Source organism: Phallusia mammillata, chromosome 2 (assembly GCF_965637545.1).
Source record: "Phallusia mammillata chromosome 2, kaPhaMamm4.hap1.1, whole genome shotgun sequence".
Lineage (NCBI taxonomy): Eukaryota > Metazoa > Chordata > Ascidiacea > Phlebobranchia > Ascidiidae > Phallusia > Phallusia mammillata.
The window spans coordinates 4,022,610-4,166,788 of NC_137253.1; the positions used below are offsets into that span (position 1 = coordinate 4,022,610).

At 37.6% G+C, this 144,179-nt stretch overlaps 8 protein-coding genes across 23 annotated transcripts in view; 6 read left to right on the forward strand and 2 right to left on the reverse strand.

Moving 5' to 3' along the window:
• Positions 1 to 13,569: 13,569 nt before the first annotated feature.
• On the forward strand, positions 13,570 to 17,688 carry LOC145212246 (uncharacterized; the record flags this gene model as incomplete). Its single annotated transcript, XM_080080300.1, has 8 exons — positions 13,570 to 14,408; positions 14,467 to 14,592; positions 14,680 to 14,790; positions 14,892 to 14,972; positions 15,455 to 15,532; positions 15,611 to 15,682; positions 15,740 to 15,832; positions 16,967 to 17,688. Coding segments are annotated over exons 1-8 (2,064 nt in total), but the record flags the coding sequence as incomplete, so codon positions are not given.
• A 652-nt stretch (positions 17,689 to 18,340) lies between these two features.
• On the forward strand, positions 18,341 to 21,069 carry LOC145214682 (uncharacterized). Its single transcript, XM_080083262.1, has 6 exons — positions 18,341 to 18,470; positions 18,816 to 18,965; positions 19,108 to 19,208; positions 19,280 to 19,471; positions 19,742 to 19,974; positions 20,429 to 21,069. Exons 2-6 carry the CDS (start codon positions 18,864 to 18,866, stop codon positions 20,488 to 20,490), a joined length of 690 nt encoding a protein of 229 aa, XP_079939388.1. The 5' UTR covers positions 18,341 to 18,470; positions 18,816 to 18,863; the 3' UTR covers positions 20,491 to 21,069.
• A 31,710-nt stretch (positions 21,070 to 52,779) lies between these two features.
• Positions 52,780 to 54,943, forward strand: LOC145212600 (uncharacterized). Its single transcript, XM_080080773.1, has 2 exons — positions 52,780 to 54,139; positions 54,464 to 54,943. Exons 1-2 carry the CDS (start codon positions 52,974 to 52,976, stop codon positions 54,804 to 54,806), a joined length of 1,509 nt encoding a protein of 502 aa, XP_079936899.1. The 5' UTR covers positions 52,780 to 52,973; the 3' UTR covers positions 54,807 to 54,943.
• Positions 54,839 to 62,412, reverse strand: LOC145212599 (uncharacterized). The gene is made up of 13 exons (XM_080080772.1): positions 62,263 to 62,412; positions 61,453 to 61,537; positions 61,111 to 61,237; positions 60,902 to 61,013; positions 60,515 to 60,648; positions 60,214 to 60,346; positions 60,013 to 60,151; positions 59,581 to 59,753; positions 58,326 to 58,550; positions 57,609 to 57,684; positions 57,017 to 57,256; positions 55,642 to 55,941; positions 54,839 to 54,904 (listed from the first exon to the last, which is right to left on the reverse strand). Exons 2-13 carry the CDS (start codon positions 61,502 to 61,504, stop codon positions 54,870 to 54,872), a joined length of 1,746 nt encoding a protein of 581 aa, XP_079936898.1. The 5' UTR covers positions 61,505 to 61,537; positions 62,263 to 62,412; the 3' UTR covers positions 54,839 to 54,869.
• Positions 62,413 to 63,784: 1,372 nt separating this feature from the next.
• LOC145212598 (uncharacterized) lies at positions 63,785 to 80,936 on the forward strand. Of its 2 annotated transcripts, none has more exons than XM_080080770.1 (26): positions 63,785 to 64,148; positions 64,235 to 64,336; positions 64,402 to 64,572; positions 64,707 to 64,806; positions 65,049 to 65,199; positions 65,417 to 65,591; positions 65,769 to 67,333; positions 67,579 to 67,808; positions 68,262 to 68,419; positions 69,254 to 69,447; positions 69,796 to 69,914; positions 70,275 to 70,898; positions 72,307 to 72,441; positions 73,023 to 73,162; positions 73,437 to 73,594; positions 74,060 to 74,249; positions 74,679 to 74,800; positions 75,275 to 75,608; positions 75,919 to 76,085; positions 76,731 to 76,768; positions 76,937 to 76,992; positions 77,108 to 77,308; positions 77,688 to 77,895; positions 78,269 to 78,495; positions 78,908 to 79,165; positions 80,155 to 80,936. In XM_080080770.1, the coding sequence occupies exons 1-26, from the start codon at positions 64,014 to 64,016 to the stop codon at positions 80,326 to 80,328; spliced, it is 6,132 nt and encodes a 2,043-aa protein (XP_079936896.1). In that variant the 5' UTR covers positions 63,785 to 64,013; the 3' UTR covers positions 80,329 to 80,936. The 2 variants fall into 2 exon arrangements, with proteins under 2 accessions (XP_079936896.1, XP_079936897.1); XM_080080771.1 differs by having other exon boundaries at positions 65,420 to 65,591.
• An 18,694-nt stretch (positions 80,937 to 99,630) lies between these two features.
• LOC145214059 (uncharacterized) lies at positions 99,631 to 107,518 on the forward strand. 6 transcript variants are annotated; one of them, XR_013856959.1, is made up of 2 exons: positions 99,631 to 107,124; positions 107,187 to 107,518. XR_013856959.1 is itself a non-coding variant. In XM_080082494.1 (2 exons), exon 2 carries the CDS (start codon positions 100,708 to 100,710, stop codon positions 106,582 to 106,584), a length of 5,877 nt encoding a protein of 1,958 aa, XP_079938620.1. In that variant the 5' UTR covers positions 99,631 to 100,206; positions 100,269 to 100,707; the 3' UTR covers positions 106,585 to 107,136. The 6 variants fall into 6 exon arrangements, 4 of the variants coding, with proteins under 4 accessions (XP_079938620.1, XP_079938622.1, XP_079938621.1 ...); XR_013856960.1 differs by lacking the exon at positions 107,187 to 107,518 and having other exon boundaries at positions 99,631 to 106,897; positions 107,063 to 107,136; XM_080082494.1 differs by lacking the exon at positions 107,187 to 107,518 and having other exon boundaries at positions 99,631 to 100,206; positions 100,269 to 107,136.
• Positions 107,519 to 137,558: 30,040 nt separating this feature from the next.
• Positions 137,559 to 141,144, forward strand: LOC145215354 (uncharacterized). The gene is made up of 6 exons (XM_080084044.1): positions 137,559 to 137,876; positions 137,978 to 138,071; positions 138,182 to 138,311; positions 139,126 to 139,262; positions 139,738 to 139,829; positions 140,070 to 141,144. Exons 2-5 carry the CDS (start codon positions 137,990 to 137,992, stop codon positions 139,809 to 139,811), a joined length of 423 nt encoding a protein of 140 aa, XP_079940170.1. The 5' UTR covers positions 137,559 to 137,876; positions 137,978 to 137,989; the 3' UTR covers positions 139,812 to 139,829; positions 140,070 to 141,144.
• Positions 141,145 to 141,349: 205 nt separating this feature from the next.
• Positions 141,350 to 144,179, reverse strand: part of LOC145213996 (uncharacterized) — a 7,877-nt gene continuing 5,047 nt past the window's right edge. For 6 of the 10 annotated variants that reach the window (XM_080082419.1, XM_080082416.1, XM_080082418.1 and 3 more), the window contains exon 2: positions 141,350 to 144,179. This exon is cut by the window's right edge. In XM_080082419.1, coding sequence (XP_079938545.1) covers positions 142,264 to 144,179 — 1,916 coding nt within the window. In that variant the 3' untranslated portion in view covers positions 141,350 to 142,263. The other 4 variants (XR_013856946.1, XR_013856942.1, XR_013856944.1 and 1 more) reach the window with 4 other exon arrangements.

Below are 144,179 nucleotides of genomic sequence, written 5' to 3' on the forward strand. Positions count from 1 at the left end.
ATTGTAGCCACATACAAGTTGAAAAATGCGTCACTTGTAATAACGTGACTTTTTTGTGACCTTGATATTCTTACTATCCACCTGGAGGACTAAAAAAAACATAAATCGATTAATATGCTACGTCATGATAGTATGACGTCATGTTACATTTTTCCTAGTGAAATCCGGGAGTTGAAGTCATATTGTGCGCCTTCGGTGCTGCGCATGGACTTGCTACACAATCTGTAAATTACAAGCAAGTATGTAAACTGTCCACCACACACTATGTAGTTTTCAAGGTTCAGATATGGTTTAACGTACGCCAATCTGGAACACCGAAACACATTGGCTGTTTGAATAACCAACTTGACAGCAAAATAAACTGTGGAAATGTTTAAATTTCGTATCGATTTGTTATTACAATAGTTCAACTTTAGTTTATTTAAAAAACAAATATTACAAGTCATTTAGTTGTTTTTTAACGATTAAGCAACTATGCAAGCTAATTGGATATGTGCTAAATTTTTAAGATAGTAATGTTATTTCTTGTAGCATGTTTTTGCTCTGTAATAAAAAATGACCAAAATAGATGTAAAAGTCGACGTGATTTAGGTTTCAAAAATTTCGTTAATTGTTTGTCATATCATCAACCTTCGCTTTGTAGTCAATTTAACCCATAAAACCAATATGGGGAGAGTGCGTTGCCAACTATAAAGATGGGCTTCTGCATAATTGTAACTCACTGGTACTTCAGAGTTAAAAATTACGCCCCACTCTAGGTATAACACATTTTTAATGTAATTTTGTACCAAAGCGCTATAATTGAGGCCACATAAATACTGATTAAATGGATTCACATGAACATAAGTTTGAACCGGTTGGAGCCTTTTCCAACAGGTACACATAAAAGTAACAAAACAAACGTTAACGTAGACCATGTTGTGGTTCTCTATCGCTTGCTAAGTTATATATTTCCTCATCGTTAAAGGGCATGCAATCACTGCCATGGAAGTTCGCCCACTAAACAATTATTAACAGTGTTATTACTAACGACTGTAAAAACGTTTGTTTTGCTGAGATAACAACCATTCTTTATTGCATAACGTAGTGTGGTTTATTTCATGCGCCTAAGCTGTTTAACAACTGTAGTGAAAGTGTTTGATGTTTTATTTGGTCAATCACGTGTCACGTAACAAAAATTTAAAATCGCACTGTAGAAGTCGGAATTGGATGTAATTTTTTTTAATATAACGATGTGCGTAATCGATTGCTCAATCTTGCTTTATTAACCAGTTACTCTGAGCATAGATTGGCTCCCAATTTTTAACAATCTGTATACGAATTGGTTACAATTTAGGGTCGTAACATTGCAGTTTAAAGATTTGACCGGTCCGCGATAAAATTTTCGTTTCGAAAACGGTCCGCAGTGCAAAAAAGGTTGCCGACCCCTGCATCGTGGTAGATAAATGAATTATTTGAATTGTTAAAAATTTAACAGCTGCTCGTGTGAAATTGTCACTATTGTCAGCAAAATTTTTTTTTTAAAAGATTAATTACGACACACTTGCCCAGCAGTTAACCGTTTGCGTTTCAATTTATGTTTTGAGATGACAATATCGACATAACCTATCCACAGTGCAAAACAGACTCCCACACCGAAACTAAGCGAAACCCACTTCTGTAGATGACACACAGACACACAGACACACAGACACACAGACACACAGACACACAGACACACAGACACACAGACACACAGACACACAGACACACAGACACACAGACACACAGACACACAGACACACAGACACACAGACACACAGACACACAGACACACAGACACACAGACACACAGACACACAGACACACAGACACACAGACACACAGACACACAGACACACAGACACACAGACACACAGACACACAGACACACAGACACACAGACACACAGACACACAGACACACACACACACAGACACACACACACACAGACACACACACACACACACACACACACACACACACACACACACACACACACACACACACACACACAAAAAAAAAAAAAAAAAAGCTAAAACGATCAGGGCAAAACTACACGCGCAAACATACATAGCAAGTTGTGAGTTGTGTTGTAGCATATAAATGCTTTGCGCTGAAACCGAAAATATTGAGTACTGAAAGTTGACAATGATCGAGTCCAACCTGCAACAATAAAGATAAAATATGGCATTATCACAATTGTTTGTTCGGGATATTTACTGCCAAAACACAAGATGAAGCCGATTTGGGAGACAATTCGACCTCACACTATGATTGTGTTGACATCAACAAGCTTGTTTCTCGTCTACGCCGTGCCTTCTAACCTGTTGCTGGGAAGCGAACACAACTGTCACTCTGGCGGCGATGGGTCAAGAGTGCCTCGAGTATTCCCCCGGTGTTGTAAAACATTTCTGGTGGCTTGGACCTTGTTTAACCACTGTTCTATTCTTCGCAAACAACTATTGGGAGTACCTGCCGCATGTGGTAGGCAAGGTCAAGAGTTACAGAACTGCTTAAAACTTGGTAGAGGAATTATACCCGTCTTTTGGGTATTTGAAATATCTTGTCACTACTCCAAACACAAACGATACAAAAGAAGAGGAAAGACGAAACGCATTGCAGCAAGAAAAATCTGGTCTATTATATATTGTCAAGTTGTTGGAACCAAACGCGTCGTAAGGAGATACCTATGCAGAAATGGTGTAAGTATCGCATTAGCTACAGTTCATTTAGCACTTTTAGCAATTATTCTTGATAAGTCAAGCAAAAGTTTTCCCTACAGAGCTATGAACTTATACTTCACGTGTTTCTATTCATCATTTGGAATTGTCATTGTGGTTGTCATTATCCACCTGGTTGTTGTTATCGTTCAAATTTTTGTTCTGGTGATTGAGGTTCTTTTTTGTACATGTTGATTTGAAAAATGCGACTCAACTTTTCTTCAAAGCATGATGTTAGAATCAGGAGATAGCAAAATGCCTCAGGGATTTGCAGCAATTGTACAATACACCAGAGAAGAAAACGTCAATAGGAACAGAAATTTGCGTGCTCTTTTTCGTCGAAATGTTCAGAGTGCAGTTGATCCAAAGGATTACGTTTTTTTTGCTTTTTGCAAAGTGGTCGCTCACGCTACACCCGAAAACATACAAGTAGAAGACCAAAATCAAAATCCAGAGAACGAATTACAGGCTTCCGACTACTTAAGGGAATCAGACCCATTGCTTTCTTCCGCGTCCGACGATGAGTCTGAAAGCTGTTTTAATCGTGTGTTTTATTAAAAGACTTCAACTTTAAACTCACTGAATGCTAAAAGCGTAAAAGTTGATCGTAGTAAAAGTATGTAACCTTATACGTTAAAGTGTTCCTTAGATATTTGCAGGTAAATATATTCTGTCGCAGTGTAATGATCAACAATCATTTCAAACTCTTTTGCTTTTTTATTTATTTAATGTCATTGTTATTTAAAGGCACGTTACGTCTTGTCATTGTGTGTTATTATCTCCTCAAATTCTCTTTATTTGCTTTTGACTCCAAGCGATTATTAAACATTCAATGGTGACAACATATTAAGATTATGTCAATTATAGTTATAACGAACAATTTGACGTAGTCGGAAGGATAAAAAAAAAGCAAAATCATTGCAATAATAGTCCACAAACAAAGTGTAGCTCATGCACCTGCTTTCTACATGATGCCGCATTATGTATTTCCTCATTGTAAGTCGTATGTCATTAGCTAGTCAATGAAATTCGCCCACGTTAAAAGTAAACAGCAGTAAGGTTGCTGGTTCGTCATTTTCAAATAGACATAACACTTCATTACACGACGTATTTTTTGTGTGACGTAGAGTTAGATTTAAAGGCCAAATATTTGTGTACTACAGGGAAAACTGATTTTGATTGTAATCATTTCATCAATTATGCGAAAAAAATTATTTCGGCCTTTAGTGGGATTGTTTGCTGTGTAAACTATTAGATACTACAAAAAGTTTTACACTCGACGCCTATGACTTTAAAAAGAGGTCGACAAGTAAAGTCTGTATTTATATAGTTACGATCGTGTGGCCAACACTACTACGAAACGTCCCAAGTAAAGTGGACGCAAGGGTCGGAAAATGATAACTTTAGTTCCAAAGTTTACCGCATACTGCAAGGTCTTTGTCATGTTTATTTCAAAAAACCTATGTTAGCAAAAATCGTCAATCAAATTGCACAAAAAATTGACCTTCACATAATGACAATGCTCATAACCAATTTCCGCACACCGGCATTGTAAATGACAGGGCCATGCGAAACAAAATAGCATACAACTGATCCAAAAAAATGGTATGGGTTTTCACATATTTTCCAATGCTATATATTACAGTGTATGACTATTGTTTTTTTAATTATGATGGAATTTAACCGTTTCGTTACTTTTGCAACAAATAGTTGGTACCCACAGGAGTATACCAAAACAACCCGACTTTAATAACACAAATATGGAATGAGTAAGGTAAATATTTCTCAACATTTTCACACTCCAACCAATGTGCAAAAAGCGTGAAAGCTAGTGATGCACTCAAGTTTCGGGCCACTTTGTCTGCAAAATATTACGTATTTTTGAGCTTACGCATGGCGGGATTGTTTGATATGTCAAAGATGAGTTCACTTGCATTAACAACAGAAATTCAGTTTAATAGGCCAAAAACATACGTAAAACGGGAAATACTACGTTCGACCTGTAATTGTGTGGCCTGCTGGTCCAATATTCGGTTTCAGACCGAACTTAAGTAGCGACCCCTGTCGCTTATTTATTTCTTACGAAGCGTGACGTTTGCCCTTTTCCTATTGTGCGCGTGCTTTGTCTTTTTCGTTTGGTGCGCACGTTTGCTATGCGTTTGGTTTGACGCGTCATTCTATTATTTGTGATTGAAATAAACGGACGCTACAATACAACAATAAAATTTGGTTGGTGATCGCGTTTCTATCGTTGTGAGGCTAAATTGGAACTTTAGAAGGCCAACTTGAAAAAAATAACATCTCGATGACATCCACACTTAATTACCCGTCACGCCTCAGTGCCGTTCAGCGGCCCCCAACCCACCAGCTTCATTCTTGCTCAGTAACCGTACGAGACTCGACCAAAAGCTTGAATGCCCCTAAACTGATTTTACCCTTGATCGTGTGAATCAGTTTTGTACATGGTTGACAGGTAGACTTTGGTATTGAGCTTGCACGTTACCAACCATGTTAATAATATGGAAAACGCTGCTTCGTGCTCGTGATTCGTTACGTAGCAACATCGCAAAGTTGGTAAAAACATTAAAGTTTCCAATCTGACTCTAAGAACCTTTGTAAATTTATTGCATAAGTTTCGAAACGGTTAAAACAATTTCGAGCATTGTGGGAAATGTTTGGAATCAATCTTGTGAACAACAAATTAAATCATTTCAGAGTCAAACTTGGTCGGTTGGAATAATTTTTACCATATTAAATCGGCAAAAACTGTTTACGTATGTGGGATTAATGTGGGTTAAATATACTGGGAATACTATTATCTTCGAAACCCGCTCGAAGTGAATGAAAGAATGTGAGGGAAAACTAATGTTCCACACAATGAAAGGATTTAAAATTGTCATTGGAACTGAGCACGAGTGCAGAGTTTTAATATCTTCCAAAGTTTTTTAACGGTTATTTAAATTGTCAAACTTTTAAAGAAATATGGCAGCAATATTGTGTTTAGGAACAAAGCTTGTTGTAATTAAAGTTTATAACTTGCAATACAAAGGTTTTGGAGTTTAACAACAATAGAACTCATGGTTTCGAGCGGGCGTTGCCCGTGATTTTGTCGTTCGTTTGAGCGTGGAGACTTACGATCTCGTGACTTCAACCTGCCGTCTGGGCACGAACGCGATAAAATTTTTGTTCAGGTTATTAGAAAGTCGAGTTTCAAACGTATCAGCTGTGTTGTCGGTCCAACCTTAGTTTGACAAGTCACCTCTGGTTGCGCTGTAATTCAGAAACAACAGAGATCCGAAGTTGATAGAATAGCAACTGTTAGAAATAGCAAGTTGATAGTTTTTTTTTCATGATTCAAAATCGTTACGACAAAAATATGTTGATTTACTCCATAGCAAAGTTTAATGGAAATATTGTCAGGATATAAATTGGTAAAAGATGAAACAAATTATGTTTCTTGTTATTTGCAGTAAATCTGTAGTCCAGAACGGGACGACAATATTGATTAAATTTGCAATTGATTTTACTATGGCTTCAACAAACGCAATCGTGATATTTTTACTGATTTGATTTGGTATGACGAGTTTAATAGATCTGTCGTACAATAATTTATACTTAAGTTGATTTGAGTTTATTTCGCTCGGTGAAAGAAATTAATGCGACACAATAGCACTAAACAATAAGGACTGGGGCGGCATTATGAACACTTCCTCGCTCGCTCTCGGTAAAAAAATCGCATTTTGCAATATAACCTCAAAATGTTTGGATTTGCTAATTTACGGACAGTTTGGAATTGGTTTATTTGATAAAGTAGCATAATAACATCAAGAAACATTGCAAGAATTTATTGAAACGTGGGCAACAGTCGAAATGGAAGTTTCATGTCTTGAACATCTTTTGGTATAATTTTTATCAAAAGAAAACGATGGAGCTTTATAACAATACGGTAAGATCTGTGATTGAAGTTAGTTTGCAATTATAAAATGGTTTACAGTCTCTAAGTGGTGGCATTAGGGTGATTTTTATTTATGTTTGAAACATTGACAACTTTTTTATACCTAAACACATGTTTTATACCACTCATTCCATGAGGTTTTATGGTTTGCATCTTCAATTAACCACCCCAATATTACATATTCATTTTTTAATTACAGATTTAAAACAAAATAAGAACCAGTAATCTCTTTATAAAGAGACAGACCAAAACCATGATGCAGAAAGAGACTTGGTAGACACACACAAAATAAGTCCAAATTGGAGCAAATGACCAAAATTACAGGTCAAATTTGACTGCTGTGAAGCTGAAAAAAGTACAATCAGCCTTAGGCACCTAATAATTACATTTAATGCAGTGCTAATACTGTACATTGTGTTTGTATTATGTGCATTACTGTTTCTGTCTATTACCCACCCCACATGTTAGATTAGAACAACTCAATTGTCAATTTGTTCAAAGTTTTCATGTTTTATTTGTTTTCTTAATTCTTTCATTTCAATGTTATTCATGTAATGCTACACTGTCACTTGTTTATAATAAACACAAGTCCGTGCCGTTTGAATATTCATTGATTTGGAATTACTCCAGTATCTGGCAATATGATCATGCAGATCATTACATTTATTGTGGAGGTTCCTCAATGACAGTATTGCAGGCATAGATATGGGACACATTTCAAAACGGACAAATACTTTAAAAAAATAGAACAAATACATGACAATCTTATAAATTTAACACAAAATAACTATTGTGATAAATAAAAACAACCTATCTTGACACATTAATCTTATAGCTAGAGTATTGAAAGGAAATATGGAGGGTGAAAACAACTTTGAGTCACTACGACCAGTACGCTCAGTACAATAGCTTCAATGTTGTGTTTACCCAGTTCTTCCACCATCAGACACCTTTTGCAGTGTTTTTTGCAACTTATTTTCACTGAAAAAGTTGTAAATCCCTGTGACATGATGGCATCACTCCAATATAGTTATTTTTCGCAAACGCCATTTTAAAATTAAATCAAAACCTACATTTACGATTTTTCTTCGTTTGTACAAACTTTTACCAACATAATACGTAGCCACAATAGATGTCGGCATGACTGGGCGACTTTGTCAACACCAATTTGACGTTAGCGTGTGGTCTGAGGTCCTCGTTAGTTAGCAAGGTCCGGTTAGCGAGACGGGGGTTCGTAATACCAAATCTCAACATAACGAGGTCGTCAAATACTAAGCTCGCTAAACTTAGCGAGATGTGTTCGTAATTTCGCCCCTGATCCCTGTTATGTAGGCTATATTTAACAAATGAATCGCCTTTACTTTCATGCATACTAAGCGTATATTTTTACTCCTTATACCTAATTACTACAAAACGAAATTGTGGCTAAAATTGCTGATTCGGCACTTCGTTGTTTCGGACGTTTTGTATGTTGTCAGAGACAAACAGCAAACGTCGTAAGTAAGAAGACCGAGAAATTGTCATGCATCGGCGACTTAGTCAAAAGTCAGTGTCAAATGCATTTTTGAAAAATATTTTGGCAGAAACGACTATTCAAAGGACACTTTCAAGTTTGTAGAGGTATCGGTTTTTGTTCTGATACCGACGAAGTATCGGTCGAGTACTGGTATCATGCATAGTTTGTTGTATCGGGTATCGGCGCCGGTACAGTATTGGCGGGTCAACCATAATAAGGGCCTTTCAGAGTTTTTCTTAAGAATACCGCTTTTATACAAGTAAATTCAAAGTCTGAGGTTAAAATTGATATCGATCTTGTGAGGCTGTCACACTTGTCTATCGAACCGACGGCAACCAGAGGCGCTCTTGAGTCCAGAAAGGGAAACATCGGCCTATACTTTTCGCAAGTGGCGTCACTTAATGGTGTTAAAGACAAAACAAAGAGTCAAGTTTGGAAAAAATTTAAGGTAAAATCTGTTACCTTTCCTATTTAAGACAAATATATTCGTTATGAAGCATTGTCAGTGTCAAAAAAGTCGAAAAAGTGTGCGCTTTCTGCAGCTTATCATTTATTGGCTAGATACTAAATTTACTAAGATTTTAAAAAACCCGATTATTAACCTGTTTAACAGGTGTAAACCAAAAGGTTTTAACAGGCGTTAAACCAAAGGATTAGGCATAGCTTGTTATACTACAGATCTTTACTTATATCTGTTCCAACTGAACTTACCATGCAACCATCTGCAGCAGCTAAAAACAAAGTATAGAATCAATAGTAACAAGACGAGTTTCACAGTCCAGGGATTGAACTGTAAACGATTGGTTTCCGCATGAGCCGTGTACACAACAATATCCGATTACAGCTCGACAATTTACAACGTCTACAACTCCGCCCGTCACAAACGAGTTTAATGGTAATATACCGTGCCCCATAATATGTTGCAAAATCTGCTACACCATAAACCTTGTTATATGTTGTTCGATCTTGCACAAACTGTTGTGTTGTGTCGGGTGTCTTGTGTCAGTCAACTGCAGGAATGTCAAGTCAGGGCTCGATTAACTGGGAGGCAAAGTAATACGGCGATTTAGGCATAAAGAGTTGAGAGCATCGCAGTAACTTAACCAAGTGCATCTCCGAAGTTTGTAATGGCGATTTTTTTCAGTTATGTGCTAAACACTGAATATAGAATATACTCATCACCGACATTTTCACTGGTGTCTTCGTATAAAAAACCTAAGCCTGAACCCGACCCGAAAAGGCGGGACCGACTTACTACTCTGCTGTACACAGAACCAAAGTATTAAATGCTTAGTGGCGTGTAATCATTAAGTCCTGTCCTGATATTAAATGAGAGACTCAACTTGATAAGAGTTGAGAAATGAAATGAATTTCAGCAATTTTATCGATTTCGCCTACAACGTATTTCACAAGAAAAAAAACTGATTAATTACGAAATCATCGCGTTTTTAGATGTGGCTGTCGCAAGGTAGTCAGACCAAACGCTTACCACTAGCATATACAAGAAGCCCAACGCCTACACTACACGTCTCATCATCCACGGCACCGAAAACCTACTGCAGCAAAAATACTTTTATCAAAGCTAAAACACACATCATGTGTATTGTGAAAAGTAAAAACAAACTTAAAACATGTGCAATGAAGCTTTTGTACAAAGTATCGATGCATAAAGATATATTGTTGTGGTGCAAGTGTGTGAAAAATAAAATGACCCCGATAAGAAATTGGCTGACGAATAAACCGACTCACTCCTGATATCTAGCGGGCATACGAAAACGAATCGCCGCAGAAGATCAAGACTGTCGCAAGCGAATGTGACAACTTCAGCGGAGATTCTAGCTCTTGCGCGTCGTCTGGCGGATACATATTCTTGTGTTTAAGTAGAATTGCTAATCAAAAAATTCATGACAATTCCATCAGCGGCAACTTTATGTTGTGGTTTTCTTCCAATCTTGTCGAGCAGTTTAAAGTTTTAAACGCTGTAACGTGAACTGCCGTTCGATACGATTTGGTTGCTTGTGATTAACTGGGCGTGACTTTGGCGTTATCTGGAACGCGCTCCTAGTATTTGCCCTAGTTTGTGCAAATCGAATAACCAATCAGAAGACAGCACGTGACGTAAACGTCAAATTGACGCTGCATTTTAGACAAACAGAAAATGTTAGCTGTTTACAAACACGACCAAATAACTTTTGATTACACTTGCAAATGAACTTTGTTTGGAGTAATTGTGAAGTGTTTAGCAAACAAAAACTAATGCGTATCGAAACAGAACGGAAATATATAAGTTTGAGTCGATCACTGGTGGAGAAGTTAAAAAAAAACATAAAGAAAGTTGGATATCGTAATTCCATCACAAGTTAAACTTTACATTTAAAATGCAGGAAAATTACTTTTTCAAAATTACGAACTGTTTTTAACAACTTTTTTTGCTGTGGAAAAAATATGTTCTTATATTTCAAAACTCTCATAAACTTGTGGAGAAAAAAAATGGAGAAAAACTGCCTTTATTTACCTAAACTTTGTCACGTGACTTTTTTTTACCGGAACTGCTGTTCTGCTTGACAATTACGAAAGTACACAAACTGTTTGCTCTCATAAACCTTGTTTAAAGGAATCGGCAAGGTCGGTGGGTTTGGACAGGTTTTAGAATTATTTGTTGGGCTTGAAGCGTTAGCTGTCAGTTTGATGGAAAGTTAATATTTGTCTATCTTTATGTCTGGTACCAGCCGGTTTACTCGGTAACACGAACAGCTTGTCAGGCAGAATTTTGTACAGATAAAAATTGCCTTGAACATTTAATGAAATCTGTTTCTTGTTGTTTGCAGCAAAACAATAGCGCAAAAAAGTATAGAAAATATTCAGTGGCATTTCATGTAATTACTTTTACCATGGCTTCAACAAATGAAGTAAGTGAAACTGTGATAATTTACATTTTTAGTTGTTTTCACCAGCATTTTTTTAACATTGTAATAATATGCAGAGAATTATTCAACTATAAGTTAACCCATCAATGGGTTGTCGCTGTTGTCAAGAACCTTCAGGGCTAACAAGTTTATATTTATAGTTGTTTGTAAATGAAAACATGGGATATTATAATTGGTTTTGTTTCTTTAAAGTTACAAGAATTGAACTGTGGTGACATCACGTGTGACCTTGACTCGTACGAGGCCGGTTCAGGAGGTTTCGGGGATGTTATATTTGGATACAACGAGGGTCTACAACAAGATGTTGCCATTAAAGTCTTCGCCATCACCGGTGGACCACTGGAGAAGGCGCGGCTTGAGAAAGCGTGAGTTGTAAAAATACTGAAGATTCAAATAACCTACGTGATACATGTATGTCAGCAGTTCTCAACGGGGGCGCCAGCGTCCCTGTGGGGGCGTTTGCTATCATTAAGAATAACGCTGGAGAATAATTGGGCGATTGGGGGGCGCTGGGAGAAGATAGAGCAGGTAAAACGAAACAAACGACAAAGTCATTTGTGTCATATTTCTTCCTTTAGCGACCAGTAAAAGTAGATTTGACTAAGTATTTACTGTATTAGGTATTTTGTTTGCTACGTGTTGTTGATGGTTATTTCACAATACATTCTATACAAATCACAATGCGTCATTGGTCGGGGCTTGTCTGCTCTTTAATAGCAAAATATGCAGGTAGTAATTGACTTGTGCTTGGTCGAACCGAGCTAGACCGAGTACTTGGTACCGAGCATCGCAATTTCAGCGCTCGCCCGCATTAACTAAGCCGTTAGACAATGACCACAAAACCGTACTACGCATTGATTACTTGCTTGTTACACAATAATTTAACGGGCAAGTCATAATCGGGTGGGTTTTGTGACATCACAATTGAGGTGTGATTTATTTACTGCTGACTTACGAATGTAGAGTCCCCAAGAATAAAAGGGGGTTTATTAATTCCGAACAAGTAAAAGCGGCGATACAAGAAAAAAAGGTTGAGAAACACTGATGTATATCATCAATAAACGGTGAATGACTTCAAACTTATATATTTTTATTGTCCGTTGTAAGACTGCTTTTATTAAGACTGTCAAATCGGGAGACAACATTTTCCCTGGCCTGTGACACTGTGCTTGGAATGGTTTTTCAAGGCATGTGCCAATGCCACTTTAGGTAAATTCCGGTCTATGATCAGATACAAGGCCTCTACGTCAGCAGCATCAATAGCTAAATGGTGTAAATTACCTTGTGCCTGGTATTCCGATTTCCAACAAGTGTTTTTTTTTTCTGTCTGTGCAGTGTTCTTCAACGGTACTTTTGCAGAAGGCTTTGGTAATATGTCTAAGAATGAACCCTAGCAGTGCTATGATGTGAGATAGAGACGTATTTCCAGTCACATGTACCATTTTTACGGGTATATCTGACCACTTGGCAAGCTGCAGTTGTTGTGGTGCCAGTTTGTGGGGTTTGAACAAAGGGTATGCGTAGGCCGGTTTGATGTTGCTGAAAAACTTGGCTGAAGGTCCTGAAACACGATGATAGAACGCGTCGCTTTTATACCTACGGTGTGAAACAGCATGTCCATGTCTATGACATCGGCCATGTAGTGTTTTTCAGCAATGCTTCGCACTCAGGGTAGATATGCCTTTGGTAGCTGTTCAAGTCCCTGGGGCTTACTTTTTTGCGACAAATCGAGCGATACGCTAGGTCAGGGGTGCACAACCTTTTCGCTACGACGGCCAAATCGCAGATCCTTGTTTCACCAACGGCTGCCAATTACCTGCTTGTTTTTGTTTGCAAAATACTGATTTTGTTTGAAAAATACTGATAAAGAAATAGGTTGATTCAACATTTATATCATCTAATGGCGTCCAAAAGCCCAGATTAATTACTAACTTGATGCACAGATTGATCTGAACAGTGTGACAATCAGTCTCCCAAAATCTGTTTACAGCAGTTTGAAAATTAAAATACTTAGCAAAAAGGCTTTATTACGTCACGGCCACCAGTACATATATTTTAATAAACATGTTCACGGCCGCACAAACTAGTCTCTGAGGCCGCATGTTGTGCACCCCTGCTCTAGATTCAAGTTATTTCTAATTCCGTGTAAACGACGCAGGAGTGCGCATTTTCACCGGCACGCTTTTCATATAGGCAAGATTTTTTACTTGTTTAGTATTTTAACATTATAGATTTTAAGTTTTATTTTATTGTTCCTATCTTTTAGATGGAAACTGATGATGCTTAATTAAGCGAAATTAATATTTCTGCAAAATAAAATATTACACCTATGACTTCAGACTTATCTGTTAATTGTCCGCATAAACCCTATGAAGTCAATATTTATTAATCTGCTTTCTTTAGAATTAAAGAAGAAATTCAACACTTACGAAAAGCAGATCATGAAAATATCGTTCGGGTTCTTGGTTACGTCAAATGGCCTTTTACAATGGGCATAGTGATGGAATACTGCAAGGGTGGAAGCCTCAAAGAGTTACTACTAAATACATCCATAGAACTGGGCCTTGCTGTGCGCGTTCGGTTCTTATATCAAACATCATCAGGAATCACTTTCTGTCACAATTTACCCGACAAACGTTTGATTCATCAGGACTTAAAACCGGACAACATTATGCTTACTGAAGAGCTCCAATGTAAAATAATTGACTTCGGGGCAGCCGAACTGGCAACGTACAGTACTTCGGCAACTGTGAATCCTTCGGCACGAACCAAGAAAGAAAGACCCCAGTACACTCCCTACTACACCGCTCCTGAAAAATTGAAGGACCTTACAACAAAACCTAAGAAGGAACACGACGTGTATGCTTTCGGAATGATAACATTTTTCGTACTTGCTCGTAAATCTCCGTATCCAAATCTGACGGAAGGGCAACAAAGGGAGTTATTGGAGGAAATCAAGAGAGGAAAAAGACCAGACTGTCAGGAAATACAGGATTGGATACATACTTTGGTCGGTGAAGACAGAGAAATCGCAGAGCAACTCCAACTACTGATGAAGCGATGCTGGGATCATGATCCCACAAAACGTCCCACAATGGCTGAGATAAAGCGAGACTTGAAAATGCGTTTGAAAAAGCAAAAAACCACCAAGGTACTTTCTCAAGTTTTGACGACTTTGACTCAAATGGATTTGGACGAGCAACCGCAAGTCAGCGAAGGTCGACGCGTTCCTCTTCACTACTTTTCAACACGGTTTAGATGTTTTCAAAGTAAAATTATAAACCATACTTAACAAACTTTTGGAAACTAAAAACGAAATTGTTTTAGTTCCCTCCACATCAGTCGCCACTGCGGAACAAACAAGCGAATCAACAGGGGGCGCACAAGAGCACATACAGTCACCTCCTTCTCAACATGGGGAAATTCACACTAGTAGCAGATCACAGCAGCCGGGTATGAGATACATTGACTTGAACTTGTAGTTATCCACATAATGTTGATAGTTGCATTATGACCGATAAGGTTGTGTTATTTTTTTAGATTCCATCGAAGGAACACAAAGTGGGGAGGCCAATACACCCATAGAAATCACACAACCGGAAACGTCAACTGTGGATGTTTCAAGGGAAATCCCCCAATATCGGCACCAGGGTATAAGAAAATGAAAACCTAATTGACTGCGTTTGCGCCAACTAGTGTGACATAAAAACTAACATGTTTTAAACGTATGCTAAGGTCACCTTTCTGTTTAGATCCTAGCAGTCCTGCAAGTACCGGAGTTGAACGCTCCACCGAATCTACGGAGAAAAGTTCCCATTCCAGCAAATCACCACATCAACACGTACGTGAACAAGCAGGGGACGCTCAAGAGCACAAACAGTCTCCTCATCCTCAACAAGGGGAAATTCTCACCAGTAGCATGTCACAGCAGCCGGGTATGAAATGCATAGACACGTTGAAACTTGTAGTTATCCACATAATGTTGATAGTTGCACTGTGACCGACAACTTTGAGTTAACTGTTTAGATTCTTTCGAAAAAACAGAGAGTGGGGAGGCCAAAACATCTACAGAAATCACACAACCGAAAACGCCAACTGTGGATGTTTCAAGGGAAACCCCCCAACCTCAGCACCAGGGTATAAAAAAATGAAAACCTAATTGACTGCGTTTGCGCTAGTGTGACATAAAAACTAATATGTTTTAAACGCATTCTAAGGTCACCTTTGTGTTTAGATTCCGGCAGTCGTGCAAGTACCAGAGTACAAGGCTCCACCGAATCTGCAGAGGAAAGTTCGAATTCCAGCAAATCACCACAGCAACACGCACGTCAACCGACAGGGGGCGCTAAAGAACAAGTATCATCTCCTTCTCAACAACGGGATATTCCCATCAGTAGCAAATCGCAGCACCTTGGTAAGAAAAGTTTCCTAAGTTTAACAAAAACGTTTTTATGTTTTTCCCGTATGTTAGATCAAACAAGACAAGCAATAAACCAGGTCAAAGAAATTCCTTATTCCAGCACATCACTACAGCAACCTGCAGGTAAAGACCAATCACAAATAAACACGTGACAATCATATAAATACTTTTGTTATATAGGTGAGACTTCAACTTTGCGCAAAGCTAAACGAAGCCTTCGAAAGCTGTTTCGAGTTAAAACAGGAAAAAATCCAACGTCAAGTAAAAGCGCAGGTAATACTTGTGTTAGTGGTTTGGAAGAAATATCTTAAAACTCGAATGTTGTAAACCAATCTATTTTCTGTTGTACACACGCCTTATCGTCGTGTAGTGGACGCAAACAAATCATTCACTTTGTCAGCAACAAAACATTTTATCTTACAAGACCAAACAGCCTAGCACCACATAGAGAAAAAAGCAGAGAGGGCCAGGCTAAATTTGCTACAGATTATAACTAAACCATGATTCCATTTCCATAATTTTTGACGCTTTGGTCGACATTTCTGGCATTTTGCAACAAACCCTTAGTTTGACTAAATACAGCATAGACGTTTATTATAAAAAGCTTTGTCCTTTTTCAAGTGTAAAATTGTAAGTTATAAATTGTATCATTGTTACACTTATACTTTTTCAAGTGTAAAATTGTAAGTTATAACCTGTACATGGAAAACGAAGTGCGGTTTTGCTCAAATGTTTACAAATAAGAAACTATAACATGATGACAATCACGGGATCACAAATTGTACCTTAAATAGGAAACTGCATCTCAACAGTCCGCAGGCTATAAATGAGTATAGTGAATTGTCAAACTTTTCGGAGAATTTGAGCCTTCTTGCCAATCCTACCTTATAGTCTCTTGACTGGCAGAATAAAGTAGTCGGTTTCATATGCACTATATTGAATTGATCAGTAATTTGAAACGGATTTTTGATCAATTCCTTATCCTTGTCAAAGCGATGCTTTAAGTGCAACACGCGTTGTTCTGCCAAGCTCCTGTTGTAGGGCAGAATGGGTCCAAGCGATTTCCAAGGCAAGGTTATCTGGTAATGTCCATTCACTTCAGTGACACTGTTTTCCATGATCGAAAGAGCTCATTTGTCATTAAATGTCACTTAAACGTTTATCTTGAAAATCTTTATTGGACAACAACAACATCAAGTTTTGCACCTCAATTTTAGAAAACAAAAATACCGGAAAAGTGATTTAAAAACTAACTTTAGTCCAAACGCTACCACTGTTGGACTCCTAATCTATTAATTTAGCACTTTACGCCACCTGTCGGAATTTACCAACTTTTGTTTGATGTTTTTTGTTATTTTTTTGAAACGTCATTTTTTTTATTAAAACAACGGTTTGATTTGTTTTCAGATGAAGATGACGACTTCAATCAATTCGTACAAAAACATGTTGATTTATTAAAAACAAAAAAGTATGACGAAGCAAAAACGACAAAACAACAACTTTCAAGGTTATTTGGAAGTCAACCGGGGGTCACTGCGAAAGACTTGAAAGCAGAAGCCACAAAACGTAGAAATGATGGCAAGTATTTAGAAGCCATTTTGTTTTGTAGCATTGCCGCAGATTTCTATGTGAAGAAAAATCCGGACCCGGCTGTAGCGAGAAGTGTAGTGTTGTGTGCGGAGGAAATTAAAAAAACAATCGAACTTTTGATGAAAAATTCTACATTATTTTCGAAGTCGAGAAACATAGAAATCGTGCGCGATCACGTCATCTCACTGATGCATGACATCATTCAGCAAATCCGTGACCTTCAAATAGACGAAGAAATTCGATGTAAATGGGAGGTTTGGTGTTTGCATCAGATTGCAGTGAGTCAACATTACATCGGGGATTTGGCATCGAAGGAAACAACAACAAAACTTGGACTTGAACTTATGGAAACAAAGTTCGGGAATGAAAGTTCAAAGTATCGAATCTACGGTGTCTTATTGCACAGTCTTGGTGTTGTTTGCGAGGAAACGTTACGATTTAAAGAAGCAGTAGAATATTTCACAAAGGCAATCGAAGTTTACAAAACAGCGGAGGATTTAACTGAGGAACTAAGAGGAGAAGAGATTGCAATAAGTGAGGGGAATTTGCAAAACAACAAAGCAAGGCTTCAGAAACATCACATCAAAGACCAAAGGGCAAAAGTGCGTATGATTTAAAACACGCCCACACTTTCGATTATCCACTAACCTCAAAGACATTGGGACCATCTCTAATGGAAAATAAAAAAATTCGCCAATTTTATTAAATGCGTTTAAAAAATCGATGTAAGTTTAAAACAGAACATCCTAAGTTTAATGATAAAAAACGGCCGAAATAGACATAAAAAGCGACATGCTTTATTTTTCATGTTTTTATTTAGAGCATCGTAGTCAAAACACAATTAAATATGAATGACTAAAATGGGTAAAGCTTTCTTTCTACTGACTTCCTTTCTAATTCCACTGTCATGTTTGTTAAAACAGGAAAATATCGGACAAATGAAATCTGCTCCGTTCATTAGCCACAATATGTCAATGCCAACTCAATCTGACCATACTTTCCACTCAAGCGAATGGCCTAATGTGCATTTCCCTGCGACAGTATCTGAACATCCGCAGAAAAAAGATCAGCTCTCCTCCTCATTAACGCACTTAAAGGTGATACATAAACAAGTCAGTTGTGCATATTATTACTTTATGCAAACTGGTAAAACTATTTTAATCTTTTTTATTCTTATTTTGTTCACACTGATTTACAAAGTATCGGTTCAGAAGGAGGAACGTTGACAGCGGGTGGTTGTCAAATTACAATTCCCAATGATGCCTGTCATGCGGAAGTTAAAATCGTAATCACTTCACATTATGGAAACAATAACCCAAAGGTGTTGTTTAAAACTTCTTTATGAAAAGTTTTTTTTTGTAAATTTCTACGTTTTATCTTACAAAAGAGGGAAACACTTTTGTTTTCACTACTTTTACTTCCAAACTTGTAACCTATTTGTTCGAAAGTTTATGCCCAAAAAGTGGTTCAGACTCATACGAATTCACACAGGGAAAGGATATGTATCTGTGGTTTTGGAAAAGTTATCTGTCTGTCTATAGATTTTTGCAGTGGGTTGATTTCCATGGACATATGTTAAATTATTTCTACTGATCAGCTTTTTTGTCGAAGTAAAACAAAAAGCAAGAAAACAGTTCACACCTGATTGTTGCTTTTATTTTTAAAGATTGCATCAGCAAATAGAGAAGATGACTTTGTCCGCCGACTCACTCCGATGTTGAAATGTGAACCAGAAGGTTTCAAGTTTAGGAAACCCATAGAAATCACACTCCCTACATGTTATCGGAACGTCGAAGCGTCTCCTGTGTCTGTCAAAGTAGGTGAAGTGCTTTAGTCAGTAAACTGGTTAAAAAAAATTTCATATCATGGTAAAACACTATACCTATATTGCACAAATTGCAAAATAATTATAATTCAACTTATGGAACAATTCATTCAAGTTTCTTTTTTTGGTAAAGATTTGCCACAAAACAAACGATTCCGACTGGGAGGTTCTGACACAATGCCTAATGGACCAAACAACGCGATCGTTCACCTTCCAAACCGACCACTTTAGCATGTATGACTTTACACATTGTTTATTACAGTACATTGATGTTTAAGTTACTGATTGAAACACTTTGAATAAAGCTATGATGTGATTTGCACTGTTGGAAAGTTTATTGGTTTGATGAAAGAGACGGCAATCATCCTGGCAGTTCCTTCTTACGAGCAAGAAATCGTATCAGAAATTGTGGCACATGTGTTTATCTGTGACAACATTAAGTCAACGAAAGATGTGACGCCCCTCAACTTAGTTTTTGACAAGATTATTTCTCTGAGGTTAGTACTTGAAACAAACACTATATTTTTCGAAAACGTTTTTTGCATTGGCCTACGTCATGTATTCTTAAGTTTCGTTGTTAGAGGTTAAATATTAAAGGTGCAAATATTATATTGGCCTGATGATGTAAATAATAATAAACCTCAAAAAACCTTGCATTACATGTGCCGCCACCTAGTGGTAACTTTTCCTGTTTTATCAGAGTATGAAGGATATTGGTTCAAATCTGACAACTTAATCTAAAATGAACCAACGTTTTCTTACTGCAGAAACCAAAGACAAGATGTCCAAATTAAAGTAAGTGCTGAAAACACTATAGCAAACCCTAAAGAACATATTGCTACATTGGAGGGCAGCAGAGATTCCTGGCAGTTCTGCCTGACAAGACCGGAAAACGAAAACTGGAAACACGGGATTAAGGAGTTTAAACTGAAGATCAGTTTTAACAATTCAAATCAACCAGATATCGTCAAGTCTGTTTTCTTGGAGAAACGTCATTTAAGTGAGTAAAAAAATTGGCCTTATTTCAAAATTCTTGGCTTGGTCAGTTACACATGATAAAATCAATACAGAAAAGTTTTACAAAAAGCGATATATTACCCTTTTTGTAACAAACTGGAATACCGTTAGATGACAAAATTAGCCTGTACGGCTTATTGTCATCAGCTGCACTGATGTGACCTTGGGGGCCGACACACTGAGCATTATCTGCAGCTTATCGGTAGAATACTATTACCAATAGTGTATCGGTTTAGTGTAAAACTTATATTGCTTGAAGTAACAAACAATTGAAGGTATGGTTTGGCCACTTCGAAATCATCTTGCTCATATACTTTTTAATGCCTTGATGTCCGACTTAACGTAGGGCTTTGGGCATCCAGTCCAGATTGCAACCCCACAAAATACCGCTGTATTCGCATTTTTCCTTTAATTGCACCTAACTTTCCTTTTTCTAGCTCAACCTGCTCCGAGCCACGTTACAAACATCAATACGGAAGGCGGGGCGCTGCATTTTTAGAAGAGAAAGTCTTCACCCAAGGATATTTGATGGAAAAGATATATTAAATTTATCATCTGCTTTACAGAGTTCAACCTTTTCCCCGTATCTCCTCTTAACGAATTTATCTAAGACAACTCCTTTAAAAAAAAGTCGATATAAGTTGTTGCCAACTGATCAAGTGCATATGATGACTCACCATTACGACTTTTTTCGTGTACATGTGTCACTCCTGCGCATGCGCGAACTGTAGCGTGGTTGATATCATTTTCAAATCTTGTGTGTCAGGGTTGCCTGTTTCTGCCCGTGTCCACTGGTTAGCGATAGGGATTTATGTGTAATGATGTCGTAGATGCGTGACATGACTCAACAAGACTAAGTTTTTTGAGGAACAATTGTTTTGAAACTAGTATAGGACATACGACGTATTTAACATGATTTGAATTTTAAAATGTATAATTGGTCCCAATAAGTTGAATATCAAAAAACAACAAATCTTGCAAAGCTGCCCCGACCAAACACAACCATTTGTATATTTTCAAACCAACAAGTTTCCACAAATAAACTGCAACTCTCCATAATTGTCAGCATAGGCGTTGATAGCAGGGGTGGTGTGCCTCTTCTGTGTTGACGAGGAACGTGAAATTTTTGCTGTTGCAAAAACAAAAAGTGGGCTTATTGCTCCTGTCCATTCAGAAAAGTTTGATCTAGTGCTGTGAAACATGATTTAATGAAGTCAGAAGCCACAGTAAATCCATCTTTGGAATGTGAACACGTTGATGCTGTACGGTTTGCTGAGCCATTAGCAGTAAAAATATGGATCCAATATATTTGAATAAACTCACAGCATTGAATCTAATTGCCAATCACCCTGTGGATTCATGCAAGGACTTATTTATTTTAAGCATGAGAAAAAAGTACTACTTGTAGTGCACTTGGACTTTTAGGGTATGATGGGCTTTTCTGAAAGGACCATATGCATGTATTATTCAGTGTATGCAAAAAGCAACAACATGAAGGAAAAATTTCTAATCTTCGTGGTCCTTCTTTGCTTTGTTTTGTTTGTCAGAGAATCTCGTCTAAGGTTGGTACCAACGTGGCCATGATACTTGATTATGTCTTACTATACTATATAACAGAAAACAAATATTTTCTGAAAAAATTATAATGCAAAAACATCGAAACATCAAGTCTTATATTTTATTATTCCCTAGTGACGATGATCCAGCTCTGAGCTTTATTCCCCTAGTGACGGTTATACCCCTAGTGACGATGATCCAGCTCTGAGCGGAACTGGTGGTAACAACCATCAATAAATTTCACGTTTCGATTTTGTTCTAAAAATTTTTGAAACTTAAATTACCCAGTAAAAATTTTATTTACGTTTTTTGACAGAGAGAATCTCCTCAGGGGTACCAGACAAAGTAAAGTCAACATTTTTGAAAAACTGTGAAAAAAGCTGTGAGCATTTAAAGATGAAAATGCTTTTTTATGCAATCTCATTACGAGTCGTCAATAAATGTTGTAGATTAAAATTCGCTGCTAAACAGATATTTATGAGTTCAAAAGCGTGCTCAGAATGTAACGCATTGCAAGGTGACCAAGTCCTAAATTGATGTTACTTAATATGACAGAAGCAGTAACAAGAGCAGTACGGTTGCGCCGTGTACTGTCGGCACATATTATAATGCATTGCGACTATATCAGGGGTGGCCAAACTTTTTTACCAGAGGGCCAAATTTGCAACTGTCTTGCCACTGGAGGGCCGGATTAAATGAGATTTACGTCAAATTTGTCGTAACTGGTTGCCATCTTTATTAAAATATATATTATTGTAGTAGAATAACAATAAATAACACCATCTTGGTGTTCCAGTGTACTAGTAGCAGCCAGCGCCATTGCACTGCTTGTTCACAGTGGTAAATATGGTGCTTGGAAAAAAACAGGCAGGGTGTTTGGCGGGCCGGATGAAACAGGACTGGGGGCCGGATGCGGCCCGCGGGCCGTAGTTTGGCCACCACTGGACTATATTGTAAGGTGATTACTGTCACGGAAGTGATATTTTTGACAGTTAAGAAGTTGGCCCATCTGTCGATTTATAACGCGACAGAACGTTAAAGCCGTCGCTACGGCGTTTTGTTGCAAAATCTGATCAATGTTTATGTCAATAAGTTGATGATATGACCGCATACGTAAACCACGTTTTGCCTGAAGGCAAATCTAAACCTGTACCTGAAGCATCTTGATAAGATAACAGACTTAAATAGAAACACGTGCAGGGTAATTTTATGAATCAATACATGATCAAATTTAAGCAAAAACTTTTAAATGTAAACAGACCAAAATGAACAAACAAACAAATAGTTTTGAATTTTATTTCATTGTAGCCACATGCGAGTTGGAAAAAGTGTCACTTCTAACAACTTGACTTTTTTGTGACCTTGATATTCTTACTGTCCACCTGGGGGACTAAAAAAACACAAAGCGTTTAATTGGCTATTACGTCATTATCGTATTAAGTCATGTTACATTTTTCTCCGAGTCGAAGTCATATTCTGCGCTGTCGGAGCTGCGCATGGACTTGTTACGCAATCTGTAAATTGCAAGCAAATCTATTAACTGTCAACCACACATTATGTAGTTTTCAAGGTTCAGGTAGGTTTTAACGTGAGCAAATCTGGTACACCGAAACACATCGTGTGTTTGAATAACCTACTTTATAGAAAAATACACTGTTGCAATGTCTAAATTTCGTATCGATTTGTGTTTTTATAATACTTCAACTTTATTTTGTTAAAAAACAAATATTTTATACAACATGATTACAAGTCATTTAGTTGTTTTCAATGATAAAACAACTATGCAAGCTAATTGGTTTTAAAATATATTTTTGAGATAGTAATGATATTTCTGGTAACATGTTTTTGCTCTGTAATAAAAATATGACCCAAATAGACCTGATTTAGGTTTCAAAAACTTCGGCAATTGTTGGTCATATCATCAACCTTCGCTTTATAGCCAATTTAACCCATGAAACCTGTCATCATGGTTATAGACAGTCCCATTAAACGCATACCAAGTTATGTTTTTTTTTTGTTAACTTTTGATTCAAATTTTAACCGTAACTAACCTGTTCCTTCGTCCACGAAGCCATTTAAATCCCTGTAGACAAATATAAACAAAAGTTTAGTTTCAATATAATCTACTATAGAAACAAATAAACTTAAAGCTTACCAATAAATAGAAGGTGGCAAATACCGGTCCTTGCTCGAAACCAACGATAGGCAAGAAACCAAAAGTACAAACAAAAGTGTTTTCTTCGAAGTGGACATCGCACTACCAGTTATTTTCGCAATTAACTTTCAAACTTCTCCAACTTGAATTTTTTGATCAACTTTATATTTATGCAACTTTATGCAAGCTACTTTAAGCAAATGTAGGACCACTGTTTGGGTGCTACAGTAGCAGAGGGCAGATTTCCGCTTGATGTAATTGTTTTAGTCTCTGTGAGAAACTGTCCCATATTACAATTTCCTTTTCTACTATTGTTTCTCTGATAAGTCCTTTGGAAACATGACAATATGGGGAGAGTGCGTTGCCAACTATAAGGATGGGCTTCTTCATAAATGTAACTCTCTGCTACTTTAGGGTTAAAAATTCGCCTCACTCAACAGACTACACAATTTACTTGCTATTAATCAATCAATCACTCGCCCAAGATTTCAATCAATCGCTCAATCGCTCAATCCCCCAGCGTCCCTTCGCTTTTTTCGGACACAAAGTTTTTCCTTCGGATCGCATCCCTTTCTAGCGTCAGAAGAGGAACGTAATTGCAATCCGAACCAGGCGATTGTTAGCACACTCATTTTGTCCGATACTGAAGGCCATTTTTATTCTTGTGTCATCATTTTTTTTCGAGCGTCTACCTGGACACTTGATCAGAAACATTACATGGATTTTTGAATCAGGGTTTTCTCCTCTAGCCTTCCACAAACCAAAGCGTGACTGTAAGGCAGTAGTTGCCTCAAATGGGGGAACCGGTTTAGTCGACGGTCACTCGACCTGCGACAAGTTGTACTGGGCTACGTGGTACCAGTAGCAGGTATAAAGCCTGACTTGCTACATGGATGTAAAGATGTACAAAAGCGATAGTGAGGCCATGCAAATTATGATAAAATGAATCGTTGAACAATCGTTTAAGTCGGCTTGTCCAGTCAACTTACACGTACAACTTATTAAAAAAGTAGTGAATAATAATAAAGTAATAAAACAGACATTAACGTGTAGACCGTAACGGTTCTCTGTCACTTGCTACGTTATGTATTTCCTCATTGTAAAAGGCATCCATGCAATCACTGAAGGAAGTACACCCACTAAACAAGTATTAACAGTGTTGTTACTATAGCGTTTGTAAAAACGTTTGATTTGTTGAAATAAGAATCGTTGGATGACGTACCGTGGTTTGTTGCAGCACATTGCTTTTTGGTTGATGTTCCAACTGTAATTGTTTGTTGTACCAGGTTTCTGAACTTCATTTTTTTGACACAAGTTTTTGCTTTGCTTTGAAGTAACAAGCAGAGTTGCAACCAATCGGGCTCTTTAATATGTAGCAAGTTTAAATGTTTTTCAATAGAATTTCAAATTTTTGAAAACGTCATACTGGGTTCAATTGTCCGCTAATGACCATTGAGTAGGTTTAAATCCCAGCCTCTGTAGTTGATTGTTACTGGCCGCCATATTTGTCAAAAGTAGTCCTGTTTTAAATTTATGTTTCTGGATACAATTGCACTGGTTTCTACCGTTTGCTGTGACGGGCACTCTACGTGTTTTACCGTTACGCTTTTTAAATCGTAAGATTATTATACTTATGTATCAAAGGCCGCATGCTTTTAGAAACCACCTATGTTAAAGTGAACATCAGTGGCTAGTTGATAAAAACAATGTGAAAGCAGTAAATAGAGGCACCATAACGCAAAGCAGATATGGAGTGTCTCACATCCTGGCACAAAGCAAAATAGAATCCCACACTCTGACATGGAGCAAAATAGAGTTTCACATCCTCACGTGGTGCAAAGCGGAATCCCACACATTGAACCAGTGCAAAATAGAATCCCACACTCTGACATGGAGCAAAATAGAGTTTCACATCCTCACGTGGTGCAAAGCGGAATCCCACACATTGAACCAGTGCAAAACAGAATCCCACACTCTGACATAGAGCAAAATAGAGTTTCACATCCTGGCATGGTACAAAACAGAATCCTACACAATGATCAGTGCAAACCAAATCCCACATCCGAGCGTGGTGCAGCAGTCTCACGTAGTCATGCGGTAAAACCAGCTTCCACCAAACAGATTTGTGCATGACAAAATCTCTTCATTGTAGGTTTAAGAATACGCCTCACTTGTTCAATACCTCAACTTACTTGCCATATACAGATGTTAACATGTATGAACACCCCTATAAACCAGGCCATACAACTGATATTAAAATGAATTTATGCGAACGAGAGTTTGAATCGCTTTGTTCCTCTTATAACGGGAACGAATTACTTGTGATGATACTAACCGAGTTGAGTAAAAAGCTTGGTAAAAATACACAACCACACAACTGGACTAAAACAATCAACAAGCCGGAGATAGCTGCGCAACTTTTAAACGAAATCAAGTGCAGAACACCAAAGGTACCAATTGGTGGAAAATGACCTAACGCGCTGCAGCTATACCTTATTTTGAGTAAACACATGCGGCGGGCAAAGGTTAAGCGGTTAAAAGGGACGACTTCAGTGCGATAAAACAAACCACCACAAACGTGCAATAAGTGGTAGGTCGGTTGGTTTAGTTACATAGTTATCCCCCGAAATTTGCAAAAATACTTGTGGCTTTTTAAATGTGAACTTGTGAGATAGGTTAATGCCAGATTCAATTACTGTTAGATTAAAACCAGTGGGATTCAATTTTTTTGTCAGCCGGTTCTATCATAAAAGTCATATTTTTCAGCCGGTTCTGTTACAAAAAGTTCATTGACAGTATCCAGTAATGCTAAGCAGTTCGCTGATCTCATAATATTTCGCCAGACGATCCTATAGAACAGGTGCGAACCGGCTGAATCCCACCACTGATTAAACCGTTTAAAATGAAAGGCTACACTCTAGTTGTGACACGCACACAAGAAAGACTTGTAATAGCTAGATTGTGTTGTAGAAGTAATAAAACAAATATTATTGTGAAGACTACATAGTGGTTCTCTATAACATGCTACATTGTATTTCCTCATTGCAAAACACATCCATTCAGTCACTTTAGGAAGTTTGCCCACTCAAAACGTATTAACAGTGTTGTTACTAGCGTTTAAAAAAACGTTTGGTTTGTTAAAATAAGAATCAATACGTTGTATGAGGTACTGTGGTTTAATGCACGACTTTGTCTCTTTGTAATTTGGCTTTGTGCCTTAGCTTTTTTATAACTTAATGTAGTAAAACAGGTTGGTGCTTTAATTGTAATTACTTGTTGTACCAATTCTTTAAACGTCAAATGTTTCTACCCATGCTTACGCCTTGCTTTTCAAATACAAGCAGAGTTGCAACCAATCAGTCTCCTCAGCGTATTCTACGTTTAAACGACATGATCCCGGTCTGTGTAGTTGCGCGTTTGTAGCAGTCACATTTGTCAAAAAGGATAGTACTGTTTTTAAAGAAATTATGTATTCTGATACAATTGCACTACTGTATACCGTTTGCCGTACTGGCCACTCTACGGTGTTTTACCGTTTCGATTTTTCAATCATGAGATAGCAAATTTAATAATTTCCTACTATTTTGATTGTGAACTGTAACGTACCCAGTGTACCATACCAACACAAACCACCTCAAGTAAATTCAACGCCAGGTTGTTGGTTGATAAAAAAACAATGAGAAAGTAGCAAATAGAAAAAGATTATAATGTACGCAAAGCAGATAGGTATACCGAGTGTCAAAATCCTGGAACAGTGCAAAACAGAATCCCACACTCTAAAATAGAGCAAAATAGAGTTTCACATCCTCGTATGGAGCAAAATAGAGTTTCATATCATGCCACGGTACAAAACAGAGTCCCACACAATGAATCAGTCCAAAACACAATCCCATGCTCTGACATGGAGCATAAGAGCGCCCCACATCCTGCCTGACATGGTGCAAAACAGAGTCCCACACAATGAATCAGTGCAGCTGTGAATCCCACATTGGAGATTTGAGCAGCAGTCCCACGTGGTCACGTAGTAAGAACAGCTTCCAACATACAGAGTTTATGCATAACTGAATCTTTTTATTTTAGGTTTTAAAATACGCCTCACTAGTTCAATACTTCAACTTGCGTGCCATCTACGAACGACAACATGCATGAAAATCGCTATAAGCCAGACCACAGAACTTAATGATAAAATTAATTGATTTGAGTTAAGTTTATTTCCTTAGTGAAGAAAAACATAGCGACATAATAGCACTAAAACAATCATCAATGTGGTAATAACTGCTCAACTTGGAAACGTTACAGAAAGTAAAACAATGAATGTCACAATTGGGGGATAATGACTAAACGCGCTGCAGCTACACGGTATTAAAGCGTTATGTGACTGGGGGATCACAAGAAAGTAAGTTTGGCGTACTGTGGGTAAACAGGGTTAGAGAGGAAAAGAAACCACTAAAGGCATGACAAAGAGTTCGCCTGAGACATGTGATGTCATTGCAATATGCTTAGTCAACAAAAATAAACAGAGCAAACTTACAGGTGAAATTTTGGTGTTATAGCTTGTGTACTACCAAGTCCATGCAGTGAAGACATGTGATGGGCAAAGCTTAAGCGACTTCGGTGCGATAAAGCAAACAACCACCAACATGCCATGCGGACACGGGTTTAAACTGGTTTGTTCCCCTTATATAAGGTACAAATTGCTTGCACAGATAAAAAAAAAACGGCTGGTAAATGACAACTGAGTTGAGTTTATTTTCTTAGTAAAAAACACACATAGCGACACAATTGCACTAAAACAATTAACAAGCCGGAATAGCATGATAAATGAGGTGTCATGACACTGCACTGCAGTGTAAAAGAATGTGCATTGCTTAAATTCAAAGTGAAAACAAACACAGCAAACCGAAAGGTGAAATTTTAGTTTTAAGTAGCTACATGCAGTAAAGACATACGGCGGGCAAAGCTTAAGGCTAAAAGAGCAGTGCCACGAAACAAACCACCACAAACGTTCCGTCGGGGATACGTCGGTTGGTTTAGTTACAAGGCTACAAAGTTATATATAGTGACATTTGATTGCATGCTATGCTGCATTTCCTCATGGCAAAAAATCCATGCAGTCACTAAAGGAAGTTTGCCCACTCAAAACCTATTAACTGTGTTGTTACTATAGCGTTTGTCAAAACGTTTGGTTGTTTAAATAAGAATAATACTTTATTACATGACGAACTGTGATTTAATTCAGGGATCCAAAGTTTTCCACACATGTTATGTCTCTCTTTACGAGCGGAGATGAAACAAATGGGTCTTCTTAACACATTCTACGTTCAAACTTAATTTGTTTCTACGTTCAAACCATATTTTATACGATTTAAAAAAAAGTTACAGTGGGGTTCGATTTTCGGCTAGAAATATTAGTGTTTGTTTCAAATCTCCAAGTCTATGTATTTACACGTTAGTAGCGGTCATCTTTGTCATAAAGAATAGTCTTTTTTAATTATGTGTTCTGATACAATTGCACTGCGGTATACCGTTTGCTGTACGGAACACTCTGAGTGCTTTACCGTTTTGATTTTTCAATCATCATATAGCAAATTAAATAATCCCCTACTATTTTGATTGTGAACTGTACAGTACCCAGTGCCCCAACAAAAACAACCTCAATTAATAGCAGCATCAGGGGTTGCTAGTTAATAAAACAAGGAAAAGGCATCAAATGTGGCAACATTGCGCAAAGCAGATACCGAGTGTCCCGTATCTTGGCACAGCGCAAAATAGAGTCCAACATTCTGACATGGAGCAAAACAGAGTTTCACACATTGATTCAGTGCAAATGAAAATCCCACATTCAACAGCCCCACGTAGTCACGCAATAAACAGCTTCCAACATAAAGAGTTTATGCATAACGACATCCATAACGTGGCACAGTGCAACACAAAAACCCACACACCAAAACTTCGCAAAAGCCACGTATATAGCGCATTAGTTGACACTCAAAACAAGTTCCATGATAAAAACAATCCTGCTTAAAGCCACCAGCACAAACATGCGTAATATGTGGTGGGTTTTGTTGTGGAATATAAATACTCGGTGCTAAAGCAAGAAGATCAAACACTCAGTGTTGACCGTGGTAGAGGAAGAACTACAATTAAGAAGATAAGTCAAAAATCTTCTGAAAGATGGCATTTTCGCAATTGCTTGTTAAGAACACTTTACTGTCGAAATACAAGATGAAGCCAATTTGGGAGACATTTCGGTCTTACACTATGATTTTATTGACATCATCAAGCCTATATCTCGTCTACGCCTTACCTTCCGACCTGTTGTATTGCAGGAAACGCAATACAACTGTCATTGTTGTGGCGGTCAGTCAAGAGTGCCTCGAGCAATGTCCCTATGTTGTAAAATATTTCTGGTGGCTTGGGCCTTGTTCAACCACTGTTCTATTCTTTGCAAACAACTATTGGGAGTACCTGCCACATGTGGTGGGCAAAGTAAAAAGTTACAGGGAAGCTTACAATTTAGTGGAGGAATTATACCCGTCTGTCGGGTATTTAAGGCATCTTGTAACTACTCCTAACACAAATAATTCAAACGAAGAGGATCGACAAAAACGCATTTCAGCAAGAAGAATCTGGTCTTTGATATATTGCCACATCGTCGGAACCAAGCATGTTGTCTGTAGATATCAATTAAGAAATATTTTTAGTATTATTGTGACTACAGGTTACTTAGTACTTTTAGCCAATATTCTTGATAAGTTGAGCAAAAGTTTCTTGTGCAAAGCAATGAACTCCAATTTTACGTGTTTTTATTCATCATTTGAAGTTGTCATTGGCGTGGTCATTATCCAAGTATTTGCCGTTAGCGTTCAATTTTTGATTTTGATTGTTGTGGTTCCTGTTTGTCACCGTTACTTCGGAAAAGATGACTCAACTTTTCTTCAAAAGATGATGTTGGAATCAGGCGATAGCACGATGCCCAAGAGATTTGCAGCGATTGTAAAATATGTCGAAGAAGAAAAGGGCGCAGACAACCAAATTTTGTATGCAGATTGTCATCAGAATGCTATAGACGCCGCCAATGCAAAAGATTACGGGTTTTTCGCCTTTTACAAAGTGGTCTGTCGCGCACACTTTGCAACTGAAAATAATGGAAATGTTACAATATTACGCCGGGAAAGTCACCCTGAGGTTGTAAAATACTTGGAGAATTCGGGCCCCATGTTTGAATCGGCGTCCGAACAAGAAGCTACTGAACCCTGCTTTTCTCGTTATTTCTGTTAATACGATTTTAAAATCTTGTCGAAAGTATATGCTCCAAGTTTTTATTTAACATCGGCAGAAAAATATCCTAAAGTTTGAAGGAAAATGAATGTAACTCTCACTCGAATTTGCTTCCGTTTCAAATTTCCACAATTTTTTTTTTCGAAAAAGTCATGAATGTCATTGAGTGTTTGTTTATTCCTAAGTTTTATTTGTTAATTGCTTTTGACTTTAGGCGATATTATACGTCCAACATATGTATATAAAATATATATACCCTGAATTATGAATAAAAGTTCAAATAAACACCTTATACATCAAGTCTGTTAAACTGTAGCGGATTTTGGAATAGTGAAAAATATTATTAAAGGAAATTTATATTTTAATGACGTTAAATGTTCAAGGTGACAAGGTGAAGAAACAGGATGAGGTTTAAAAAAATCTAAATAATTTAAAGGATTTTACGAAAAGTATTGGTATTGCAATGAAAGGCCATGAAAAGTAAAATAAAACAGAACAATAACACTTGTTTCATAAAATTGCTGGATCAAGCTGCTTTGTACATGTTCAAAAATTTCGCTTGTAATAATCAATACTACCGTAACTACAGTGAAGGGGAAAAAATGTCATACATTTCATTTCGTGGTATTTGATTAAGCTTGCAAAAATAAAACAAACCTGTATTTGTTGGTGTTGTTAAAGCATAAATGCATTTAGTACAGGGCTTTTTATCAAATAATATGACTAAATGTTTGTTGCAAATGTAAACCTTTTAAACCAACTTTCTGTGACAAATTTAGAAAAGGCTGACAAGGTGACCTCAGAATCTTTCACCTTGCCGCTTGAAGAGCGCAGACGAAACACAACATAACAAGAGTGTATTTTGATTTACATGAACATTGCTTTGCCACAAATCTGTCCTTCTTATTGCAGGCTTACATATATACGTGACGCAGAGTTATAAGTCGGGCCAGGCTTTTCGGGCCAGGTTCGGGCTATGGGTTCCGAAAAAAACGGGCTTGATGCGGGCCTGACTTTATACTCAGTAATTCTTTGAATACATTTAAGTAGCTACTAGCTGTAGCTGACCTAATGTTTAAACAGCCCCAAAATACCTTGTTCAAGACCAATTGTCTATTTCAACAATCAAACTTTCGGGCCTAAACAGGCTTCTAAAATCGATTCGGGTTCGGGATGGGTCCGGGCTCCAACTTCAGGTCCGTTTACAACTCTGACTGGACGTCATTGCAATTTTTTTACATTACAATTAGTATGCAATTAACTAGTGAAGGAAATTTGCCTACTTAAAAACTAGCAATAATGGAACTAGTTTGTCGTGTTCTAATAGAAATCACTCCACACTGCCACCTTCATTTTTGTGGTAGAGCTATTTACACCATAACCCACTACGGCCTCACATTTAGCTAATTTTATATTGAGAACTTCATTTTTTGGTTAATTTCATTGAATTTTTAATAATAATACCTAATCCCAAACCTAGCCCTAACCGTAATAGCCCTAACCGTAGGCATATTTTAAGATAGTCCGTTTTAGATAAGATTTTTGCTCTTTGTGCCGCCTATCGAGAACTAGCTAAATGTGCGGCGGACGTGAGTTATGGTGTTAGTAGATTTTCCAATTTTTGTCTGGTGGAAAATTATATTGAAGGTCAAGCGTTCTCCTGCCGGATTTGTATGCAGTCTGGCTTTGTTGGTTACAAATTTAGGTTGCAACCATATTCAGATTTCACTATTCATGTGCATGGGCGTCCGCAGCGGGGGGCAAGAGGGGGCGCGTGCCCCCTTCTCGAAAAAAGAAAAACGCAAATAAAACAAAACACAACAAACATTCACACTTTGTGATACAAAAACTATTCCTGGAACGTAAACTGAAGACGTCGTGAGTCTCCACCCCGTTGAACGCACCGAATACAAGCTGTCACTGTAACAGAATCGGATGAGGTTTTACAACAGATTAAACGAATCGAACATTATGACTTAACAATAGCTCGGTAACAAGCATATTATTACGTCATTGGTGGGTGTGTCAAAGAGCCATTATGTGATATCTTCACTGTGTCTGTTGTTACATCTAATAAGGTTCGTGCATGTAAATTCTACTTCCGTTAAAAATCGTTTTCCAACCTTCCACGTATTACAGTAATAGTTGATATTGTGTTTACTGCACTACTTTGCTACATTGGGATCGGCAAGAATGAGTATTTTTGTTCTGAAATATCGAACGGCGATGTGACGATAGTTTTCCCTCCCCTGTATTTTTCCTGTAACTCAACCCTCCCCTGTACCTCAACAAAACAAGGTTTTATTATTGCGATGAATTATTTGCCAATTTACCGCTTGTGCTATACACACTAAACGTGCGGTAAACCAACGTCATGGTTTGACAAATGACGCAGGCCAAAATAAACTCCTACATACCGTACAAACGCACATAAACTCCCACAGGTTAAAATACGTAAAGCGTACTTCGATATACCTCATTTAGGCAAATGCCCACTCAACTTTGCTGCATAGGCCCATGAACTAATAATGCATCAAGCAGCATCCTACATAGTTACATACCTCGATATACAGGTGACGTAAAAAATTAGACAAGCCAATACGAACGGGTGTAAAATCCATTGTCGTACGCGTACGTAGATACATGTGGGTTGTGATGTGAAATATAAATGCTCCATGCTGAAACTAAGAACATTATATAATATCTATTGTCATTGACTGAGAATTAACTGCAGAAAACAAGAAAGAACAAAAAATGGCGTTGTCAGAATTGTATGTTTGGCACAGTTTACTTTCTAAGTACCAGATGAAGCCAATTTGGGAAAAATTGCGGTCTTTTGCTTTGGCTTTGTTAGTGGCATCAAACACACTCCTCATCTACGCAATGCCTTCTAATCTGTTAAGTTGCAGTGAAAGCAATTCAACTGTTATTATTTCAGAGTTCAGCAGTAAAGAGTGCCACGACCAATCTTTTCAGCTGGTGAGACATTTCTGGTGGATTGGACCTTTTTTTACTACTTGCCTTTTCTTGACAAACAATTTCTGGGAGTATCTCCCAAGTGTTGCACGTGGAGTTAAGACCTATAGACAAGCTTACGATGTAGTCCAAAAATTAAACTTACCGAGCGCGTACTTAAAATATCTTGTTACCACTCCAAACCCACCAGCAGAAACAAGAATCGAGGAAAGAAAAATTCGCATTGAAGCAAGACAGCTCTGGACGCTAATTTACGGACACATTGTTAACAGCGATTATGTTGTTGTAATATACAAAATCAGAAATGTCATCAATTTTTTTGTGACCGGAGGGTATGTCGTACTGTTGATATTTCTTATCAATGATTGGGAAACAAGTTTTTTTTGCACAACCAAATACTCCAACTATACGTGTTCTTACACATCATGTGACGTAATTTACTGCGTTGTGATTGTTCAACTAGTAGCAGTCAGTTGTCAAGTACTGATTTTCTTTGGCTTGATAGCGACATTTGGGGGTAAGCACGAAGATTTAACGTTTCTTAGAACTATGATGGTGGCATCAGGAGACAGCACGATGTCTATGCATTTTGCAGCAATTGTAACAGATATAAAACAAGCAAACACAGCAATCAGGGAAAACCAAGAAACCGATGAAAGTTTAAGAAACATGTGTTTGAAGATTACGGATTCTTCTTTTCTACAAAGTGGTCGCTCAAGCTGATTTCGCAGAGGTAGCAAGGAAGATTAAATCAGAAATTCCTGCCTTTGTGTAAATTTATCGGTATTTCTTTCAGCTGAAAAAATACACACATTTGTCCTTCAACACAAAACGGCGAATCTTAAACATTGTTTGCAAATTCGACATATTGAACAAGTATATTTGGCGTATTTGGTTGTGCAAAAAATACAAGAATGATCAAAAAAGTGGATTAACCTCCAGTCACCAGAAAGTTGATGCCATTTCTGATTTGGTATATCACAACAACACAATCGCTGTTAACAATGTGTTTGTAAAAAAGGCTCCAGATTCTTCTTCCTTTAATACGATTTTGTCGTTCCTCACCTTCCTTGTTTTGTGTGTTTGGATTGGTAACAAGATATTTTAAGTGTCCACTAGCCAAGTTTAAAACTTGTACCAAATTATAAGCTTCATGGTAACTTTTACCTCTGCGTAATACAAGGGTTAGATATTCCCATAAATTGTTTGCCAGGTAAAGAAAAGCAGAATAGCTGCATGTGGTACCTCGATAGAAAACTGTCTCAAACGTATAATTGCGAAAACGCCATATTTTAGCAGATTTTTTATCGTTTTTATTTGTTTGGTTTGATCATGTACCACTGAACATTTAATTTCTGAACTCCTCAGATGCGTACGGCATGCAAATGTACATTTGAGACGTGTGGGCTTTGGCTTTTACTGTTTACCGCGGTGTAACTATATCCTAACAAACACCTTATAAAAAAACAGGGCCATTTGTCTGACAGGTTAATTGCGGACCACCATTGTGCTAAAACAACCCTCAATTTTTTAATTAGCTTTAAGCGTTGAACGTCACTTAATGCGGTACGTATGTAGATTAGCAGTTTAGGTTCCGTTTTGCAAGTCTGTGAGTTGAAAGCTGTTTTTGTGCCTTATGCGTACCCTGTGACGATGGGTGGGTCACTGTTATCGGGTATTTTTTAAGATTTTGTTTGTACGCTATCGGAGAATTAAAATATCAATAACCTAGTACTGATTTCCACATTTGTGTTATGAAAGACGATTTCTTCTGGTATAGACCACTGGGCACTCACTTTTTATTACAAAACTGTTAAGAAGGATAAAATGCACTACAAATAAAAGTAAATTTTCCAGCAGGATTCCGCTACCGATGTGCTGCAGTTTATCAGGACATTGGGTCAAGCAAAGCATAATAATTAATCTCCCACCATTCCGACATTGTTAAATTTATCCGCTGCTAGGGTTCCAGTGACGTGACTGGTGGAATTCAAAGTTCGAAAATTAATATACACAACTTTTCATTGAAGCTGAAAAACGTGAAAGAATTTTGACGTACCTGAGGCATCCTGGCGACCAAGAACAAATTCTTCCTCACATGCGACGGATGGAACAAATCAAAAGACGCTTAATATGTGCATGTTCATGTTGATCAACGTGAACAATCACAATATGTCGAATTTGCAAACAATGTTTAAGATTCGCCGTTTAGGACAAATGTGTGTATTTTTTAAGCTGAAAGAAATACCGATAAATTTACATCAATGCATCTCGTCCGTTTCCTCGAGCATTTGTGTGCGTTCTGTTTCTTTAACATTTTTTTGATTAATACGATGTAATTTTGCCCCGTGTTTATGTGTTTGTTTTATCGAGTTTACTTTAACAAATATATGTATGTTATTCATATAGTTGATGAGTTATTGAAAAACATATTGATCGTACGTGTAGTTTTCTAATGTCTGGTAACTGAAGTAGATAGTTTACAGACAAAAGTGTGGGGAAAAGGTTGAAGCAGATGATTATAATTCTTTTGCACTGCCAAAAAGATTTCCTTGTCGTAAATGTGATTTGCGACCATGGATAAAAAAGTACAAAGTTTTTCTTAACTCGACAACAGATTCACCAGCAAACATAGCATTAGAAATCCGTAAGAGAACGCGACTGCCAATACAACGTTTCTTTGAAACACGATAGTTGCAATCCAAATTTAATTCGAACCAAAAATGGAAGCATGAACCGATTCACACGAACCTCAGTTAGAAACATTGATTTGCTCTTTGTAGAAAAGTTTTGAAAAATATTTAAACAGAGATTAAAAAGTGATTTCGTCAGGGCTGCCAAGAACATTAAAGTTCTCTGCAATCGCATTCTACGTCAGATCGTTAATTGAAGCGGGAGCCCAAAAGCGGTGGTTCTCAGATCACGCCTCCTTTAAATAACTCCATCAAGCTTAATACTGGATGCAGAGTTCGACAGAAAAATAAAACGTCAAACGTACAAATTCACACGATATATTGCTGCAGTAGGAAAGTTGTGTATATTAATTTTCGAACTTTGAATTCCACCAGTCACGTCACTGGAACCCTAGCAGTGGATAAATTTAACAATGTCGAAATGGTGGGACATTAATTATTATGCTGTGCTTGACCCAATGTCCTGCTAAACTGCAGCACATCGGTAGCGGAATCCTGCTGGAAAATTTACTTTTATTTGTAGTGCATTTTATCCTTCTTAACAGTTTTGTAATAAAAAGTGAGTGCCCAGTGGTCTATACCAGAAGAAATCGTCTTTCATAACACAAACGTAGAAATCAGTACTAGGTTATTGACATTTTAATTTTTCAAACAAAATGTTAAAAAATACCCGATAACAGTGACCCACCTATCGTCACAGGATAGGCTGCGCGTAAGGCACAAAAACAGCTTTCAACTCACGGACTTGCAAAACGGAACCTAAACTGCTAATCTACATACGTACCGCATTAAGTGACGTTCAACGCTTAAAGCTAATTAAAAACTTGAGGGTTGTTTTGACACAATGGTGGTCCGCAATTAACCTGTCAGACAAATGGCCCTGTTTTTTATAAGGTGTTTGTTAGGATATAGTTACACCGCGGTAAACAGTAAAAGCCAAAACCCACACGTTTGAAATGTACATTTGCATACCGTACGCATCTGAGGAGTTCAGAAATTGAATGTTGAGTGGTATACAGGACTAACCTAAAGAAGGTAAAAAAAAATATCTGCTAAAATATGACGTTGTCGCAATTATACGTTTGGGACAGTTTGCTATCACGGTACGAGATGAAGCCATATTGGGAAACTTTTCGTTCGTTTACTCTGATTTTGTTGGCATCATCAAACTTACTTCTCTTTTATGCCATGCCTTCTAACCTGTTGAGTTGCAGAAGAAACAACAGTACTGTCATTGTTTCAGAGTTTAGCCAAGAGTGCCACGACCAATCTTTTCAGGAAGTGCGGCATTTCTGGTGGATTGGACCGTTTTTTACAACTTTTCTTTACTTGGCAAACAATTCATGGGAATATCTACCCCTCGTATCACGTAGAGTAAAAAGTTACCATGAAGCTTATAATTTGGTGCAAGATTTAAACCTGCCTAGTGGACATTTAAAATATCTTGTTACCACTCCAAACACACCAGAAACTGAAGTCGAGGAACGACAAAATCGTATAAAAGCAAGACGAATCTGGACTCTTATCTTCGGATACATAATTGAGAACGATTATGCTGTCGTAATATACCAAATCAGAAATGGCATCAACTTTCTTGTGACTGTAGGTTATTCCGTATTTTTGATATTTATTCTGGGTTCCTGGGAGAAAAGATTTTCCTGCCAAACAAACAACTTTTACGTCACATGTGCTTACACAGCACACGACGTAATTTTCTGCGTTGTTATTATCCAACTTATAGCTGTCGTATTTCAAGTATTACTTTTCTTTGGCTTGCTAGTGGCCTTTTGGTGTCGAAATGAAGACTCAACGTTTCTTAAAACGATGATGTGGAAATCAGGAAACAACACCATGGGTATGCATTTTGCAGCAATTGTAGAATATATAAAACGAGCAACCAAACAAATCGACTACGTCCGTGTCACCAAGTATGCAATGGATCAAATTAAATTTGCCGATTTTTTTTTAATTTTTGCTGGGGAAGACAAACGTTTTATTTCACGTCTAAAAGAAAAACTCATCAATTTTCACCTACGTATCTTCTCGCGTCACACTCCTTATGGTGTTCTGTGCGCTGTGTGTGTTTAAGATGCGCACAAATTATTGCAATGCAATGTTGCGAAATGAACATTTGTTTGTTATTTTCTGGCTATCTTGTGTGTTCATTAAGTTTTGTAGTTATCTATTGGGTTTACGCCTTGTTGTGTGTTTGTATATAATTATTTGTTATTTGATTGCAGATTTTATGTACTGAGCCATTATGAAAATATAAATAAATATGAAGTCACGTTTTCAAGTAAAAAAAAACGAAATCAGGCAATGCAAAAACTTTGGATTATACATTTTCCATATTATGGCATTGTTAGTTTTTTGTGAAACTCCGAAGTAAAACAGCAATGAAAATAAGAATAAAATAACAAAAAGCTTGTCTTAAGTTGTCTGAGTCTAAAACCGTCCGCACGAAACCAAAGAACTTGACAGCTTGAGATCCTCTCGTAAGTCATAACATCGCATTAACCTGCTCGCCAATCAGGTATTATGGACAGGCGGGAGAATTGCAGCGCGGCACAAACAAATGAGGTAAAGTGAAAAACTGATGAGGCAAACCTGAAAGAGTAAAAAAAAAACAATCAGCAAAAACATTCCAAAGTGAAATTTTTTTGCACAACCAAATACTCTAACTGTACATGTCAACTTGTAGCAGTCAGTTGTCAAGAACTGATTTTCTTTGGCTAAAGACGCGCCTATCACGTACTTGCTGCTTGTACTGTTTGGTCTCGACGTACATTAACGGACAGCCGCGTTTTTTATCAAAAACTTTTGAGGTAAATTTACGCCAATCCGCACTCTACGCAAAAAGTATTTGGACGTAGATACGTTAACCGCACTGAAACCTCATTTTTATGAGATAAACTGAGTTCAGTCACGAAACGGAAATATTCTGAGACGCCCTTGGAAAATTGAAACGACGCACCAGGGCGTCGCGACGCACACTTTGAGAACCATTGCTTTACATGATTGGTTGATTTACTGAAATACACATTTGATCGCGCATTTTTAAGTTGATAAATGAAGTAGGTAGTTTACAGAGAAAAGTGTTGGGAAATAGATTATTACAGTGACGTGACTGGTGGGATTCTTTTCACACTTCAAATGCCTATCAAAGAGTCTCAAAAATCCAATAGGATATTTAGTTTTATTTATATTAATTGACTGTCAATCGGTTGTTTACATATTGTTGCAAGTGCCTTCAGAGTGAAAGTTATACATCCTACAGTTAATGATGTTGCTAGTTTAAACTTTGTTTTAACCAAAAAGATGGTTTCTAGACTTCCAATTAAATAATAAAATTGCTTTATTAACTGCTTAGTATAAGGACCATAACTACGGGAGCCTCAGATACAGGATATTGAACATGAAACGATAATAAAATAATTACTTTTTGCAACGCTTGACTAAACTATTTCGTACTTCTTAGTAAGTTACTCAGTCATTGCTTTTGTGTTTAGCGAATTGAGCATAAGTTGGGAAGTTCAAAACCGAAATTGTTTTGTTGTAAATTATACAAACTTAGAACACTTTTTAGCTCCGACTACCGGATCTATCATTCTGAATTGTTGCCACAAATAATTCCGATTTTTTATTAACTTATGAGCTATTACATGCGGCTTAACAAATGGAGCCGTAATTGTTTGGGTTGTATTTGGAACATAAAAACTAGGGATGAGTCGAGCCAGATCCCTCGGTACGAAGCATCGCTGTTTTTGATGCTCGGCCATACAGTTGCACAAACTGACCCAAGCATTAAAATTGCATATTCTTACCAGGCTAAAATACGAAACCAGTGTTCAAAAAGGTTTCCAAGTACAAAAATGACTGTTTTTTTAATGCGTTAGACCAGTGGTTCTCAAAGTGTGCGTCGCGACGCCCTGGTGCGTCGTTTCAATTTTCCAAGGGCGTCTCAGAATATTTCCGTTTCGTGACTGAACTCAGTTTATCTCATAAAAATGAGGTTTCAGTGCGGTTAACGTATCTACGTCCAAATACTTTTTGCGTAGAGTGCGGATTGGCGTAAATTTACCTCAAAAGTTTTTGATAAAAAACGCGGCTGTCCGTTAATGTACGTCGAGCCCAAACAGTACAAGCAGCAAGTACGTGATAGGCGCGTGTCTGGGGCGACGCTTGGCGGGCATTAAACTTGATTATGTGAACGGAGTCTTCATAACAATGTAACAAAGGCAACTTTTCTAGCAAAGGCTTGAGGTAGTTATAACGTATAATTGTTAGCTAAAGTTTTGAGTGATTATTGTGCATGAGTTGCAGCAGTACATTTTTGTGCATCAGTTTATATTGTTCGTAAGTTAAAACATTACTTTCATTGTAATTCGTTATTGATGCTGTTGAGACCTTGCAGCAGACAAGACAATGCGATTGTGCGCGATAATTGAAACAATTGACAATTGCCGGTCGCACTAAAAGTGTCGAGTGCAGTTTTGTCACTTTGTCGAAAAACAGTTAGGCTAAAATTGTTCTCTAAGTGCTGTTTAATAGATTTAAATTAACTGTTTATTGATTTATTGAAGTTTCCTCATTACCTTTTATTTGCTGGTGCGTCGCAAGTCCAGAAAACTTTTCCAGAGGCGTCGCAACAAAAAAAAGTTTGAGAACCACTGCGTTAGACAGTGGAAAAACGCGTACTTCTAAAGCCTGGACAGATTACATACCGCTTGTGAAGTAAAAGACCATGAAAAGCTACAAAGCTATAGCGTGTTTGTGACGCAACCATTTATCGAGCGTGCTCGGCCTAGCACCGAGCATTAACGTGAGATGCTCGGTGTTCGACCAAACAGAACTTTTTCAGTTTTGGCACATCCCTACAGTAAAAACTGTTAAAATCTGATTTCTGTTTCAGTTTACAAACCTCTTACGAAGTATTGTACAAATGTTAATTATTTTTTGTAATTCGTCGAATTGTAAGTTTATAACCAGCAGTCAAAAGACTAAATGTACAACAGTATTTTCAAAATAATCAACATAAACAAAACAGTTTGTAACAATTCAATGCAATATAACTCATAAACAATACGAACAAAAAACAGATGTACTCTAAAAATTTATTTGGAGCAGGGGTGTCCAACCTTTAACAAGTTTGGCAATATTTGGTGAGATGGACGCGAAGCGGGTTTTCCATAAGGCTGTCAGAAATTACTGATTGCGTGTACAGGGGATTTGAAGTCACATGTCCACCTTTCGTGGAATATTCTGTTAGCGTTGCTAGCTTTTCATTTTCTATTTGACATAATCTATATCACTGCAGACTTTGGAAGAAATTTCACTGCTAAATGCGTTTTGCGCAAGCCTCTGATTTCAGATGTACCCTAATGAAGCAAGAAATATTACTGATTAAATTTTAACGCAAGAGTAAGATTGTGGACGTAACAATGTAGAAATGGTGATGCGCAACAATGTGCATTGTGATGCAATAAAAGTAACTTGAACAGTTGAACATTACTCCATATGTGGCCCGCTGGCCACGGGTTGGACCAGAGTTGCAAGCGGGCCCAAAATCTGAGCCCGAACCCGGTCCGAACCCGAAAGTAAAAGCCCGAAGCCCGGCCCGAACCCGAAACGTTTGTGCAAAACCCGTTTAGGCCCGAAATTTTGATTGACAGGCCTATCCAAGAAAGCCTTGCAACAAAGGATGAGAAAGAAAAAAGATAGACAACAAACACAATGAACAATATTAGACAATGGAGTAAACAATACGTTTTAGAGTAGGATGGGCATTAGGTCAAAGCCAGATAATTGTTACTTAGCTGAGTGATTTTATTTAAAAAAGGGCGGACACGGAACGTAAAGTCAGGCCCGTTTTAAGCCCGTTTTCTCACAAATACCTGAGCCCGAACCCGAACCCGGCCCGAACCCGGCCCGAACCCGAACCCGACCCGAAAAGCCCGGCCCGACTTACAACTCTGGGTCGGACACCCCTGATTTAGAGTCTAAATAGAGACAATGAATTTAACTATCATTTTTAATGCGGTAAACGTTGGTGCTTTTGAAATACTGGACACATCGGCAATGCTCGTTTGAAAAGGTTTATGATCCGTTGTCGCAGCCGAGCATCGGGAAGACGTTCTGGCTGTTGACATCGTTGATTCAAATACCGCAAGGTTCGCTCTCGATTTTCTCTGTACTGTTCATTATTGTTTTCCGGGTTAATAGCGTTTGTCAGGTCATATAAATCAGCGTTTGCAACAACTATCAGAAAAATAAAGAACGCGCGGTCTTCAGCATTCGCAGCATCAAAAGCATTTTGCAGACATACATCTAGCAAATTTGCATTTGCGATCTCGTTTTCGTCATATATGTCTTCAACAACCGATGCAAAAGTCCATGGCGACGTGCTATCGCCTGAATCAAGCATCATTACTTTCAGAAATTCCATGTCTTCTGTTTCGTTTCTAAATTGATATGTCAAGCTGGCGAAAATCAGTCCTTGAAACAAAACAGCGAATAGATGAATACTGACAACGCAGATGATCACTTCGTAGGAGGTATAGAAGCATGTGTAGTTTGCATTTGTTTTGCAGAGAAAGCTTATACTTCGCTTATCTAGAATGTATGCTAACAATACAAAGTAAACTAGGTCTACACCAAGGCTTAAGCCATTTCTGATTTGATATGTTACAATCACATAATCGCTATTAACAATGTGACAATACAAAAGCATCCAAATCCTTCTTGCCGTGAGACGCTTTAGTCGTTCCTCGTTAGTTGTTTCTGAAGTGTTTGGAGTTGTTACAAGATATTTTATATCAGCAGTAGACAGTTTTAAGTCTTGTACCAAATTGTAAGTTTCCCTGTAACTCTTTACTCCACGTAAGACCTGGGGTACATACTCCCAGAAATTGTTTGCCAAGTAAAGAATAGTCATCCAGAATGGCCCAATCCACCAAAAATGTCTTATTAACTGACAAGACTGATCGTGGCATTCGTGACTGACGTCTAAAATAATAGCAATTGTGTTGTTTTTCTTGCAACTCAACAGGTTGGAAGGCATTGCATAGTAGAATGAAAGACTGATGATGCCAACAAAACCAGAACAAACGAACGAAAAGTTTCCCAATATGGCTTCATCTGATACGTCGATAGCAAACTGTCCCGACCGCAGAACTGCGACAATGCCATATTTTATCATATTTTTTACTTTTGATGTGTTCTTTGGGTTTGACATTTAATTTCTGTTCCACTAAACAATTAATTTATGATCTTCTTCGATGCGTACGGTATGCAAATGTACATTTCAGATGTACAGGTTTTGGCTTTTACTGTTTAACGCGGTGTAACTCTATCCTAACAAACACTTCTTGGAACAGGGTCATTTATCTGACAGTGTTTTTGCAGCCAGTTATCTTTGTGTCATAACAACCTACTAGTTTCTACGTAAGCTTTAAGCGTTTTACGTCACTTTATGCGGTACGTTTGTAGATTTGCTTCGGTTCCTGTATACTTATGAGTACTCTTTGTCGGGAAGTGGAGCACTGCTATGGGGTATTATTTAGATTTTGTTTGTACGAAATCAGAGTGTGAAGATGACAGTAATGCTTACCATTTACTGATCCCATATTTGTGTTACAAAAGTCACATAGTTCTGCTTGTATCGGAACTCACTTTTTGTTACAAAAATGTTAAAAATGATACAATTGCATTCCGAATAAAAAAGTAAATGTCCAGTTGGTGGGCCAGTAGGTCAAACACAACACAACAGTTAATATCGTACAATTCCCATTATTAAATGTGCTCACTATTAGGGTCGCAGAGACGTGACTGGTGGAATGCAAAGGTCGAAAATTAACAAACACAAGAACGTTGCAAATCTTTTTCACATTTAATGCAACAAAATATGTTAACATATTTTGTGGCTATAAGGTGAAACCAGATTTTTTGGTGTGTTTGAAATTAGGGCATGAACCTGAAAGTACAAGCCTGGAATTCGATTCAAACAAAAAATAAATTGGAACAAGACCCTATAAAGTCGGTACAATTTCGTCAAAAATGAAGCTGTGTATGACGTTAGGCTCGAATCAGGCTTGTTTCATTCACAAGCCTGATTCGAGCCTAACGTGATTGATCTAAACAAAAACATTTAACAAACGAATCGACCTAAACAGTAGCACTTCATCCATTTTGCTGTTTTGTGATGATTTCTACCTTACTGAACGATTTTTACCCGCAAATGGTGAGATATATTATCTTTTGTTGTGGCTTGGCAAAAGCAAACTTGTCATTGACATGTATGGCCTTAGTTCTTTCTTGTTCTTTCTATGTGTGCAGAAACTTTTTAGAGTGTGTAATCGATTTACAACAAAACCAAGTAAAATCTCGGAATCGCGTGTATGGAGTTCTTGTGAGATAAAATATGACAAAAATTCTCTGAAACCACTCATAAGCCAATTAATTACATTAAAAATTTGATTTTTTTGTTAGACTAAACTTAGAACTAGGAAAATAATATAGGACGAACTGATCAAGTTTAAACAACTTTCCAACACAGGGCAACAATGAATCGACGTTTCATCAAATCACAAATTGTTTTTGTGTAGAGCAGGGGTTTCCCAACCTGTGGTAAGGTTTTTCAGGTGGTACGCGAGTAGCTTCTTTTTTCTCAAAAACGCCTGGTTTCACAACTTTATGTTTGGTTTACAGTAAACAAATACAAAAATTTTCAATTCAGTTGTGGTGCTTCAGTGTTATTTTAGTAGGCCAATATTATTCTTCTGAATAAAATATGATTCTATCAAATTAGTTGTTCTGCAAGAAGTGTTACGCGTGGCAGTGCAGAGCATCCAAGTAGTACGAGATCGTAAAAAGGCTTGGAACCCCCTGGTGTAGAGAAACAGTATGCTTATTAAATAGGTGCAGCTTGTCGCTAGTGGGCAGTAGTGGGTGGGTGAGGCAATTATTTTTTTTTATGCTTTTGTTTTTGAAACGGTTTTAGGTTTTTCATAGACACAAAAAACCTCAAAATTTTCAGCCGTCTACTTATGCGGTCCGTCAAAGTATTTATACCTGCCCGAGCTGTTAATATTAAAAACAGAACAAGTGTTGAAAAAGTAAACCACAAAGTATTTATGCAATGTTGTATTTACACAATCCTAGAAATTCATTATTTCGTATCCTTTTTATCGGAACAGAATGGAAGACACCCTGTCTCATTTCTACTTTTCTAAATTTATAAGCAAATTATAATTATCTCCATCAAGTTAAGTAGCAATAAACTAGTACTTTAGCAATTCATGGAACATTACGTAATAATTGATATATTAGTCTATACACAACACACAAGAAGTTTTTACAAGTGGTGGAACAAACAACACCTCTCGAATTTTATAAAAAGTTAAATTCACATTGACGGGTTTGTTCATAGCGTGTTAGACAGCACGAACATGCATTTCGATAGCAGAGTAGTAAGCCAGACATAGCTATTCGGGTTGTTGTCGATTTTTATATTGGGCTTTATTCGGGGCTGACTTTTTATTAACTTTGCTGCATTTTTACCAACTTTTGAAAAGAAATTCGGGTTTGTCTGGTTCGCGCTGGAATGTGGGCTGGTTCTTTCGGGTTTGTCTGGTTTGGGCTGAAATTCGGGTTGATTCCTTTGGGTTTGTCTGGTTCGGGCTGTTTCTTTCGGGTTGGTTTAGTTCGGGCTGAAATTCGGTCTGATTCCTTTGGGTTTGTCTGGTTCGGGCTGGAATTTGGGCTGGTTCTTTTGGATTTGTTTGGTTCGGGTTGAAATTCGGGCTGGTTCTTTCGGGGTTGTTTGGTTCGGGCTGAAATTCGAGCTGGTTCTTTTGAGTTGGTTTGGTTCGTGCTGAAATTCAGGCTGGTTCTTTCGGGGTTGTTTGGTTCGGGCTGAAATTCGAGCTGGTTCTTTCGGGGTTGTTTGGTTCGGGTTTAAATTCGGTTGGTTCTTTCGGGGTTGTTTGGTTCGGGCTGAAATTCGGGCTGGTTTATTCGGGGTTGTTTGGTTCGGGCTAAAATTCGAGCTGGTTCTTTCGGGGTTGTTTGGTTTAAGCTGAAATTCGGACTGGTTCTTTCGGGGTTGATTGGTTCGCGCTGAAATTCGGGCTGATTCTTTCGGGGTTGTTTGGTTCGGGTTGAAATTTGGACTGGTTCTTTCTGGGTTGTTTGGTTCGGGTTGGAGTTTGGACTGGTTCTTTCTGGGTTGTTTGGTTTGGGTTGGAGTTTGGACTGGTTCTTTCGGATTTGTTTGGTTCGGGCTGAAATTCGGGCTGGCTCCTTCGGGTTTGTCTGGTTCGGGCTGGAGCTTGGACTTGTTCTTCCGGGTTCGTCTGGTTTGCGCTGGAGTTGGGGCTTGTTCTTTCGGGAACAAGCTGGGTTGGGCCCCACTTTCAGGCCTGCTAACACAGATAATTTCGCGAAGCCTCTCGCGAGGGTGAAGATTGTATTGTTCGCTTTCTTGCTCCAGAGACTTCACTATTCTATCGCATTTTTCTGTATGAGGGGCATGTTTGTTAATCTTCTTAACTACTGTAACAAAATCAGCGCCAGCGACTACTTTATAAAAAATAAAGAAGCCGTAATCTTCAGCATTGGCTGCAGTTAATTGATTTCGTGAACACATTATCCGCAGGGTATTCCCGTTTATGATGTGTATATTTTTTATATCTTCAACAATCGCTGCAAAAGTTAGTGGCAACGTACTTTCACCTGAATTGACCATCAAAGTTTTGAGAAATTTGTAATCTTCGTGGTTCCAACAAAAAGCACTAATTAAAAAAAAGAAAATAAATACTTGAATACCAACAGCAGATATTTGGATGCCGAGAGCGCACGCAATTACTTCGAAGAATGTGTAAAAACACGTGTAGTCGAAGTAGTTTGTTCTGCAGAAAAAACTTCTGCCCCATACACTGAACAGAACTATCAAAATTATGACATAAAAAACAGTCACAAAAAAATTGATGACATTTCTAATTTTATATATTCCGACAACATAATTACTTTCGATAATGTAGGCATGAATAAGAGTCCACAGTTTTCTTGCATTTAAACGTTTCTGCCTTTGCTCGTCTTCCGTTTCTGATGTGTTTGGAGTAGTCACAAGATATTTTAAGTACGCACTCGATGGGTTTAATTCGTGAACTAAGTTGTAGGCTTCCCTGTAAGTCTTTACTCTGCGTGAGACATAAGGTATATACTCCCAGAAATTGTTTGCCAAGTAAAGAAAAGTCGTATACGAAGGCCCAATCCACCAGAAATGTCTCACGAACTGAAAACACTGATCGTGGCACTCTTGGCTGAACTCTGGAATAATTACAGTACTGTTGTTTCTCCTGCAACTCAACAGGTTAAAAGGCATTGCGTAGATAAGAAGTAAGTTTGATGAAGTCAACAAAACCAGAGTAAAAGATCTAAGTGTCTCCCAATATGGCTTCATCTGGTACTTCGAAAGCAAGCTGTCCCAAACATATAGTTGCGAAAGCGCCATATTATAGAAGATTATTCCTTTGTATGATTTTAGTGCTGTACCGTTGAACTTATTGTCCCATCATAGCAGTATTATATTCTGCAAACCAGCCGCAAGTTAAAGCATACAGCATGCAAATGCAGGTATTTAACCTATTGTTTTTGGATTTATCTGTCTACTGCGGTGTAACTGAATCTGAACAAACACTTTTCAAAACAAGGCTATTTATCTGACAGCTTATTTGCAGATCATCATTGTGTCAAAACAACTCACAATTTTTTAATTGGCTTTAAGCGTTGAACGTCACTTAATGCGGTACGTATGTAGATTAGCGGTTTTGGTTCCGTTCTGCAAGCCCGTGTGTTTAAAGTTGTTTTTGTAGCTTATGCGTACCCTGTGTCGATTAGTGGGGCAATTTATGGTTATTTCAAAACTTTGTTTGCACGCTGGGGTGTGAAAACGTCAATAATGTTCTACTTATTCTGATTCCACATTGTTAATATTGCAGTCGTTTCGTTCTGGTAAAGACCAATAGACACTCACTGTTTATTACAGAAAGACCCGGCCCGACTTACAACTCTGGATGAAACACAACAATCGACGCCTTAAAGGGCATAACGTTTTTGTTTGTTTGGTTGCTTTGTATAGGATTCAGATAATACTAAAGAAACACTAATCCTGTGTTATCTGAGCTCAACTAAGTGATCACAGATCCTTGACAAATACAACAGGTCAGGAACAAATCAACAACCATTGTATCAATTTATATGCATACATTTTTATTGTGTAGATTTGCGGACTTAGTTTTATTTTTATTCTCCCCATTAATTCCACGTCCAGTGCTATTGTCACAGGTGTGGGATTAATGGAATATGATCTGTACAAATGTATTTGTATTATCGATTTTTTACTGCAGTAGATTACAGTTTTGTGGGGAAAAAACAACGTGTTTTCAATAAACAACAATCCAAATCTATCTTCAATGCGCATTCTATGACGTACCATGCGAATTGTACTTCAATGCGTTAAACTTTAGGGGTCTCAAACTCAAAGTGCATTAGGGGCCAAAAACAAACTGTTAAGTAAGTCGAGGGCCGCACTATCGATATCAAACAAAAATATTGCAAGATCAAAAAGTAAAATGTTCTTTTATGCCATTAACTACATTGAAAAAAAAAAACAATATTGCAAAAAATAACAAACAGATACACAGTGTAGCAAAGTGACATGTCAACTGAGCTTTTTTGCGTTGTGTGGAAACAATGGCCTGCAAATGTTGGCCACAGTTGCATATACCACTAGTAGAGAATGGCTGTATTATTAGTAAATCACATAACAACACGTGTTAACAAAAGCGAGACTAGTTGCCCTCTACCAGCAGCCTATACCAACTCAGTCTTTGCTACCAGCAGCCTACAAGTTCAACGCGCATCGCTCAAACCAACCGATACGACCTAATTGAACATCAGGCAGGTTCAATTCGCATTGCCTTTTTCTAAAATTGCGGTACAGACTGCCCCACAACCTGACAAACCACAAAACAAACTTTCACGTGCGAAGTACCAATTCAGTGTAAAAAAGTCCTACACACTGACATAGGGGTATTGTGCGTAACGAAATTCCACGTAGCGGAATAGCGTAAAACAAACATTCACATACTGAAGCTATGCAAAACCCAGAAACATTGCGACATAAGTGAAATACTTAACATGGTCCAAGTCAAAAGATTCGGGTTACAATCAGTCTGCGAAAACATATCTAGAAAATTGTGATCTCTGTTGTGGAATATAAATTACCTATGCCAGAAACGAAAAGGTAAAATATCAACTGTTGTCAGTGGCAAAAAGACCAACTATAAGAAATAAAGCAAGTTGGAAAATCTGTTAAAAGATGTCGTTTTCGCAGTTATACTTTTGGGGCAGTTTGCTATCGAAGTACCAGATGAAGCCATATTGGGAAATAATTCGAAATTATATTGTAAGTAGTTGTGTTGGTTTTATCAAACTTTCTTCTGATCTACGGTTTGCCTTCTAACCTATTGAGTTGGAAAAACAGCAGAACGGTTGTTATTTCGGAAGTCAGTCAAAACTGCAAGGACCAATCTCTTTAACCATATCTGGTGGATTGGTCTATTATTTACTACTATTTTGTATTTGACAAACAATGTCTGAGAACATGTGCCACAAGTGGTAGACAAAGTAAAGAGTTACAGAGAGGCTTACAATTTGGTACAAGAAATAAACTTGCCAGGAGGAGTTTTGCACTATTATGTTACAACTCCAAACACTCCAGAAACGCCTGACGATGAACGACAAAAACCTATTTCAGCGAGAAGAATTTGGACTTTAATTTAATGGCGTATAGTCGACAGTGGTTATGTTGTCACAATGTATTAGATTAGAAATATTATTAGCCTTGTTGTGGCCGTTGGGTGCACTACATTTTTATCATGTATTCTTGTCATACACAACACAAGCTTTACCTGGAAAACAAACCACTTTTACTGCACACGCGGTGACTCATCTTATAAAGTACATAACTGGGTGGTGATGGTGCAACTTTTTGCTTCTATTTTTCAAGCAATGATTTTTGTTTGTTTGTTGTCTACATTCCGTTATCCACAAGACGACTCAAAATTTCTCAGAATAATAATGGCGAATTTTCAGGAAATAACACTAACTTCTCGCAATTTGCAGCGATTGTAGAAGACATAAAACAAGAACACGACAGAGACAACGTCAATTTGCATGATCTTTGTTATCAGAATGCTGAAACGGCCATAAATGCTAATGACTACGGATTTTTTGTTTTTTATTGTGAAGTCGTTCATGCTCCCATGGGACTGAACGTTCTCAAGTTCGCATAGAAGAAGACCGGGAAATAACTTTATGGTACTTACACACTTATTGTCCACAGTTTCTTGATCGTCGTCCGATCCGCAAATGTTAAAAAGATTCAATCGCAGCTTAACTTGGTAATCGGCGGCTTTCGCTACAAACTATAGTGGTTGTCAATTTTTGGATTCGTATACCTACAACCTTAAGTGAAATTGCAACTAGTCCCACCTGGAAATAACATATTTGTAGCTTTGTAGAGCAAACCATAGCCTACACTTCACAATGCAAGAATTTTTTTGTTTTACGTAAATGTTTTCTGAAATGCGTTGTTGCTGGCTTTGGTCACACGTGTAGCCTATACTCCGTTTTTAGAGTCATGAGCTGTTTTTGTGTTTGTTCTTGCAATATCGAAATTCAACATGCTATTTCTCCAAAATGTAAAAAAATGGTAATACGTTAGCCTATACATATAATATAATTCTACTGAATAGAATACTAGATCTTGGAACACATGCTTGGTAAAAGGGTGTTTTAAGAGAAAAAATTAAGATTAGAGTCAGATTTTTTTCTTTAGAGAAACGAAAGAGCGAGATTAAAAGCAATCACACGTCTGTCGGATATTGCTTGCTGCCGTAGAATTAGGAAGAAAATTATTTTTCCGTTGTTGTAAGTTATAGGCCTACTATGTTTGGGCTATCCCGAAACTTTCTATACATGGCCCAAACACGGAACAAGTAGGCTAAACATAGTATTGTAGCGTATTCCATATGTTGCGTTCCCTTCACGAAAGACCATTTAAAAAAATGAAATCCTACCATTTGACACTAGGCTAGAAATTGTTCAAGAGGTTCAACAACAACAAAAAATTACCGGAGGGTAATAAGGCAAAATTTTTAACCAGCAAAATGTACAAACAAGTTCTTACAAACTATACAACGTCGAAGCGATGTGTGAAATTCACCCCAGCAGCAAACTTAGAATGAACAGATTTGTTGAACGAACGTCTTGTCACCAAACAATTTAATGTAGTCAAAATGGTTTAATCATGTTTGTCGTCTGGGTTTAATGCTATTATTACAAAAACCAACGCACCCTGTAGTTTTCCACAATCTAAAGTGAAGACAGCGCTGTAAAACAGCGTCTTAAAAAGGAAAAATTAAACCGCCAAGCAATAACCAAAACTTCAAACAATTCGCATTTTCGGTGATTACATCACGCCACGCATACCGTATTTACTCGATTGTAAACCGCGGCTTATATTGTTTTTTAGCTGCCGTTTGTGCGGCTTACATTTTAATTTTGTATCGAAATTATTTCTACACTCCAACGTTTTAAATTATTTGGGGTCCAAAACATGTATCCATGTACAGATTATACGTCGATATGCGTTCTGTTGTGTACAGTTATCAACGTAACTAACAAATATGGGTAAATTGTTGTGCTATGTAACAACAAAAAGATGTATTATGAAATAATAGTATCAAAAATTCCAGCATGCGGCTTACAATCGAGTAAATACGGTATCATCTTTATGTAAAAAAGGTGATTTTTTTAAACGCTGCTGCTTCGGATTAATGAGGCATCTCACACGTGTGTTTGTCAAGTTGTCAACTAAAAAGTCCAAGATTTTTCAAGCTTTTTGGTTGCCTTGAGATCTTTTATGCTCGATTGTAAGTAACTAGTTATAGAATAAATATTGTATTTTTAGGTAACAGTAGTGTTTCATCAAATTTTTAAACATGTATTTGCATTATTACATTGACGAAGCTGGAAAACGTATTTACACGTTGAAGAAAATTAATCCAACTGATCAGACACCGACGCAGTCAGCTCACCCAGCAAGATTTTCACCGGACGATAAATATTCAAGACAACGAATCCTTTGCAAAAGAAGATTTGGACTTCTGTTAACTCAGCAACCACAAAAACCAATGTAATCTAAAGCCCAGTATTTCTTGTACATACTTTTTTATGTTTTGACAAAAATTGACAATGCTCACTGTCGAAAAACTAGAACTGCTGCATTCAGCAATTTTTGAAAACATTTTAGAATCGAACAGCTTTTGTTTATCTGATGAAGCTATCACCATTATTGAGGAAGTACCAAAAAGTATCGCCGTCGTTGTTGCTTTAGTTAAATCTGAACAACCAGATCCTTCTTGGAATCTTATTTCTTTGTGTCTACTGCATTTAAGTTGCTTGCAAAATGTGTGCCAATGCTTTTCAACTCATGAAATTTATGGAGTACAACTTAGGGACAAGTGGCTACGATCAGACATTTTGAGAGAAGCTTTGTTTGATCTTGTTGTGGCAAAACCACTGATTTTGCAGAACACCACTATTGCAACCATCACAAAAGTGGTAAATGCATTGTCTACTTCCCCACCTGTCTACCAAGAATGGGTGGACAAAATTTGTCACTTTATTTCTACTTGTCATGATGATGAATTTTTTTCAGCAGTCGAGATTATGACAAAGGTTCTAACAAATGGCAAAAAGGGGGATAAAATTCCTATTAATGAAATGTCAACAAAACTAATTCATCTCATACAGAAATCATCTCTGCTGATACAAAAAGACTGCACTGTTGTCAACTTTGCTACATACCTTGATCTATTGCATGCAATTTTCGCATCTAATGAAATACCAGAAGATACATTTATTGCAAGCAGTGAATCTGTACTTTTGAACTTTTCCAATGCTTGCGAACATTCTGTAATAACAACAAAGTACCTGAAAGTGGTCAAACGTATTTTACCTCTATCAACTGATGCAAGTGCAGGCAGTTCTTGTGTGAAACAGTTTGCAGCTAGATTGTTTTCAGCCATGGTAGCAGGTATTCCGGAATCAGTTCAACATAAACCAGGTGAACACGGTTTTGGTGGTGCCAAAAAAGTAGAGGCAAAAGACAGTTGTAGCTCTCCTGATGTAATGCTGATGGTCAATATTCTCTTGAAATGCATTGCACTGACAGATTGTGGAAATTCACTTGTACCAGAAAAAGCTACAATTTGTATAAAAATCCTGTTGTGTGCAAATTCTAAAAACCCACAACAAAGTTCTTTGGAAAATGAACTACTGGAGTTTTATTTCGAACAAGACGACTTACTAATAGAGTTTTTGTTGCTGCATCTCTTGATTTCAACAAGCAGTGCAAAGTAAGTATTCATTTCTGTTTAGTCCTATTAATTGAACAGAAAAATGGCTCCTTTTTGAACAAGATATGATTATAACCGCAGTTTTAATGGTTTTAAGTAAAGACTTGATTTATGCTAAATGCATTCATGTCTTTATCCAGCAATAAAAAAAGAATATATATATATATAAAACAAACCATTTGTATTATACCACCAATGCTAGGTTAGACCAAGCATTAAAGGAGAAAAAAAAGAAAGAACAATACTTTTCAGTGGCTACATCGAGTTTGGCAGACATCTACAAGACACTTTTTTTTAAACTTACAAAAATATTTACTTGTTTAGAACTCCAGAGAAACCTGCCTTCTGTGGATTTTCTCCACATCAAGCATTTCTCAGTCTTGTTCAACGGTTAGCATTCGACAATTCAATTCTACTCGACTGGCTCACCTCTGAAGAAACCCAGTTTTTACTTTACTTTATCAAATACATCAAGTACTGCCATAAGACTCAAAACGACCTGCTGGCTGAATGCAAGAGATGCAATGCTACATCCTCACTAAATGAAATGCTACTCAAACTTAAGAAGTCAATTGAAAGATTAACTGCCACGAACTTGTTTCCTTACTCTGCAAAGCCTCTGTTAAGAAACATTGACCTTTTTCTGGCAATTGTAAATCCTGTTTGAAATATTCTCACTTCAAGAATTAAGAGCAAATGTTTGTCCAAGTTTGTGTGAGTTTTATTTTTGTCATGAATTTTTCGACCGTGACCGCGTGCTGTAACCTGTTGAGAAATAAACAACCATGAATTTGCGGAAAATTATTCCAAGTTCATACAAGTAGAGTGAAGCTGTAATTAAGACAAATGCACAATAGTGATAAAAAATGCATGCAGTTGTATTCATATTAAATTTGCTATAAAAATAAAGTTTATATTATCAGGTGATGACCATTTTATACAAAGTTATTTGTTTTTACTGACAAACTATCACACCCCTATGCAGAGACTTTTGTCTACTTACTATTTTGGCTTGACCCATCTGAAAATTGTGGACCGTAACCAAAAAATAATATGACAAGAGTACAATGATGCCTAGGACTTCTATGCCTATAGTTAAGTGATTCTAAAAGTGAAGGATGGCACACCATGGGGTGTTTACAATCCCAAAACAGGCACAAAAGATTAAATGCCATTTGAGGGTGCCATAAAAAAATAGTAAACTTTGCCTTATTTTTCTATGAATTTTAATAGTAGGCTTTACAACCAACAAATGATAGCACAGTAATTAGAAAAAATGGTTTCCCAGTTTCGGGTATTTCCAGTTTTGTAAAAACCCTAGTTTATAAACTGTTACATTTCGTGTAAACTATATCTGTCTTACTTTTCACTGGGGCCGCTTTCAATTCAACTAGCTGTTTAGGAGAGTATGTATCAAAAATTTGTATGATTCAAAAGCATGAAATAATCAGTGGCCTTAGGAAGGTTTTTGACAAAACAAAAATATATTTTAGACAACTTACTATGGCTTCCCGTTGAAGATTCTGAATCAGATCTAGTTTTCCTTACTCGTGTTTTAGGTTTCATATCAAGTTTGGCACATTTTGTGTCAACTTGAAGTTCTTCTGGTATTGATGACAATTCTAAATCTACCTCTGCAACTTTATATTGTTTACGAGGTGTCATTCTTGTACGCACACCAGTTTTTCGCTTTCTAGGGGTTGATCTTGTGGTGGATTTCTTATCATTAGTTGGTGCATCACTTTCCGAGTCTGTTACGTTGATTTTCTGATCTTTTTTGTTGTCTGGTAAAGTCTCTGCATCTGCAAAACAATGTTTGTTTATATTTGTGATGGGTAATAACAACAAATAGAATGAATTTTAACATTACTGGACAAATGCTCATATAGTACACCTTATTACATATTATACAATTCATAATAATCGAATGATAGCGTGCATGCATAGTAGGGTTACTGCTGTTCTTGATGCTCGGCTGAGCAAACTGACCCAAGCATTTAATTTGCTCATTCATACCCTTTAGATATACAAAACTAGTGTTTGAAGGGGTGGACAAAAATAACTGTTTTTTAAAAATGCGGCCCGCAGGCCGGATCCTGACCACGAGGTTATTTCATCCGGCCCGCGACCACATTTTTTGGTTTGCCAAATCGTATTGATAACTTTGTATCATTCAAAAATTAATCTACTTCTTACGAAAAATTTAATAATATTACCTAGCTTAATAGGATTACAACGCCCAGGATTGATCCAAAGTCAGTTTGTTACGTCACAGACAAGAATACTAGTGTCAATTGTGCACAAACAAATGCCTTTACTTGTGACGTAACATACAATTTGCATTGCTTGTAAGAGACGACCTATACAATTTAACAGTCACATCACCAGATTTTAAATGGGATTGTAGCAAGACCAAATCTTGGTGCACCTAGAAAAATCGCCTCGCGGGCTAAGTTTTGAAAGGTGGCGCTAGGACATGTAAACTATGTGGCCCGCACAAATTATTTTTAGACTTATCCGGCCCGCAGTCAAAAAAGTTTGGTGACCCCTGCTTTAGATGGTGGTAAAGCGCAGACTTCTGGGGTCTGTACAGCTTAATGCACTGCTTGGTGACAGCTAAGGAACCTTGGAAAGATAGAAAACTGTGAAATTGGGAATGTTTATGCTGTCACAATGCACCTAGTGTGCTTAGCCGAACGAACATGAACGTTAGCGTGAAATGCTTGGTGTTCGGCAAAACAAAATATTTTTGGCAGAGCTCATTTTTGTCACAATCTTAGTCACTTCTGTAAGTTGATATAAAACAAAATAAAAACAATATAAAAAACTTTTGTTAAACAGGTATATATTTAAAAACTTATTAAAAAACCCAATTACCATGTGATTCCTCTGTTTTATTATCCAGCATTTCCGATTCAACGTCCTCTGCTTGTAGATTATTATTTGTATCAAAATATTCATCTTTCAATGATTCAACATCACTGTCTAATTCTCTGTCTGACAAGTTGTAATCATCACAACTTTCGCTTTCAGATAGTTTCGCGTCGTCAGCATCAATTTCATCAATTCCAACACCCTCTTGTGCTTTTGGTTTGGTGTCAATAAAGAAAAGAGAATCTGCAAAATAATATGCATGGCATGAAAACTTAAACCATTGTTTGTAAACATAAATAAAAAAATTAAATTTTGGACACAATGAAAATTAAAAAAAAAAACGACATAAACTTTTGTACGTATGAGGTATACACAAAATATTCTCGGTTCAACATTCTGTCAAAGTGATTGCATAATGTAGAACAGAAGCTACTATACAAAGTTAATTTAAAGAAAAGATAGTAAAGTTTTGTTAGGAATGTGAAATAAATGTGCAAAAAAATGGGCCATGTTACATTATGTTGTAGGAACTGGAAACAAATTTTATCATCACAATCTGTACAGGGTAAAAGGATATGAAGCTTATATACATTACCTGGCACAGCACTTTCTGGTTTATCTGTAGCTTTCAGTTTTGGTGCCTCTTGTGTTGCAGGGCCTGCATGAATCAGCTGAAAAATCAAAAATGTAGTCATAAAGTTAAAACAGGCTGATATAATTTGTTATGTAGTGATTTGATTTTGAGTGAAACAAATACATAAATATGGTATATAACTTTTTTATCGGTATAACGCCAATCTACAGTTGCGGTACATTATACAACAACAATAGATATGTACAGTTATCTGAAAGAAAATTGTGAATGTGGATGAATGAACAGAAACTGATTTCGCTGGGCTTTAAATCTGGTTAAATGTGTTGTCAATTTGCCAGGCTTTTTAATGCAATGAACTGGATTTTGTGATGAGGCAATTTTCATTACAACATTTGGGATTACAATCCCTATGCAATTAAATGAATAATACAAATACCCAGATTTGTCTGTACTTGGTAGAGTACTGACCGAAAAAGAAAGCGCTTTTACACAAATGCCTCTATTATGGTGACACATTCCTAAACCGAAATGTTTAATGTAGAAAGGCTAAACAATTCGATTATCCACCATGTATATTGGTTATCTCAACATTATATATATAAAACATTATTCCAAAAATGCTTTCTTACTATGTTATGTCTACTTGACACACACTGCTATATGCTAACCCTGTATATATTTAAATGATCTTCTATCATGGTGCAAATATTTACTTACATTAACTAAATCTTCAATGGTTTCAAGTTCAGCATCATTCAACAAATATTCAGTGATCACATTTGGTGCAGAATCGAGGGTGATTGGGGTCGTGTCGAGAATATCTTCACCACCTACTTTACCCACAGCCCACTTGTAGAAAAGTTCTGGAGCCGAAAATTTTGAAGCAACTGATCGATATTGGTCTGCAACACCAGATGTTTGTTTCTTCATCACACCAATGGCCTAAAAAATTTGTGATTGATAAAAATATCTGTAACAAGCTAATAGAAACATAAAAATGCAAGCAATATTTATAAAAAACAGTCAGAAAATGGAGTTTAAAAGTGTCTATAGATTAGAAAAGTATATATATATTATTGAGAGAAATACATCAGACATTGGGCTGCATACAGAGAAAAAAGGACGGCATTTGCTAAACAATGCAATATATATATATATATATATATATGTATACATTGCATTTGTTATCCCTACTTGTCGAACAACCACACAGAACAAACAGACACTTTTTACACAATTACTTTTCCCCACTTGTCAAACAACAACGTGACATAAAACGCTTTTATGGATGTGTAAATATTAGGGATGGGCCGAGCCGAGCCGAGCCAGTACCTGAATACTCGGTGCCGAGTGTCGCTGTTTTTAATGCTCGGTGCTCGGCCGAGCAGTTGCACAAATTGACCCGAGCGTTAAATTTGCATATTCATGCCCTGCTAACATATGTAACTAGTGTTCGAAAGGGTTGCTATGAACAAAATGAATGGTTTTCAAATGCACTCTGATGGTAGAAAAACGCGTACTTTATGGGCATGTACAGCTTAATAAAACACCGCGTTGACGTAAGAGGCCTTGTAGAGCTAAAACGTAGAAAGGGGATTTTTTTGTGACGTCATAATGCACCGAGCATGCTCCGCCGAGCACCGAGCATTAAAGTGAGATGCTCGGTGCTCGACCAAACAGAACACTTGCAGTTTCGGCACATCCCTAGTAAATATATTTAAATTTCAATTCAATGTTTTATTTGTCACGCTGTGAAACTTAAACAATTGCATAAACAAAAAAAATTGAACGTAGTAACTGCGCGACCGGGTCAGTGAGAGCCAAACATTGGCCACCGACTCACTTGACCGGTTACTGTTCACATATAGATATTGTAAAGGGTAATATTGCTGAGGTCTAAACTTTAACCTTTTAAACCAGTAATGCATAACTAATTACATAATTTTCGTTAACTTTTATCACACGTTCTCACCTGTCGTACAACCAGCATTAGTTGCAGGTATGTTGGAACTAAAAGTGCATCTGTGTTCCAATGATGGTGCAAAATTATTTTACTGTACACAGAATCAAGTACTTCCGCAGCATTGTGGTTTGACAATTGAGAAGTTTGAGATAAAGCATCCAACAATACAGTTTGATTTTCACCTGAAAAGGATTTAGGCAAGTGGGTGAATGTATCATTGACAATATTTTAAGGTTTTCATGGCTGAAGAGTTTTGTTAATGATTTCAAAGAGACTGACCGCGTCACTTTTTAACATTCTTATTAAACAATAAGGCTGCATTAAGGTTTTTATAAGAACTAGTTTACCAAAGTTACTAAACAACGTTTACTTACTTTAAACATAAAAAGCGAAATAAATGGCAACCTATTTACTGCTGCATGTTTTCATGTTGGTACTTACCAAACTGCAGATTGCTCATTTCAAGTAATGAACATTTCTGATTTTCACAGTGTGATTGGCCGGCATGGATGGACAAATCAATATAGAATGAAAACAAAGCAGCAAGTATATCTTGTAGTTTTGGTATTCCTTTAGCCAACTAAAAATACAAACATGGTCTTTAGATGAAATGGTCAGAATTCTAGTGACAGGAAACTCAACTTTTTGTGGTTTTAGATCCCGAAACTGATGATTTAATAAAAGAATAACTTTGAAAATGTTTTCTTGTAGTTCCGCTACTTGTTTGGCTTGAGGTACAAGTTTCAATTCTGACTCAACTTTGTTCTCGAAAAAGCTGAAAACAAGAATATGTGAGCTAAAACAATACAATTTACAAGACAGCATTGTATGTTTCAAGCAAAATATTTTAATTGCCTTTTACTAGTTTTTTTCCTAATTACAGAAATGATTTATTAGCCGAGTTACAAATGATTTAAACAAAGATAAAAAAACAATATTTTACTTGTATAGAGCATTTGCAATGACATGAGCAATGGTAGTGGACTGACTGGAAATCGCAAGATTGCACAGTTTTTGTGTCAATTCATCGGTTTTCAAACTTTTCAGTTCATTATTAATAGCTTTGTCCAAAACCTCCTGCAAATATAAACTGTACATGAATATGTGCAACACAATACAAGACTTCACATATGGTTAGGCTTTTAATAAACATATGCTTTAGCTTTCCTTTTAAAGATTATCAAACAGTTTACAGTCACAAACTTTTACATAAAATATAAAAAGATAAAATACTTAAAAGGAACTGCAATCACACAGGCAGTTTAATTAGAAACACAACAAACATACATATCTACATTTTCGAAGTGTATAAATAACACAACCAACATACCACTAGCTTTTCTGTGTCATTCTGGTGCATCAACAATTCTGCTATAAATGATTTCGGGGGATGAAGTGTGACTTCTAAAGGTTGCACAGACTTCTTTGTATCTTCCAAAGACCTACAGCATAATAATACCATAGTCAGATTATCCTTATCAATGTTATAATTGATCCCAAAGTTTACAAAAATGTATAGATAGTGTAAGCAGCTCATACTTTTGGTAAAACTTAAAGTAGTGTTCAACATTGCTGGAAATATGATTTTTCAACTTCAAGTGTTTTTCTGGCAGTGATGAAATGGCATCTTCAAAAATGGATCGTACATTCTCTTCACAAGTCGTTTCTGAAACAATCTTTGCAAGGTCAAGATTGTAAGCCCCAAAACTCGAAAAATCGGGAAGGATAGCCTTTAACACATACATGAACAGGAAAAAGCAGTGACTACCATAAACGACCAAAATATCATATCAAATACATATAAATTTAAATGGTATGTATACTAGTTAAACAGATTCAAAATCATGAAATTCAACAATTTATTTACAACAAAATATATACCAGCTAATCTTTGTGCAATTTTAGCCAGAAACTTCTCTGCTCTTAGATCCATAATGAAATATATAAAGTAAACTTGCAATAACACCTAAACATAAAATATTCTAGATTCATATAATACAGTGTAACTAAATCAAACGAAAAAGTCCTTGGAAAAACATGAAAACAAATAAAAAACAAAATGTTTCAACTAATTGATACGGGTTGCAAGGTTTGGGTGACCGCTAAGTAGTTTTAAGAGACCGCAAGTGTTTCATTTAAATACCAAAAAATAGCCATATTTGCTTATTTGGGAAACCGCTAGAGAAATTTAAAACACCTTAAAAAAACACTGCAGGTTGGTGTGAAAAGTAATTTTAACTCCCATGTTTTGTGAAACAGTGCATTTATATACACAAGGAACATATTTAATATTTAACTTCATAGAATATAAATGTATTATCATTTTACTTATATTTAATGTAAATTAACCCATCAAATAATTGGTTTAAAATTGTAAAAAAGTTGCAGTTACAACTAATAAATTTAAATTGAAACCTTTGCAGAATAGCGATTACAGTTGTTTTACAAAAAACCTTGCTACTTAAACCATTAAATTACTAAATAAATTTAATCTGTCTTTTTGTGTGCATTTTTGACATTACTAAAACTGAATAAATAAGATAACTAAGCAGAGCAATTAAAAAAAACAAAAAAAAAACTTGAAGGGTGTGTGTGTGCCGTGAGTGGTGTTGTGAATTTGGTTGGAGACTGAAATAAAGAGCCACATTTAATACTGTCCGAACACAAAAGACTACAAGACCAGTTACAAACGTTTCATCACTATTCAACCACGCGGTCCGTCCTTCAACAGAGACTGAAGCTAATGGCGCTCGTTTGGCATCAAAGCGATCGTTGTCAAACGCGGCTGTTGAAAAATGCGTTTTTTCGTACACTTTTATTTTTAAAAGCAAAACAATGAACAACAACAGTCCTGCATGTTGTTCTTCATGCATGAGGCATTAATTTGCTTTTGAAATGATTCCAAACATGATTTAATTTGTTTGAAAGAACAACAAACTTTCAACACATCGTTTCACGCAAGTCGCAGAATTTAACGGCCATATTTTAATGCCTTCTTCTCTTTGTCGCGGTGCATTGTGGGAGAACAATGGTGGGATTTTGCGATGGAGTAAATATTACAGAACCTAAAGGCAAGTTACAGAAGGTGGTGCGAGATTTTTAGATGCGAAATAGTAAGAAGAGCGATATATTTTCCCGTATTTTTGCCGTTTTGCCGTTTTTAGTGTTCAAACTTGCTGGTAGGAGTTTTTTGACGATTTTTTGTCCAAAATAAGCTCGGTTACATTGTCAAATTGTTTTACGACAGTTGCTGGTAAACCACCCATATCTATAAAATTTGTGTTGTGCCATTGGTTAAAACAGGTACAGGTTGCAGTTGTTAAAATACTCGTATGCAACAAACGATTTATTGAATTCAATTTTGTATCAATGTGTTGTTGTGATGTCATTTGCTGAAATTGTTCATTTTATTTGAATGATTGAATTCAGAAGTTTAAAATTATGCGACCAAATGCAATGCTTTCTTGTAGTTGTAAACTTGTAGGATGTTAAAACCGTTCAAATATAGAAAAATCCAGTTTACAAAAACCTTAAATACTCTTGTTCTGACACCTAGTGGCAAACTAACAATTCCTGTTTGACTCGAATGTACACCACCCAGCATGAGCAACATAAATACTTTTTTCAATTTTAAAGTCTAATTGTACAAATTTGACATTAAATCAATCAACAAATAGCCTTTTACCAAATGGCTAATGCAACTGCAGGTTTAAATTCTAAAAAAATGCTGGTGTGTAACATTCAACAAAGATTTTGACCCAATCGATTAATAGTCGAAAACTACGTAGTAGAAGAAAAACTTTTAATGTTTTGTCACTTATATGATATGCATTATCAAAGCAATGGAACGGCAATGGGTTGATGGTTGGAAGCGGAAAAGAGTCAGAAAAATAACAGCAAGATGGCCAAACTGAGTAGCTGTTGTGTGGTTGTTATTGTTTATGTTTGTCACTTCAATAAGCTTTGAATCAGTTAAAAAAAACATGTTTCATGACAAAGTACTAAACGTTTGGGCTGTTAATGGTTGTAGTAAATGGAAAAGTGCCTGTAGTAAATCTTTCCAATATTTAGAGCTTTACAAAGTAGTTTTTCCTACTTGCTATGAAGCATTTTTTACTCTTATACAAACATATATATTGCCCGTTGCTTTGGTTGTCACAAGTCTTATTTCCTTATCTTTGCAAATGGCACTTTGGTTCAGGAGAAATGCGTTATGAGGGAATTCCCCATTTCAGTAAATATAATGTGGCAAGTGACTTTTTTCCAGTCTCAGTGACCAGAGTGATGATTGAATCTGACAAAGCATTGCAAACAGCCCTTATAGTCCACTGAAGTGTTTATTATTTATTACAGAACATTGCACACTGTAGCTGCTTTATATAATAGTTGTGTGCAATGTAAGATGTGATTTATTGTGTGAGAAAAAACACAGGATTGGGCAAATGGCTCAAAGGCCGCCTCACGGAGTACAGGGCCCTCCAATACCTCGTGGCAACTTTAAATTAATTGTTGACCCACAGTTAAAGAAAGGACAACAGAAGTTGGTCAGGTTTAATGGTGACTCTTACAGCACAGAGGTAAACATATATATATATATATATATATATATATATATACACTCCCACAGTTGTCATCAGAAATAATGTTACGATTTGGATTTTAGAACCATGGCCAAGGTCCAGTGGTTGTACGAGACCCGAGGCCAAGAAGTTCTCGTTTGTGGGCTAAAAGGGAAAGAGTTGATCTTCCAGTCCCAAGATATAAGGTACTGTTTGAAAAATGAAAATTTTGTTTACCTTATAAGTGTTACTCATTTTTTGTTATGTATAGATTGATGATAACTACATTGGTGCTATACCACCTCGCGAAATTACATTTTCAAAGCTCAATGATAATGTTACAAAGCAATTTATTGAACAACTTTGTGGCAAATTTGGAAAACTGGAGAGAGTGAGAGTTTATTACCATCCAAAAACCAACAAACACATGGGTCTGGCGAAGGTAAAGCAATGGTATATTTTATGAGCCACTATGTTTACTTGGCATTTGCCAAAAAGTTTTTTGGTTTAAGATGTAGCACATGCCAATTGATAGTAAAGTGCAACTGGTCTAGCATTCAGCGATTTGAATTTCAGGTTGTTTTTGCTTCGATAAAATCTGCCTCACAATGTATTGAGAATCTGCACCAAACATCAATAATGGGAAATGTGATCAGTGCAGTCATTGATTCGAAAGGTAAATTCGAAAATGTGCATTTTTAATATTTAGGTTGTGCAAAATAGCTTGTGCTTTATAATGTTGTGAAAAGAAAGTATAGGTGTAAAATTTTAGGTCATATGTATCAGTGCCCTTTAAAAGTTTTGTTTTTTCGTGCTTCTTTTACAACTGCAGCTAAAATCCCATTCAATATTATATTGTAGAGTCTTTTAATTCTTAGTATCATTAACAATTTGTGAATCTATTGTTTTGTTTTAAAGGTGATGTACTGAAGCGTTTGCATCATAAAATTTTGAAAGGTGAGCTGATTGCTGAAACTATGCCTGATGTGATCAGACATACCCAGGAAAAACCAATTCCTCGTCCTGAAAGCAGAACGGTTCGACGAAAATCATCTCATGATGACCCAAGGTATGTTTTGTAATGCTGTTGTTAAAAAAGTTCACCTTTAAAAATCTATATATAGTATCTAAGTCAAAAGTCATATAATATCTAAAATCTAGATTGCATTATGACTTATTTTCCTCTTGCCCAAACTTCATGCTTGAAAACAAGTTGCTTCTTTTTGTGTGGGACCATACCAAAAAAGGTAAAAAATTACAATATATAAAACCTTCTCTTTGTTAAGAAGACGTCAATCAACTGATAGTTTGCCCGATCACCCATCTTCGTCTCTCAGTCACTCTTTATCAACATCTTCTGGCCCCAAAACTCCACCAATGATGATGCATAACGACGGTCCGCAAACTCCTCCAGCAGATATTCCACATCCAAGAGAACAACCAGCACATCTTCAAGACCCGGTAAATAGTAACTGCAGACAACTAGTCAATTCAGTGGCTCTTAACCTTTTTCTGTCTGCAACAAGTATTCCAGTTGCTCATATAATATGATAAATCTTGGTCAATTTTGGATGTGACTCCCATGTGTTGTCTTTGTTTAGAATGACTTCAGGTAATCTGGATCAAATCTTTTTGTAGGGTTTGGTTGAGGAGCAGAAATTTCACCCGTACAACCACCAACCCCCAAGAAAAGTTGCACAACCCCCTCAGAAACACCCCCATCACCCAACACCAGCACTGAGGATTCCTCCGCAGCATTTTCCACCTCGCGATCAGAAAAATGCACAATCGCTTGAGTCAGGCTATGGAAGTCATCCGAACAGTGCTACTTTGCCCACTGAGCAAGCTTCACCAGGTCTTGGTGGCGACTCAGGCAGTGATTTTCCTGGTTCTTCACTTTTTGAGTCATCTCGGAAGAGTTTTGGATCATCCGAACATCTACAAAGGGAAATAAGTGTTGAGGAACCTCGCAAAAAGCATAAGAAGAAACACAAGAAGAAGAAAAAGAGGGAAGAATCACACCATAGAAGTTCAGACCAAGATTCGGATGCTGATGTATCTCAAAAACCGAGTTGGGCGAATGATTTGGAGAATCGTATTGACTTGTTGCTATCAGAACAAAACGAAAAGTTTAATCTTAAAGAAACTCGACACAGGGACAGATCAAAACCTGAAAGAAGAGGCAGTGAAACATCTCAAAAATCTTCTTCTAATGAACATTATCCAAGTAATGATAGACATCGCAAGCATGGAAGGCTCAAGAAGTCCTCATCAGATGACAGAGAGGATGGTGAATGCTCGGGTGAAGAGCAAGGTAGTGCAGCATCTGTGGATGAAACGATTGTCAATGAAGTTCCATCGAAAAGAGTAAGCCAGGTTGACTCAGACTCTGACCATGGTCGTGTGTCACCTCGCTTGCGATCTGACGTCAGAGAGGAATTAAATCGAGCAAGAAGTCCTTCTCCACGTCCCCATTTTCCTCCAAGTCCTCCACCTATGATGGAACCTCACCGTCACACCATAGAACCCCCAGGAGGAATACACGGTGGCAGACGAAGCCCTGAATTTCACCGCCCTCCGCACGATGCATATCGCTTCCCAAACTATCACCGCCCCGGCAGCCCTGGCCGCCGAAGTCCTGGTTTTATTGAACATCATCGTGGATTTCACCCACCAGGTTTTGAGCCAAGATTTGATCATCGACGCCGAAGTCCATCATTTGATCATCGTCCCAGAGGTCGCAGTCCTGGTTTCGATCATAGACCCCATCGACATCACAGTCCACCTTTCAGAGGAAGACCACCAAGCCCAGGGTTCAGTAGAAGGCATCCAATGCCTCCTGACCATCCAGACTTTCATCGCCATGGATACAATCATCCTCGCAGGAGTATATCCCCGCCTCAGCGACGATTTGGCAGCCCTGGAATACATCGCTCATTTGATGATAATCCCCACAGGGATCGATTTATGCCTCATCATTCACCTCCTGGGGTTCATAGAAGAGGGCCCAGCCCCCCACACATGGACCCACTGCGTCGGGATCGTAGGAGCCCATCGTTTCATCGCGGTGGCTTCCGACATCCCAGTCCTGAACAAAGAAGGTTAAGGGAGCATAGGGAATTACCTCCCGAGTTTTTAGAGAGACAAAAACTTCGCCGTTCCATCAGTCCAGATTCATCTAGAGGTGCTCCTGGTCATTCAAGGTATGTCATCCCTAATTTATCATTGTTTCCCTGGTAAAGATTTTTAAAATGTACCATGTGCACTTTTGGTTAAGTAGAGCTTTATATTGCCAATCTTTCACTTATTATTAACCTAAATATATTTAACGTTTGCATGTAGTTACAAAACTTATCCTGCTACGCATTTATTTTTAATCATCAGTTTGAAGCCATTGTCAAAACTTGGTACTTTGTATTTTATCTGAACATACAAATATTAACTCAAGAATTGATGTTGACTCTCCACATCACCATCATCACTACCTTGATGCAAACGGTCGCATCCGGCAGCGATCTCGTTCCTCCTCACCAAGCATTCTTCAACGTACTCCTCCCCGCATCCGATCTCCCGTTCCTGTTCGTCAGGATCAGCGTCCCTACTCTCCTGGTGATCTGAGAATTGGAGATTCTCTTCCTGGTGGTCCAGACTTAATTCCGAGTTCAGCTGTTGAGTCAGGTGGGGACGCACACTTAAGTTTCCTGAAAGATATTATAACTTGGAAATTTCGATATAAGCCAAAACGCTTAGCACTCATATATAAACATTCCCTTTTCACTGAATTTTTTGTGGCAGTAATACTTAGTAATAGTAATACCTTCTGTCATTTTTAGCCCAGTCCTAAAAAACTCTATTGGATTAAAGTCCTCTCCGCACTACATATATATATATATATATATATGTTTTCTAAGAGTCCATAGAAACATTTTGTTTTTAGTTTTGGCACACTGTTATCAGTCTTTAAAAAAAGTTAATTTTGCTTCATATACTTTCAATTTGTTACCAAGTTTATTTACTAGTATACAAGTATTTGCTCTCTCACTGAAGATTTGTAAATTTCTATATCTGTGAAGATTGTAACTGCTAAGGCTAATTTATTTGAACTGATGAATATATACAATCTCACTGTAGATGTTGCATGTGAAGTGATCAAACCTGGTAAAAGAGGACAACGCGAGTCGTCAGATCAAGATGCTCCTCAAATTTCACTCGATGAAAGGCTGAGGGAAATAACGGGGGAACCCCCACCTGAACCTGAACCCCCATCACCATCTAATGACGACTCGGAGGTGGGTATTTATTATGTTTATATATACCTGCTGTGTTAAATTTGTACATTTATGGCTAGCAAGTGGTGCATTGGTTTATGTAACTTTTTGTGTTAACACTCTTAGTGCAGCCAGCAATCACCCAAACATGCATTCAGTGCGGGCTTTTGGTAATAGTTTCAAATATTGCGCACAATTGTCTTGTCTGTTACCAGGCCTTAACAGTAACAACATCAAATTATATTGAAAGTAACGCCTTTACTATGTGCGCCATGTCCAGGGTTTTATTAAAGTTTGGTTTGGGTGACCGCTAAGTAGTTTTAAGAGACCGCAAGTGTTTCATTTAAATACCAAAAAATAGCCATATTTGCTTAAACGAATTATTTATTAGGCTACTGGCAAATTTTGGGAAACCGCTGGAGAAATTTGCCAAAACACCCAAAAAAATAACTGGCCATGTCCATCGCAAACAACATCTCAAGGTTTTTTTGGGGGTAATAGAGCACACAGCAATTCATACATGATAACTACCTCAAACCTTCACAACAACAGGTTTTGTTACATTGTTATGAAACAAGACTCCATTCACACATTCATTTGTAATATCTGCCAAGCGTCGCCCCAGACACACACCGATCAGGCATTAATGGTGTTGGTTTTTTAGTCTTGGCGTACATTAACGAACAGTCACATTTTTGATCAAAACTTTTGACGTAAATTACCGTCAATCCACACTCTACACAAAACGTCTTTTGACGTAGATAAATGTCAATCAACCGCCCTGAAAGTGTTAATCAGGGAAAGTGCTAGTTTAACTGCATTAACAGTTAATAACTTTACATATATATATTTCAGAAGTCACCCAGTGGGTCGCTTGATATGGAGATATCTTCTGGATCAGGGGGACCCCCTTCACCCTCTCAAGCCCCATCAATGAATCATCCTTACAGTGGTGCTGGGTTCAGACCCCCTTTTCAGGGAGTATCCCATCCTCAGCATCAAAGTCAGTGGGGTTTCGGGAGAGAAATGTGGAACGGATACGACCCAAGGTAGATCAGTCATAAATATCAAGTTTATAGAGCTCTTCTGGCAAATGTATTTTTATCCCGACGTTTCGACGTCCTACACAGGTCGCCTTTATCAGGGTAAATAACACTGAATGCACGTACCTGTATAGGACGTCAAAATGTTGGAACAAAAATACATTTGCCAGAAGAGCTGTATAATCTTAATATTATGCCTGGCAGCAATAGCTTATATATAATAGTCATAAATATTATTTTCAATATTCATGTTTATGTGTTTTTATTTATGTTGCGTCATGATTTAATGCAGATTTTTATGATGCACAGAAAAGTATGTTGCTTGAAAGTCGATGTGTTGTTTTTGTTTTGTAGAATGCCAGTCCCAGGACAGCCCCAAATGTGGGGTGGGGTTCGACCTGATCACCCACAGTTCCACCCAAGACCGGGTATGTCAAATGGTTTTCCTCCTCATGTTGGGTTTCCACACACAGGTAAAATGCTTTCAAGGCAATTGTTGTCACTAGGATTTGAGCTTGTGTCAAAAAGTAAATTGCAACACACTTTGCAAGTTAAATATGCCATTAACAGAAAGAAATACATTTGCAAATATAATGTGATGGGTAATGGTGCTTTTGAAAAAAAATGAGATCAAAGTAAGGTTCTAGCATTGTAATGTACACCTACACTTTGCCACAAAGCTTTTAAAGCAAAGATGAAACACATAATTTTACACTTAAAAAACAAAAATGTTGTCGATCCAATTAATCATCGTCATTTAACAAGTAGCTTGGTATTGAAATGTCAGCTATGATGTAGTAACAGACGATTTAGCAAACACTAAATATGTTTAGATGCCCATCGAGGGGAACACCCTTTTGACCCCAACATGCTTCCACCTCCTCCCCCAGGCTGGAATCGACCCTGGGTACAAATTGGTCAACCCCAACACCCAGCACAGATGGGGTCAATGCCACCACAAAACTTTTCTTTGAATGACGGGACTGACGGCAACAAGTTTATCGACAACTGTGTCCTAAATCGAATCTCGGGGGAACTAAAGGAAATTATCAAAAAGGATTTAAATCGAAAAATGATTGAAACAATAGCTTTCCGGGTCTACGAGTCTTGGTGGGATTCTCAAAATGCTCCTAAAAACCCAAAACCAGTTGTAACTTCCAAACCTACTGCTGCTGCTACAACAACTGAGGTCACTAAAACAGAAGCAGATAAGGAAAATATTGACAAAACTAACACCACAAAACCGGCTGGTAAACCTCCAACATTGCTGAACACGTTTGATCCTCTGAATTGGGCCAAAGGTTCACTGGAAATGGATGGTTTTCGAATTGGTCTGGGCCTTCGTTCGGCGATTTCTAAAATGCCGTCATTCCGAGTTAAAAAGCGAACTCCTTCTCCACAACCTGTGCCAAGTAAAAAGATGAAAATGGCTGAAATTAATCGCAACAAGATGGCAGGTATGCAGACCAGTAGAATGATGTATAAATTAGGGATGGGCCAAAACTGCAAATGTTCTGTTTGGTCGGGCACCGAGCATCTCACTTTAATGCTCGGTGCTCGGCCGAGCACGCTCGGTGCATTATGACGTCACGAAAAATCCCCTTTCTACGTTTTAGCTCTACAAGGTCTCTTACGTCACCGGTGGTGTTTTATTAAGCTGTACATGCCCATAAAGTGCGCGTTTTAAAGTTTTAAAAAAGTTTACCTTGGCTCACATCATTTGAAACCTACATCTTTTTTCTAATATCCTAACAGTCAAATATTAATGGCTCATTAAAAGTTTGTGATGCACCCTTGTATACCCCTTCGTACTAGTGCACCCCGTGCATATTTTGGTGCACCCTAGGGTGCACCGTGCACACCGATTGAAGAGCACTGCTTTAGAACACTAGTTACGTATGTTAGCAGGGCATGAATATGCAAATTTAACGCTCGGGTCAGTTTGTGCAACTGCTCGGCCGAGCACCGAGCATTAAAAACAGCGATGCTCGGTACCGAGTACTCGGGTTCTGGCTCGGCTCGGTTCATCCCTAGTATAAATTGTACACACTATAATAGTGGTTCCCAAACTTTTTTCTTTTAAGGCGCATTTTAGAAAAAACAAAAATTATTAGGCGCACTTCGAACATTTGAATAAAAAATATATTTGAATTTTTTATTTCAGTTTAAAATGGCACAGCAAATTAGCTGACAAAGGCACTAACTATGAGGTCATAAAGCCGCTATACAGGTCACTCTCATAGTTAAATAGTTGAACATCTCAGAGACGTGGAGCATGTTGGCCTAGTGGTCTAAGCACCTGGTACTACTACTCTACTTGATTGATTTTAATTTCAATATTTTTTGTGGCACACCTAATGACATCTCACTGGTGTGCTGCGGCGCATAGTTTGGGAACCACTGCACTATAAAAAGGGGATTTTTGTGCAGAACATATATAAAACCTTAATTAACTTGTTGCTAAATACAAAAGCTTCTTTTTAAACTAGAGCTTCTCAATTTCTTTGCTACACCACTTCATTTTACTTTGTTGTTTTCTAAACTGCTGACGTTTTCAAACATATTGAATTGTAAAGCTGCAGACAATGCACACTGTTTCGACCTATAAGGTCTCATCAGTGCAGCTGGTGACAAGAGATCGGCTTATATATTGGCTAATGTGGCCATCCAACAGCACTCCAGTTTATTGCGAGTAACAGACTTAAAAGCCATACCTCACATATACTCTGCGATGCCACAACTGGGCATAAGATATTTTTATTATTTATAAACATTGACTTAATTTTCTTCTAAGAAGTTTGGAAACTCAACTATGTGAGCCTACATGTGTGTTGATCCATAACACTTGTATTTGTTATGTCACAGAAAATAAACGTCACAGCAGGAAGGGTTCTCAGGTTGGCAAGAAAAGAAGAGTTTACTTGGACTCTGGTGGAGAAGATGAAGATGCGAGTGATGTGGATTCGTCAGATGAGGAAGACAGAAATAAGATGGGAAGAGGTGAGACGGTCTTCAGTTCTATATGGGATTGTATCCTGTACAATTTGAATAGATGTTTGTCTCACACCATTACAGGATGTTCCCTCTGTCTGCTACATTTTATTACCAATTGATTTTCTCCATGACTAATTTGAATCGGACATATATTCCTTTTATGCATTGTTATGTTGATTGTTTTTTCTTTTTATGTAAAGTATATAGATTTTTTTGTGTGTCTTTTTAAATTTAAATCTACAATTGAACGGATGCTTGAATTTGTGCATTGTATCTTTTTACCCAATTTACCAATCAGTTAGACCAGGAGTGTCAAACGCCCGTGACTTCCTTAACAGTTTGTTTTTGGGCTCCCAAAGTTGTTTGAGTTTGTTAGCCCTGAGTTAGACCACAAAATGTAATAGTTGTGTTTGTAATTCACTTCTGTATGTAAACTTGCAAATGGTCAATAAATAGGAAAAATGTAATGATCACTACAACACTATTATCACCACACCATTATGCTAAACCAGCACTCTGGTTTGTTTAAACATTGTACTTGAGTGTTGCCTTATTTAACCTTGAAAATATCACACAATTATTTTCAGTTCGTCTCGATGTTGATGACGTTTTCAGTTCGTCTGAATCTTCGAGTTCAGAAGAAGATGAATCTGATGAAGATGACGATGATGATGTGGAGGATAGCGAGGATGATAAGGAGACAGAAAAAGAAGAAGATTCTGATAAGGTTGGTTTGTGGTAAAATGTCGACAAGTTTTTCTAGCCATTCCTTTTTTAACCCCTGGGCCTTTCTGTGACATAACAACGGTTCAGGTTTTGCAAATATATTTTTGTTAGATAAAATTGAGTTGCCACACATTTACTATTGATTTGTGCTCATTATTGATACTTAACAAAAAATATAGAAAAGTGCTCTTAATTGCAAATATCTTATTGTGTTTTTACCTTAGTCAAATATATTTTCATGGTTTTGTAAATCAATTTTGATATATATATTGCAGGAAGAGTTTATTACACCAAAGAAACTGATGAAACAGGAACGAATTGATGAAGATGAGGAATTATCGCGTACATCCAAGCGTTCTTCCACTAAAGAAGAGGATATCATTGGACCTCCGAAGAAACGACCAAGAGCCGATTTAGAGATCAAATTGGAGAGGTAGGAAAATATCATAAGTGCAGTAGTTTGATATTTCCAATTTAGAGTCATAAACAAATTGCCAAAATACCACTATGTAACTATGTAACTATTTTCTTCAAGACTGTGAGTTTAAGAAAATGATTTTGTATCATATGTATCATATTTGTTACTTCGATTCCTGTCTCAAAACTTTCTAAAAAATCTAGTTAAAGAAACAATTGAAACTTTTCTCATTTGACAGGATTTTTAAGGGTTAGTACACCTCAGTTAATCCACATCTTTGTATTATTTGGGTAAAACCTGAGATGCAAATGATTTGAAATATCTTTTTTGGCATATGGAGCCTATTTAGTACAAACTTTATTGGTCAATCGGTAATATCTGGTAAAAGAAACAATTAAAACTTTTTTCGTTTGACAAGATGTTTAAGGGTTTGATTGTTGCAATCATGTACTTACGTCTTTATTCGTTTTTTATCTTTAGCTCGGACACTGAATCAGTCGCTAAAGCTGCTTCCTCGTTGTCCGAGATGAAATCTGCATCACCCCTTATTTCACCCACAACCCCAGCTGGGGCCAGTTTAACTCCACAAGATCTTAAACACGTCCATCCCAAGAAACGCTACAGACTTCTATCCAAGGAAGAAACCAGTAATCTGGATTTAATTGCAGAGGTACAAAAATAGATGGTTGTGTATCACAGAAAAGCTCAATTTCAAAAGTCAACTAATAGTATGTTCATTTATAAGAACTGAGCTATTATGAGTGACAAATTTTAAATACTTCCTTATTCGCAACAGCAATTTTTTTGGGAAAAATGTACTCTATTCATACAGCGTTGTTTTACATTTTGTCCAATTGTAAAGAATTGTTTTATTTGTGTAATGTAGATACACTAAGTACTTGTATTAAAAGGTGTTTATCAGAATAAATTTCATCTACAATAAGTCATCTTATAACTTAAACATTTCATCAAATGTTTTTTGATCATCAGTAAAATAATGCACAAAACCTACACAGCATTGTCACTTAAATTTCCTGACCTTATGTGGTTGCTGGAAATGTTGGATCAGCGTTGTTAATCCCTAAAATCATGATTTCAGGTTTCTGGCCTCCATCAATCTAGTGACGAAATCTCAACAATGAATGATAAAGAAAAGGCAGCTTTGGAAATTCTGACAGACATGAAAACTACACCAGAAAGATTTAGATCTTCAACTACAAGGTAACTTCAATCATATATTGATCAATATATGCCCTGATATGAAAAAGAATGAAAAATAAACTTACTTGCCAGGTCTGTGTTTCAGGCAACTGACAGATCGTCAAAAATGTTTTTACATTGAAATAGTTAGTAAATATGTCTGTTGTACCAAGATCAGGATTTATGAAGCCATAGTTTTTTTTGCCTTCCTTTTCCAAAATTGAAAATCTAGAAATGTAAAAGAACGAAAAACAGGTTTTGCCCACATACCTAATTTCAACCAGGGAGAAATATGTTTGTTGGTATGATATATTGATGCAGGTAACAACATACAAGCTTTGATTTAACTTATATTGGGCATGTTTGATAAAAAAAAACAGGCGCTAATGTGTTTTAATGAAAAAAAAACAATGAATAAAAGAAGAAAAACAAATGTTTCCTTCTCTGCCATCAACACCCACCAACACACATTAATTCATATTCATCAACTTTTAGCTCTGACTCGAGTGAACAACCTCTGCATCCAGCAACTCCTGGTCGTCAGCTCAGCGGATCAGTCTTCTCTCCTCCGCAGACTCCTAATGTTCCTCGTCGGACCAGCGTCACCACTGATAATCTTCATCCCCTCGACTCCCATCCTCCTGTGACTCCTGGAAGCAGAAAAACCGCTCTTCCATCAGTTGAAGATGCAAGGAAGTCCGGAAGCGAGGAGTTGGAGGCTGTGGAGGCTCTTCTATCCATCAAACAATCCCAACCTCCTCTTCCACCTTTGTCACCATCTCCTGTGAAGTCAAAATCGAAAGAAGAGCGGAAAGTCCAAAAACCACAGGTAAGTCGTTGAGCAGGATTTTGTTTAAATGCAATAAGTATTTTTTGTGTGTTCAGCCGTTTAGCAAAACATTGTTGCAATCTTCAGTGATGTTAATGATATTTTGCAAAAATACTTCACATATCAAAACACATTATTGACTTGTATTCTCTAAATATTAGCCAGAGCTTTCAAACGTATATTTTTTACGTTGTGTAAGAAGCTTTTTTCATCACAAAATTATTTCTTGAGTTCAAAATCATCCAATACTAATTTTGTGGTCAGAATTATTTTTAATTCTAAAAAATTATGACGTCATCAATGTTTTCAGCCCTTCGTTCCGCCGAAACGGGTTGTTTCCATGGAAACGTGCGCCCGCGTTCTTGAAATCGCCGAAGAACACAGCTACTTCAACACGTTGCCTGGCAACAACAGAGAGCATTATGACGCAACACTGGACCGTATGACGCAGCAAGTTTATAACGAGCATTCGTACAGGTAGAGATTTTTATAACAAATACTAAAATGAGACATTTAAAATAGTACAGTAGTATTGGTATGAGGTAGGGATGTGCCAAAACTGCAAATGTTCTGTTTGGTCGAGCACCGAGCATCTCACTTTAATGCTCGGTGCTCGGCCGAGCACGCTCGGTGCATTATGACGTCACAAAAAATCCCCTTTCTACGTTTTAGCTGTACAAGGTCTCTTACGTCACCGGCGGTGTTTTATTGAGCTGAACATGCCCGCAAGGACGCGTTTTTCCACCATCCAATACATTTGAAAAATCATTATTTTTTTTTCTTGGATACCCTTTAGAACACTAGTTACGTGTGTTAGCAGGTCATGAATATGCAAATTTAACGCTCGGGTCAGTTTGTGCAACTGCTCGAGCACCGAGCGTCAAAAACAGCGATGCTCGGTACCGAGTACTCGGGTTCTGGCTCGGCTCGGTCCATCCCTAGTATGAGGCATAGTACAATTCCATACGCTAAATGCCGTCTCAGAGCAGAACTATGACGTGAAAAAATTTTTGTCCACGTCTCACTTAACCGTTTTTGTTGAGATTATTCATGAAACGTTGCTCTTGACTTGATATACTTCGGTTGGAATTCGGATAAAGTCTATTTTTTTTTCTTTTACAGTTATTCTCCGTTACGATATGCATCATACTTCGAACAAGGTATTTGAATTGTTGATATTTTAACTTTTTTGCTCTATATCTTTTTATCAACATAACAGATAAACTTTTCTGTAACGATCGTACGTTTTGCATTTAACCATTTTTCAAGATAACGTTTTTTTTATTTTATAACATTATTTTCTTGATGATTTTTGTGCTTCACTTCAGATTTCGAAACTGAAACTGCGACTTTCTCTGAAATGTCAGCAGCAGAAATATCAGCTGTAAGTATTTGATTACAGTTTTATTAAAAACAAATTATTCTTTCCTAAATGGACCTCCCACAGAATTTACCGTTTTTTTCATAAGTTTTCGACAAACTTTTAAATTTTCTCGCAGGCTTCGGCCGCTGAGAGGGTGAAGTTACGACGCGAATCGAAAGACACAAAAAAATCCCGCGTAAAATCGCGAATACCGGCTGCTTTACTGGATGAGCGGAAGGTTAGGCCTACGGTGAAGTTTAAACGTCGCAGTGAACTGGAGGAGATGTCGATACTTTACCTGATGTGGGGATTGGGTCTGGACCTCGAAGATATGAAGGTTCGTTTACAATATATTGAATTAAACTACAAGATGTTCCATTAGCCAAACGCATTGCTCCAAATTGTTATCTCTTACAATAGGAACACAAATTGAGTTTCAAACTTTTTGACAGTTTTACCGCATTTAATGAACTTTTCTTCTGTCTTTTACGTTGTTACGTCACAGCCTGCCTATTTATGACGTCATACTCTATATTTCACGTAACAACACGCCTATTTATGACGCCATATCGTATTATTACATCACGACTTGCCTATTTATGACGTCATAGTCTGTATTGTTACGTCACAGGCTGCCTGTTTATGACGTCATACTCTATATTTTACGTAACAACACGCCTGTTTATGACGTCATACTCTTTATTGATACGTCACAGTTGTTACGCGCGGAGTACGAGGAAATGTTGAAGTTGGGTACGATTCCTTGGGTAAACGAAACCCACTGGGTGGCGCACCCGATCACCGGCATCCCGGATGCGGACGGTGACGCGAGATCCCAGGAGCGGAGGAGTAGGGGCAGAAGAGCGAAGAAGCAGGAAAATGTGACGACGAAGAACCACAAGACTGGATGTGCAAGATCGGAAGGTAACAACAACGAATAGATTTGGTGCAACTGTTCGTATTATTGCACATATACTAGTTGCACTTAATTTATCATGGGCAATACTTCAAAACAAATAAATTTTGCCAAAATTAGGTGATTGCTTGTCATTTTTAAACTGTGTCTTGCTGTAAACTTAAACTGTTTACTAGGGGTGAATATGGTTTATCTCTTCGTTGTATTAAACGTTTATGATCAGTTAATGATAAGTTTCAAATCCTTCGTCTTAAAGTTTTAAATTTATCATGAATAATACGCCAGATTTTTCCCCTGTTATCCTGTTTACAAGGTCATGCTTAGATAATACCAGTTTAAAGTTTATCTCATTGCAAACTGTAACATTATTCCTATATAAAGGTTACTACAAACTGACGGACAAGTCCAAGTTGATTCAACGTCGGTTGATGTACAGACAAGCTGACAATGCGATCAAACCCGGCAGTCGCAAAGGACTGGAACCCCACAGCACACCAGCTACCAGTCTTGCCACCGAAAAATCACGCGAAGCTCGGCACATGATGAGACGGATTGCGTCGGAGTTCGGTTCTGACGTCAGTGATTTGTTGAAGTACAATCAGCTTATGGTAAGTGACGTCATCGCGTTGTGTGACGTATGTTTTCGACTAACAACGAGAACCAGAATTGTGTATGGATTTTTAGACACCTATTTGTGAGAAATCTTGAAACAGAAAAAAATCTAGGCTGGTTATAATTTCTGGTGTAACTTTTTAATTAGAGCTATTTTGTTCATTTTTTATGTGTCAGAAATCAACATTAGGCTGTATGGTGAGTTTTAGTAGATCTGCACTAACTGTGCTTCTCAGTATATGCAAGCTCGCTAAAAAATACTAGGTAAAAACTGTTTCGTAGCGCGAAAAAAATACTCATAGCCCCTGCTCCAAGCTGCTTTACCCATTGACTGCCATAAAAAATTGCAAAATGCCGCAAAACCATATCTAAACAATAGAACTTTTAACATTTGACATTTTTCCACAGTTCCGCAAGAAGAGCGTGAAATTTGCTCGCAGTAGCATCCACGGTTGGGGACTATTTGCACAGGAGACGATAGGAGCAGATGAGATGGTGATAGAATATGTAGGAGAACTTGTCAGGTCCAGTGTAGCCGACCGTAGGGAAGTCGTATACACAAAACGTGGTATCGGAAGTTCATATCTTTTCCGGATCGATTCTGATCACATTATTGACGCAACGAAATGTGGGAACTACGCAAGGTTCATGAACCACTCATGCAATGTAAGTCGTCTTTATGCTTTTGTGAAGTTGTTTGGTTGTTAGAGCATTATGCTTATATTTGAATAAACAGGCTTGATTTTGGGCTGACCTTGCACTCAGACACACTTGTGTGGTAATTTTAATGTCGTAAATGAAATTTTCCCGACTCGAATTTGAAAACAATAATTGGTACGAACCCGTTTAAAATTTTGGCAATTTAAACGACAATAAAGACAATAAAAATTTAAACAGTAAACATTATCTTAAATCTGTTCAGAATTTTTTCCCCTTAATAAACCGAAAAATGTATTTTTTCACACCAATCCCGTATTCCGAAATTCTTACGTAGGATTGTCAAACTTATCTTTTTGGAGTAAAATGTTACAGATCCTCTTCTTACAATCAACCACTGATGCTTAACTTTGCTTTGTCAAATGCCAAAAAGTTACAATAGTTTTTATTTTTTATTGCGTTTTTGTTAACATTTGCGTTTAAGGTATGCTTCGGTCGCTCATGTATACTAACCAATAGGGATCGGCCGAGCCGAGCCAGAACCCGAGTACTCGGTATTTTTTTGTTTTTTTTTTAATGCTCGGTCCTCGGCCGAGCAGCTGCAGAAACTGACCCGAGCGTTAAATTTGCATATTCATGCCCTGCTAACATATGTGACTAGTGTTCTAAAATCTAAAGGGTGTCTATGATTAAAAACGAATGATTTTTAAATGCATTAGATGGTGGAAAAAACGCGTACTTAAAGGGCATGTACAGCTTAATAAAACACCACCGGTGACGTAAGAGACCTTGTAGAGTTAAAACGTAGAAAGGGGATTTTTGTGACGTCATAATGCAAAGAGCGTGCTCGGCCGAGCACCGAGCATTAACGTGGGATGCTCGGTGCTCGACCAAACAGAACATTTGCAGTTTTGGCAAATCCCTACTAACCAATCAAACTCATTCAAATCCCTATAAAACATATTCCTATGAACTGATTTCTTGTATTTCACCCACAGCCAAGCTGCTACGCTAAAGTGATTACGGTGGACGGGGCGAAAAAAATCGTCATCTACTCGAAAGACGTCATCAAGCCACAAGACGAAATCACATACGATTATAAGTTTCCACTGGAAGACATCAAAATCCCGTGCTTCTGTGGCGCCCCCACGTGTCGGGGAACACTCAACTGATGACGTCATCGCGCTGTTGATTTGCGTAGCTAGTAGTGACGTAGCGCTCGCGTGCATGACGTCGTCCGTGTAATGTACCGCATGGTGATTCCAATTACTTTCGGGCGTTTGATGCCACTACCTCTGAGGATTTAAAAGTTGGGGCCATGGCGGGTGTCGATTAAGGGAAATTTTCTATTTAATGATCAAAGCTTTTTTTTCTCACAGTAAAAATGTTTTTCAATTATCATCTCGAAGTTTTGATTGCAGACGTTTAACGATTGTTAGAAGGGTTAGTTCAATTCTATTTAATCTGCGCTTTTGACTTCGTTCTATAAGTTGCGATCTGCCACAAAAACTACCATTATTTTTTATATGTACCAGTGTTTTCTACAAACAAAAGCACGGTTCAAAAGTTTTTTTTCGGTTTTCGGACCCATTTAAAAAAGCCTTCATTTTTCCTAGTCGCCGGTATTTTGCGCCCCCTGGTGGACTTGTTGTTATATTGTTTCTATGTTTTCTTTTTATAATTGTTCCGTGTGCGAAAGGGCAAACGAAGCCAGATTTTTTCGTTTCCTTTTCCTACTGTTAAATACACGTACAGTGCAGCTAGCACTGTTCCAACCAAATTCGCCAAGTTTACTTCGGTTTTTCAGACAGGAAAGGCTTTAGCTTGACTCCTGTTCTGGTTGAATCATTATTACACAAAGATATTCAAACGTTGAAGCAAATTGAAATCAGCAAACTTTCGAAATTATATGATTAAAAGGACAAGCAAGCATAGCCTGCTGCCTTACCCCAAATGTTTCAATACATTAAATAATACTTAAGCCTCTACATTATCGTTGCACAGACTGTCTTTGTGATTTAATTCAGCTCACCCATATATTCAAACAGGGTTACTGATGGTAAACGTTCAAAGCATTTTCGAACACAAAAGCAAAATTCTAGCCCTATGACAACAGTTAAACCGAGAAGCAGGGTAAAGTGTAATTAAGTATTACTGGTATTGACTTTGTGCAATAATGTAAGATGACACGGTAAAGGTAAATGATGTGATGGCTAGCTGACGGACACTGAATAAGCAAATCACTGAACTACCAGAACCAGAAGTTAAAATACATAATGTTTGGGTATAATCAGGTCTTATATTTTTTGTGCAAACACCAGCTGCAGAAAAAGTCCACAATTAGTGTCAAAAACAGAAATACTTACAACTTGTAAATGTATGCAATGTATAACTTCAAACATGTAGCTTTTCGCAAATGAACAAGCCAGCAAAAGTGGTCTATCAATAACACCAATTGGAATAAGACGTTAATTCGTGTTAAAACACTTAATAACCCGTCGTCTGCAGGCTGGCAGAGTTGCAATTTGCCACAATGGGTGTTATATTGGCCACATTATGTCGCTATCGAGCAATCAAATTAGGCGAACCAAACCATTGTCGCTAGGTGAAGCGAAGAGCAATAAATCGCACAACAATGAGCTTAACTTTTCGTCTGGCAAAGGCAAAGTTCTGCTTAACTAAGAAACGGGTTTAACTTTTGCTCAAATCAAACTATCTGATATCATATTCATCTGTATTTCCGTGCTGTAATAATTAAATTGTAGTAAATTGTAATAATAATAATAATACAATTATACATTTCGAATCAATTAAAATACTTTTACATGGACAACTAAACGCACTATTTACAAATCTGATAGTAGGTTACTTCTACACTCTTAAAAGCCAAATAGAATAAAACACGGCGCCCTGTATGTAATGTCACACGCCCTTTGCACCTTTTTATCGCCAGCCTTTACGTTTAGTAGAGATTCACGTCTACTGAGCAGCGTTTGTTTTATGTAGTTTGCGTTTATTACCGATAATGCACTGAGCAATGGCTGGAACGTGCTGGAAACAAAGCAAGTCGTTTTATCACCTCAATACATCGTGTAAACATAATTAATAATTTTTACTTGAAGAAACATAATCCACATTATGTTGGGACACAATTGACCAACAACTTATCGATGTAATATGTTAAAGTTGACAGTGTTTTACTTTCAATAACGGCCTGCAGTGCTAAAATGGTTGCCGACCCCTGATTTAATGGCTTCTATATAACCATTATTGTAAACTCGCGACGAGTTCGTTACCGGCCGTATAGTTTTTTTAGGTTAAATGCTATAAAACATTTTGCTCATGTATTCCGGCGATAGTAAACTAATTTAGGCGTTTTCATAGGTAAATATCTGTAGTACTTGGAAAGCCGGTCCGCGATAAAAATTTTATGTTCAAAAATGATCCGCAGTACAATTGCTGCAGCAAAAGCAACAATAAGCAAATTCTGCCGTGACCAAACGTTACAAAAACTTTTACGTTTATATTTTGTTCTTTTTCTGTGGCCAAACCATATTGTTGCAAAACAAACCATGATAATACACATATATTACAGCAACTAACTATTTTCAAATAAAACTTTCAGCAAAGTCAATTTCATTCACCTTGTATTAGTCGGTCAGTGATTCGACTGATTGTTTAAATTTGAACAGGAAACAACACGGTACCCTATGTGTGAAGTCACAATTAGTCGCTGTCACCATTTTATCGCCGTACTTAAATTTGGGTATTTTCAATGCTTTTCTTATTATGATTGTATAAATTTGCGGGATTAAATTTTTCGCACAGGTACTGAACTGAAGAGGCAAATAAGATTAGTTTAAATATGTACTATGTTACAGTACTGTGTACAACGGCTGACTCTGTTTGGCCTTGGGTTTTGTGCCCTGGGTTTTGGATTAGATTCACAAATTACGTCATGGCAATCATAGTTCTATGTACTAATAACAGTTTAATTTTATTAGCCAATCTTATACAACAACACAAGCAAAACGATTATAAAAAGCCATATGGGTATATTAAAGGTCGTAAAACCTGTTTTAACTAGTCACAAACACCGCATTCTGTGCTTGTGGTTATAATGACTTGTTTTGTTTTTTATGTTTGCTGTGTGATTCAGTCCACTCTTCACGTATATTAATATATCTGGCGAGAGATTTTCTCAAATATTTGCACAACTATAACTGGTGGACGCAACGCTGTGGATATAACGTTGTATTGACTATTTACAATATAAATAGGCAAAACAATATTATTGAATAAAGTGAACCAAACAAATTGCCGAAATTTCGTTTTAAACTGCGAGTTATCATTACAATATCAAAAGTACAGTATGAGCAAACATGATACAAATATTAATTCTCCACACAGAACACAAAACAAAGTTGAAAAAGATTGCCGAAAAAATGAAAGGAAATGAAATCTTTTCTCGTTTCATCAGAGTTTCCTATGAAATGCTGGATTCCTACAAAAAACATGTGATTATAAACGGAAATATCTGTCAGATACAATTGGTACCTACATTTGTCGAATGAAGTTCTGTAGTTAAGTACAGCGGCTCTGCAGCAAGATGAGCTGAAACAAAACCTTTTGTTAAATTAATCTGTTTTATTGTTGTGAGTTTTTGTCCCCTTTTCGGGTAATCGTTGGTTTTCACCAATATCGGTTAAATAACGTTAAAAATAACCGTTTTCTTGTTACAACAAACGGCCAAACATTTTTCTTTGCGAAACACGTAACACTGAAAAAATGCTCGAAAAATTAATTGCCACGGGTTTGGTACGACAGCTTCTGGTAAACAATGATACCATAACAGGACTGTGGTGTTGGCACACAGAATAAAATACTTGCTTTTCATATCACTTAAATACATATTACCTTGCTTTGTTTTGTCAACTGTTGCGTCGGTGTCACTACTAAACGATACGGATTCTTGTGAGTCAGAGTACAACGGATTTATCTTTTCTTCTTTTTCGCTGTTTTCTGCATTGAGATGTGTTTTGTTGTAAAATCTAGCATTTAACATTCCATCATGTTTATTTTGTCTGCTTTTACTGCTTAACAAGTAAAGGCTTAAGACAAAACGCTCAACATACTTCAAAAGGAGTGGAAAAGTCTCTGAGTAAATACTTTTGTCGAACATAAATGATTCAGAACTCGTCATGTAAAAAGATACATGCGCTTGCATTAATACCAAAAACCCAAATGTTAAATAACAATTCTAAACAACAACGCAAGAAAAATATAAATAACTTATATATAGCGTATATAGTAGGGATGTGACATCTGTGAAGAAACGAAAATATTGCAAAATGTACATTTGGGTGAAACATTGCGATATTTGCATGAGCGTTAAAATTGTGACAGGCGAGCCCTTACAATAAAAGTATTTACCAGTAGTCCTATAATATACAAACACTATAACAATTTTTACCTTGTGTCGACATATATCTGTCAAGAGTTGCCTCAGAGTTTATTCCTCCATAAATCGGGTTTATTCGTTCTTCCTTTTCGGATTTCTCCACTTAAAATACATAACGAGGTGATGTTATATAGTTCCGTGCATACAAACGCACAACTTACTTTCGTTTTTTGCCGTCATGTCGACTGTTGCATATTTTTCTTGAGGCTCTTCTTTGTTGGTGTCAAAAATGTGAAAAAGAAATAATTAACTTTTAGTAACGTTTTGTCTTTTGTTTCATGATTTAACAACTTATCAGACTCTTCACGATTTCACGATTTAACAATCAGGCTCTTCACGAATAATCAGGCTCTTCACGAATAATAAAATGACTCTATTGCAGCTTATAATGCTTTTCCAATGGTTTAGCTACTTCTTAAGTTAGTAACCTGATTGTTTTGGAGTGTGATTTCGGCGGATGCAAAACAGGCTTGCTCCAAACCCTGTGGCAACGAACACAATGCCCCCAACAACACTTGCAGCTATTATGACCGTTTGGTCGCCCGTGTCTGGTGGAGTTGGGTCAACACCAGTAAGGTACATATAAGCACTGAGCGACTCACGAGGAAAGTTACTGGATTTGAGAGTGAGTTCGTATTTCTGGTCATGTGTAGATATCTGAAAATGTATAGAGTAACCTAACTGAAAGCCTACGAGCAAATGGAAAATATTTGACAAATCTGACTCTTCGTTCCAGGTTTAAGTAAAAGGTCTGTAAAGAGCTTCCATCATTAATCGAGATGTTGCAAGATGGACAATCAACATTTTTGCCTGCACATAAAGTTATAAAATGTACATCACAAAGTATTGACTTTTTAATGAGCTTAATTCCGTTTTTACCATTAGCTGTTAACATCCATTCATCCACTGAAGGATTGGAAAAAAACTGAAATATACATCGTCCGAGTTGAACATCGTTGTGACTGCAATTAACAACGTTGCTGAACTCCGTAACTGCAGCAACTAAATAAAACAAAACGTTTGATAACCGCATCATCGGTTAAAACAAAACTATATTATTTCACACTTACATAAAACATCCGCAAGCACCATGCTTTGCGCGGTTCCAAAATTGTTGTTAATTAAACAAGTGTAATTTCCCCAGTCGGATCTTGTCAAATTGTTTAATTTCAGAATAGGAGTGTTTTTATCAGCTTCTCGGTCGTTAAGGGGAGTTATCCATTCAAATGACGTATTCAACTCATTTTGATACAAAACACTGCAGTTTAAAGTCAAATCATCTTCAACCTTGATTTGTTCTGTGTCGTTGAAGCCACATCTTATGCGAGGAATTTCTACAAACCATAGCACTTAGATATTAGGTAATTTTGCTTTAATTGCCATTAATTCATGGTTACAGCGACTTACTTTCATTTTCTTGTACAACAATTAATTCCAGTGGTTTGGAATTATCGAATCCATGGGCGTTTGCAGCAAAACAATGAACTGATTGATACGAGCTAATATGCTCAGTTATGTTGCATGACCCAAAAGTTTCGTTTGTAAATTGGAAAGTGCAGTTAGCTTGTGGATTGGCATCGCTCTCACAATACAACGTTACATCTTGATTTCCATTGAGAAGTACGCGTGAACCGGTGTGAATGATATGGGTGGACTCTTGTGGTATTACAAGTGCATCATACGGTTTGTCTGAAAATTTAAAAACAGAAAAAAGTCTGACTACCTGGGCGTTTTTGACAGATCACAAACATAAAATAATTTCAATTCTCCTTACACAGAACAACAATGTCAAGATTTGCGGTGGAGTTTTGAAACAAGTCAGTTGTGTGGCAAAAATATCTTCCTGTTTCAAATCGTGTGAGATTCTGCAAAACTAAGTTTGAACCATTGGAAGCAATGGTGTTTGATGGAGTGATCCATTGGAGAGTTGTCTTAAGTTCTTGGTGGTAATCAATCCCACAAATTAATTTCAACGTTTGTCCTTCTATTGCTGGGGTAAGTTGTTGGATTTTGGCTGTTCCTGCCATGATAATTTGATATCATAGGTTGAGGTAAACCTGACAAAATACACAACAAACGCACTTGATTCTACCACAATTATTTGCTTTATTAGACTTATTGTGGATCCTGCACAATTCGAAACTTGACACGTCACAAATCCTGATTGGTTGAAAAATTGCTGAGTGTCACATAATGTGGAAAATACGGTTTCATTGAATTTCCAAAGGCAAGTAGCGGAATCTACGTCGCTTGTGCAATGAAGAGAAACGTTTTGAAACGAATTGAGGAATATTGTTGAATCCGAAATTATTATGTCATTGGAAATATCAACTGTTGTTTTCACGTTACCAGGTTCCGCTAAAAAGTATTTAGTGTTTGCAGAGAAAAATACCAAGATCTTTAGACAATTGATAATGCACTTACAAAATACATTGATAGTGATGGTATCAGATCTTCCAGATCCCTTATATACTCGTGTAAAAGGTGTTTGAGCTTGACAGTATATTTCCGAACCGTTGTGTTGTTGTTGAAGATGCAGATTGTACGATTTTCCCTAAAAAGCAGCACGGTAACGATTTTCAAATATTCAATCTTAGTGAAATGCGTAATGATCTTAAAAGCAAAAAAGTTTTTAAAACGAAGCAAATACTTTTATAATGAATGTTGTTTTTCCATCAATAACAAACTTGGTCATAGTTCCTTCTGGTATTGTGTCATCGTATAAACATAATAAGGTAAGAGTGCTTCCGACCGTATAGCAAGGTGAAGGCTTGAATTGTAATGTAACAGATGGCGCTGAAAAAAATAGCAAATACGAAAAAAAGATGTAGGGAAAATATACAGCCGCTGATCGGAGCCAAAATTCAACGCTTTCACCTTTATGTGTGTTTGGCTGCTGAGATTTCTATTGCGCAACCAATCGTGTCAAGTAAAGAAAATATGGTTTACATTATCTATTTTATCTTATGACAGAGTGCAAATATAAAACATATTTCCACAAACCGTTCCAGCATTGTAATGCAACCTGCCCCGACCATTGAGCTGATTGTAAACAAACTGTTTGAGTGTTTGTTAATCCTGTGCCGTTTGAATAGAAAAGCTTTCCGTCATTCTGACAACTAAAATTTCCCAGTGAATTAAAGTTGAAACCAGATGGTGACGTCACGATTACACCATCGCTTAACGTTTGGCCACAACCTAAAACATAAAAATATTGTTATTGAGTGATTGCAAGAACTGTAACCAACTTGAAATTTACTTCGGATTCTCATGGTAATACCATAAACAGAACAAGGTGTTCCTGAGCATGAAGAATCCATCTTAACTTTAGTATGTTCAAAGGATGTGTTCATTGGAATTGTTACTTCCAAATGTTACTTCCAAACTTTTTTTTTGCTCCAAATATGAATTAAATTCGCTGTATTGAAACTCTCCATGTTCCCAAGTACAATCAACTTTGCTATGTGTCACCACATCGGAATTTCTTGGAACCCAGTACAAATCATCTGGGTAGTTTACGGTCCGAGTCACTTTTTCTACCGAATCTGTATCACACACTTGAGCTGTGTACAATACTCCTATGTACCCTGTTGCCCAGGTTGTATCAGTAGGTGTAATGTCGAAAGTACCACAAAAGCACCCTGCAAAAATTGTTATGGTAGTTTGTTAGTTTGTCCTTTTCTATGATTGGACGCAGTTCCCTTTTTACCGCGGCGTACAGGTCATATGACATTAGGTAGTTCGGTAAAGGTTTAACTTTACGCCAAACAAGACTGTACTGAGTTAGTAACACAGGAGCATCAACAGAACTCAAGTTTTTTTTTTGTGAAATGATCATATCTTTTTCATGATCTTTTGAAAATATTACACGATGATTTATTGTTACAACTTTTCGTATTTAAGTAATTGTTTTATTTGTTTGTTTTTTCTTGACATCACACAACCAAGTTTTATTTACCAACTTACCTAAGCTTGCAACCGATCCGCACCAAACAATGAGGAAAATAAAACACGATTTAAACATGTTAATCTATCTGTTTCACCGAAAAGAGATTCACTTCAATCGATCGCTAGCAAAAAAGTTTGTGTGCTCAGGTTCGTTCGGAATAAAATTTCCCAAAATAGCAAAGAAACATCAATTAGGTTTTCAGTCAAGTAGACCTAAAATAAAATTAGCAAGTCAAAAAAAGATTATTAAGGACGAAAACATCTAGTTTAAGCACTATCTTAAAATGCTTATTCATTCCTAGTTATGTTGCAAACATATACCAAGCTTAAAACGTTAGTGACTGGGGTACATAGAAGCGTTTCGTATATATATGCTTATCTCGAAATTAAAATAGGTCACAATTAGCGTTGCTTTGGTTTTATATCCATCGCATATCTATTGTGGTCTGTTTTTGTGCAACTTTTATTTGATTTTAACGGAAAAATGATAAAACGCTTTCACATTTTTGTTGACCGATACTCTTCGCACTTGACCTATTTATTGATCTGCAAACGTTTCTGATGGTCAGTCACGCAAGGAAAGTGAAACACATGCCTCAAAAAACATATAGCCTTGTTGATTTATCCTCTGTTTTTTTAGGTTTATCTTAGTGTTCAGTTGATAACAGCCACTGGAAATTAAATTGCTGAAGCAATCACCTGACCTTTTTTTAAAGAATCAGAAACAAGAAAATATCCGAAAACTTTGACATTCTCAGAATCGTTTGGTGAGAATCACATCGTTTGTGTTTGTGAGTATTTAACTTGTTATGTACTTTTCTTGACACTTTAGATGTTAGCTACCACAGCAAAACAAACTGACTTTATACCTTCTCTTGAAATATTTACAACAAACGTTATTCAAATCGTTGGCGAAACGGTGTGCTATTGTAGAAGTTTTTCGAGATGCATGTTAAAACAATGTAAAAGCATCGAGCGATTAAATGATAAGCATGTTAATACAATTTGAATGAAATCTAGTAGAAACACATAAGCACATAATTGTTTAAGCTGTTAATCTTCAAATTTTATAGAAGTGTAAAAGTGCTGCTGTAGCTGTGTTATGCAAAGCTCTTCAGAGTTATTTACAAATAACAACCAGTTACGTTCTACAAAAAAAAACAGTATCCTATTATATCAAACGAAACGAAGTATAAGAAACATGTGGGTGGCTGAACGTACTTAAAACTGGCAGTTGAAGTCTAGTTGGACTTTTCCCATTTGGCTTAGGCACGCAGAATGGACCCTCTGATGGTCCAAAACAGTTTAATGTAAATAAAAATACATTTTCGATTTTTTAAACATAAGAATATACTAAACTGAGTATTGTAATCACCAAGTGTTCAGAACGCAAAAACAAAAACACCTTTTACCGCCGAAAGCAAGGCGTCTTCTGCAGGGTGTCGCAGTTGGCCACAAGGTGTCGTTTAGCAGCCACATGGTGTCGCTATTGAGCAACATATTATAAATTTGTCACTGGAGGGAATAAAGAGTACTGAACACTGAATGTTGTGTAAATACTTTTGTAAGAAACTAACTCTAAAGACACTATGGTAGATTCGAATTCGCGATACTACATTAGAGGTGTGTTATAGACAGGGGCGTGTCGTGCATGGGGGCTGCGGAACTGCAGCACCCCCTAAAATCCTTGAAAATCCTACCATAATATTACAAATAACATTCATCACAATATTTTTTTTGTTTGAGCAATATATAATATGCATAGTTTCCCCCTTACTGGCGATTTTTTTTCAAAAAATAATGGTATTTGTATGGGATTATTAAGTTATCTATGGTGATGCTGTGCCCTTTATAGAACCAAGTGAATGGAGCTTCATAGACGCCATTTTGTGTCCAAATTAATACAGCAGGTATAGAAAAAAAAACATAAATCGTCTGATTTTTACAAACTGGTGGGCATTAAACGCGATTTTGATAGGCCAAACTGAATAAAACTTTTGGATTCTAACATTTGAGCGTGAAAATGCACGCCGAATGCAAATATTTAAAGTTTACATAAAAAATAAGCGGCCAAATTTACATGAAAAGGGGCAATTTAGCGTGTAATATAACGTAGAAATGTGTTCGATATAGAACATTACAAGGGCAATTTAATCTTATGAAATTCATTGTTTCACTGCCAGTTTTAGTTAACATACTTTAAAACGTTTTAAGAGCTCATTGGAGCGATGTAGTAGAAAGTTGTAATGGGTTTATTTTTACCCGATCACTCAAACCTAAGTTACAATCCGTGTTTTAGCAGTGAAAGTCGTTGGATTTTCATCCAGCACGGGCAACTGACTTTAACTTTGCAATTGTACAATAAAATGTTTCTCCTTTATATTCTGTTTTTCACTGTATGTGCATATGGACAAATAGGTGGGTGAAAAAAACATTTTGGATGTGTATCTTAAAAAACGTACATTTTTGTTTGTTGTTTTTGTTTCAGTTTATCCACCTCTTCAGTTAGAAACTACCACAGGAAAACAAATTGTTAATTCAACCGCTTTAATTTCTTTTGGGTTATTTAGAAAAAAACTTTGTGCTTAATTGGATTGTTGGTGGCAGGGTGAATAACGTTTGCTTTGTATGTTGTATTGGTGTTTCAAGACATAAAAGTAAGCTGTAACAATTTCTGAGGTTAACAAAAATGTTTTCTTCTGTATTCCCTTATTCTTTATTGCGCAGTGTTAATTTATAGCCGGAGTAACATCATGTACGTCCATTGAGCCAGGAATGACACCAAGGCATTACATAAATTTTTAGGATGCACATTTGTCAATAATTATTATCAATAATAATTTTATGAGCAAATAGAATTTTCGTCATTACAAGCCACAGAAACTTAGCAAATCAGACAACAAAGCAAATCAAAGACCATTTCCATTTTTGGTATGACAACAGCAATTATAAGTGGTAAAAAAAAACTTGTTTCCAATTTGGCACTTGCGAAATCATGTTTCATGTTTAAAAATTGTACTGTTTACAGCAAAAAAGGGTATTTTTGACGTAAGAAAAAATCTTCGAAAGTTACAAATGCATTTTTTGTTTTTATGGTATTTGTTTTGTAAATCTATTTTGTGCTTCAAGAACAACAGGCACAAACCCGGTAATGATTTTTTTGGAAATCAGCCCAGTGCATCAAAACGACAGTGATGTTGTGATTACCCCCGATCTTGCTGGTCAACCGTACATTGGATAAACTTCTTTCTCGGTGGTTGAAGGTGCGACGTTTTAAGAAGGTTCTAAACGTTAAGTAAAATTGAAATTCGGGAACCCAAGTTTTCATGTTGGTTCATGTACAGCTGATTAAATATGTTTATTTTTAATCTAATTAGGTTGCTCTGGGCCACCTAACAACGGTTTAAATACTTCATCAACAGTTAAGTCAAGTCTAGGAGACAACGTTACATTTTTAGGTTTAAAATGTTTTCAGGGCAACGGTTTTGGAATTTGTCAGTTTGATGGATCTTTTAATTACCCAAATGATGAAACGATTTCTCAACGTGAATTAGCTTGATCGACTGCAAAACCATAATACAGCATAAAAACAACAAGTAGATGTTTATTATAATTCATTTTGCTACATAACCCACCATCGTTTGGGTTGACAGTGTTGTACAATTCCTCGTGTTGTAGTGTTGTATAAAATAGTTTGCTCGCATCGCAAACTCCATCTTATTTATTGTACTTTGTTGCTTGCCTTCACTTGAAAGTCAGTCAAAATAATAGTAAAGACTAGCATCGTTACTGTATGTTTCTAAAAGCCTATAAATCATAAGTTATCTTGCTTATTAAACATGTACTAAGATCAAAATCTTTCAATAGTCTTGCAAAGAGTAACTAAAACAACAAGAAGTTACCACCAGAAAGCAATTAGATCCTTGTATTTTTTTTAAAAAAGGCTCCTTGTCTCCCAAAACTTGACTTGTCGGTGACAAAGTCGCTATGTCCCTATAGGTCAGGAATCGGCAATCGTTTTTGTACTGCGGACCGTTTTTTGCAACTAAAATTTTATCGTGGACAGGTCTTAAACAACTACAAATATTTAGCAATGAAACGCTTAAATTAGTTTATCATCTCCGAGATACAAATGTTTTTTGAAGCATTTAACCGGAAAAAGTATGCGTACCAGTAACGAACTCATCGAGGACCGGCACCGGGCCGTCGATTGCCGACCACTACTATAGATGGTCCAAAACAGTTTAACAAATACATTTTAGATCATAGGAACCATTGTTACATTTTAAATTACTTTGCATGGGGTAATAAATGAAAGGTGGAAATCAAATTTATATGTTAATACTACACAACCAACTAAACATTATGGGGTAGAACATTTCAAGAGTTCGTTTAAGTTTAATTTTAAACTAGCGACCCAAAACGTTTACCTTAAAGCTGTGACATGCCTTATATATGTATAAGCGGTATTGCCTACAATACGATAAATTGACCGACTTTTGAAATAAAAATCTACATAAACGTACAAATTTTGAATGTTTATTTTACGAAATACAGATGAACTATCAAACTGAATGTGTTTTACATCTAGGTCTGAACAGATAGTTATTGATCAAAACAAACGAAAACAGTTACGCATTGCTATGTAACATCGGAAATCTAGCAGTTTATTAAAATGCATACTTTACAATTACACGACGATCGATTCTTTAAACGAAAAAAAACGACTAAGACGGGCATTTTTATTTTGAGAAATGTAAGAATCTTCTCCAGTACTATTTAGATGGCATGGTTTCAATAGGGTAATGACGTCAGATGCCAGTTGCTGTAAAACAATATAAAACATCAGAAAAAATAAAATGAAAAGGGGCTTGATATTCATTAACCATATATGTTTTCTGTTTTGATGTTCGATGGGATGTTTTCATAGTGTGGATTTGCTTGATTGTCTGCAAAACCATAACACAACTTAAAACAGCGAGTAGATGCTTAATACATTTTACTTCACCCACCGATGTTTTGGTAAGGAGTATTGTTTATTTCCTGGTAAAGGTTTTCTGGCGTCGTGAACTCTATTTTATTTGTTGTACTTTGTTGTTTGCCGTCTGTTAATGTGTTCATGTAAATGTGCTCATGTTGTTTGGTGATTTTTTCTAAAAGTTTAGTTACAGTACATTACGAACGGTTATAGTGAAAAACGTAATGGCATTTACGTCGAAAATCAAAAACGAATTTGTCCAGTCAACAAAATAATAAAAGTATCACGAGCAGGGCCAATTCTTCTTCGAAATCTTATGATATAGCTCAAAATAAAATTCATGAAAGCAACAAAAGTTCATGTTTATTTTGTCAACAATAAAAAAACTTCCTGACCTGATTTTTTTGGACTGTGGTTTCGTCGATAGAAAACTATGACGGCAATTACTATGGCAACGAACACAATGGTCCCAACAACACTTGCAACTATTATGATTTTAAGGTCAAAAGTTTCTGGTTGAGTTGAATCATTTGAATTTACGTGGATATAAACGATAAGTGATTTACCAGGAAATAAACTCGATTCAAGGATGAGCTCGTACTTCTCATCCAAAGTAGTATTCTGCAAATGGATTGATGAAAATAAACTGTAATTATGTAAGTGAAGGAAAAACACTTTTTTTAAACCAAATATAATATTTTTTAAAGCACTCCAAAAACATAAAATGTGAAAAAACGCACCAGAATAAAATAAAAAGATTGCAAAGTGCTTCCGTGTTGTTTAGTGATATTACAAGATGGACAGGAAATCATTGTCTCTGCAGAAAAAGTAACAAAATGCAATACAAGTTGTGAAATAAGAACAAGTCAAGTTAAAGTCGGGATTATTACCATTAGCGGATAATGCCCAGGCGTCTACAGAAGGATTGGACGAAAATTGAAACGTACAGGACCCGTTCTCTACTTCATCATGGCTGCAATTGACAATTTTGCGGTGTTCTGAAACTGGTGCAACTAAATCCAATCACAAGTTCGTTAAAACGCTACAAAGCTTATACATACAAGTTTTTTACTCTTACATAAAAGATCCACAAAAATCATGCTTTGTGCAATTCCAAAACTGTTGTAAGTGTTGCAAGTGTAATTTCCCCAGTCAAACCTTGTCAAATTCTTTAGTGTCAGAATCGGCGTGGAACAGTCGAGGTTTCTCTCATTTGCAGGGATTTCCCACACAAATGACGTTTTCAACTCATTTTGATACAATACACTGCAGGTTAAAGTAAGATCAGTTCCAGAAAATATTTGGTCCACGCCGTTAGAATCATATTGTATGATCGGTGGTCCTGAAAGAATGTTTAAAAGTACTTATATTTTTGATTGTTTTTAAAATCAGTTGGCTAGCACCTAAGTTCGTAAAAAGGCTTAAAATCTGCGACAAACTTACTTGATTCTACGACAACTATTTCTTTTGTCAGACTTTTCTTCGATCCAGCACAATTTGAAACGTGACATGTGACAAATCCTGATTGGTTGAAATATTGATTTGTGTCACAAAGCGGGGAAAATTTGGTTTGATTGAATTTCCAAAAGCAAGTAGCAGAATCCCTGTCACTTGTGCAATGAAGCGACGCATTTTGAAATGAATTGAGAAATATTTTTGTTCCAGACTCTATGATGTCATCCGAGGCGTCAACTGTTGCTGTAACGTTTTTAGGTTTGGCTAAAAATAATGTATAAAATTGAAACAACATGTTTTTAGAGAAACTGTTTAACGTTTTTATGTAAAAGCATAGAGCCAATAAATGATAAGCTGCAGACAGTGCACAAGCAGTTGCTTGGCCACTGTGAGCCAGTTTCATTTGTGCTGTATGCCCAGTTGTGGCATCGCACAGACTGGGTGATGTATGGGGTTGTACCCTGTTGCTCACCACAAACTGGAGTGCCGTTTGATGGCTGCACTAGCCAATGCGGCCGATCTCTCGTCACCAGCTGCACTGGTGAGACCTTATAGGTCGAAACAGTGTGCATTGCCTGCAGCTTATTGTTTAACTTTTACTTACAAAATACATTGATGGTGATAACATCAGACCTTCCCGTTTCCGAATAAACTTCTGTAAAAGGGGTTTTAGCTTGACAAAATATTTCCACTCCATTGTGTTGCTGACATAAAGGTAGGAAATACACATCGCCCTTGAATATTGAATTGTTACATTAACGTATGCGCAATTTTGAAATAGGGGTTGACACCAAACCACCGAATATTGCGGGAGATCGCGGGACGTCGCGAAAACCGTTGAAATTGCAGACGGTTAGTGCTAGTAAGGTTGGGATGAGTTTTTTTTAATAGTACATGAACCAAAAATTGTTCCCGCCTAAAATTAATTAAGCTATTTCAAGACATTCAGCACAATTGCTCGTAGGGGAAGTCTCCGCGGAACGTTTCCGGCAGGACATTGTTTTATTGATTTACTATTATAAAACCTTACCCCAACCGTAATAGCACTAATCGTAGGCAATTTGCCCGATACCCAACGGTTTTCATGACGTCTCCCGCGATTGAGCGTTTTAGTGTCAATCGAAATAGGCAAATTAACAAACGTACTCAACTTTTTGAACCTTTGTAATGTTTTCACCAATAACAAAATTTGTCCAATTTCCTGTTGGTATTGTGTCATCGTATAAACATATAAGGTAAGAGTGCTGCCGATTGTGTTGCAAAGTGATGAGTTGACTTTTAATGTAACAGATGGCGCTGAAAAAATAGCAGACGAGAATATAGATGTAGGAAAAATGTACAGACGCTTAACGGAGCCAAAATTCAACGCTTTCACCTTTATGTGTGTTTGGCTGCTGAGATTTCTATTGCGCAACCACTCGTTCAAGTAAAGAGAATATGGTTTACATTATCTATTTTATCGTTTGACAGAGTACAGATATAAACATATTTCCACAAACCATTCCAGCATTGTAATCCATCCCGACCCCACCATTGAGCTGATTGTAAACAAACTGTTTGAGCGTTTGTTAATCCTGTGCCGTTTAAATAGAAAAGCTTTCCGTCATTCTGACAACTAAAATTTCCCAGTGAATTAAAGTTGAAACCAGATGGTGACGTCACGATTACACCATCGCTTAACGTTTGGCCACAACCTAAAACATAAAGATATTGTTATTGAGTGATTGCAAGAACTGTAACCAACTTGAAATTTACTTCGGATTCTCATGGTAATACCATAAACGGAACAAGGTGTTCCTGGGCATGAAATATTCAACTTTACTTCAGTTTCGTCAAAGGATGTGTTCGTTGGAATTGTTACTTCCAATGTTGTAATAATGCAATCTCGATTTTGCTTCAATGATGAATTAAATTCGCTGTATTGAAACTCTCCATGTTCCCAAATACGATTACCTTTGCTATGTGTAACTAGATCGGAATTTCTTGGACCCCAATACAAATCGTCTGGGTAGTTTACGGTCCATGTCACTTTTTCTACCGAATCTGTATCACATATTTGAGCTGTGTACAATACTCCTATGTACCCTGTTGCCCAGGTTGTATCATTAGGTGTAAAGTCGAAAGTACCACAATTGCACTCTGTAAAAAGTGTTATGGTAGTTTGTTAGTTTGTCCTTTTCTATGATTGGGCACCGTTCCCATTCTTACCATCCACGACGTACAGGTTATACGACGACAGGTAGTTCGGTGAAGGTTTAACTTTAAGCCAAACGAGACTGTACTGAGTTTCTAACACAGGGCCATTAACAGAACCCAAGCTATGTTATGAAATGATCATATATTTTTCATGATCTTTTGCAAAATATTACACGATGATTTATTGTTACAACTTTTCGTATTTAAGTAATTGTTTTATTTGTTTGTTTTTTTCTTGACATCACGCAAGTTAAATTTAACAACTTACCTAAGTTTGCAACGGGTTCGCACCAAACAATAAGGAAAATGAAACACGATATAATCATGTCAATCTATCTGTTTCACCAAACAGAGATTCAGTTGGACATTTGTGCGCTAAAAATTGACAATAACCAAGTTTTCCAAAAACTGCAAACAAAAAACATTTAGAGTTTCAGCCAAGTAGACTTGAATAAAATGCTATTAGCTAGCCAGAAAAAAATAAACTTTACAACATAACCAGGGATAATTTAAGCAATTTGAACAATTGAGATAGTGCCTAAACCATATGTTTTTGTCCTCAAAATATAAGTTTTCAGCCATATACTACAAGCAAAAGTTAGTGACTGAGCTACATACAAGCGTTTTTTGCATACATATCTCTATCTTCCAATTGAAATAGGACACATCTAGCGTTGTTGTAGTTCTATATCCATCGCAAATCTGGTGCGGTTTAATTTGATGCAACTCTTTTTTAGTTTGAAACGAAAAAATGATAAACGCATTCATATTTTTGTTGACCAACACAGTTGGTACTTGACAAAATTATTGATTTGAAAACGTTTCTGATAGTCAGTCACGCTAGGAAAGTGAAACACATGCCTCAAAAAACATATAGCAGTGTTGACTTATCCTTTGTTTTTGTGTTTATCTCACTTTTCAGTTGATAACTGGAAAATAAATTGCTGAAGCAATCACCTGACCTTTCTTAAAGAATCAGAAACAGGAGAAATATCAGCAAACTTTGACATTTTCCGAATCGTTGGTGGAAATAGGATCGTTTGTGTTTGAGAGTTTTTAAATGTTACAAAAAAATTTGAAACTTAAAAAAATGAATGAAAGTTGAATTCTAGATTGTATCGAGGCGCGAAAGTGCTGCTGGAGCTGTATTATCTAAAGCTTTTCAGAGTACTTTTTAAAAAACAACAAGCTACATTCTACTAACTATCATAAAAATTGTTTATTCACTTCGAATGAACATTTATTTAGGAGGCAATCAACCAGTAATCTGTTTTATCCAACATGACGAATGTGAGAAACCATGTAACCTGGCTAAACGTATACAACTACGTACAACTGGTAAATTAGTTGAAGCCTAGCTGTTTTTTTCCCATTTGGCTTAGGCAAGCAAAAACAAAAACAAAAGTTGCCACCAGAAAGCAATTATATCTAAACCTTCTGTACATGAAAAAAGGGCCCTGTCTCCGAAAACTTTTCGCTGAAGAATTGACCTTCCGATCCAAAACAGTATAATGTAATCAAAAATATATTTTAGGTTTGGTAAACATAAAAGAATACTAAACTAGTTATTTAAATCACCAAGTGTTTAAAACACAGTTACAAAACACCTTTTATCGCCCAAAGCAAGTCGTCGTCTGCAGGGTGTCGTAACTTGCCACAAGGTGTCGTTTGTTGACCACATAGTGTCGGTGTTAAGCATCAAATTATGAATCTGTGACTAGAGGTAACAAAGAGTAAACTGAACACTGAATGTTGTGTAAATACTTTGTAAGGAACTAAAAAACTAGGCATATTTTTGGGTCATACATGTGTGTTTTTACTAAATCTGCTTTCGCGAATACGTAACAGGTTTGTGTTCAAGTTTTGTTATACTTTGAAACAACGAAAACCTGCGGCAAAAGCAATGTCTGCATCAAAACCGCTAGCTCTATGAGTGATCCATTGAAACTTCGTATTAAGCTCTTTGTGGTAATCCATTTCGCAAAGCAAAGTCAAAGTTTGTGCTTCAATTGCTTGGGAAAGTTCTAGGACTCTGGCAGTTCCTGTAATGGTTTTTACATAATATTGTTAGGTAGCCGAGGATTATTGACCTTGGTAATTCTACAACAAACTTACTTTGTTTTACCACCACTATTTGCTTCGTTTCACTTTCTTCGGATCCAGCACAATTTGAAACATTACACTGGACAAATCTTGATTGGGTAAAATGTTGCCTTAAGTAACATGAGGTAGAAATTTCAGTCTCGTTTATTGCCCAAACACAGTTTTCTGAATCTACATCATTAGTGCAATACAGCGAAACGGTTTGAAAGGAATTAAGAAGTATTGTTGTTCCAGAAATAATGATGCCTTTCGAAGTGTCAACATTTGTGTTCACTAATCCAGGTGGCGCTGAAACGTATTTTCAGGTTAGTAAAATAGACAGTTCTTTGTGTTACATCTTATTTGCCAGTAATTGCAGATTTCTATTGATTCCCGCATTTCCTCAGTACAACTTGTGTTGTAATCTATGGCGTTGTGTGACGTAATAATCGGCTGCCAGTTTTGTGTGATAACGCAACGTGGTTCAGTTCTTTTTGTTGCTGACTTCCGTGGAGCACGGTGCTGCGTCGGTTGAATTAGAAAAGGCTATTTATTGTCGTGTTGACGATTATTGGTGAGTCACTTTGTACATATGTGTTTAATGACTCCAAAATGTGAATTATTGTAATGAATGCGAACTTAACCGCAATGACTTAATATGTCATTCGCTTTGTAATAGTTGTACTGTACGTGTAATTGGGTTTAGACAAGGTGCTTAAGTTGCATTTTGTTTACGCAGTATTTCTGTTTTATCTTCACGTGAAGCGTGACTTATTCTGAACTGTCACCCAACATAGCTTGGTAAGAACTGTGTGTGACGTCATAAAGGCGCAGTGTGGTGATATATGTAATTGGATGTTTAGGTGTGCCAGTAATTGATGCGAGTTGAATACCCGTGCTATTTACTCTCTCCGGTTACCACAACAGTTGGTAAGATTTGTGCTATATTTCTGCATTTAAAGCGCAGTGTGTTAATGTCATGCTTTGTGCAGAAACCGATTCCGATACGTTTCCTAACGTTTCCTATACGTTTCCTATTCGTTTTCATCGTCCTACATTCAAAGAATTCGCCTAATAAGATCAGCAAAACATCTATCTGTGTGGACTGGTTGTTGGAGGCTATTAGGAATCGCGTTTCAATTCTCTCCTCGTGTGACGTTCCGCGCTATAACCGGGGCGCGTTCACGGGACGTTACATGAAAGTTTCAACTGTTTGTTGAAGACAATTGCAGTTGAAATCAAGTTTCAACTGCTTCTTAAAATAAGTTTCAACTGTTAGTTGAACAGAACAATACAGTTGAAATAAAGTTTCAACTGGGTGTTGAACACAATCTGCAGTTGAAATCAAGTTTCAACTGCTTTTTGAAATAAGCTTCAACTGTGTGTTGAAGACAAGTTTAACCGTTTGTTAAATATTTAAGCGGTTCAAAGATGAGTCAATCAAACGTCACGACTCCTGATGCGGTCGCTGATTGTCGTCGACGTCTCAGTGAACAGTACCTAGTCGCCGAGTACCTGATGAAGGACCACCACAACAAGCAGATGCTCGAGACGGTATTGGTTGCGCTTGAACATCTTTTTGTCGATGCTGTTGCTGCCTACGAGGCGCATCCTGATCTTGCCGAAGAACTAGCAAGCGTGAGAAAAAACAAGACCGAATTCGATGACCGTGTTTCTCACTGGGTTCGTGACGTAAATTCTTTATCTAGCAATGTTTTACCTATTAACATAGCTAGTCCGAGTGGAAGCGGTGATAAGAGTCCAAAGGACAACGACTCGTTCTGCGGACGAAGTAGGCGCTCGAGTTCTTCGACTAACAGTAGAACTAGAGTTAAAGTAACGACACAGCTCGCGCGTCTTGCTATTCAACAGACTGCGCAGAAGCAGGAGCTGGTCAGGCAAACGGAAATACTACGCGCAGAAGAAGACAGACGACGGGCCGAAGAAGAAATCCGTCGTGCTGAAGAAGAACGGCGCCAAAGAGATAAAATAGAAATGTTGGAACTGCAGCATCAGCTACAAGCCGCAGAGGTTGAAGAGAAGGTTTGGGACGAGATGTCAGGAAACACGGAGTACGTGACGGTGAAGGAAGGTTCTGGTGAATCGACCACGCCTCCCCTGGAGGAGCCGCTCGGGGATCAACGTCGCGTGTTGTTCACGTCACCGCCTGTCACGTCGCAGAGAAGCCCTCCTGACCAGCGGTATGTGGTTGACTATGTTGCTCCGTCAGAGCCCCTGTCCCAATATGCGCCTAAATTTAAATCTTCGGTTGATGAGAAAGGTTCTTTCACCGCAACAAACCCAATTGTAAATAATTCTTGTATATATGGTTCAGTCAAGCCAACTGGCGTACATGACAATGAGATTGCATCGCTTGTGAAGCACATAAACAGACCAAAGCCTAAAGTTCTCGTTTTTGACGGCAATCCAATGGACTATTGGAAGTTTGTCCGCAATTTTGATTCTCGTATCGACGACAAGGTCGATGACGACGGTGCCAAATTGTCATATTTGGCGCAGCATTGTGATGGCAAAGCCCGTAAATTGATTGAACACTGCTTTAGACTAAAGGTAAACGGGTACCAACAAGCGAGACAGTTACTGTACGACCACTTTGGCAAGTCACACATAATCGCTCATGCATGTGTGAGGTGTGTTGTCAACGGTCCAGAATTGCGACCGAACGATGCTGCTGGTTTAAGCGAGTTTGCGCAGTCGCTGCGCGATTGTTTACTTACACTTTCAGACATTGACGAGCATTCCGAGATGAATAATTACCCTACGTTGATTGCTGTTGTGAATCGTCTACCGTTTAAGATGCAGGAGGCTTGGAAACGGCGTGTTGAGAAAATCCTCAGAGATACTGGCCGTGAACCTTTGTTTGAGCATCTTGTCGACTTTGTGGAAACTGAGGATCGGATTGCAAATTCGTTGTTCAGCCGCATGCTCGATGAGCATCGCAACGAAGCTAAGAAGGCGAAAGGTAAAAGTAGTCATGTAAAGGCTTCCAGTCATGTCGTTGTAAGCGAACAAGAATCTAGGCCGAAGGTTCGTGCCGGACCTTCCCATTTTCCCACTACCCCGTTGTGCCAGTGCTGTTCGGGAAACCACGTGCTTGCTAAGTGCGAGGAATTTAAATCCCTTCCTTACCGCGATCGTCTGCGCGTCACCCGGCGCCGTAGACTCTGTGATAATTGTTTCAGATTTGGGCACTTTGCCACTAAGTGCAACAGCCCCAAAGCGTGTACCGTGAGGGACTGCAATGAAGCCCATCACACCTTGTTGCATCCGCCAGAGAAGAGAGAGGACGAGTCTCCTGTCAAAGGACCTGCGCTGGAACGGACAGTTTGTTCGGTTGTGTCGGCGATTGGAAAGGACTGTCATGCTTCCTCTGGTAGACAGAGCGTCAACTTGATGATGGTTGCGGTCAAAGTCCGTGCTAACGGTAGGGCTGTTAATACATACGCTCTTTTAGATACTGGCTCGGGCATTACCTTGTGCGACAAGAAACTGGCAGATAAGCTTGGGCTGCAAGGTGAACCTAGCAACGTGACGCTTAAAACGATCAACGGGGACAGTCGCAGGCGCAAGGGCAAAAGAGTAAATTTATCTGTTGCTTCGCTCGATGGCTCCACAACTGTGGAACTTCCCGAGGTGTTCGCTGTTGATTGTCTGCCTATTGCCGCCAACAAGTTTCCGAGAAACGCGGAATTGGATGCGCTGCCACATATCAGAGACCTGTCATTCCCACAGGTAGATTGCAGTGAAGCTTTGTTGCTCATCGGGCTGGACGTTCCGGAGGCCTTTCTCGTGCAAGAGGTACGAAAGGGAAAACCGAAGCAACCTGTTGCATTTAGAGTTCCACTTGGATGGGCATTGGCAGGACCTGTCTCTAGCAAGTCAACCGATTTGTTTTCCGTCAACTTTACTCAAGTTGCCGATGATTCGCTGCAAGGGAAGTTAGAGCGAATGTGGAAGACCGACTTTCAAGACACCAACCCCGACGCGATGCCTATGTCGCGTGAAGACAGGTTCGTCTTGGATAAAATGAAAACCAGTGTGCAATTTAAGCAAGGTCATTACGAGTTGCCGTTGCCATGGCGCCCGAACGCACAACCGCTTCGGTGCAACCGGGACATGGCGCTAAATCGTTTGGGTTCTTTGGAACGTCGCATGAGACGCGACGCCGTGCTACGCGATGCGTATACCAAGACGGTGCAGGGTTACATAGCTAAAGGCTATGCCGAAGAAGTTCCAGATGAGGAACAGTCAGCAGAGGTAGTATGGTACCTGCCGCATCACCCTGTTACAAATCCACACAAGCCCGGAAAGGTGCGGGTAGTTTTTGACTGTGCTGCCAAATACCGCGACCAGTCGTTGAATGATGCTCTACTCCAGGGTCCGGATCTGACCAATTCCTTAGTAGGAGTTCTTTCAAGGTTTCGGATGGAAAAGGTAGCTCTCGTGGCCGACGTGGAGGCCATGTTTCATCAGATACGTGTGAAGACGACAGATTGCGATGCACTTCGGTTCTTGTGGTGGCCTGATGGCGATGTGTCGAAAAGGCCCACCGCGCACAGGATGCTTGTTCATTTGTTTGGAGCAACGTCTTCACCTTCCTGTGCGAGTTTTTGTCTTAAACAAGCCGCTGATGATTTGCGAAGCGAATTTCCTAATGAAGTCGTCGAGACTGTAGAAAATAACTTTTACGTTGACGACTGTTTAAAATCCGTGTCGACTGAAGCAGAAGCAGTTCAGTTGGTCAAAGGGATCTGTGCACTTCTTAAGAAGAAGGGATTTCGGCTAACCAAGTGGCTTAGCAACAGCGAGCGAGTTCTCGCGTCCATTGATGAAGAGGAACGGGCTAAATCGGTGAAGGAGCTGGACGTGGATGGTTCCTCGTGCGAGAGGGTACTTGGCGTTCGATGGAACGTTTCTTCGGACGAGTTCGGTTTCAATGTCGATGTAAAGCAGCTTACAGCCTACACCAGAAGGTCAATCCTGTCGGTGGTAAGTTCCTTATACGACCCTCTTGGCTTTGCAGCGCCTGTGATCGTGGTGGCAAAGACGATGCAAAGAGATCTCTGCAGAAAGCAGCTGGGATGGGATGACGTTCTTTCCGATGAAGACTCCGAATCGTGGGCAAAATGGTTGCAGCAACTACCGCGGTTAGGAGACGTCGTTCTGCCAAGATGTGTGAAGCCCCACGATTTTGGTAAGGTGCGAAAAACGGAATTGCACCATTTTGCAGATGCGTCATCTACAGCTTACGGCGCGGTGACCTATCTGAGGCTGGTAGACGAGCGAGGACGCATTTACTGCTCGTTTGTAATAGGCAAGGCCCGCGTTGCCCCCCTGAAGACATGTTCGATTCCCCGCTTGGAGTTGACGGCGGCCGTTGTTGCAGCCAAGTTGGATCAACTTGTGAGAAAGGAGCTGCAACTGGACGAATGCCAATCCGTGTTCTGGACGGATTCGACTGCGGTTCTTCAAAGTATTCGCAACTGCAATAAGCGCTTTCCAGTGTTTGTTGCAAATCGCTTGGCCAAAATCGAGGATGTTTCCCGGCCTAGTCAATGGAGACACGTCAGCACCAAGGTAAATCCAGCGGACGAGGCGTCCCGTGGACTCAGTGTGAATAAATTCCTCAGGTCCAGCCGATGGCTTACTGGACCCCAGTTTCTTTGGGAGCAAGAAGATACATGGCCTTCCTGCCCAGACTTGTCGTCATTGCCAATCGAATTTCTTTTGGTAAAGAAAGAAACTCAAACCGTTTGTCTGGTCGCCAGCGAATCCGCTACGGATCGACTCATTGCCAGATACTCATCACTCAATCGGCTAAAAAGGGCTGTAAGCTGGTTTCTCAGACTCAAATCGATGTTGATGTCAAGGAGGTTTCCTGCCAAGTATAAAGTACCTACTGGGCAACTGACCGTTGTTGAACTCAAGGCTGCCGAGCTGGAGATCGTTAAGTATGTACAAAAACGAAGTTTTCCGAACGTTATCGCTGCGATGTTGAAGGCCAAAGGAGAAGACATTCGTTTTCCAAAGAAAAAGAGGGCTCTTGGAAAGCTTAACCCAATTCTTGTCAATGGAGTTATGAGAGTTGGTGGAAGGCTCGAGCGTGCATGTGTCGAGTTTGATGTGAAGCATCCGATGATTCTTCCATACGACCATCGATTTACAGACCTGGTGATTATGCAGCAGCATGACGAGGTTGGCCATTCTGGAATGGGACACACATGGTCGTCTCTCAGGCAACGCTACTGGATCATCAAAGGAGGGGTAGCGGTTCGTCGTGTTCTCGGCAAGTGTGTTTCCTGTCGACGAAGAAATGGCTCTCTGGGCAAACAGATGATGGCAGACCTTCCTGCTGCGAGACTGCAGGCCAATAAGCCGCCGTTCTCAGTGGTCGGTGTCGACTACTTTGGACCTTTCCTTGTGAAGCAAGGACGAAGTGAGGTAAAGAGGTACGGGTGCATCTTTAGCTGTTTCTCCACCAGGGCCGCGCACATCGAGATAGCGCATTCACTGTCTACGGACTCCTTTATCGGAGCTCTCCGACGTTTCATCGGTCGTCGAGGACGACCAGACCAGATCTACAGCGACAACGGCACAAACTTCGTTGGAGCTGAGCGCATCCTGCGCGAAGAGCTGAACAGGTGGAATCAAAGGCAGATCTACAAATATCTGCAACAACGTGATATTGCGTGGAGCTTCAATCCTCCCACTGCCAGCCACATGGGTGGGGTTTGGGAGCGAATGATACGCTCTGTGCGCAAAATTCTCAACGCTCTGCTTTCGGAGCAGACATTGTCCGATGAGAAATTGATGACGCTGATGGTGGAGGTCGAGGCCATCCTGAATTCTCGTCCCTTGGTTCCGGTGACGTTCGATTCGAAGGATGAGGAGCCCCTTACACCAAATCACCTACTGCTGCAACGTGCAGCGCCGAATATGTCCCCTGGACTGTTTACGGGGAAGGACTGTTTCCATCGTAACCGTTGGCGCCAAGTACAATACTTGGCCGACCAATTTTGGCGGCGATGGTCGCGCGAGTACCTGCCGACGCTAATGCCCAGATCGAAGTGGGCAAATGGACATTCTAATTTCACGGTCGGCGACATTGTGCTTGTAGCGGATGATAATCAGCCTAGGAGCAAATGGCTTCTGGGTCGCGTGACCGATGTGCTTCCTGATCGGAAGGGAGTAGTGCGTCAGGTGATCGTCAAGACTCACACTGGAGCACTCAGACGCCCAATTGCAAAATTGTGCTTGCTATGCCGCGACGACGCGATGCGTGATTAGTTGTGTGTTTATTGTGTTCGCAATTACTGCCGATGTTTGTGTGTTGTGTTGTAAATGTACTCCTTGGATTCGTACATTGTGGGGGGGTATGTTACATCTTATTTGCCAGTAATTGCAGATTTCTATTGATTCCCGCATTTCCTCAGTACAACTTGTGTTGTAATCTATGGCGTTGTGTGACGTAATAATCGGCTGCCAGTTTTGTGTGATAACGCAACGTGGTTCAGTTCTTTTTGTTGCTGACTTCCGTGGAGCACGGTGCTGCGTCGGTTGAATTAGAAAAGGCTATTTATTGTCGTGTTGACGATTATTGGTGAGTCACTTTGTACATATGTGTTTAATGACTCCAAAATGTGAATTATTGTAATGAATGCGAACTTAACCGCAATGACTTAATATGTCATTCGCTTTGTAATAGTTGTACTGTACGTGTAATTGGGTTTAGACAAGGTGCTTAAGTTGCATTTTGTTTACGCAGTATTTCTGTTTTATCTTCACGTGAAGCGTGACTTATTCTGAACTGTCACCCAACATAGCTTGGTAAGAACTGTGTGTGACGTCATAAAGGCGCAGTGTGGTGATATATGTAATTGGATGTTTAGGTGTGCCAGTAATTGATGCGAGTTGAATACCCGTGCTATTTACTCTCTCCGGTTACCACAACAGTTGGTAAGATTTGTGCTATATTTCTGCATTTAAAGCGCAGTGTGTTAATGTCATGCTTTGTGCAGAAACCGATTCCGATACGTTTCCTAACGTTTCCTATACGTTTCCTATTCGTTTTCATCGTCCTACATTCAAAGAATTCGCCTAATAAGATCAGCAAAACATCTATCTGTGTGGACTGGTTGTTGGAGGCTATTAGGAATCGCGTTTCAATTCTCTCCTCGTGTGACGTTCCGCGCTATAACCGGGGCGCGTTCACGGGACGTTACACTTTGTGTAACTGTTTATTATATACTTACAAACTATATTGATGGAAACGACGTCGGATCTTCCAGTTTCTGAATATATTTGGGTGAAAGGTGTTTCAGCTTGACAACATATATTTGAGCCATTGTGTTGTTGTTGTAACGGTAGAAAAAATACTTTGCCCTTTAACACATAAAGTTTTATTTGTAATGCATTTTTTTGTGTTTACAAACCTATTTATTATAACTTATATTTAACCTTTGTAACTGTCATATTCTTTTCTCCGATGAAAAAATTGTCAAATTTCTGTGCGGCAAAGTGTCATTGTACAAACATGATAAGCTTAATGTGTCACCAACCACAATACAAGATGTCGAGTGTTAGTGGTATAGGATCGACAGCTACAGTCAGGAGATAACGAGCATCAAACACAAACTTACTTGAAAGTGTGAAATCCGAATTAAGTAAAACACAGAAAAAAAAGATTAACGAAACCCCCAATCCCATGTTTACCTAACTGATGTTACTGTTGTTTGAAAACAGATAAGATCACCAATGAACACACTTTGGTGTGCTACATTAACACATATCCTAACAGGCACTTATATAAAGCTATCAACAAAACCACGTTCCAACATTTAAGTATTTTCCACTGTCAATGGCTGTTGTAAAACTATTTTTACCGTGTTTGGTTGGTCGTAACAAACAATAAAGGGATATTTGTATTTCGGGAACGTTTTGTAAATATCGTAACGTTTGCAGAACACTAGACTGCTATTTGCAAAGAAATCGTCAAACGTCGTTATAAAAGACATCAAATCGTTTACAATCACATATGATATTTATATGTGCCTACATGGGCAGTTCCATGGTAAACATTAAGAGAGATAGACAAAAGACTTATATGAACATTGAACTAAACATCAATTAATAGCTACATTACTGATGGAGAATTTTTATTGCTACTCGAACCGACGTGGCTGCAAAGAAATCTGTGACAATGCCATGTGGGACCGCTACGCCGATGACATAAGTAACATAAAGGTAATTGATTACTAATAGGCCAGGATGTCAGAAAACAGCACCCAGTCAGAAAACACTGCTGTAAAGTGATAAAGAATGTGCCGTAACCAAATGTTTCGTTTTTTTTTGTGTTTATATTTCAGTTTAAACTAGTCCAATACGGATGTTACCAATGGGTCTTACTCAGTATCCTACATTGATGTTTGCTTTTTAGCATAAATTCGCTGGTTCGAATCCAAGTTTCCAAGTTTAGTTCAATTTGTCTCGCTTGCTTTTAGGTGCGCTGACTCCTGTTATATTTACGGTGGTAACGGCAAACTGCAAAGTGACCAAAAACAAATTCTACTGGAGCTCTACACAACTACCCTTTATACATGTATAATTACAGACAAAAGCAATTGCACTTCAAAACCGAAACGTACTGACTGAAAATCCATCAGAGGCTAGTACCAATACAAATGCGACCAAAAATAAAAATGAAAGTAATTTCAAAGAATAACTGAACTACTGGAATCCAAGTCGACCATTTCTTTTCCGTTGTTCCGTTGTTTTGACTGTTTTATTGCTTTTAGGTGTTTTAATTTTGTTATTGCTGACTACATTGTAATATGTAGACAAGCCGGTTTGGGCGGCCAAGTATCAAAAGATAAACGTGAGGACAGGAAAATGTAAATAATTAAAAAAGTCAGCAAAGTACTGCTTTTGAGGCTTATCTGAATTTCCTAATATTCGAGGTAAAAACACTTGCTTTGTAGGAGATTCTGTTGGTGTAGAAAATACATGCCAGCCGTACAGCAAACTTCCAACAGCAAGGTTGCTGTGGCCAACCTTTATATACCGCGTGACCGCTGTGGCCAACCTACATAGGTAAATGATACACGATTGAAGTGTTATTTCCATTACCAACCCTCACCCCAACCCAAATAGCTTTAACTGACAGCACTTGTGATAAAACAAATTGGCCACATCGGTCACGCCGTATTTACAGGTTGGCCACAGCATTTAGAAAATCTGTACAGGCTGACAACAGCGGTCACGGCGGTCAAGTGGTATTTGCATACACCCGCATGTTCTGCCAGATCGTCGTTTCTTGTTATCCAAACAGAAGCGATGTCATCATTTTGTAATGTCAGTCAAAAAACAGTACCACGAAGCCACCTGACATACGATAAATTTAAAGCTATGTTTTTAATACTATAGTTTCCAGTAAATATGCGGCAAACGTGGCGACGTAATGTTTCTGGCTCAAACTGCAGAAACGTGTAACTACTATGCACATTCATACTTTAATAATAGTAGTCTAATAGTACTGTTACTCAATTGTTTTGAATTAAGTCAAATTAGGCATTTTTTTTATTTTCTTTGCCAAATAGGTCCCAAAAGCCCTGCCAATCTGATCTATTCCCCAAGACTGTTTCTTTAATTCTGTAAACGGTCCAAAACCCTGCAATAACGGCTCACCAAAAAGCCGGATTTACCTAACACTGGTTTTGCTAAGTAGGCGTCTCACAGTTTATTATATTTTTAAAAATTGAAATACTTCGGAGACCTTACTATAACTCGAGTACACGAAACCTCTGCACGTAAAACCAACCACGACACATAAAACACATAAAACCAAAGCACTAACATCGACCGTCTTCGGGACGCCCACAAGAAGACTGCTACTCATTCTCCGAGTGCAAGCCGACCTCGACACGTGGGCGATTGACCAATCACAAGCCTACAAACGTTTTGGTAATCAAGCACATCCGGCAATGCAAGTACTGAGGCGGAAAACTGCGGCAGAACAATAATGCGTAAAAAATGAAACGTGCAAATGACCAACCAGTAAGACAAATAAATCAAAACAACAACACGTTAAAAATGAAACATTAAGTGAAGAAAAGACGTGGATAACGTTAAATAGGTAGTATAGGTGAAACGCATTTTTAAGATAGACATATGTGAAACATAAGTAAATACACAAATATACATATTTCGAATTCTGAAACAAACAAACAGACAAACAAACAAACAAACAAACAAAAAGAAAATGTAAAATGATATGCGCTTTACTTAAAGAACCAAAGGTGATATGTAAATTCGCCACAGTACGCCAACCTATTGAAGGCGTCTTACCGAATCAGCCGGTCACCCAACATTCACCACCATATGACAAGGTATAGAATAGAAAAATCTAGCCTGCGGTGGGAAGCCACGACAAGAGCCTTTCCGGTACTCGCGCTCTGCCAGCTACACAGACTCATTGGCGAAGCCGCAGAAAGTTGAATCGCAAGCTCATTTGCCTGCCTCGTATGTCAGTTTCGTAGCAGGGAATCGCCAGATTGACCAGAATTCAGTTAGGACATAATTACATAACTGGGATCAGTCTTGAAGCATCGGTGCAGGCCAGCAATCACGGCACACTTTAACTGTAGTACATCAGGCCTATCGAAAGCGAAGGCGTTTACTATGATTTAGGTTTACTTTCAGATTTTAATTTTTCATCAAGTCCAAAGATCTGCAAGGAAAATCAAGGATTAAAAATTCGAAGGATCGTACTGCGTTTAAGATGTTGGCAATCATGCAAGTCGGATTCACAGTCACCTTAGGTCTGTTCCAATTGTTTCTTTAATTTTGGACAATTACGTAATGCAATTTAGGCTAAGCTCAGGCTAGGACAATGTCCCGCTTTGCCCCCATCTCTCTGTCCCGATTTGCCCCCAATGTACAGCCTCCGAAATTACCGTATTTGAAAAACTAAACAAGAGTTTAGCTAAAAAACTTTTTCAATGTTTGATCACCATGTTCTAGTGTATCTAATGGAACATAGCCAAGTTCAACTTTTATGCACGCGTAGGCTAACTTAGATGATTTCTGAAAGCTTTTCTTATAGTGAATTAAGCTAAAGGAGTATTTCGTTCATAACTGAACGAATGTAAACCAGTTCTTCAAACTTTTCCAACAACTGCTGGACAAGATGGCCGACTGTGCATAAAAACAGTTAGGGGGCGCTAGCGACAATATCTGCGAAAATAATCCCTTGTCCCTCTATGCCTCGTGTCCTGCTTTGCCCTACTTTCCCCTACAGGTGTTGTCCGCCCAAAAATCTGTATATCATTAATTTGTCACCTTTCACATTATCGCTTACTACGTCAATACGGTAATAATTGCACAGATTGTCGGTATGATTTGATTTAGTTGACCCATATATTTCAGCAGGTTTATAGACTGTGAACGTCCAACAGCACCTTCAAGCAAAATTTCTAACACTATTACAAACAATGTTACAGACACGACAATAGCTTAAACTAAAGTATAGGTTGTACGTCATGTTTGTTCTTTTATCGCCTTTATGTGCTATACTTCGTCATATTTTGGCCTCAAATAAACGATCGATGAAAGTTAAACAGCGTCTAAGTCAGAAACGAATAAAACGTGAATATAATACGGTTTGGACCAATAACCTAGCAAAATAGGACTCATTACAACCTTCTTCTGTTTACGATCATCCAAAACGTATCACACTGTCAAACCCGTTTATTAAATGATAAACATCTCAGCAAACACAAAACAAAAAAATCTGAACTTGCAATCTTATAAAACCGGTAAAAAGGTTTTGAAAAACGCAGCAAATAAATCTATCCTTACCCATGTAAAACGTTTAAGTTTAAAACAAAAATTTAGTTTATATGTTATAACAGAAAGATAAGCACAGGTACAACAAAGACATGCTTGGTGATTTACAAAAGCATTCAAAAATTAGGAAAACAATATGTTACCTTGGTGAAAGTAAAAAACGTAAGTATATGGTTGCACTTCAGTCATTAATCATTTCGATTGATCTTTTTTTTTGGAAGGCTAAATAATATTTAAAGCGGGAAGTATAATAGAAATGGGCCGTAAAGAAAAATAGGAACGGAATTAATTATAAGCAAACAGTACAACAAGAACACACTATAACTTCAGCAACGGTAAATAAGATTTTTAATTAAATGTTCTTGGTTGTTTTAAACTACTGATTCATCAGGACTTGTTATACCGGAATTACTCTAGAACTCGATCAGCCGATCCTTGGTTTGTGGGTTTCTGCTTTGCATCTTGGCTTCGTTTACATCTCCCGAAGAAGTCTTGAACAAGGGCATCCCTGAAGTTCTTGTCCATGAAACTGTACACGACCACATTCACAAAACTGAAAATAAAACAAAACTGCTGTAGCTAATAATAGGGAAATGGTTAATATTACGTGTTTTTAATCACACTTAGTCCAGAACACGACCACAAAATCTCGCTAAAAGTCATGTTTAAATTCTTACGGTTTTGGCATTTTGCAATTTGATATTAAATATCTGCAATAATCATGCCAAAATTGTGTGACGTCACATAACGCAACGTCACTTCCGTGTTTGCTAATTCTTTATGACACCAGTACTGGATTTTACTGACCTGTTGGACATGCTGAGATAAACACAGACCAAGTAAGGCGTGGCAAAGTTGTTGCAATTCAGTGCATGAGAATAGCTGAGAATCAACACGACCAGAAGCGGAACTGCAATGAAATAAAAGTATTTCTTTGTGATATGAATACATACCAAATAGGCCATGTACAGGGTAAATATCACAGCTCATGTAGATTTATGGCGGTTCTAACAAAAAAAGCTTTTCGCCATCAAATGTAACTAAAAATTCGCTTAATCTAAGACACCATTGAAAACAAACATTTAGACAAAATGTCAAACAATTTTAGCTCAATTTGTACAAAACTAACAACATGCTCCATATGTTTTAGAAATAACCGCCAGGCGATGTTGCCAATACAAAAGCGTTTGTATAGTCCACTACAAAAGACATTTGTGGGAGCGAAACAAAATAAATTGCATTACGTAATTGTCCAAAATTAAAGAAACAATTGGAACAGACCTAAGGTGACTGTGAATCCGACTTGCATGATTGCCAACATCTTAAACGCGGTTCGATCCCTTGAATTTTTAATCCGAGATTTTCCTTGCAGTTCTTTGGATTTGATGAAATTTCGGCGTAAGGCCACCACCGACAAGATATTGATAGCAGTCTTAAATTGATCAGGAGTTACGGTTTTGCAAATAATTTGAAAACTACTTGTTCAAAATTATTAAAACGTCGTTAAGCGGCGCAGCTCATGGTTAGAGCTTACATTCCAAAAAAACTTTCTTGCATTTTTACCTAATTATTTTCTGCCACCAAGCTTTATTGACCACCAAGGAGATTTTATATTAGCAACCCACAACCCAATTAGAATTTAAAACATGAATAGACTATCTGTAATCTTGCTCTTGTGCATAATATACAAAGTGTTTAAACTTATAAGCTGATGTGTTAATTAAGCATCTTTTTTAACGTAGCCAAAACCGAAAGTTAAATTTTACCATCAGCAGGAAAGGCGTTGTATATCCGAAAATTATGTAGGCAGCAATTGGGGTGAAATCTGGCTCCCTAAAATTCGTCGGTATCATTTGAAATACAAAGACGGTATAAGAGTATGAGAAAGTGAATGCACATTGAAAGAAACCTGAAAAATATTAGAAAAACAGACTAAAATGTTTAAAGGCGTTTAATAGATAGTTTAAATTTTGTTCAGAATGATTTATATTTGTTTGCTATGACCGGTTTACAAACAATGATATGTAGTGGCTTAATAAATCATCAAAAGTACAACACTTCATAAACGTCAAGCAAAAGAGTTTATTGTGCTGCACAAACTCTTTTGTTGTGCTAATTCTACATTATCTTACTTGGTAAGATTGATACCAGAAGTGAAACAGACCACACGACAGCCAAGCCAACATGGACGGAACGACTTTCCTGCTCACGGTAAACCATCGGACGCTTGATGGCGCTCAAGCGATTGTAGCAGAGAAATAGCAGGTGATAGAGCGTGGATGCAAAGCCAAGTTGAGTGAAAATTCCACCAGCTATTGCTTCCGGAGATCCTAGAAGTTGAAGCGTACGTTTGGCGATTTTATCAGGAGTTGAGTTCAGTGACCAGGAAAAGTTGTAGATTGTGACAAAGAAAATCTGAATTCCTGTGACAACATAGATTTTAGGAAAACACGTTTTTATCGGAAAGGATGAGAATTCAGTTCGCCAACCCAAATTGCGACACAAATTAAGTAGGGTTTTGTTTTTGGCACGACAATGGTTTTTTTTTGAGAAAAAACTCACCAGCAAGCAAATCAGCCAAAGCAAGCGAAGCTTTAATTCTGTTGTAGTTTCCAGTGAATCCTTTGCGTTTGGCCAAATGACATCGGATCACAAATCCGTTTCCCATCACGATAAACAGACCCAGTAAAATAACCAAGGTCATGAAGATAGAAGCACCTGCCATGCTGCAATCTTCACAACCAGCAAGTGTGATGTTACTGCGGGTTGTTATAGCAGCATTATAGCAGAATGGTGACAGTCCGCATAATATGGATGCATTGATGTGTGTGGAAGCCCGAGTTGCATCAATTAAGAGTGCCATTGAAATTTGCTCAACTATAACAAATGCTTTGATGAATACTCTCCTTGGGATAAGTGCTATTTTTACGCTGCATTTCAATTCGTTTGGTTTATTTGTTTTTATTTTCCTTTTTGATAAAAGTACGCATGCCAATTAATTTTAAAGAAACCTAAATCATAGGAAACGCATTAGCTTTTAGTTGACCTGGCGTACTACAGTAAATCCAGAGACAAGATATTCGCAAATATTAGACAACGACGGTGCAACCCGGAGTGCAGAAGCCTAGGCCAATTGCACCAGGTAAAAAATAACAGTTCAAACTGACAACAGCGATACTTTCGCTAGTAATGATGCCCCTGCAAGACAAATGTTCTGTGTATTATCTAGATCTTTAAACGGCTGCTGTTGTAAAATGTGACATAAAAACACTCGGCGATATCGGAATGGATAGCGAAGGGGCCAGGGTGTTTAGTTGTATAATAGTAGTTGTACGTTGTGGGATGAAATGCCGTGAACCCAAGATTAAAAAACGAAGAGTTGAATAAAGGTACTAGTAAAAATAAGGAGGAAAGAAATGGAATAAACCTAAAAAAAGAGTTGTGGAAAAGGGTACTAGAAAACAAGCGAAGTAAAAAGTGTCATGAACCACAGAATGGAAGTGAAAAGAAAGGCTACAAGAGGAAAAATCGTGTTTTTCTCACTTATTCTTCTGCATTGAATTGCGACAACTTTTCCAAGCCTTACTTGTTCTGTGCCTACCTCTGCATATCCAACAGGTCAGTAAAATTCAGCAATGACGTCATCAATAAATTGTATTCCCTGGTAATTGGCCAACACGGAATTGCGTTATGTAACGTCACTACAATTATGGCATAGTCATTACAATTGTGTAAAATCGAATTGCAAAATGCCAAAACTGTAAGGATTCCAACATGACTCTATAAGCGATATTTTGGTGGTCATGTACTTGGCTAATTGTGATTACAAACTCGCAATATTAACTTTTCCCCATAATTAGCTACAGTTGTTTGTTTTAATTTCAGTTTTGTGAATGTGGTCGTATACAGTTTCATGGACAAGAACTTCAGAGATGCCCTTGTTCCAGACTTCTTCGGTAGATGCAAAAACAACCAACATGCAAAGCACAAACCCACAAGGGTCGACTGATCGAGTCTAGAAACAACAAACAATGTTTCTGCCACAACAAGTGTCTGTGAATCGTGAATCGGTCGTTTGAAACAAAGAGAAACATTGAATTAACAACTAAATTACTGTTGCTGAAACGTGAACGATTAATGATATAAGTTATTGGTTTGGGCGGACAACGCCTGTATGCTTTCAGTATGTTCGCCGTCGAAATAGATGTTTTATTGTATGTCCTTTGAATCATCTATTTTCGTACGTGTGTTTTGTTTAACGTCCTTAAAATAGTTCGAAATTGATTCGCCCGGAACAGAAGTTAAAAAAAGGCCTTTCTACCCTGAAGAACCAAAGTAAACTTGGCGAACTTGGTTGGACAGCTTCTATCTGAACTGCAAGTGTATTCAACCGTAGGAAAAGGAAAACATAAAATCTGGTATCGTTCGCGCTTTGGCACAAGGAACAGTTATGAAAAGGAAACATAGAAACAAAAGAAAAACAAGTCCACAAGGGAGCGCAACATACCGGCGACCATGAAAAAATGGGATTTTTCACATGTGACCCATAAATACTTGAACCATGTTTTTGTTTGCAAAATAACACTCGTAAGTAGTGATAGTTTTTGTGATCAAATTAATTGTGTCGCAAACTCATAGGTCCCTACATCAGAATATATAAATAAATAACCTATTAAATAAACATTTAATAGACAGTATAACATAGGGTCTCAAACTGTAGTCTGAAATTTGAAACCAATGTTATTTACAATTTCAACCAACATTGTCATCTATCTATTTATCCTTGGAAGTATTTTCTGAAATGCCTGTACATCGAACCTGACACCACGATCCAATTCATGCCATGCAGGCAAGACAGAAAGACAAGCAAACGCAAGATAATACTTGCACTGAAATTGGTTGCAATATTGCAAAATAACTGTTCAACTATGGTCATTGGTAATTTTTTTAACCAACTCAACAGTTAATTTGCATGCAAATAAAACAATCACAAGTAAGTGCCTTTTTTGTGCGTCTAAATGCATTGGCGGTTTCATTGCAACATATTTCTGTGTTGAGTATCAGTGGATCAGGAGGATTTCTGAATATTAGTACATCCATACATTTCTGTGCCATTTATGAAAATTAATTGATTGACAAAGAGTCGCAAGCAGTATTACTTGGATTGATTTGTTACTGATTTATTTGCCTTGAACTTATAATCATTTTTTGTAGCGGAACGAATTTTGCCTCAATCGAAATAATAAACAATTTATCAAAAGCAGCAATAAATAACAAGTAGTGGAGGCAAAAACATTAAAAGCATAAACTTTTCTTTCTTCAACAAACGTCCGAACGGTTTCTTGAATTCAATTTAAGCTGTTTTTTGATGCAAAAGTTAAGGTCTTATCACAAAAACTACCATTATTTTTTATATGTATCAGTGCTTTTTGCAATTTTTTTAAAGTATTTTTCAATAAATAAACGGATTTAATTGTTCAATATGTTTTTTATGAAGCAAGCGCAAGAAGGTTGTAATGAATTCTATTTTGATTGGGTAATTCGTCGAAACCGTACAATGTGATCAGCAGAACGAGTTTAAACAGTTAAACGAGTTTATTCGTTTTAGACCTGATGATGCAATATTTCCTCGGTCGACCTTCCGATAAGACCAAACAATGACAGAACATAGCACAAAATAGCGTATAAACCAATCAAACTTTGCTTGCTTTAGTTGACAGCAACATTTTTTTAAAACGTATAAACTTTAACGTCAGGGGTAAAGTGGGGCATGCTTGCTGTGTTTTATTATAACCTCGGTGGGAGGGCAACGCCTGAATGCTTTTGATGCTCACAATGAGTCCGCCGTCGAGCTGCCTGTATGATTGCAGTTCCGTTGAGTCTTGTAACTTCGGGACTTTGCTGACTTCCTGAAAATCGTTGTGTAATTTGATTGCGTCAGGAAGGGGAGTCGAAAAAGGCCTTTCTAGTCCGGAGAATGAAAGTAAACTTTGATACAAGACATAGTTCACTGTTTTAATATTTTGACTTTTCAACTGGCAGAAATGTAAACAGGCCTATACTTGTGTGAGGTCAGGTTCGAATTAAGCCTGTTGATTAAAATAAACTCGAAAAGCCCCATGCAGTGTTCTAACTAAAACCAACCAAATTTGCAAATGGCATTGTTGCGCACTCAATGTGTTCGCCTAATCATCTTTTCCTTCATAACAGAACAGACGTGACGTTATATTGTTCTGGATCTGTCTTGTGTTGTAATGCCAAAGCAGGTGTAAAACATTAACACGAACTCTCATGACAGATGATGAACTCCAAGCAATGGCTGCGATGCCATACAGTAAGCAGTAAAAACACGACTATAACATCGTCGCAATGCATTTTTGCCTAAAGCTGTTGTTAGGTATGACGTAAATGCTTATGTGTAGCGTGACCATGTAAATGAAGAGGTCGATACATTTTGTTTGCAGCGCATTCACAAGCTATAAGAAGCTGTTTTTCAGTGACTAGAATGTCCGTTCAATGTTTTTCAAGTGGTTTGTTGGGAGTACTGAATATTATATCAGTCGTAGTGTTAGAGAACGTTCAAGGTTTACTTTAAATTTTTACTTTGGATACGCTGTGTCTTAGCTTTTTACAAGGTATAGAAGTCACCTTTAAGTGATGGGCACTTCTACTGTACGATATGCTTTACAAGTGCTTTGTTGGAAGTATTGTTACAATTTAGTTTTGGTGTTAAAAAAGATCAAAGTTTACTTTAATATAACCTGCGATCACGGTACATCACTTTCAATAGGCCTGGTGTACTATGATGTTTACTTAGCAGTTGTAAATTTTCCAACAACAAAATAAAATACACGAATAACTTAAATAAAAAAAATGAAAAACAGCCAAAAAGTAACAACTATTTTAAGGAGAGCATCGTAAGGGTAGAAAGTCAAATTTGGTTTAGTCCACTGTAAACCAGTGAAGGTAAAAAAAGAAACTTTGGCCATCATGGTGGAGAAAAATGTTAGGGGGTTATTTAAACCTGAATCTTGTTGGGTAAAGTAATTTTACCCTATTGATTTACCCACTATTATTTAAGTGTAATTCCGAGGTTACTCAATTTTTTGAGGTTATTATTTTAGGTTACATTCACCATGCCCACAAGTGAGTCCAATTTTTTTGCATAACTATACATATTTAATGATTTATTTATAAAAGATGATATCGTCGTCACATAGTAAATTATGAGTATGTTCTTTCTAGACTTTAAGTTAGCAATATGCTTAATCCTATTGCCAGCAACGAGATTCCTGATGGACACAGTGACCAACAACAGGCAGAAATTATACATCATAATGTACAGCACTCCGATTATTACTATTTAGATCAAACACACCAATTTCCATCTGATAACAACGATGAATTATACGGACTACGGGAAGCTAATCGCATTCTGCTTGAAGCCATTGAGGAGACTCGTTATGCGTTGAACGAGGCGATGCAAAATGCAAATAATTTACTTTATCGTGCCCCGATTCCGCAAGTGTTCTTTGTTCCAGACAGAAGACCCACTGGTAATACAGGTGACCAGGATCACGGCAACATAGTTTCTACAATGAAACCCGTCTTCGAAGACTTCACCACGCAAAGCGACTTCAACCAGGACGTACAAACGACACAGGCATTCGCAACGAATGCCTCAACTCCAGTAACAGAAATGTTCACCGCAGACAACCAACCCGGCAATTTAACTCGATTTTTTTTTGTCCCACAAGAGGTTCAACAAACTCGAATGCCCATCTCAATCGAAGCAACTCAGGGTTTCAAGCCCATCAAGACATCTAAGTTATGTGGTCTGTCGGCTTTCTGCTCTGACACTGCAATGGCAACCTGCAGTAACGTCACTCTTGCTGGTTGTGAAGATTGCAGCATGGCAGGTGCGTCCATCTTCATGGCCCTGGTTATTATACTGGGTCTGCTTATTGTGATGGGAAACGGATTTGTGATCCGATGTCATTTGGTCAAACGCAAAGGATTCACTGGAAACTACAACAGAATTAAAGCTTCTCTTGCAATGGCTGATATGCTTGCTGGTGAGTTTTGAAACTTTATTGTGTCATTAACAAAAATACTAAAATAAAACGCATCATCCCAAAGCAAAGCCAAAAAGGTGCTTCTGCATTAATCATCGGTTAACATTGCAAACGTTTGAACAGTTCAGGCAAAAAAAGGTGTAGCAATTTTGGTCTGGTTTGCTTGGACGTTTTTCTGTTATATCAAGAATTGTAAGTTAAGCCGCGCCATTAAAACGAGTTTGGATTTAAATATAAAAGAAAAAGCACTTAAAACGAGCCTGACCTCACACTAGAATCTTTTTTTTGGATTTTTATGTTGGTAAATCAAATTCTCGTTTCTAAATAAGCCCTTTTCAAAATGAACTGCTTTTAGCTTTGAGCTTCGATTTTGGTCCCGTTAACAGTTAGGTTCATAAGCCTTATTTTGTCACAGGAATTCAGATTTTCTTCATCACAATCTACAACTTTTCCTGGTCACTGAACTCAACTCCAGATGAACTCGATAAACGACAGCTTCAACTTCGAGGATCTCCAGAAGCAATAGCTGGTGGAATTTTCACCCTACTTGGCTTTGCATCCTCGCTCTATCACCTACTATTTCTATGCTTCAATCGCTTGGGCGCCATTAAGCGTCCGATGGTTTACCGTACGCAGGAAAGTCGTTCTGCACACGTTGGCTTGACTATCGTCTGGTCTGTGTCAGTTCTGGTATCAATTTTACCAAGTAAGGAAAATTAATATAGAAGGACTATAATTAAGCGTGTGCAGCACAATAACTTACTATAGCTTGACATAAAAAATTTTGAAGTTTTGTTTTTGTTTTACCCATCATTGTTTGTTAACCATCATAGCAAAGTGAAATAAATTATTCCGAACCCATTTTTGACTAACAATTAAACGTTTTGTAACTGTTTAGCCTGTTTTTCTAATTTTTTAGGTTTCTTTCAATGTGCATTCACTTTCACATACTCCCATACCGCCTTTGTATTTCAATTGACGCTGACAAATTGGAGTGAACCAGATTTGACTCCATTTGTTGCCTACATAACCCTCGGATTCATAACGCCGTTTCTGCTGATGGTAAGATTTAGCTTTCAGTTTTGGCTAGGTTAGAAAAAGTGGCGTAAATAATACATTTAAAAGTTGCGTGGTGTAAAACACACAAGTGCAGGTTAAATGGAGTTTATCTATTTTTTAATGCCAATCGGTGTGGTGCTAATATAAAGTATTTTTCGTGGCCAAGAAATCTTGGTGGCAGGAAAGAACTATTTAATTAATTATTTCGTTCAACTGGTGTAAATGCTACACAAAATACCAGTTGTTGTTTTCAAGAACTTGCATTTTCGCTGACGTTTCGCCCACCAGATCGGTAGGGCTTCTTCAGAGCAATGAATGAATAATACAGCAGGCACAAAGGCGAAAATATACAAACACAGCGGGATACGATGCACAATAATTACATTAGGACAAAGGCTTTCCGTGACGAGTTGCGGGTGCTACAAAATGACAGGGCTTAACTAATGTACAATAATTGATGGGGAAGTCGGACGCAAGATGTTGCGGAAAACTGTGCTCAGGTTTTTGCCATCGTTACGATTTGAAACATTTAAATTAGAATTTTCTTGAAAACAACAACTAGTTGTGTAGCATTTACACCAGTTGAACGAAATAATTTATTAAATTTGCAACCTGGTGAACGAAACGCCTGTTCAGTATTTTCCTAGGAAAGAATTAGTTGAAAATGCAAGAAAGTTAATTTGAATGTAAATCTCTAGTTATGGACTGCGCTGTTTTATTAAAAGCAGCTGAACATGCAATGATTTAGATCAATTGGTACAAATTATGCACAAAACCGAACCACTTTTGAATTTCAGACTCTTCTGAGTATTTTGACAGTGGTGGCTCTCCGCCGAAATTTCACTAAATCCAAAGATGTAAAAGGAAAATCAGGGGATAAAAATTCGAAAGACCGAACCGTTTTTAAGATGTTGGCGATCATGCAAGTCGGATTCACAGCTAATTGGGTCTGTTGCGATCTTTTCTTACATTTTTGACAAACAGGTTTTCCAAATTTTGCAAAGTTTGAAATGAAACTTCGTTGGAGAATTAACGTCTGACTAGGGTTATCAGAAAAGCCGAAAAAAAACGTTGCGGACAATTTGCATCATGCAATTTATTCTGTGTCGCATCTGTTAGATGTGGTCGATGCATTTTTAAGTTACACTTGATAGCAGAAAGCTTCTTTATCAGAACCGCCATGAATATACATAAAGCGTGTAATGTTTACCCAATAGATAGACTATTTGATGAGAGTAATTCACAATCAAGTATTTGATACAATACATGTATATTTGTTTGCGAATTCTCTTTTTTCATTGCAGTTCCAATTTTAGTCGTGATTATTCTCAACTACTCTTCTGCACTGATTTGCGACAACTTTTCTCAACCCTACCTGGTCTGTGTTTATCTCAGCATGTCCAACAGGTCAGTAAAATCTAACAATGACGTCATGACGAGATTAGGATACGTTGTAATTTGCCAACTCGGAAGTGACGTAGTTGTAATTTTTATGTGACGTCACACAATTTTCGCAAGATCATCATTACAGATATTTAATATCAAACGGCAAAATGCCAAAACCGTATAGATTTTAAAAGAGTTTCACCAATACGTTTTTGGTTTAGTGTGAAAAAAATCTCTTAATATTACCTATTCCCCATTAGTTAAAGTGTAATTTATTTCTAATTTCAGTTTTGTGAATGTGGTCGTGTACAGTTTCATGGACAAGAACTTCAGGGTTGCCCTTGTTCAGGACTTCTTCGGTAGATGCAAACGAAGCCAAGATGCAAAGCAGAAAACTTCAAACCAGGGGTCGACTGACCGAGTTCTAGAATCAGCAAAGAATAATTCTGCTACAACAAGTGTGGGTGAATCAGTGGTTTGAATTAATAGTAAACATCAAATTAAACGTCGTAACCGTTATCTTATAAATTGTTTTTTGCTTGTTTGCACTGTTTGCTTGTATTTTATTCCTTTTCCGTTTTTAATTCTTGTTCTTCCCAAAACCCAATGCTACAGTTATTTAGCCAACCGAAACTGTTGGTACATATATTGCCCGAAAGGCTGTTTAATAACTTATTAGATTTATGTTTTCCTGGCAATAAAGGACAATATCGGTGGTTCCCAACCTTTTTCTACGAACTCTTTACTTTTTAAACATCCCAATATACTACATGGAAAATGGAAAACCATACAAAGATCATTAAAAATTAGGTCTTTTATCAACGTCACAAGTCGTATTCCCATAGCTTAAGTGTTTATTTACAAACCTATTGTCCAACTGTACCTGTCCGGTTTGAAACAACTGGACTGGATTGTTTAGGTATTGTTGTGTATATTTAATGCTATTGGAAACCACAAACATACCCTTTCAGCATTACTTCAAATATTTTTATCCCTATCGGAAACAATGGGGTCGCATGTAAATGCTGATTTAAATTTCTTTCAAATTGGGATCGCTTTCATATAAATCCTAAAGAACACTGATTCAAACAAACTCAACAGCAAATTTGGTTACCGATGGCAACAAAGAGTTTCCTTTTTAATCCTCCCGACAGAGTTTCAACTTTACATTTTCTTTTTAATTCAATTGAATAAGCCCGATGGCTTAAGCCCGATGGCTTAAGCCCGATGTCTTGGAGGAATTGATCCATTTCACATTCTTGTTGCAACAGTTCTTGGTTATCTGTCATAAAATTTACGTTTTAGTTTCATATTTGAAGATGCACAAAAACGTCTTTTTTTACATTAGCAGCATCAACTTTAAATATTTCAAACAAAAATGTTCATTTCAATTGATAACTGTCTGGGCAGACCAGCGATTTATAGATTTTTGCAGGTTTTTTTCCGTTTAGCTTACGTGTTTTGCAAATTTAAAGAATGTTGTGTTTATCTCCTCGTGTTGTAAATACTTCTCATCAAATAAACGGATTTAATTGTTCAAAACGTTGTGTTTTTTATAAAGCAAGCGGAAGAAGTTTCAAACGATCCTCTTTTAAATTGGTAATTAGTCGAAACCGTATGCTGTTATCAGCAGAGCGAGTTCAAACAGTTAAACGAGTTTATTCGTTTTAGACCTGATGATGCAATATTATCTCGGGCGACCTTTTAGATAAGACCAAACAATGACAAACAACAGCACAAAATAGCGTTGAATAAACCAATCTATATTTTTAAAATACAGCCGATGCTTTAGTTGACAGTAACATTTTTTTAATGTATACATTTCAAACGGCAGGGTTTAGGTAGGGCATGCTTGCTTTGTTTCATTATAACCTCGGTGGGCGGGCAACGCCTAAATGCTTTTGATACTCACAATAAGTCCACCTGGCGCGTCTGACCCATATACAGACATTAAAAAACCTTGATCGGGATTCGTCCCCGGCTGTGTCCTGGGTTCGAACCCCGTGAAAAAAAAATAATAATAATTAAAAAATAAGTCCACCGTAGAGCTATCTGTTTTTTTTGCATGTCTTTTTAATCATGTAATTTCGGTAGTTTGCTGATTTCAGTTGACATTTAGAATATCTTTTTGTAAACATGATTCGTCCAAAACAGAAGTCAAAACAAAGCCTTTCTAGTACGAAGAACCGAAATAAACTTGGAAAACTTGGTTGGAACAGTGCTAGCTGTACTGTAGGTGTATTCAACAGTAGGGAAAGGGAAACGAAAAAATCTGGTCTTGTTTGCCCTTTCGCACTCGGAACAATTATAAAAAGGTAACATAGAAACAATAGAACAACATGTTCACCAGGGGGCGCAACATACCAGCGACTACGAAAAAGTGATGGCACATGCGACGGAAAACCGAAAAATACTTAAACCACGTTTTTGTTTGTAGAAAACACTCGTAGTTTTATGATAACACCTTAACTTTTGCGTCAAAAACCTACTTAAATTGAATTCAAAAAACCGTTCCAGCGTTCGTTTAAGAAAGAAAAGTTTATGCTTTTAATGTTGTTGCCTCCATTTCTTGTTGCTTATTGCTGCTTTTGATGAATTGTTTATTATTTCGATTAAGGCAAAATTTGTTTCGCTGCAAAAATTAATTACAGTGTGTCACTGTAATTCTAAGTCAAATCAATTGTGTCGTAAACGTACAGGTATGTACATCAGAATATACAAATAAACAAATAATAATTAAATAAACATTTAATAGGCAGTATAACACAAGGTCCCAAACTGTATACTGGACTTTCAAACCACTGTTTATTACAGTTTCAACCAATATTGTCATCTGTCTGCTTTTCCTTGGTAAAACACAAGAAATTTTTTCTAAAATGTCTGTACATCAAACCTGATACCAAGATCAAATTCATGTCAAGCAGACAAAAAGAGAAACAAACGCATCATGATACTTGCAATGAAACTGGTTGCAATATTGCAAGATAACTGTACGACTTTGGCCATTAGTAATTTTTTTAACCTAATCAGCAGTGAATTTGCATGCGAAAAAAAATTTGCAGGAAATGACCTTATTTTCTTTTTAAGCGTATAAATACATTGGTTTCATTGTAACATAAATCTATACGGCAATACGTTAATAATTGCACAAATTGTCCGCATAATTTGATTTGGTTGAACCTTATATTCCACAAGATTACCGACTTTGTACATCCAATAGCACTTTCAAGCCACATTTCTAACACTATTACAAACAATGTTTACATACACCACGGCACTGTTTACCAAAGTGTTGTATGTTAGGTCTGTTCATTTGTCGCCATTATGTGCAATACTTTGTCATATTTTGGCCTTGTATAAAAGGTTGATGAAAGTTTATCCGCGTCTAGGTCTTAAACGCATCAAACTGATAGCATTATTCGGTTTACACAAATAACCAAATCAAAATAGGACTCATTACAACCTTCTTCTGTTTAGGATAACTAAAATCAAAACGTGGCACATCATCAAACTCGTTTATTAATGAAGACCTTCTTAGCAAACACAAGACAAAAAATCTGAACTTGCAATCTTACGAAACACGCAAAAAAGTAACCATTAAAACATAGGAAATAAAGCTAATCTTAGCAATGTAAAAAGTCATTGTCCGCTTCTTAAACAAAATTTGAATGTTACCAGATAGACAAGCACAGTTGCAACAAGATATGCTTCGCGGTTTACAAATAACAATACATAAACAATAAGTTACCTTGGTGAAAGGAAAATATAATCATAAATATTATACAACCCTTCAGGTAATAAATATTTCAAAAGTTTCTTTTCTATAGGAAAGGCTAAATAATATTCAAAACGGTATGTATAATAGACATGGTCCAGAAAGAAAAAAGGAACGGAATTAATCATACACAAAGAGTAGAACAAGAACACATTATAAGATCGGCAATGGTAATTAAGACTGTAATTAAAGTTCCACCACTGATTCATCAGCACTTGTTATACCAGAATTACTATTCTAAAACTCGATCAGCCGACCCTTGGTTTGTGGGTATCTGCTTTGCATCTTGTCTTCTTTTGCATCCACCGCAGAAGTCATGAACAACAGTATCCCTGAAGTTCTTGTCCATGACACTGTACACGACCACATTCATGAAACTGAAATCAAACGGAAAGCACTGTTTACCTGATAGGGAAATGGTCAAGCTTACGAGGTTTCCATCACACTTAGCCAAGAACACAACTTTAATATTATTAATAATAAAAATCTTAAGAGACAACTGTGTGGCGTGCCATAACTCTACGTCACTTCCGACGTAGCAAATTACAAGGCGTGATGACGTCAGTTTAGGATTTTACTGACCTGTTGGACATACTGAGATAAACACACACCAAGTAAGGCTTGGATAAGTTGTCGCAAATCAGTACATGAGAATAGTTGAGAATCATCACGACAAACATTGGAACTGCAATAAAACAGAAGTATTAGTTAATAATATGAATACATACCAAACAGGCCGTGTACTGGATAAACATTACAGCTTCATGCAGATTCATAACGGTTCTGATAAAAAAGCTTTCGGCCTTTAAATGTAACTTAACGACACCTTGAAAGGCCAATGTTCAGACAACATGTCAAACAAGTTAAGCTAAATTTGCTCAAAACTAACAGCATGCTTCATATGTTTGAGAAATAACGCAGAACCGATGTTGGAAATGCAAAACCGTTTGCACAGGTCACTACAAAAATATTCGAAGGAGCGAAACAGAATAAATTGCAGCACATAATCGTCCGTTATTTACGGAAAGATCAGAACATACCTAATGTAACAATGAATCCGAGTTGCATGATTGCCAACGTCTTAAAGGCGGTTCGATCCCTTGAATTTTTAATCCGTGATTTTCCTTGCAGATCTTTGGACTTGATGAAATTTTGGCGTAAGGCCACCACCGACAAGATATTGAGAGCAGTCTAAAATTGATCAGGAGTTACGGTTTTGTGAAACATTCCAATAAGCAGCGCAGTTCATGGTTAGAGTTTTATATTCAAATGAACTTTCTGCATTTTATAAAAAAATCTTTCCTGCTACCAAGATTTATTGACCACCGTGGAGACATTTATTATATAGCAACCCAGAATAGCAACCCAGAACGAAATTGGAACTGAAAGACTGGATACACTTTATTTAATCTTGTACTTGTGTATTGTACACAAAGCACAATTTTATAACTTATAAGTTTAAGTGTTATTTACGCCTCTTTTACGCAAAGGGTTAAAGTAGCCTAAAATAAAAGCTAAATCTTACCATCAGCAGACAAGGCGTTACAAAGCAGATAATGTAGTAGGCAGCATGTGCGACCAAATTTGATTCAGTCCAATTTGTCACATTCATTTGAAACAGGAAGAGCATATGATAGTACATGAAAGTGAACGTACTTTGAAAGAAACCTAACAAATATTAGAAAAAAAAGCTGAATAATAAAAAAGGTGTTCAGAATTATTTATATTTGTTTGCTATGGCCGATTTTTAAACAATAATTTGTATTGGCTTAATAAAACTGCAACAATACAAAACTTTAGACATGTCAAGCTATGGAGTTATTGTGCTGCATAAACTCTTGTTTTTGGTGTTTCTACATTTAATTTTCTTACTTGGAAAAATTGATACTAGAAGTGACACAGACCAGACGACAGCCAAGCCAACGTGGACGGAACGACTTTCCTGCGTACGGTAAACCATCGGACTCTTGATGACGCCATAGCGATTGTAGCATAGAAATAGTAGGTGATAGAACGAGGATGCAAATCCAAGGTGGTTGAAAATTCCACCAGCTGTTGCTTCTGGCGATCCTAGAAGTTGATGAGCTCGCTTTCTGATTTCATCAGGAGTTGAGTTTAGTGACCAGGAAAAGTTGTAGATTGTGACAAAGAAGATCTGAATTCCTGATACAAAACAAAGTTTTCGAAATCACAATGTATTTTGAGAAGTTCATTTTTAAACGATGGAGAATTTGTTCACCAAGCGATACAAATGTGCCCCAGTATAAAGTTTGGCCTGAAAATCAACTTTCTTTTCATTATTATTGTAGGGCTAAATCTGATCCGGTAAGAGAAGCTTGACTTACAGCTCTTGACACATAAGAAAAGCTATGAGCAACCCAAACAAAAAGGCCCTAACTTTTTGACCTAAACCGTTCAAACGTTTGTAATGTTAATTTATGAATTTAGATATCGTATTTTTATGCTTTTTGTTTAGGACTATGCCTTTTGGTATTTAAATAGTTCAGTTTTATTATTGGCACAACAAAAAAACTCAGCAAGCATATCAGCCATTGCAAGAGAAGCTTTAATTCTGTTGTAGTTTCCAGTGAATCCTTTACGTTTGGTCAAATGACATCGGATCACAAATCCGTTTCCCATCACGATAAACAGACCCAGTAAAATAACCAGGGTCATGAAGATGGAGGCACTTGCCATGCTGCAATCTTCACAACCAGCAATAGTGATGTTACTGCAGCTTGTCCAAGCAGCTTTAGAGCAGAATGGTAACAGTCCACATAATGTGGATGTCTTGATGAGTGTGGAAGCCCGAGTTGCTTCGATTGAGACTGGCATTGAAGTTTGCTCAACCATAGCAAATGTAATAACCAATACACTGGGAAAGTTGTTTTTTTACGCTGCTTTCAATTAGGTTCATTTAGTTTATTTTTATTTTTCGTTGTTTGTTATAAGAATGAAAGCAAATTAAAATTTGAAAGTATACTTAAATCATAGTAGATGCTCCCGCTTTCAATGGGCCTGGCGGACTGAATTACAGCCTAGATGATCTCTATACAAGTGTGCCGGGATCGCTGGTGTGCATCGACCCTTCAAGGCCATTTTCGTAATGATGTCCTAATTGATTTCTGGTCAATCTGGAGATTGCCTACTACGAAGCTGACTTACAAGGCAGGCAACGGTGCTTGTGATTCGACTTTCGACAGGTTCACATCTGAGCCTGTGTAGCTTAGTTGGCAAAGCGCGAGAAAGAGTCATGTCGTGGCTTCGAATCCGACTGCAGGCTAGACTTGCCTATACCTTGCCATACAGTGAATGCTTGGTGACCGGCTGATTCGGTATGACGTCTTCAGTAGGCCTGGCGTACTGTGATGATATGATGTTATATTAGTCTATTATTGCTAAAATATTAGTGTGGCGTGTTCGCTGGTCTGCATCAACGCTTCAGAGCTGATACATGTTATAAGTTTATATTAAAACAAATTTCGACATTTTTATCACTATAACTAGTATAATACATATCACTCTCAATAAATGCACATGAAAAGCTGTGAACAGACATTTCCTCTACTGTAACGTAGCTTGTAGTAGGTTAACAGAATAACTACAACCCTCCGTATACCAGCCCACGTTACACAAAAAACAGATAGCGGTAACACGTTTCTGCAGTTTTAGCCAGAAACATTATACGTTGCCACGTTAGCCGCATGTTTGCTGGAAACTAAAGGATAAAAACATTTCTTTAAATTTGTCTTATGTCAGGAGGCTTCGTGGTAATGTTTTTCAACTGACATTACAAAATGAAGACGTCGCTTCTGTTCGGATAACAAGAAAAAAAACAACGTATGTGCCGCGACCCTAGCTGGGCTTGGCCAAGCGGCCGTCTAGAGGTCACATCGGCCACAGCGGTCAAGTGGTAATTACAGACAACTGAACAGGCTGAGTGGGCTACCTTGCTGTTGGAAATTTGCTTTAGTATCGGTGTATATTTTCCACACCCATATTGTCAACACCAACAGAATCTCCTACAAAGCAAGTGTTTTTATCTCGAATATTAGGAAACTTAGATAAGCCTTAAAAGCAGAACTTTGGTGACTTTTTAATTATTTATATTTCCTGTCCTCACGTTTATCTTTTGATACCCACTTGTCTAAATAGTCCTATTGTTTTTAACGTGAGGTTCGCTTTTTATTTTACTGGGGGTCGCAAAGGCTTTTAATAAACAATAAAAAAGGAAATGTTTATCAGCAATAACCAAATGAAAACATGTGTGGCGAATTTAATTACCACTTTTAGTTTTTTAAGTAAACCGCCTATCATTTTGCATTTGCATACTATTCGTTTGTTTCACACTTTTAGATGTGTTTATTTGTGTCTTCACTTATGTTTATCTTCAAAATGCGTTTCACCTATATTACCCTTTTCAACATTATCCACACCTTTCTCTGTCCTTCACTTAAACCAGTGGTTGGCAACCGCCGGGCCGCAAAAAGGGTTGCCGACTCCTGACTTAAACGAAATATTTTCATTTATTGTTGTTTTGATTTGTTTGTCTCAAATTCCAACATAATTGTTGCCACCTTATTAGTCTGAGATGTGAGTCGGTGAACTTTGTTCGCTAGGGGACGAATTTTCCGCGACGAACAAGAATAAAAGGAATATAAGAAAATGTTCGAGGTAGTAACAAATCTATTGATGTAATACTGCTTAGTGCCTTTTCTTATTAAATGATTTTTCAAAAATATCACAGAAATAAAGATGAATTAATATATACAAAACATCCTGATCCACGAAAGCTCAACATAGAAATATGTTACAATGAAACCGCCACTGCATTTGGATGCTTATAAAAAAGGGCAATTTCCGGTGATTGTTTCATTCGTATGCAAATTTGCTGCTGAGTTGAAAAATTACCAATGGCCACAGCCGTAGAGCTATCTTGCAATATTGCAACCAGTTTTATTGCAAGAATTATGTTGCGTTTGCTTCTGTTTCTGTCTTGTTTGCATGGCATGAATTGGATCTTGGTGTCAGGTTTGATGTACATCATACATTTTAGAAAATACTTCTTGTGTTTTACATAGGATAAACAGACAGATAAGAATATTGGTTAAAACTGTAATAAACATTGGTTTCAAATTCCAGTCGTAAAGATTACAGTTTGAGACCCAATGCGTAATGTGTATTATTAAATGTGTATTATATTACAGTATTGTTATGGTCGTAGTGGTCTGAATTAAAACTAGCATCGGAATATTTTTGAGCTTCATAAGTTTGTTCTGTAGGTGACATCAACAATCACTTCTACCGGATAATTTTGGGCGACAAGAAACAAGTGGACATCAAAATGCCGGAAAGTGAATATCTCAGTGTTGCTTTAGTCGATGGAAAGCTTGCAACTTTCAACGAATGCACTGTAAGGGGAATAATAATCTAATAAAAATGTTTTTCGTGTGAGGCTAGTTACTTTATTACTTAGTGAGTGTCGTACCATAATCGTTTGTTATCCTCGGTGTGCAGGCAACGCCTGAGAGCGTGTTGCTAAAACGAGTCCGCGGTCAGGCTGGCTGTTTTATTGCTAAAGTCCGTTGAACTATTTATATTATTTACTTAAACAGTTGGTTACTTCAATTTAGTTCAATCCATCGATAGCCACTTAGTTGAAGCAATGTCACTGAAGTTTTTTTTGTTAAGGAAACACAAGCGCCCAAGATAGGATTGAAACCCCAATCCTGAGAACACAAGACGCTACGCACGACCAATTTATTGACAAAGACCAATAACATTACTTAGACATCAATTTTTTTGTGCCGCCAAACACAGTCAACCAACATAGCCTCTGCTCATGTGCTGCACGTATAGACATTCTTTAAGTCCTAAAAATAGTGCACTAAGAAATCTGTACTCATGAAAAAGTTATACTACCTTGCTTTTGGTGAAATTACCAATTGCATAACTATTGTTTTTGGTCAACAGATGATTTGTGACGATCGAGCAAACCGGCCGGACATTGTGCACATACAATCTGGCGTGACATGCTTTGGTGTGATTACTCTTAAATGCTTCGCTGTCTCGATTTCTTGCTCTCGTCCAGGAGATCTTGTTGTTAATATGGTATCAGGTAGACGTGGGCATTCTGTTTATTTTTTTCAAGAAATTAACAGAGTGAACATGTTTCAATTTTGTCTCTGCATATTGTGTTTTTTTTTGTTAGAAACTGTAGAAACATTGTTCATACGCGATGAAATACAATTGGTTCCAACGGATGTTGAAACTGGCAACTCCACCTGATTACAAAAATCACTCATAATAACAATGTGCTGGCTTTTGGTGTTTCCTCTTTAAAGATTTAACAAATAAATATTGGAAATTTTAAGTAGCATGGAAGGCTTTAAAGAGTTTCAAATGATTATACATGCGGTATACGGCTTATATGTTGTACAACTGAGCGACTACCTATACCATTAGCAATTTAGGTGCTCCACATCAATTTACTGTTTTGTGTTTGAATTTTGTAAACTACGTTTTCACACATTTTAGGTATATTGCCTTTTTTCTCAAAATTCTACGATTATCTAGAGCTGTCGGTGAAGCTGGCCACAACTTCCAAAGTTATAGATTTCTCGAATCTTCCAAAAAAAATTACCCCTACACAAAATCCTATCGCCTCCTTCTACGAGTGGAAGATAATTTGTCCCGGAAACGAATGTAACTTTCGCTTCGTTCTTACGGATGTTCGACTCGAAGTGTTTGATGAATATTTGTTCGTAAGTTGAATGATATAAACAATACATGAGAAATTCACAAACATGCCTCACATGTTCGTGTAAAACCAGATCGAAAATCAGTGAAAAATAGTTTCAGCAAGCAGGTGGCTCAAGCTTTATTTTTGCATCCTTGTTTATTCTTTTAAAAACTTTAGTGTTGTGTAAATATATCAACTTTTTTTTCGAAATGTATGAGTTGAATACTGTATGCATGTGTAACAATTACCTTTGGGAAACGAAAACGGGCAACGTAACAACCATTACAGCAAGTTATAGGTCTATATCGTATTATTTCTCATATCATATGCCAACCAATGTTACAATACTTTTATAGCTTTACCATGCTACCAAAATAATCTTCCTATAATAAGGATTAACGCAAAATCTTTCAGGTAGTCGTTAAAACAATAAATGATGAGAGAAGCTACTGTCAGCATTGGACCGGGGTCACTGAAAGTAACATAATAGAATTCGCTTCGACTGGGAAGTTTGTCTTCATTCAAATGCAAATTGCCCCTAGCCAACCAAATGTCCAACAAAGATTTGTGATTAGCGTTGATGGAAGTAAGTTTAATTTATGTAATTTGTTGCTCCTCCAACATCGCTCAAATCTATAATGTTCTATTAGGATGTGGTACTTCAACCAATTTTTGGTTGTTATTAGGATCCAATGCAATAAATATTTGGTCAACTTTTTGTAAACATATCTGGAACCCAATTAATAAGTTATTCTGGATGCTTGCATGTTAAATTTCGGTTTTGTACTCTGAAAATCACAAACTAGTCAAAAACTTAAGTGTGCTAGATATTATATAACATGTAGCGTATATTCTATTTATGTGATGTGTTTATTGTCAGTATACACCCCAACCGAAATCAAAAGCCCAACAACTTCTAAACCTATCAAAACAAGTACAACACTTCGTTCCACGACCCTGAATCTTAAAAGAAGGTAATAAAAATACGACTTAAAAATGGATTATATTATTGACCATTTGGTAATTGCAATATGATGATAAAGTCATAAAAATATTTTGGGTTTAAAAAAAAACTAGTATGACACATTAAATGTTAAATCAAATGCTGTTTACGTAAACTCAAATCGTAATTACTTTCAACAAGTCTGGTGACGTCAGGGTTACTATCGGTTAAGGGTACACAACGTTGTTGTCCGACTTTAACGTTCCTTTGGTAAAAAAAATCACTTGCACAAAGCGTGTTTATGTACCATATTACCATTATAAACTTTAATTGCGAATTAATGATGTGAAATCCTGAAAATATTTTTGGGGTTTCTTTAAAAAAACCATTATGGCACATTTGAGGTTAAAACGTTCATTGCCTGGTCTTATTGACTTTTGCCGCAAATGTTTTCAAATATTTCAAGGAGTTTTGGATTCATTTAAATACTATTTAGACATCTACACTTTTTTCAGTAAAAAGCCAGCACGTTTTGAAAAACCATCATCGTCTGATAATATTCAACTTGAGATTCTCGGTTCAAATTTAGAACACACAGTTTCCGTTGATTCAGACATTCGTGCAGACAGCTTGGTTTATGCAAAACCACTAAGGTTAAATGGAGGTTCGAATTCTTTAAATCTGCTGGTAAGCCTGGATATGTTTTTGTTTGCTATTTAAGCATTTTTTCAAACATCTTGTAATTAAAATATTAAATGTTAAAAAATTAGTGACAAGAGAAATGTTGAAGCGGGCGAAGGTATATTGAGCAGGGGCGCCATGTCCGAGTCATGTTAGAAACATTTTAAAAGATAGAGCAACGCGAAAACCGCGTTTATATAGAGGCGATGGCGATCAAAAGAAAAAAGCAATTAGCACGCCTCGATGCGCATAAGCGAACACGGTAGTGAGGTTAACTATACGATATTAACCACTTCAGTAACAACCGGCATTCCAACGACCTTCCCATCCGTTTAGGCGTATACATTTTTATAAATAGGGCATATGTGCATACAAGTTTATTTTATGTCGAGCAAAATTGACCCTGAGGAGAAAAACATATTTTTGTTTGTAGATCAAAACGTGCGTTCTTCGTTTCACAGTAAACCACAGAACCGCGGAACGAGTATTGGCAGACAGGTAAATAATAAAGGGTTGAACCAATTCGGCAAAAGGTGGTTGTTTTTTCAATACTCAATTGATTAACGGAGGCTGTGTGTTAAGTCTTAAGAAATTATGTGTTAATTTGTGCCGCTAGGTGTTCCCCCACACAGATATATCCCATGACGTCAGCAATTCCGATTCGACCCTTTGCTGACCTAAAATCGCACGCCATCTTAGATGACGCAACAATCTTGTGTGACGTGCTTGATTGTGGTGACGTCACAATTAGCAAATGCAAGGTTTGTGTCAAAACGTTTTCAATACAAATGGGTTTACATTTTGGGCGTTGAAATTGTTTTTGATGTTGCATTATTACCGTTTCAAACCCTCTTTGCTTTCTTGTTTTGCAGAATCTATGTTCGCCAAACACGCAAACGATCCGAATTTTTAAAAACTTGACTAGGATAAGCAAAACGTTACTTGAAAATATTAACAAGTGCAAGGTGAGCTGTTTACATTGCAATCCTTTTTCAATTGTAAACAATTATTTGAAAAAGACCTGGAAACTCCACAAACTGAATCAATGTATTGTTAAAGACCTACATTGAAATATAATTAATCATTTGCTTCACACATTCGGTACTTAGTTACTAAACTGGTCCCAGTGTATCAATTTCAATAATAAGGGGTTTTAAAATCAACATCGTTGGGTTTATATAAGAGATTATACCACTAGTGGTATAAGAGTACCACCGTTGATTTACATAAATGTTAAAAGCTGCGTTGTAATCAAACATAACAACTTATACTTTAATCTCTGTATATTTCAAAGAAAAATCTCGGAGGCTGTTCGGACAAATGCAATGCAACTACACGTGGTGTCGTATGTCTTTGCTCTCAAGGAAGAATCATTGACAAGGACAAAAAAACTTGCCATAATATTTTGCAACCTTCAACGAACGTTTACCCGGCAGGTGAAACAACAGCATAAAATTTGCTTTATGACAGTTTTTGACAAGGTGTGCCGAAAAAAACAGTTTGTATTAAAAGAGCGCTGTAGGTGCTGAGTATTGAACAGCCATAATCTACTTCTGAACAGTCATTGTTTCCCCTATATTGCGTTTTTAAGCTTACGTCAAGGTTTTTGATGCTGTGTCCTTTTGTGACCAAGCAGATTTCAAACAAATATTGTTAAACTTATTACAGTATTTTTACTTGTTTCTGTCACAGAAATCGAAAACAACCAGACAACTTTTGCAAAGGAAATTAATGAAATCAGCACATCATACCCAGGTTTAATATATTTTCGGTTTTTGTTGCTGTTGCTGTGGCATCATATGGTTTATATAAGAATTTATTGTTTAGTATAAAATAACAAAAATATTTTGCACAATTTGGGCAATTTTTTAAAGTAAAATTTTTGTTTAATGTTTCAAAGTTTACAATTTTCAGGCAATTTAACGGGAAATCAGACAAAGAAAGTTTGCAAGGAAGAGAGCCAGGAATTTAACTACATAAATGCACTTTGTTTGGCTCTTTTCTGTTTCGTTTTGTTTGCATTTTTTGTCGTTGCTATAGCGTGCTTTCGAAAATCTTCTTAAATACGTTTACAAAAATACGGTTAAGTAAGTAGGCCTATTGTTTTGTGCAAGGGTTTGTCGGTAGGTTACAATATTTAAAAAAGTGCTTTTTGTGATTACCAAAACTCAAATTACAATAAAACATTAAATACTGTTTACGTAAACTTAAATCGTACTTACTTTCAACACGTGGCGTTAAAATCAGGGTTACAAGGTTGTCTCATAACATGCGCAAAGTTTTTAGTTACCACGTGACCTTTAAATTTATTATAAATTGTCTATTTCAAAATGCAGATGATATATCCACGGGACTTAATTACTAAAAACATTTGGCCGCTGGGAAATAGACTTCGTTCTGCTATTTACCCTACCAAAAATTACCTTTTTTTACAAAATTGTATCATGCTACAAATACAGTCTGTTGTATCTTTACAGAGCAGAAAGTAGTATAATATTTTGTTCAGGCGTTTTCTCGAAGAGACCGGGAAAAGATATAGGACTATTTACATCTAGGTACCATCGTAACATTCGAAAGTTCAACAGATGTAGTATCTGTGTATGCCGCTAATAATTATTTAAATATGTTACGTTTTTCTGCCAAGTTCGAGGCATTTTATTTCGAAAAACTGTTTTGCCTTTAAAATTCCGCATGTTTGGCTCACTGCTGGTGTATTGGTTTCCCTTTCTACTTGTATAGTGCAAAAGATGTTCAATGCGTTGCTTGTGTGCAGGGACGTGACCGCTTTGAATCGCTTCATGGCTGATGTAGTGGGCGTGACTTACTTTGACGTCACCTATGCCGGTACCCGACTAAACAATACTGTAAAAAGTAGCTACTAGCTATTGGTAGAACATCGCGTTTTGATAAATGTGCCATACTGTTGAAAATGTTTGCCAGAGTGCTTTATTTTAAATTGTAACATGAGTGAAAATTAAAGCCAAACAATCTGTTCTACTTTTGCTCTTGCATCCTGAAGTGTTGGGACATTTGCAAGTCGAATCAATTACCAAAAGAAGAGATTAAACCCAAAAAGTAGGTTTATAAGCCTATAAGCTTACTCATGCGGTCCTGTAATAAGGCCGAATTTTGTCATTTTTACTTGGTAACACTGTTTTTCGTGTGCATTTTTGCAGAATATTTTCACCATGTCGACCGTCAGCAAATTTTGGTTCTTCACGAGTGTACTTGTATTCCTTCCCCTTCCTTGCAACAGTGAAGAGAAATATAGTGATTACTACTGTTTTTTTGTGTACTGTTTTAAACCTTGTCTTTTCGTCTTTTTTTAATATTGCTTACATAAAAACTCTATTTTATTGTTTTTATTATTCCATTATCAGATATTAGCCTTTCGACTCATATGTGCGGTAACATTACCTTGCCCATCAACACTTCACAGTTTGCAGTTAACCAAACAGAAATTACTGAAACCCAGAAGGAAGTAAGCAAAACCGGAATTTTTTTTTCACGGTATGTACCAACCAAGCTGTTGCAAACGTTATAGTATTATTGGATAATAGGTATAAATCACATTGACTACAGTTGTGGTAAATTTAGGATGTGCCATTATAATTCAAAAATGCCCTTGCTTGGACATGTTTTAACAGTTTAGTGTGAAATGTTTGATACCTTTGAATAAAACTTTACAACTGTAAGTAAAAGTGTGAGTTAATAAGAGTTTTTAGTCTATTCTCGGTATGTTTTTTATGTCAAGATGTATAGTATTTTGTGCATTATCTGGAATTTTTCTTTTTAGTCACTCTGTGTTAAAAATTTTGGACTATTGTTTTTGTGCCAAACTTGCCTCAGACAAAACTTAGCCAAGCATAGCCATAGAATAAATGGAAGGTAGTGCTTCCTTTTCAAATAGTTTGACGATTGTATGTGTAGCATGGATCATGTTGTAAAGTGGTGTTTTTTCTGGAAACATACAAATGTATAAACTCACTTTAGTTTGAAAGTATGACATCACATCTAAAGCTAAGTCTTAGGAAATCATTAGTTTTATTCTGGTGATGGTGTAAGCACATGTTGTACAATTGGTGTTCAATAACTGGAAGTCAGCATAATTTTGGGTTTAAATCCCAGCAATGACCATTTTTCCCATCAAACGGATCATTTTAAAACAATGCCTGAACTAGGCAAAATTTAACCACTTTGCACAGTATGCCTATGTTGGTGTGTGGATCGTTGTGTTTTACCGCAACAAATCCACCAGGCATTAAACCATGTTAAAACTGTTAATGTTGTTGGTTCTACTTAAAGCTATTTTTACAACCAACAGGCCCAAACAACGAGATCGTTTACAAGTTTGTGCGGCCGAGAAAACTGGTAGAAAACAATTTGAAACAAGCCGACCTAATAGCGATGGAGGGGGAGAAGTACGTTTGGTTGTCATAGTTACTAACTTCAGTGGTTCAGGCAAGTATTTTTTGGATTAGGAATGTGCAAGACTGGAGTTGTGTCTTAGCACCAGGGTTGGAAGTCAGGGCCATGGGTATAAATAGAGTCAGGGCCATGGGTATAAATAGAGACAATTTGTATTTGCTTCCGTGCCATTTTGCTTATATTTGTACTGTTAGTCGAAATTCTATTTTTCATGCCCTTAGTCGAAATGACAGCTTAAAGGAGACATATATTTTTTTTAAAGAATTTGACTATTTAAAGCTATTCTACAACTCTACTTTGCATGGTAGTAGTATGCATAAACAAATTGCAAACCAGTGCTAATCTAAATTCATTTTACTAAAACAAACTTTTATTCAGCAATGCATTATGACCCAATGAAGCACATGGTTCGTTTTGGTTGAATATCAAGTCTGTTGTAAACTAAACTTTTTGGTGTGAAATGATTATTTTTGCTTAATAACCGTGTAATGACTGTTATTTGTAATAGGACGTGTAAAACTGACCCTTACTACAACCACCGCTGTGATATTTGTTTTCATTGCTGTGTTGCAATTGTGGTGAAACCGGGATAAATTTTGGGTGAGTATTTCATACTGTTAAAAACTTTAAACTTGATTAGTTGCACTAAAACTGATCTGCCTTACCCAAACACTAAAACATTATAACAAGCATTTTATTTCAATTTTTCTACAATAATTCTCAAAGTTCTTACCCTATGCATTAAAATTCAAATAAATGGTTCTTGCATTGTGATGTTCTGTTTTTAGCATACCGCAAGCTTAGTAACAGAAAGCTTAGGCAATTTTGTTTGTATTACAGACTTGACTGAAAATTTAAAATCGCAGAAGAATTGAAGCAAGTTAACAGTTTGGCTAATGATATGCATTCTTATTACAACATGTTTATGCAGTTTTTCTTAAACTTTTTACTGTTTTTAACTTTACCTTTAACTTCATCCAGTAAAATTCTTCATATACAGTGCCAAATATTGCTATTTTTCAATTCTACCTTTCTAAGCCGAGAACACTAAATTATGCATCTCTTTTTTTGTGCTTGTTGCAATTACCTTTTAATATGCACTAGATTACACCTAAATTATCATAAATATATATTTTTTTGCCTACTAATCCCATAATTTCTGTGAGATTCATGTGTTTGCAATTATACCTAACATTTTTTTCTTCTGTAAACTGGTTTGAAATATAATTCTAACTAACATATGCCGGCCAACTGATATTTTGTTTGTTTTAATGCTACAAATGTATTTGGCAGTAAGACTAACAGTAATAAACATTTTTAGGCAAATGGCTCTACTTATTGATGATTGTTTTGAAACTTTTTGTGTAGATTTTTTTTCTTCTTTTTGTTTAAAGCAGTGGGTGCAATGTTAACATAGTGGGCCTGGGTATATATAGGTATTTTTCAATGTATTTTCTATCAAACCACATTGCATGGAATAAATCTTAATATTAAAATGTTCATTATCCTGATAAAGTGTTTCTGCCAGCTAATTTGGGCCACAATGTTGTACTTTTATGTGTTAAAATGCTAGTCATTATATAATGCAGTCCTAACTTCCAGTCAGTCTTTGTAGTAACTAATATTCATATTTGTGTCTTGTGTTACTCTTGTGCTGTTTAACTTAGATGTCTTTGTTGGTAAAAATACTATTACCATGTTTTGTTGGGCCAACCCGAACACTTGCAATGTTTCTTTCACTGTTGTATGCGCTTATCGTCGTTTCACATGAAGCTATCTAAACCATATCAAGGTTGGTTGATACGTCTTTCACTGTCCTGTACTCGCACTTTACATATGCTTAGGTTATTTTATTGCATTTTAGTCCAAATATATACTCTCCATTCACAATAAATTATTGAAACCTCTCTTAAAATAGCGTTTTTGTTATTTGGAATATCTTGGGAATTTTAGAGATTCACTGTATCGAAATCTTTTTTAGGTTTTTAGACAAGTTTGCTAGAAACAATTAAATGTAGCTTCTTCACACCACTCTACCAGGGTCTGACTTTAACATATATTGGTGATGATAAATTCCATACCAGAGCTAAAACATGACGGACAAAATACGCAATGTAACGTCCCGTGAACGCGCCCCGGTTATAGCGCGGAACATCACACGAGGAGAGAATTGAAACGCGATTCCTAATAGCCTCCAACAACCAGTCCACACAGATAGATGTTTAGCTGATCTTATTAGGCGAATTCTTTGAATGTAGGACGATGAAAACGAATTGGAAACGTATAGGAAACGGTTTCTGCATAAAGCATGACATTAACACACTGCGCTTTAAATGCAGAAATATAGCACAAATCTTACCAACTGTTGTGGTAACCGGAGAGAGTAAATAGCACGGGTATTCAACTCGCATCAATTACTGGTACACACCTAAACATACAATAACATATGTCACCACACTGCGCCTTTATGACGTCACACACAGTTCTTACCAAGCTATGTTTGGCGACAGTACAGAATAAGTCACGCTTCACGTGAAGATAAAACAGAAATACTGCGTAAACAAAATGCAACTTAAGCATCTTGTCTAAACCCAACTACACGTACAGTACAACTATTACAAAGCGAATGACATATTAAGTCATTGCGGTTAAGTTCACATTCATTACCATAATTCACATTTTAGAGTCATTAAACACATATGTACAAAGTGACTCACCAATAATCGTCAACACGACAATAAATAGCCTTTTCTAATTCAACCGACGCAGCACCGTGCTCCACGGAAGTCAGCAACGAAAAGAACTAAACCACGTTGCGTTATCACACAAAACTGGCAGTCCATTGTTACGTCACACAACGCAATAGATTACAACACAAGTTGTACTGAGGAAATGCGGGAATCTATAGAAATCTGCAATTACTGGCAAATAAGATGTAACATACCCCCCCACAATGTACGAATCCAAGGAGTACATTTACAACACAACACACAAACATCGGCAGTAATTGCGAACACAAAAAATAAACAACTAATCACGCATCGCGGCATAGCAAGCACAATTTTGCAATTGGGCGTCTGAGTGCTCCAGTGTGAGTCTTGACGATCACCTGACGCACTACTCCCTTCCGATCAGGAAGCACATCGGTCACGCGTCCCAGAAGCCATTTGCTCCTAGGCTGATTATCATCCGCTACAAGCACAATGTCGCCGACCGTGAAATTAGAATGTCCATTTGCCCACTTCGATCTGGGCATTAGCGTCGGCAGGTACTCGCGCGACCATCGCCGCCAAAATTGGTCGGCCAAGTATTGTACTTGGCGCCAACGGTTACGATGGAAACAGTCCTTCCCCGTAAACAGTCCAGGGGGCATATTCGGCGCTGCACGTTGCAGCAGTAGGTGATTTGGTGTAAGGGGCTCCTCATCCTTCGAATCGAACGTCACCGGAACCAAGGGACGAGAGTTCAGGATGGCCTCGACCTCCACCATCAGCGTCATCAGTTTCTCATCGGACAATGTCTGCTCCGAAAGCAGAGCGTTGAGAATTTTGCGCACAGAGCGTATCATTCGCTCCCAAACCCCACCCATGTGGCTGGCAGTGGGAGGATTGAAGCTCCACGCAATATCACGTTGTTGCAGATATTTGTAGATCTGCTTTTGATTCCACCTGTTCAGCTCTTCGCGCAGGATGCGCTCAGCTCCAACGAAGTTTGTGCCGTTGTCGCTGTAGATCTGGTCTGGCCGTCCTCGACGACCGATAAAACGTCGGAGAGCTCCAATAAAGGAGTCCGTAGACAGTGAATGCGCAATCTCAATGTGCGCGGCCCTGGTGGAAAAACAAGTAAAGATGCACCCGTACCTCTTTACCTCACTTCGTCCTTGCTTCACAAGGAAAGGTCCAAAGTAGTCGACACCGACCACCGAGAACGGCGGCTTATTGGCCTGCAGTCTCGCAGCAGGAAGGTCTGCCATCATCTGTTTGCCCAGGGGGCCATTTCTTCGGCGACAGGAAACACACTGTCCAAGAACACGCCGAACTGCTACCCCTCCTTTGATGATCCAGTAGCGTTGCCTGAGAGACGACCACGTGTGTCCCATTCCAGAATGGCCAACCTCGTCATGCTGTTGCATAATCACCAGGTCGGTAAACCGATGGTCGTATGGAAGAATCATAGGATGTTTAACATCGAACTCGACACACGCACGCTCGATCCTTCCACCAACTCTCATAACTCCATCGACTAGAATTGGGTTGAGCTTTCCAAGAGCCCTCTTTTTCTTTGGTAAACGAACGTCTTCTCCTTTGGCCTTTGACATCGCAGCGATAACGTCCGGGAAACTTCGTCTCTGTACATACTTTACAATCTCAAGCTCGGCAGCCTTGAGTTCAACAACGGTCAGTTGCCCAGTAGGTACTTTATACTTGGCAGGAAACCTCCTTGACATCAACATCGATTTGAATCTGAGCAACCAGCTTACAGCCCTTTTCAGCCGATTGAGTGATGAGTATCTCGCAATGAGTCGATCCGTAGCGGACTCGCTGGTGACCAGACAAACGGTTTGAGTTTCTTTCTTTATCAAAAGAAATTCGATTGGCAATGACGACAAGTCTGGGCATGAAGGCCATGTATCTTCTTGTTCCCAAAGAAACTGGGGTCCAGTAAGCCATCGGCTGGACCTAAGGAATTTATTCACACTGAGTCCACGAGACGCCTCGTCCGCTGGATTTACCTTGGTGCTGACGTGTCTCCATTGACTAGGCCGGGAAACATCCTCGATTTTGGCCAAGCGATTTGCAACGAACACTGGGAAGCGCTTATTGCAGTTGCGAATACTTTGAAGAACCGCAGTCGAATCCGTCCAGAACACGGATTGGCATTCGTCCAGTTGCAGCTCCTTTCTCACAAGTCGATCCAACTTGGCTGCAACAACGGCCGCCGTCAGCTCCA

Excerpts from the sequence above, each read along its gene's own strand:
- LOC145214682 (XM_080083262.1), top strand. The coding sequence starts at position 18,864 with ATGTTGAAATGTGAACCAGAAGGTTTCAAGTTTAGGAAACCCATAGAA. Across the intron at positions 19,472-19,741 it reads GACAAGATTATTTCTCTGAG|AAACCAAAGACAAGATGTCC; the intron begins GTTAGTACTTGA and ends TTCTTACTGCAG. Across the intron at positions 19,975-20,428 it reads CTTGGAGAAACGTCATTTAA|CTCAACCTGCTCCGAGCCAC; the intron begins GTGAGTAAAAAA and ends TCCTTTTTCTAG.
- LOC145212600 (XM_080080773.1), top strand. The coding sequence starts at position 52,974 with ATGCTCACTGTCGAAAAACTAGAACTGCTGCATTCAGCAATTTTTGAA. Across the intron at positions 54,140-54,463 it reads ATTTCAACAAGCAGTGCAAA|AACTCCAGAGAAACCTGCCT; the intron begins GTAAGTATTCAT and ends TTACTTGTTTAG.
- LOC145212599 (XM_080080772.1), bottom strand. The coding sequence starts at position 61,504 with ATGGATCTAAGAGCAGAGAAGTTTCTGGCTAAAATTGCACAAAGATTA. Across the intron at positions 61,014-61,110 it reads TACTTTAAGTTTTACCAAAA|GTCTTTGGAAGATACAAAGA; the intron begins GTATGAGCTGCT and ends ATTATGCTGTAG. Across the intron at positions 60,347-60,514 it reads ATTGCAAATGCTCTATACAA|CTTTTTCGAGAACAAAGTTG; the intron begins GTAAAATATTGT and ends TCTTGTTTTCAG.
- LOC145212598 (XM_080080770.1), top strand. The coding sequence starts at position 64,014 with ATGGCTCAAAGGCCGCCTCACGGAGTACAGGGCCCTCCAATACCTCGT. Across the intron at positions 65,200-65,416 it reads TCATCTCATGATGACCCAAG|AAGACGTCAATCAACTGATA; the intron begins GTATGTTTTGTA and ends CTCTTTGTTAAG. Across the intron at positions 75,609-75,918 it reads GGAAAGTCCAAAAACCACAG|CCCTTCGTTCCGCCGAAACG; the intron begins GTAAGTCGTTGA and ends CAATGTTTTCAG.
- LOC145214059 (XM_080082494.1), top strand. The coding sequence starts at position 100,708 with ATGAGTCAATCAAACGTCACGACTCCTGATGCGGTCGCTGATTGTCGT.
- LOC145215354 (XM_080084044.1), top strand. The coding sequence starts at position 137,990 with ATGTCGACCGTCAGCAAATTTTGGTTCTTCACGAGTGTACTTGTATTC. Across the intron at positions 138,072-138,181 it reads CAACAGTGAAGAGAAATATA|ATATTAGCCTTTCGACTCAT; the intron begins GTGATTACTACT and ends TTCCATTATCAG. Across the intron at positions 139,263-139,737 it reads TACTAACTTCAGTGGTTCAG|GACGTGTAAAACTGACCCTT; the intron begins GCAAGTATTTTT and ends TATTTGTAATAG.